Raw genomic sequence first — 121896 nt, 5'->3', positions numbered from 1 at the left:
CACCTCTGCATGATAACCAGGTGATAGCATATTGTTGCTCCCTGATTTGAGACTTTATGGATGGACAGAAAAACCTTTCTTAAGCGTTCTTCTTTTTGTTTTCTTGACCACAGACCGTGGCATCCTCAGGAGGTTTGGCAGCCAGAGACTCCTGTCCTGATAGAAGAGTATTATGGTCCAAACAACAGGATGATGAAAGGTGTCATAAGATCTCCTGATGTTCCTTCATACCAAAGAAACTGTATGGTGTGTGTGTGTGTGTGTGTGTGTGTGTGTGTGTGTGTGTGTGTGTGTGTGTGTGTGTTTGGATTCAGGAGAGTTGGAGGAGCTACTGTCACTCACCTTCTTGCGGAGAGGATCACCTGAAGTCCATCAGTCGGAGGCTGTTTTATGCTCTCAGTTCCACGAGTTTCTGAACGAGAAAAGGGAAGAACAAAAAATTGTAAGTTTCATACATTTATACTAAAACAATTTTAACTTACTCTAAACAATGTCAGTAGTGTAACAAGTTGGAAATATAGATTGATACTTTGGTGATCCCTGGAGGGAAATGGTTTTGCCACAGCAGCAGTCCTAAAATAACTGTGAAGAAAAGAAAGAAGAAAAGCAGGAGTCAAATTAAAAGTAGCAGGCTAAATTAAAAAAAAAATATATTGATATAGATATATGGAAAAAAACAAAAAAGAATAAAATGCTGATTATAAAAACAAGGTTAGGGTTACAATCAGATAACTTGGAACTGTGTCTAGAAACAGTAACACAAAACAATACGTTAACTTTAAATATGGTACAAGAAATAAACTAGGAGCCAAACATTTAAAAAGTGGACATTTATAGTCGTAACTAACTACAAAAACTGTATTAACTGGTGTGGTTGCATTGAATTAATAAAAAGCTTAATCATAGCAATACATTTTATTGTCTTTAATATTTAGTGCACTATTTTAAAACTGCACTAATTAACTGCAAGTAACTAACTAACTGCAAATCTATCTATCTGTCTGTCTGTCTGATATGCTATATTATATATATATATTTATCAGGGGCTTCTTCAAAAATTTGTGTTTCCCTCTGGTGATTATTATTAATAAAGTATTTCTGATTAAAGTAGTTAAAGCTAAAACATAAGCACACAAGCTTGCTTACATATCCACCATTATTATCCACCCCACTGTGGTTATTTGAACCTTCTAAATGCATCACTGGCTCGTCTTTTAGCTGTTTTTGTCCAGGCAGATATTGGATCTTTTACCTGTTAGGCTGAACGACAGTTAGATAAACACATGCTGAGTTTCTAAGCAGGTGATTCTGTGATGATTTAAAACCTCTGAAATTAAACTTGCCTCTATTTTATTTTTACTTTTTTAGATGGGTGTGAGACCACTTTTGCTCCTGTCAGTGGTGCTGTTTCCCTGTGGTTGTGTAGAGGCCCAGACCTCTGTTGAAACAGTGAAAACAGCTGCAGGTGAGCCACGCAAGCTGTCAGATTGAATTTCATTCATCTCCCACTCATCCACACAACACATGAAAACAATAAAAACTGCATGCTGGCATATTGTCTTACCAGCTGTACATCTTTTGTGAATGTTTTTAAACCAAAACACAAGGAGTTGTATCTGTAGAGCAAATTCAAACAGATCCCGTCTGTTTTCTCTGATCGTCAGTCCTCTGTCTTGTTGCAGTCATGTGGCAGGGAGCGCTGACCTGTGACAAGTGGGACTGCAACTGCACCTTCAGTCGTGTGCGTAGCTGCTGCTGCGCAGCCGATGACATGTACCAGCTAGAAGAAGAGAGCTTCCTGAGGATAAAGGTTCTGTGGAGCAACATGGTGACGTTGAAGAACAGAGCAAAAGGTCTAACGGGTAAACAAATGTCTCAGGAAATCAAGCACTGAATGTGGACGTGTTAGTGTGGTCATACAAAGAATGAATAAATCTTTTTTGTTTTTACTCTCAGATGGCTTCAAGGTTGCCTTCAAGGCCTCCATGAATCCAGATCTGGCTATTCCCGTTCCTGGATCTACGCTGCGTTGTTTTGGTCCTTTCAGTATTAATGTGCCCATCCCCTTCTCCAATGTGACGCTCAACACCGGCGGCGGGTACAAGCCGTCAATGGGTAGGGCAGAAGCAATGATTTATGAAAGATTTAGTTATCATGAATTGTGAGACACATCGCTTTCCCTTCACCTCTCTCTCTGTAGGTGTCTTCACAGCCTTATTTCCTGGGATTTATGTGTTTTCCTACACCGTATATTCATCTGTGGACGTGGACGGGCACCTCTACCATAAGGTAAACTCAGATTTGACCACATTTGACCCTGAACACCAGCATCTAAATGGCATTTGCATCTTAAGTATGAATTCTTTTTTTGTTATGTGTAGGTCCAACTAATGAAAAATGGGGAGAAGGGGGTCAGCGTGTGGGAGAATAACCGAGAGGACGCGGAAGACAGCGCCACTCAGGTTGGACGCGCAGGCGATAGTGACAGAAAAACAGCGTTTGCTCTTTGACAGAACCCTATGAAATGTGATACCGTGCTTCGGCGTTGGCAGGTCGTGGCGCTGGAACTGCAGCAAGGCGATCAGGTCTACCTGGAGCTGTCGTCTGGTCAAAAACTCTGCACACATCTGGACTACAACATATTCACTGGATACATTGTGTACCCTTACACTGATTAGCCGGAGATTCGGGTGGCGGAAATGAGTTTCCAGGTGGGCCGGGACTGAAAGTGGGTGGGTGGGCTCCCTGATTTAACGCAGCTTGCCAAATAAATGGAAACTGAAATGTTTACTTGTATGCAGTTCCTGTTAACAAGTGTTTAACTTAGACAATAAAACTTAAATAAACTAGAAACACAAAACATCAAACGCGAGAGCAATTCAAAACAAATCAGAGATATAACAACAACGAGCAAGAAACCTCGGAGTAAACAGCAGGACCTGACATGTTTGTATAAATACTAGCAAGGGTGATTACTGAATAGAAGGCAGGTGTGCCGATGGGCAGATTGACTACAGGTGTGAGGAGCGGAAACACAAAGACGGCTGATGGGAAAACAGGGCGATTAGGAGCTGGACCTGGAAAAATATGATGTACCACAAAATACTGACTAACAAAGACAAACATCCCTGAAAAATATTCTAAAACACAAAAAAGGAAACAAGGGGAAAACTGGAAAACTGACACCCATCCATCTATTTAGAGTTTGATCACAAAAAAATTGGGCTACATACTTCTTTTTAAAAGATAGAGTTTAAAATGAGAAGCCTTTCTGTGAGAAGGTGTGTATGTGTGCTGTAAAAAGCTTGCACGTGGTTTGTTTTCAGGGGCTCCTCCAGATCCCAAAAAAAGTTCAAAGTTTCAAAAGCGGCTTGATTGTCGCAGGCGGATTTCTCCTCGTTTGAACCTTCCACCACCCTCATCCTGGCGGCTGCATCAAAAGGACAAATCCATGGCGCAAATGCACGCCCAGTAACGTGCGAAAGAACATGCGCGGCAACATCTGGCTCTAGTCTCGCCACAGCTGATGAGGGGAAAGATCAGATGACAGTGCTGCAGCCATTAAAACCTGCACTTTACAAACAGTTCAGATGAAATGGAGTTAATTGTTTTGATGGTTCCTTTTACTAACAGAAGTGCTTAAAAGCATTGAAGCACCCCTTCAGTTTTTGACACAATTTTGGTTTTCACAGCCTGCAGCTTTAAAAGAACACACACAAATTATACATTAAAACATACAACTTGGTTGAGAATAATGTGATAGTACCTTTTATGGCGGCATGTCATACAGTGTAGATAAAATTCACAAAAATCTGCAATAGATTTCCACATAGACAGTAAAAAGGGCCTTTGAAAAAACCCACCCTGTTTGGAGCTCTATGGATCGGACAAATGTCACAGAAAACTCATCATTCAAAGTTGGACTTTACACAACCTGGCATTTTGTCTGCTTAGATAATAACAAAGTTGATGTTGGAAGAGTCTGATCTGAGCTGCTTCAAACTTGTGGCAAGCGCACAGTTAATGTCGCGCACTGGGTAAAGCAGGAGTGTCGTGCCTAAAGGCATTCGTAATGGAATAAAGAAAAAAAAAAGGGATGGAAATGTCATGAGTGGTGGTGGCAGGGCACGCACACACACACGCACACACAGATTGCAAACAGCGATAGTGCTCTGGACTTACATGGAATTGTCTGACTAAGTGACGATGACTACTACTGCAGTTCATCCCTCTCCTCATCATTCTGTCTCTGCTGCAGGACAGGTTATTCCCAACATGTTAGGTCTCTTCCCCACATCTATTTACCTTGTCTCTGTATGTGTGTGTTCATCTGTACTGTCAGCAAAATATCTCATGATGGATTTGAATGGAATTCTCAGAGAGCACTCTTTTGTACACCATTTCTACAATTATTAGATCTATAGCTGATTCGGTTTTTGGAGTCACCCCAATTCAAGATGGCCGCCACAGCTAAGTGGCCTTAGCGAACACAAAAATGACCACGACTCAGCCGGTTTTGCAGATACCGAGCTCAAAGTAAGAGTTACCCTCAACTCATACCTAAGGGCGAACTGATCGAGCAACATTTGCTTTTAAAACTTTGCCGTTAACCGCTGAAGTCAACTTTGTTAGCAAAATATCTCATGAACCAATGGGTGGATTTAAATGAAACTTTCAGAAATCAATCATTGGATGCATATTTACAACTGATTAACTTCTAGTGTAAACACAATTCAAGATGGCCACCACAGCCAACTGACCTTACAAATCACAAAAATGGCTACAACTCATCCAATCTTACAGATATTGACCTAAGATTTGGAGTTGTAGTAGCTGAAAGAAGTCCCTTTTAAATACTCAGAATGCTATGAATCGCAAAAGATTTTTGCCTAAAATGTTTGTTTTAACAAATGACATCAACCCTGTTTGTCTGTTAGCAAAATATCTCATGAACCACCGGACCAATTTTAATGGGACCCTGCAACTGATTAACCTTTAGAGTCAGTCAAACTCAAGATGGCTTCCACAGCCAGTCAGCATTAGTTTATATTAAAATGGCTATAACACAGTCAGTTTGAAAGATATTGAGCTAAAATCTGATGCGGTAGTAGCTGAGAGTCATCCTCAACACATACTCAGTGTCCTGAATTCAAGTGTTTTTGTTTTGGCTTTGAATCTGGGTGCTTTGTTTTTCTGTTTTCAGGGGTTATGTTTTGTTTTGTTTTGTTTAGTCTTAGTTCTGTTTTGATCCTTGTGTTTTTTTTTTTTTTTTTATCATTCCCATGCCTCGGATCGGCTCGCCTCGCTTTTTTGTTTCTCTTTGGATTTGTGTTATGGTTAGTTTTTTGTTTTCTTGTTCTTTTGTTTAAAAANGGGTTATGTTTTGTTTTGTTTTGTTTAGTCTTAGTTCTGTTTTGATCCTTTTGTTTTTTTTTTTTTTTTTATCATTCACTTCTCCTCTTTTCCTACCACGCCCATCTTCACCTGTTCCTAATTGTAATCACTCACCTGTGCCCACTTTCACTAATTACCCTCAGCTTTAAACCCTGGTCACTTTCTCCACTTTCTCGCTGGTTCATTGTCTCTCTTCTCTTGTTGTCTGGTTTCCTTTCCCATGCCTCGGATCGGCTCGCCTCGCTTTTTTGTTTCTCTTTGGATTTGTGTTATGGTTAGTTTTTTGTTTTCTTGTTCTTTTGTTTAAAAAAAAAATTTTTTTTGCTATTATGAGTCTGCGCATTGGGTTCGCCACTCTCTCCGCCCGTCCTGACATAATGAACCAGCCAAACCAGAACCCAGCGACTCATGGCCACCGTCGGAGAAGGAGGACACCGGCCGCGGCAGTCTTTAAGCCTTCTTCGGTTGCGGCGGCCCCCACACCACCATCGGCCGCAGCAAATCCACCATCCACTCCAGACACCAGGACTCCACCAGTTTCGTATGCACCAGGACCCGGTCCCAAGGCTCCTCTCCAGTATTGGATCCCTCATTATTCTCCGCCCACATAAAGACCTCAGAGATTTCCCCAGCCAAGCTCTTAGACATTTTTTTTTTGAAATTTTAATTCAGAAATCTCTCACTTAAAAGGACTATTTATCAATGCACCCATAAATCCACAGCCATCTTCACCCTCAGAACCCTCCGTGACTGTCATCCATGCCTGCCAAGTCCACCCAGTCACCCAAACCAGCCAAGTCCACTAGGTTGCCCAAGCCTGCCGGATCACCCAAGTCACTTTCAGCCTCTCCCCAGTCTTCGAGAGGGTCCCGGACGACACCTCTCTCTCACCTGTCCCCCAGTGGGTCCCGGAGGATGCCTCCATCTCGCCTTTCTTGGACGCTACCTGGGCCGTCCACCTGAATTTTTGCTCTGCTGTGGACGGTTCCCCGGGCCATCCGCCAAAACTCTGGCTCTTGCGAGGACGGTGCCCTAGCTGTCCTCCTGAACTTTGATTTCTTTGTTTTTGATTGTTGTGTTTTCCCAGGTCTTTTGCCCTGTCGGTTTTTAGTTTATTGGTCTGTTTTGTTTTTTCTTGCCGTCCGTCCTTTGGTTTCACCATCCACCCTCCCAAGTCAGGTATCTTTTCATTTTTGCTTTGGAGACTTCAGGAGCCGTCCCTTGGGGGAGGGGAGTCTGTCATGAATTAAAGTGTTTTTGTTTTGGCTTTGAGTCTTGGTGCTTTGTTTATATGTTTTCTTTTGTTTGGTTTGGTCTTAGTTCTGTTTTGTTTCACCTGTCATTGTTCACTTCTCCTCAGGTTATCACTTGTTTGCATGCCACGCCCATCTACACCTGTGCCAAGTTTTCCATTACTCCCCTGTGCTCACTTCCTCTGATTACCCGTCTTTAAAACCTGGTCACCTTCTTCACTTACTCTTTCTGTTATGCAGTTCTTATCTTTCTGATCTTTTTCCTTGCCACGTTTTTGCCCATGCGTTTGTTTGTTCTTGCTGCCACGTCAGCCTTTTGTTTTTATTGTTTTGTTTATTAAAGATTCAGTTTTTATTTTACGATAAGTCTGCGTATTGGGTTCTCCGCAATCTTTCCACCACGGACTGACACTCAGAGCACCTTCCACTGCACAACATTTTTGCTTAAAAATTTAGCAATAACTGTTACAGTCACCCAATCAACCCAACCCCGTCTTTCTGAGCCTTTCTGAGCCATGAGTGATGAGGTTGGAGGTATTTGGAGAATTCCCTTCTCCGACCAAACCAACGCCGCCTGGCTGCTGTCTCGCTCCTCCACATGGAAAAAACTCGACCCAAATAAGGCAGGGCGTTTGAACCTGATGTGAGGAGAGGAGCCGCAGCAGGCAGGGAGAGGGAGCTGCCGAAAGGCCACGGCCTTATAAGGATGAAGTTTCCTTTTTTTTCTCCCCCCCTTCCCCTGTCTGCTTCCTCTTTCTCCTCCTTCTGCCTCTCTGCAGTGAAGTCATCCTTCCTTTCTCCTCCTTTTTTTAAGCTGGCATTTTTCTTAGGCAGGGAGGGAGGTCCCTGTGAAAAGCATATACAAACTCTAAGCCAAGCATCCACTCTCGTCCCACACACACCACACCAGAGGCCAGCAGCGAGAGCACATATTCCTTTCCACAGTGAGTACACCGTCTCTCCTGTTGTCATTTCCAATTTTAACTGGGTCTGGGGGCAGGGGGTGAAGCAAAAGGATGATCCGGATGAAGATGACGTCACTTTCGTTGAGACAGATTTCCTAACTTTCTTACACAAAAATATTGCATTTAGTCTTTTCGTGGCTATATGATGAGAGTAGCTGAACGTCAGTGCAGGGAGGTAAGAGGTATGATGAGTTTAACGATTTCTGAAGTGGGGAAAAGGTCTGAACATGGCATCAGAAGTTCCTTTTACACAGTAAATTTACTTAAAAATTAGTGGACAAGTTCTTTTTAGTACAGCTTATCTGTTTTGTCACTTTTTTTACACATGCCCTTCTTTAGATGTTAGCCTTCTACAGTTATTTAATGGATACCATGATCATTTTCCATGCAAAGCAGAGGCGAGAAGCAGAGACGAGAGCCGCACAGTGCTGCAGATCTGTGCCTGTGGAATATCTACGAAGTTTTATTGGCACAGGCAAATGATCCCCCAGCCATACATGGGTCTGCATGTAAACCTGCACGAACCGGTGTAAGTACTTCCTGTGAAAGTACAGAAGGAAAATGGAAACAAAAACCGTATGGCTGGCACAGGCATTTAAACGCACAAGTTCCTGCTTTGGGTGGAAGCCGCTTCCCCCAGTCAAATGGCTTTCTGGAATAGTTGGACTCAAGATAAGCAGCAAATCATTAAAGACCCGCTGCTTCCAGTAAAAGCAGGCCAGCAGCCACAGATGGGGAATTGTCTGTGGGGCAGATTAGTTTCCGAACAGCAGGATAGCGCTATCGTTTCTGCCGATCTCCTGGCAGCAAATAAACAAAGCAGGGGCACGCGCTCATTGAGATGCCTTAAGAGTTATCCCATTTTGGCCCCGCAGTCGAGTCGGACGGTCCCTTCAGCCTCAGATGTAACATGTCAGATCTGACAGGCAGCACTTACACAGCTTGAGATGAATCAGAACCCAGAAGGAACCTCTGTCAGGGGAGTTGAGAACGTGCTTTCTGCCCTCGCGGAAGAGAGTCAGGGAGAAGCGTCGGTTCTCTGTTCAGCTCTGACAGAGGCAGTTCATCATCCAGCAGGGGCAGCATCCCTCAGCCAGATGTTCCAGCTGAGACCACCAGTCCGGTCCATGTTTAAATCTTAAACAAACCCCATACCGAGCGGTCAGATATTACAGGCTGTTATTTACGCCACGCAGTTTGTTCATACCAGACCCTTATTTGGTGGTTTAACTGCAGGAGCTGCGTGACTCCACGTCCTGCCAGGCCGCCGCAGGAACCACAGCCCTCACGCTGGTTTCCTGCTCTGGCAGTGGCCACGTTTACCATGGCAATGGAGAAACAGAGCAGGAAAAACACAACGACAGATAACCGATTGTGTAGGGACAGAGTTGATGAAGTCACATTTGTGGTAATAGGCTCTTTGAGACATTTCAGATCAGGCTTTTTTCTTATTTTTTCAACTTTAATGACTGTTTACCATAAATCTTTCCCTTTAGTTAGATCATGTGTCATTGTTACTTCTTTCAAAACAAAAGAATTGATGAGATCAGTTTAGAACAAACATAATGAGTATCTCTGCTGTCATTTTTAGGCACAGAAGCACTCTTAATGCTAGTCTGTTTCATTTCAGGCACAATTTTGGTTCATTTTCACAAACAGCAGCTTTGAAAAAAAACCCTGCAAACTATACATCAAAACATGCAATATGATCGAGAAAAGTGTGCCATGACTTTTGGTAGCAATGTGTCACACAACAGAAACAATTTTTGTAAAAAACTGCTGTAATCTCTTTAGGCAAAGTAGGATTTCGATATAACATCTGAGAAAATCCAGTCCTGTTTGGAACTCCATAACTCAGATGAACTTTTCCGCAGAAACATCATTCAAAGTTTGAACAGGTCGCAACAAGTTGGACTTTATCTGTCTGAACTGGCATTTTGCTTTCTTTTAGGGTTCTTACACAAACACAGTTTAAGTTTGTTTGTTTTTCCACAAAATGTTCTACTGATGATGTCACTCACTCTACTTTTTCAGCTGTCTAAACTGTCCAAAATGATTGCAAACAAACTTATTTTACTCCCACTTTTTTCAGTACACATTTAATACATCGAAACATAGGCCTTTTTGTTGTCTTTCATTGTTACAAAATGCTCAGTTTTTTGTCAAATCCCCACTAAAGTGCAGAAGGTGCATACCCAAGCTTCCATTGGCTTTAATTATACTTTGCTGAAAATGTTCTCTCCAAAACTGGAAATAATGGGTCTTTTTAACTTGTCATATTTCCTACTTAAAAGACTGTAGAAACATTTAAAAAACTCACGAGTGAGAATCACCATTGCTCACAGTTTAAAACTATTTAAGATACGACTTACAGTTTTCAGACAGCAGCTATTAGTTTGAGGCTTGCTTTTTAGTGTGTTTCAGTCTGCCTGTTTTAAAATTGCAATCAGTAACTGTATCACTTACTAGGATTAGGGCTGAATGGGAAATTGAGTTGGGGGAGGAGTTGGAGGAGAATTGCTGGAACAATGCTTTACAAAGAGTAAACAATAGTACTTTTTGTGCAAAACTTAACATAATACAATTTAAGGTTCTACATCGCAGTCATTATTCTAAAGCAAGATTGGCAAAAATTTTCCCCAACATAGATGCAGGCTGTGACAGGTGCCGTAATACACCAGCAAATCTAACCCATATGTTTTGGACATGCCCATCCCTCCATACCTATTGGGTGATGATCTTTAAAACACTGTCAGAGTTGTTAAGTGTTAATCTACAACCCAATGCTGCAATGGCTATATTTGGTGTATGTGATAGGAATTACCTCACAATTAAGAAAAGTCACACACACATCATTGCGTTCACTACGTTGCTTGCACGCAGAAGGATATTATTACATTGGAAATCCAAAGAGCCACCTAAAGTTGTTCTTTGGCTAGGTGATTTGATGCAGTTTATGCAACTAGAAAAGATTAGACATACACTAAGAGGATCTAGGGATAAATTCTTTTCTATCTGGAACCCGGTGCTGGCGTACCTAGACGAACTCAAAGTCATGCCTCCTTAATCTTATCAAGCAGGGTTCCTACTTACCTATTTTTTATTTATTTATTTTTTTTTTACTTACTATTTTATTTTATTCTTTTTCCTAACTGAGGTTGGTTATGTAAAATATTTTGTATAGTGTGTGGCTTTAATAGTAGTGCAAGGTTTAATGACTTCTCTGTTTCTTCGTTTGAGTGTCCCTGATGTTGATGGTTTGTGGGATGGGTCATGGGAAGGGGGTTGAGTGTGTGTTCGATTTATATAAATGGAAAAAAAATATATATGAGCAGTATTCCAATGATACTTCTTTCTCATGTATCTGTTATATATTAGTGCTCAATAAAAAGATTTATAAAAAAAAAATTGCAATCAGTGAATGAGAGACACAAATAATAGGTTACCATGGTGACCACAATGAGCCACTGGCAGCCACTTAAACCTTTTTGTTGTTGTTGTTTTTACACGTATTATGCAGTTCATATATCAAAATGTAGGTATTTTTCTGAGCCTAGATTACAGAGCTGATGTTGAAATTCTAGACAGTAGCTGCGTTGGCACCCCTCTGACTTTTCATGAGAAATGTTCTTGTCACAAATAGTGCTCACAGGAGCATGAGATTCAGAACATGTAGCAGCAGTGGGAGTAATAATATCTGCTGCAGGGCTAAACCCCCAAAAATAAAGTAACAGCCATGTTTCCTTTTGTAGTCACAATATGTTACTGCTCAGTTTCTTCACCAATTTTTAACTAACTCAAATAGTGCTTGTATAACTGGTACCTGAGGCTGTACCTGCAGATAAAGCTGCGGACATATATATGTTTTGTTATAAGTTATTTTAAAAGAAATAAGAAAGTAGTACATTAAGTATGTCGTAAAAAAGCAGCCAGACAGCTCAGAAGCTTGTTTAGCAGACAATCCCGACCCATTTGGTCCTGAGCTGGGTGCCAAGCATAACAACAGGTCCCTGGATGCTTAGAAATACCAGTAAAGAAAAAAGGACTGAGCTCTAATAAGCTCACTTAACCTTCAAAAATATTACGTAAACTTTGTGTGCGCAATTTTTTCTTTTCTATTTTCTTCTCTTCTTGGCCTCGAGCATGCAGGACAGAGAACATAACTTTTTTTTTTCCCCCTGCAAAGAGTTTATTACATGTTATTTGCAATTGCGGTTCACAGAGTACTTTATGAGGCTAACAACTAGAGGCCAGTGGAAAAAAAAGGCAAGTTGAGGACATACCAGACCAGCATTATTCTGTAATAATGGTTATATAACGTTGAACGTCAGTAAAAGCACTAGGAGTTATAAGGGTTTGAGTATGCCTGAGAGACGTGTAGATGAAGTAGATTATGGAAACATTTAAGTGAGTGTGCCGCCCAGTCTCTGTGTTTAGTTTTTGTGGTCCTGAAAAGCCCCACAGGGAAGGCAAAAAGTATTAAAGACAGTTGGTGGTAACACGCTGCGGGATGGAACCATTAATGTCTTTGGCAATCCTACTCTCATATGCAGACATGCTGTGTTTCTACTTAACCCCTTGTATCTCATTTAAAACAAAAGAAAAGCTGCATTAAGGTAAATATTTCTAAAGATTTCAACTGCAAAGTGTGTAAAATGGATGGAATTACAGCATTCTGCTATAGAAGCAGGTAAATTGTTTCTCTCGTATTGAAAAGGGGCAAAAAAAAAACGGAACAAGCAAACAGGAGCTCAAACAAATGGGGATTTATTTAATATAATTCACTTAATTCTCTGCTGTAGTAGTTTTGAATAGTCAGTGTTTTACCTGCAGTAAATAGCAGTCAGAGTGATCTCAGTTTGAAGAAAAAAAATAGCTTTTTATGTAGAAGTCAAGCTAACAACTACTCAAGGAAAGTCTGTTTAAGAACCAAAATCTGCATCTGAAAAGATTTAAATCTCAAAACTTTTATATTGGTTCAAGTGAATGTTTTATTGTAAACTTTTACATTGTGTCACATCTGCATCAGTTGTTTTCACTGAAGTCTGTCTGTGTTGGAACGTGGTCCTCAGTCAATTTGCAGCACGTTCTGGGTGCTTGATGGGTTGCAGAATGGACTGTGTTAAGTGTTAGCTTGCGTAACTATCCGATGCAAAAAAGATCCGGTGTAAAAGTCCAAAGCATACAACAAACAAACTATAAAATGTCTGAGTTTGAGTTGTTTTACATGATGGAAATTCACTCCTAAATGAGGCCTCTTCTGGCTAAACATTAGCTCGATGACATCTTCTCCCTGGTTCTCCAAAATTAGATCACACTGACTGCGCTCCACTGCAGGTAATATACTGACTACTCATACCCACTCCACAGAAACCCACTGAAATATAATATCACTTTAAGGCTTAAAATAAGGTACTGTAGAGTGGATCGCCGTAGTTAGCCTTTAATACTTCAACACATTGGCCGAGATACTCATCTGGGTACCTGTGCCGGGGCGTAGTCACAGTTGTAAACAAATGCTGTATTGCAGAGGTATGACACTTTAAAGCAGGCATAACAATATTTCATCATATTTGTTTAAATATTTCATCCTAAAATAAAACATTAACTTCAACTTCGTCAAGCAGATTACACATTTACCCTTACAGCTGATGCTTTAGGAGGATACAGACTAAATAATCCCTTTGTGGCGTGATGATTGTCCTCATAGGTAGGATTGTTAGACTATCCCCTATGGTCTTACTTAAAGGGATAGTCTGGTGATTTCTGAAGTGATGTTCTGTCAGATAGCTATCAAACAAGAGCAGTCACATCAAGCACGTGAAGAAAATGGAAGAACTATTGAGATTTGGGTCGTAACACGGACGCTGTTCAGTTGAAAAAACAATGACAAACTAAACAAAAGGTGTCATGCAGGAGTGTAGGGGTTTAATATTAGCTAATGTAGTGTCCTTTCACACCTGTATGACATTTTTGAAAGAGACTTGTTTTTATAAGCCTGATAAATGATATAAAATGGCCCCTGGTTTAAATAGCCGTTAGCTTAGCCTTGAGGAAACTTGTGTCTTTTTGCTCCATACGCCATGATCAGCGAGTCACCACTACTGATAACCTTTCTATTTAATATTTAATTCACTAGACTGTCCCTTTCAGACAATAAAGGTTTATCGAGCAGTAAGAATGAAAGTTTATCACAGCTCATAAACAGGAGGGTGTTCTTGCCAGGACAGCACACTTCCCCTCCTGTGTCAGGAGCAAGCTTCCTCCAGTCCACTCCTAAGTTTAACCTTAACCTTAACTCTGAACCTCCTCAGGAACAGGAAGTTGACGTGACCTGACATCAAGATGGCAACAAAGGTTGGATGGTGCTGACGGCACTTTGATATGCATTTTGCACTTGGCTGTTGGCCCAAAGGCAATACAGATGAATATGTATTTTTATTTAAAAAATTATCACTGGCAATGTGTACTGTATGTGCTAGCAGAGACTGCGTATGTTTGTGTGTTGAAAAGGAGAAAACTGCGCTGGCTGATACTGCTGTAGCGCTCCCTCTGTACACCGTTTGGCCCCCCACCCCAGACCTACTGCAGGCTCTGACGGGGCTGAACGGAGTGCATTTGGAGACATGAAGCTGCGAGTGCCACTGGTCGGGGAAAAAAAGGGGATTCAAACTGAGCGCTGGGCATTCATATACACGCTTCTGACCTGCATGCGGTCAGTGTTTGTGCTGCTCTGTTCGCACACAACATGTATACAGTGTGAAAGGAGTGGGAGCAGGTGTGCTTAAAAGTAAGTATGCCTTTAATGAGGCTGTTCACACATGTACACCACAGGGGGAGTGTGTGTACAGTATGCGGCAGGAAAAAAAAAAGAAGCTCTTTATTGCTTGCACTGTCTTGAGGCAGTCCTTTGGACGGTTTTGAATAAAACTCTTAGAAAGCAACCATTGGATGTACACCTACAACTGGTTTGATCTAATCCAAGATGGCCGTCACAGCTAAGTGACCCCAGGAAACACAAAAATGTCTGTAACTTAACTATAGCCCTAACTCTGCCCTTTCTCATGATGAGATGATTCCAGTTTAAACCGGGCATGAAAGGCAGCAGGCCATACGCATTTCTTCAAGGAATGTTGGCTTTTATTTTCTTTTGCAACAGTTTAACCTTTGGTAAGCAGGTTAATACTGTTGCAAATCCACAACAGACGGTGTCAAGATTCCCTGAAAGAACAAAAAAATGCCAGCCATCACACCTAAACTTCACATGTAGGCAGCAGCTCAGATTCATTTAACATTCTGCTTCAGATCTTCTTTTTTTCCTTTTTTCATCTATATCCCCACCTTTCTCCTCTCTCAGAGTGTCGGCATGGCTAACAAGGGTCCATCCTACGGCCTGAGCCGGCAGGTTCAGGATAAGATCGACAGCAAGTACGACCACGAGCTGGAGCAGACCCTAGTGGAGTGGATCACCCGTCAGTGTGGATCTGGTGTGGGGAGGCCGGAAGCCGGCAAACTGGGCTTCCAGGCGTGGCTGAAGGATGGATGTGTGAGTGCGCCGACCCTGTCAGAGAAAATGAGAAATTCTTTTTTTTTTTTTATCTTTATGCCCTCAGTTCTAATCCTTTGGTTTTGATCTGGTCTTGCCAGGTCCTGAGTGAACTTATTAACAGTTTGTTTGCTGGAGACAAACCCATAAAGAAGATCCAGAGCTCGTCCATGGCCTTCAAGCAGATGGAGCAGATCTCGCAGTTCCTCAACGCTGCAGAGAAGTATGGCGTCACCAAGACCGACATGTTCCAGACTGTGGACCTCTGGGAAGGTCAGAGCGCTTTCAGTGGCTGCTAACAAACAAGCATTATGACCCATCACTGCATCCAAACTGTATGTCCTGGTGCAGGTAAGGACCTGGCAGCGGTGCAAAGGACCCTCTCAGCCCTCGGCAGCTTGGCCGTCACAAAGGATGAAGGCACATACAACGGAGACCCCAACTGGTTCTTCAAGTAAGTCCAATAAACCAACTGGGCCGACAGGCTCAGTCGGAAAGAGGCAAACACTGGAGGGTTGTTTTTGTACTTGTGTGACGTTTCCAATGTCATGTTGCAGGAAAGCACAGGAGAACAAGCGGGACTTCAGCGACGAGCAGATAAAGGCGGGGAAAAACGTGATTGGCTTACAGATGGGATCCAATAAGGGAGCCAGTCAGGAGGGAATGAGCTACGGAAGACCCCGGCAGATTCTGTAAAACCCCCGAGCCACAAATATGCGAAACCTCTTTAGCCTCCAGTTTTACCCAAAGCATCCGATACATCCTTTCAGAACCTGTAAATGTCTAACCGGTTTGTTCCACTTTGGAATAAAGGGATTTCCTACAAAACTACTATCCTCCTTAGTCCAGAAGTTCCCGTACACAAGCTTGCACTGGTGAACTCACCATGCTTTGTCTTCCAGCTGCAGTAACTAAGTGCCTGAGATGCAGTGATAACAATAGTAATATCCGTACATTTGACCGTACCAAAAGGTGATTTATTCTTTCACAGTAAAAGTTAAGCAAAAAGCTCCCAATTCACCCATAACTGACCAGATTCATCTCTGATTTGTAACACATGTAGGAATTACTAATGTTATGTTCCTCTGATTTATAAAATGTTAGTTCTGGATTCTTAAATACCATTTGTTTACTTAAAATTAGCTAAATGCATTCTTTCCTAATTGAGCACTTCTGGTGTGCCAAAAATTCTTTTTTTTTTTACTGAGACAATTGAGTTAACAAAATACTTCCAACTTTGCTGCGCCTGCTGTATCAGTGCCAATAATTTTTGTACATTGCCTTATTAAATACTGAGTATAATAAATTTCTCAACTGATTTTGGATTCCTTGTTTGATTCATTGCCTCATCTGAGGCTGTCTGAGTCCAAACCGGCCCGTTCCATCGAGTTGGATGAAACAGATTTGTTAGCTGTTTGAAAGCTTTGAACCCAGGTTTCACTTTTAGTTTCGGCTGAATTTGTTTTGCTTTGTGTTTCTGCCGATTACAGTGATTTCCTAAGTTTATATAGTTGCGGTCAGAGGTTTACAAATGCTTGTCACGGGCATGAATATCACATAAACTTGGAGCTTTTAATGATTTATTTGAACCGTTCTTTTTCCAGGGTGGAATTACCATACAACGTATAACTTCAGTGATTTCTTCAAAAAAAAAAAAAAAGTACTGGGTGCACAAGTTTATTGTAGAGACCTTTTAATCCACACAGGATCAAAAATTGTACACTCCTGCTCAAATACATTCAGTAAATCTTTTAATAAGTTCTGCTACAGGTTCTAGGATGTCCTTTAACTTGACATGGCCAATGCCTAGAAACTTCTTATGAGTAAAAGTGGTCATTTCTTTTTATCAGCAGAGAAATAATTTGTTTGACAGTATTTATTGGACTGATAGAACAGTGGGAAAGTCCAGTGAAGGTCTAAGGAGAACTGAGGCTTCACACAAGTTAGGAAAGTCTTTTTGGATTCATTTCTAAACAACTTTAAATTCCATTATTGCCAGTTCAAACAACTGTACATGAATAAAGCTATTCAGATCTGTCAACAATTTGTCTTATAGAAGACCCAACCTGTAACTCTTAAATTTTCCCAAGGTGTGAGTGAGAGTGTGAATGGTTGTTTGTCTCGTTTGTCTCTATGTGTCCCTGTGATGGACTTGCGACCCGTCCAGGGTGTCCCCCGCCTTTCACACAGTGACTGCTGGAGATAGGAACCAGCTCCTCGCGACCCAGAAAGGAGAAACAGGTAAAGAAAATGGATGGATGGATGGATGGATGGATGGATGGATGGATGGATGGATGGATGGATGGATGGATGGATGGATGGATGGATGGATGGACGGAAGACCCAACCTGATCCTCAGATTAGTTAGGATATTCGGGAACAACCCAGGAACCACCAAGTCTGCTGGAACACCAGCGGCTCTGTCCTGAGTGAAGCCCGTCTCCGTGGACTGAGAGGACGAGACCAAGAAAGAAGCCCCTCGTCCAAAAACCACATCCCCAAGCCTGACTGAAATTTAAAGCTGCCAACATGAACAAGCCAAATCCCCTCTGGAGAAACAAAACTAAGACTGAACTATGTGGCCACGCTGACAAGATGTATGCCTGGAGGAGTCAAGGTGAGAACAATGAACCAGCTGTCGGGCATGGTGGTGGTAGCTTCATGCTGTGGTTCTGGTGCATTTCAGCCACCTCAAATCAACAGCTAGATGACTGGAAACTTGGACGCATTTGTGTGCTCCAACAGAACAACGATCCTAAACCCACATCAGAACCAGCCTCTGAATGAATGAAACGGCCTTCCCAACACCTTATCCTCAGCTCTACTGAAAAGTTGTGAAATATTCTTAACAGGCAGCCCTTATAACAAGAGACCAGCCAATTTAAATGAACTCTACCAGTTCTGACAAAAAGAGAGGTCAAATATCCAGCCAGAAAGATGCCGAAAGCTTGTCGATTGCTACAAAAAAGTGCTTCAGACGCAACTTGCTAAGAAACATTCAGTCAAACATTCATGTAGGTGTATGAATACTTCAGTCTCTATGCATAATCTTGACACTATGTGGTTAAAAGGAAATCCACATAAATTCAAACTGTCACTGAAGTTGAGCTGTACGTTGTATTGGGGGAAAAAAATGGTACAAATCAATGAAAAGCCCCAAATTAAAATGAGATTTTGCACCCATGAGTGGAGGTAAACTCCTGAGCACAGCTGCACATACATGCTCTAATGACTAGATGTAGGAGTTTGGGTGACTCTGCCTGGGTTTTTAAAAGGTCAACAATTTAGCATTTGCTATGATTAAGCTGTGTTTCAGGATTAGTTTGAGTTTACTTTTGCCTTTCTGTTCTGTAGACTATAAATGTTTATATTACTGTAAGTACGTTACTCTGCGGCCAAGAACACGGAGAACAGTCACTTCCATGAACCCGAATTATAATTTTTTTGTTGGCTCATCTGTCATGCATTGGGATTTTTCCTCTTAAACCAAGTTTAATACTTAGTTCCTTGTCTTGCCATTAAAAGACACAGAGGAATGTCTCTATGGATAATTACAGGCAACTCTGGCTTCAAAGAAAAAAAGAAGAAGTAAAACAAGACCGTGTTCCACCAAATTTTTATTTTTTTTATTTTTATGATAACAGTCTGTGACTTGCACAGCAAAACAGTTTCCAACTGCACTTTAAAAATGTCTTTATATATATATGAGACTATTAAAAAAATACTGCTTTTAGCCTCTTACATTCTTTAAAAACCGTTCGTACAAATTATTAAATGCAGTTGTATGGAGTACATCTGTACAGCAGGCACACATTGCTTATATATATTATACTTCCTTAAAAAACAAACAAAAGCAAAACAAATAGCAAACGTAATACTTGAAAAACCCACTTCAAGTTTTAATCAGTATATGCCTGATACCCCACAGATAAAGATTGCAGACTCACAGGTCAAATGCATCAATTATTCCTCAAAAATGTTTCAAAATAAAGGAAAAAAAAAAACCCAAACAAACCAAAAAACCCAACCGTATCCTAGTAAAACCTCACATTTTAGGGACACGTTTCAGTGGAAGTCCTAGCATGTTCCTATAGTCACACACACACACACACACACACACACAGTTTCATTCCCTTTTATAGTGCACACTTTAAAAAAAAATTCCACAGGTGTTCCTATAATAAATCCTCTTAATTTGCAAAATTACGTTTTTTTTTCTCCGTGTGCAAATCTTACAAATAGTCATGTTTGACATGTGCAGCGACCGGGAAATTAAACTCCAACCGGTCCCTCTGCAGTTCATGATACCCATTTTGAACGTAAACCCAGAAGAGCTTTTCGGCTCATGTCAGGCGAAAACATCCTCACGTCGTTTCCTTTAATGTGAGGAGCTCTGTTAAAGGCGAGGTGAAACGTAAAACCCACGCGTACATTCCTAACCCAAACACATTCAAGGCCACTGGTTTGAAGAACTGCAGAAAAAGGGGGGGGAAAAGTGTAAGAAGGACACTCTTGAATTGATCTGCGGCCCCCTGCTATGAAAGCTGATTGAGATCAGAGGCAGGAGGGGAGTGAGGAAGCCTGAGACGTCCCGTTGGAACAGAGAGTGGGAAGGTTCTGACTCATTATCTGGGTCATGTTGCCAGCCGTTCCCTTGTGATGAGCAGCACTTTGGCCTCAGTGTCCAGCACAGACTGTAATTCCTCCTCTGAGTCCTGGTCCTTGAAGGCCCTGTACTCCTGCGGCTCCTCCCCCGCTGACGCCTCCTCCACTCCTCTCCCTTGGTGCCTCCTCCCGCTTTGGTGAGTCCTCCATCTCCTCGGCAGGCACGGGAAGTCTCTGAGGTCTGTTTGAGCCAGCGTGACCTCCAGCGTGTAGTAGAGGGACCAGAAAAAAGCAAAGCATCCGAGCAAAAGCATGAACTGGAGGGAGGAGAAGGAGAAGACGAAGGTCAGGACAGAAGGAGCACTGGACTCTCAAAACTACCGATGACTTCAGGAGAAAAACGGAGATAAAAAAGTGCTTTTCTCGACTTTATCATTCCCTCCTTTCACAGCTGAGGGATTATTTCATTTCTCTAACCATCTATCATGTCATTAAGGTGAAAGGTTGAGTTGACAGAAAAAAACTTGAAAGCAGCCTGAAAAAATTAAACAGTTCCTGCTACAAGCTTAACCTTCTGCCCCACTTTTCCCACACAGATAATTGACTACAGTTTGAATCTCTTATAGGAAAAGATTAAAAATACTAAAGCCCTTTTCAGATATGCGGTAATACAGAAATGTTATTGCTTCTCGTAGCTTAATACAAAAAAAGTCCAAAATAATGCTAGAGAGAGCCAGGGTGTGCACATATTTGACACTGTTACAACAGTTTATACAGCGAGTCTTAAGCATGATGGTCCCCAAAATAATGGTCCAAAAATAAAAGTGGAAGGACTTGTGACTCCAATTATTGCTTGTTGAAGTATAGAAACTGCTTATAGGTCATTTACCAAAGAGTCTCATTGACTGATATATTATTTCTATGTATTTATGACTACTGTTTTTATCTTTTTATCACAATTAAGATTGAATATTATATTAAAAACCTATTTTTTTTACACTGATGTGATTCTTGCAGACTTTCTCAAGACTACGGACCACAATATTGGAAAAAAATGCTTTAAAGTGTCCAAGTCTTGGCACAAAATGCTTTAACATGGACCAATTCATATTTGTGGTCCTTTTCTACATGTTTGAGCTTACTGAAGAGTCTGACCTGATGATCAACTTGAGGCAAACTGTCTTTTAAATCATCTGAGGACAGGATGACTTGACTGAAACATTTGTAAACTACTACACAATAAAACTAAAAAAAAAACAAAAACAACAAAAAAAAAAAAGTGGTTTTTTTTTGTTCGTTTCAAAAAAGCCACCTGGCTTGTGGAAACCTGTCAGAAAAGAGCTTAAGAGCCAGAAAGGCTGATAACACAGTCAACATTTAGAGGGTCTGTGTTGCGTTTACCTTGAGGGTGTTAGAAGTAAAGGGGCTGATCAGCTCTGGAGGGATGTCCAACCCTGGAGGACAGGGCACCGAGAAACTGCTGTCCAAATATTTCCCACTCATGGCCTCCTCCATCAGCCTGCAAAAATCAGTCAATTAATTATTGTGTGAATGTTGATTCAGCAATGACAAAATTGTTTTACTGTTTTTTTTTTAGTTTTTGGTATCCAACTACTGTTGCATATTTTGTGCTACTGTATTTTCCGCACTATAAAGCACTATAAGGCGCATCGTCATGCACCAATTTTTGTAACTTTGTGCGGCCCGCGCGCGTTCAAAAAGGACGATTTTGCTGCTCTAGCGGAGCTGGTTCGCCTGTATCAGCATTCATATGATCCCTCTATGAGAGATCACAAAGATAATCAAACGGTTCAAAACTCATGGAAGAATACTGCACCGACGTAAGCGTCAAGTATAAACGCCTCCGGAGCCCTGCGCGACTATAACTGAGCCTTAATGCTGCAAGTGGTGCGGCTTGTAGTTTACCAAAGTCATACTAAAACATTATGACTTCTTACATATATAAGGTGCTCTGGATTATAAGGTGGACTGTTGTTTTTTGAGAAAATTGAAGGCTTTTAAGTGCGTCTTATAGTCCGGAAAATACGGTAATTTAACCATTCATATATAAAAAGCTTTAGCTCACTTAGGAGATGGTGCCGTGGCTTTTGGCTTGTGTAACTTTTAATAATATTTAAACTTATACTGACATCTCTTCAAATCCTTCAGTAACATTGTTTTCTGCTAATACTACTAATGCCAATTCTGTTACTGATAGTAATATTACTGTTAAAGCTAATTCTACTACTGCTAACTGTACTAATACTAAGACCACTATAGCTTATGGTTCTCTTAATGCTAATTCTATTATTGTTAAGGGTAATTTTTGCTAAGTGCTAACACTCTGCTTAATTTAGCTCACCTTTTGCTACTTTTAGCATTAGCTTTTACCATTTGTTACTTTTAGCTTGTGTTCTACTACTTTCAGCTTTTGAGTTAGTATTTTGTTATTTTTATCTTTTGGCTATGGTTTCACTACTTTGAGCTTCTAGCTAGGGTTTTGATACTTTTAGCTCTTAGCTGACATTTAGCTATTTTAAAAAGGTAACATTTTGCTACATTTAGCTTTCATCTCAGATTCAGCTTCTTCAGCAAAATCGTTCAGAACTCAGCATTCACTCTGCCTTTTCCCAGGAGATGTCATTTCTCTAGCTGCCATCACAAATCCTTCAGACGCCATGTTTTCCAACGCGACAGCACTGACCTCTGCCTGTCCTTCACTTGGCTGTAAGTCATCGAAGAGCCGTACAGCGTGAGCTTCCACTGTTTCAGCACTCCCACCGCAGCACACTGCTCCGACGCTTCGTCTTCTGCAGAAACACAGGTGAGTCAGAGAGGGCAGAGGCGGCTGAACTCATAAACCTCAAACACTCTGCAGAGACCAGAGAAGTGTGTGTTTGCGTTTCCAGCTCATTGCCGTCACTTCCCAGCTCCTGCTGTGTGTGTGTATCAGTGTCTTACTGTGGTCCGATATCTTCAGGGTGTATTGGCCCTCAGCCCTCTCTCCCCAGCAGCGCACGGTGGAGAACGTCCAGTCCTGATAACCTGAAGGATCTCTGTGTGCGCAAAAAAACCACAGATTTTTTATGCATTATTACTTTTCTTTCATTTTTTTTTTAACAAATAAAGCCAAGCTTGAAGTTTTACTCAAGTCGAAGACATCCTCACAGTGTGCACGTACCTGTCGATGGCCCGACGAGACCCGATGACAGATGTCATCCCGCTGGGGCACTCCAGCACAAACTCCACGTTGCCTCGACACGGGTGAGTTATGGTGACGGTGACGGCGACGTGCTCCAGCGTCTCCATCCCAGACTGCTTCAGGTCAGCAGCAGAGACTGAAGGAGAAAAAAAAAACAAAAAAACAATCAGGTCAATATTTGTGTGAACAGAATCCAGCGTGTTTCGGATAACTATGGTCTGACTGAAGCCCACAGAGCTGCTCCCTGATGTAATAATTCTTTAATATAACAATAAAAACATATTTGCTTTTATGCTTTTTTATGTGTTTTTGGACTTTTTAATAATTTATTTAAAGCCCAAACAGGCACTTGATCTGCAAACCAGCCATTATTTAATATGTACTATTATTTTATTACTGTTTTTTATTTATTTAATCAAAGTAGAAACAAACTGTCTTGATTTCTTGCCATCTTCTCACCAAAGTCCAGCCTCTCAATGTGTCTGCTTACAAACTTATTTTTAGTTATTATTTATCAAGCGTTTTGCTGTTTGTTACCTGCTCTGTTTTCATCACATACTTTTATGTGTTTATTTTTTATATTGCTTCTCTTTCATTTTTAATCACTTTTGTTTTCAATTTCTGGTTTTGCGTACAGAATATCACTGGTTTTATCCCGTCTCAGGTTATTTTATCTATTTTATCGGTGGCACAGTGGCATAGTGGTTAGAGCTGTTGCCTCCCAGCAAGAAGGTTGCAGGATCACTTCCCGGCCTGGGGCCTTTCTGGGTGGAGTTTGCATGTTCTCCCTGTGCACATGTGGGTTTACTCCGGGTACTCTGGTTTCCTCCCACAGACCAAAAACATGCATGTTAGGTTAATTGATGACTCTAAAATTGTCCCTAGGTGTGAATGGTTGTTTGTCTCGTTTGTCTATATGTGGCCCTGCGATGGACTTGCGACCTGTCCAAGGTGTCCCCCGCCTCTCGCACAGTGACTGCTGGGGATAGGCACCAGCTCCCCGCGACCCGGAATGGAGAAGCGGTTAAAGAAAATGGATGGATGGATGGATGAAGGTTATTTTATCCATTTGCTTTGTTGAGCACTTTCAGTCCCCTTTGCATTTGAGAAGTTCCTACATAAATGAAGTTGAGCTGAGTGATTTCTGACTGCTAATGAGCCGCGATGCTTCCTGACCATGTAGGGATGCACACACACCCTCAGAGTGAGGGGAGATGCAGAGACACTGAAGAAGAGACGAGAGTGTAAACGGAGGTGTGGAAGGAAGAAGAGACAAAGCAAAAGAGAGAAAAAAGGGGAGATCACAGATCGCAATGAGAGTTTGAGGGGAATTAGAGAGAGAGAGTGGAGGAAAATACAAAGCAGGATGAACAGATGTGTAGAGAGCATTAAATGAACAAAAAGGCTTAAAGAAATACAAATACTGGTAGAGTTACATTTTTAAGCACTTGATTCTCTCTTATTAAGCTATGTTTGGACTTTCATTAAACCTTTGACTGAATGGGAATATAATTTCTTATGACATGATTTTCAATATATTCATGTTTTAATAGCCATTAACACTGAATCTGTAATGAATTCCAAGCTGATGCTGTCGCAGTGGGACGTGGGAGTGTCAAGACTTTCACCGGTTTGTCCAAGTTGAAAGTTTTTGATAATCACTTAAATGGACGTGGGGACGGTACTGTATGTGCATACGAACAAGTGTGAATAAAAAAAAAATAAAACAAGTTAAATAAACAGAGGACCAGAGGTCTTATTGTCCAGGGTAGGAACCGGAGACGGAACCGGAGACCTGTTTCTTGATGAGTGAAAAGAAGAGCATGCATCAGCAGTCAAGAAAGCTATAAACGTCACATTTTGATTAAAAATAAAAACCTTTCTGAATGCGATTCCTCTTTGATACAGAGAGATGTTCTTCTTGTATCTCTTCATCCTTTTAGATCTGGAGCTCACTGTGACGAAACATTTCTCTCTGTCACTTTTGTGCCTGCTGTGTTTGAGACTCAAAGTCATATTTGTGTTGCGAGGACAACTAGCAGATAGCGGGTGTAAATCAAGGGTAAAACGTTGGAGACGGCGCACATTTTTAGTGAATCAGAATCCACATTTCTTCCTGTCAGAGGTGAATGGCTAATAGAGAGGAAAGTGCCAAACTCACATAGGCTGGAGACAACTACATATAGGTATAAAAACATGGTTGTTACATAGTTTTATGGTGCAACACATAAGGCCTGTTAAAGATAAGGTTCTGTTTTTTCCTTCTTGTAGAGGTATATTTTATCCTCTCTGATCCTTTGTTAATCCACATGGAGGTCACTTTTTTCTTTTCGTGCACTTCAGTTTAATTGGAGCTGCAGCTCTGTGTACGCAGACGCACATCCGACACACTCATCCACGACATCATCCAGTAGGAGATGGTATTCACGTGGGAAGCAGCGAAGCAGCCAAAACAAACAGAAACTGCAACAAACACTCGGCAGCGTCACAGGAGGATCTGAGCAGGGATTTGACCAAGACAGATTGAAGGAGAACATGAGGACTAAAGCTGCGTTTCCCTGAAAATAAATCCAGACATTCTTTAGGAGTCTGCTCTGTAACTGCCAGCAGCTTTGCTTTGTCCTTGAAAAAAAAAAAACCCAAAACATGCTCGTCTGTGGTTGTACAACTAACTGCAATGAGGCCATTAAAGAAGGAAGATAAAGTTCAATGGAGGACATGAAGAGAGATTAAGAAAAAGGAAATGTTTCTGCTAGAATTAGGTTATTTCTACTGGCATTTGTTTGGGGAAAAAAGTGAGGCATAGATTACACAGATATGGTACTGAATTTGAGATATTAACAGAGTTGAGAAGTGAGAAGAAACACAAACTGCTGAGGAGAGTTGTAAAAAGCTGAGGCAGACCGAGGAGGAAAAAAAAAAAAAAAATCACATTAGAGAAACTCCCAAACAAGTGAACATTACCTAATAAGGACAGGCAGAGGGAGACGCAGGCATGCAGGGAGGAGGGGGGGGGACGACGACTCAGTTATGTTGTGCAATGTGTAAACAGGACAAGCAAGTGTCCTTCAGAGAGCTGAGAAATAAACAGAAAGCCGTACCGTTCCAGCTGAGGACCAGCTCCTTGGGATAAGTCAAGATGGCCGCTCCCTCCTTTGTCACTGAGCTCTGATAGGAGACGAGGAACGGCACGGACTCCCACACCTGAGACGCCCGATGCAGGAAGACACATCACAAAGTTTTAATACGTCCTGAAGTTTAGGGCTAAACTTTATCGGCCGGTGGCTTCCTGAGAGAGACGCCTGCATCTCCGTGTACCTTGGCTGCGTTGACGAGTCTCCACGCGTTGAGCAGGCCGAAGCCATGCTGGTGGCTGTGATGAAAACCCGCTCCGTTCACTCGCCAGTCAGCGCTGTTATCACACTGTTAAAGACAACACAGACATTGCAAACAAGGTGAACTTTTATATTCTGCTCAGGCAAGTTTAATTGACAAACAAAGGAGGTAAAAGTCCAGCAGCCTTGTATGGTAGAGGTGAAGGGACTCTTTGAAGAAAGTATTGGAGAAGGAAGAGTTCATTATTATTGTAGTTGAGGGTTACAGATGTGCTTATACTGCAACAACTTGAGGTATTTTCATGAACCAGTTCAAGTTGCTGTTTTTATTACTCCCCAAGCAGCAGAGAAAGTCAGAACTTCCTTTCGGTCCTTCACAATTAAACATACACTGACTGTCAAAACATCTGAAGCTTAAATACTTCAGATCAGGGGTGTCCAAAGTGTGGCACGTGGGCCATATGCAGCACTTGGAGTCATTTTGTGCAGCCGTTTAATTTCAAAACTGAAAAATTAAAAATAAAATCTTTATTCTCATTTGTTTTTCGGAGCAACGCCAACAGTCCATTGCAGTTTTGTCAGTATGATATGCATGAGAAAAAAAACTAATTTGCTTTGTAAATGCGGAAAAGTTCTGGTAGAAAAACATTGTTAGCACTGAACAGAAGCTTCTAGTCTCATCATTATCATTCATTCACTGGGTGCCATTTAATCTTTTTATTTTTATGTAATTTCTTTACCATCTTCTTTACTGAACTTTTTGAATAAATGCAAAACTTTCTGGAAAGCAAGCTGCTGCCATCTGCCCACACAGCGGGAAGATTCTTTACAAACAGAGAGCACTGTAATCGGTCCTAATTTACCTGTTTAGTCTGTAAAAATACCAACAGCACCAGGGCATAATTCAGATTCTTTTCATTTGCCCCGAAAAGGAATAGAGATCCCAAAACAGCAGCATTTTTAATGTGCTGATTGATCGATCCAGAAGAACCCATTCCAGTGGATTTTTTGGATGCATGTCATTTGTTTTTCACATGTACAGCCATTTCGTGTCTTTAGTTTTTTTCATACTGAAAAGTAGGTAAAAAATTGAAAACGTAAACTGAACGGACAACCAAAATAAGTATACAGATTTGAGGTAATAGTGTGGAAAAGTTAGCTTGACAAAATTAAATAAATAAATAATCCCAAGGAGCTACAAGCCCATCAAATTCAAAAAACATAATTAAACATTAGGAAACCTGGTTTCTCATTGAATGTATTTTTCCTAATGATGTGATTTACAGCACAACAGCTTTCATAAAACAGCTTCCAGTAGGTGTGTAAACAAGCGTCTGATCGGGCTTACCTTGGTGGCGGTGAAGGCGATGATGTGCTGAACGTCCCTCCAGCTCAGACAGGGCCGGACCTGCAGCATCAGGGCCACCATTCCCGCGGCGAGGGGGGCCGCAGCGGAGGTGCCGGTGTGGCCCTCGGTGCAGCCCGTCCCCTTCTGCAAGGACCAGTCCGACGTCACCTGCAGAGCCGCAGACGTGGGTTATGAGGTTTGATACAGCTCAGAGAAATGACAAAATACGAACAGTGCTGAACGTGCTGAAAACTCTGAGAAGAGTTCAAATGTAAGGTTGTGTGTAAGTACACATTATATAAACACAGGAACACACACACAACCCTCCGGGAGAATAGAAACAATCCTAATTGTTAACATGAAGGTTTAATGAAAGAATCAGCGCCGGCATCGTGGCACCATCTGGACAGTTTAACACACTGTCTGTATGATGTAGAGTTTAGAGTCTCGCTCTGATAGAGTGCAGTTTATGGTCAGTGGGAGTGGGAGACGTGGGGTTGGGGCCCTTGGGACGTTGAGAACAAACACAAAAAAAGGGAACGTGAAAGCAGCTGCAGCTAGAAAAAATACAAGGTGTGGATACTGTAAAATAAGGCTGAAACGACTGACGGGTTGTCTGTGGTGAATCACGGACAACCTGTCCCATCTCATTCATGACACCCTACAAAGACAGCGAAGCTCCTTTTCCAACAGACTCACTCAGCTCCACTGCCACAGCGAACGATAAAGGAAATCATTGCTGCCGTTTGTCATTTCACTTTATAAACAGATCATCTCTGTCTAAAATATGAGCACCAGTGAACTTATACCTGCACACAACTATTGCAAATATGTTACTATATACACTACACTCATCACTGCACAGACAAAATGTGTAAATTATGTTTTTTTTAAAATGCTTTTTATTCTGAACTTTTTTATTCTAAACCAATTTCCCTCAGGGGATCAATAAAGCATCTTTCATTTTTTCTATTTCTCTCTTTCTAAAGAAGTATGAGCAAATCAATAACAAGCACTGAAATTACTTTTAGTAGATTTGTCTCCGATCATTAAGTGTTCAGATCTAGCAGACAGTCAAGTCAGTCAAACTTGTCATGTGTCTTATGATCACCTAAAAACAAGTGAACTTTTTTCAACCTACTGCCAAAAACTGCCCAGATTTTGACACCTCAAATCAAACAACTTCTGCACCTCAATTTTGTGTTTACACTCTATAAAGAGCTATATTCAACAAGTCCAGCTTTATTTACCTACAGCAGTCATTTAAGTTTTACACATCATGCATATACCAGTTTCTAAACTAACCTCAGACTGCTTCTAGATGGTAAACTGACGACTAAATTTCTGCTTTTCCTGTAACTTCAACATGTCCACTTTTCAAGAATAACACACAGGCAGTGTGCGAGGAGCGCTCAAATCTGGGAGTGGACTGGATCTGTGGTTAGGTTCTGGCTAATATCAACTCCCCACAAGTGATGATGTCCCCGCAGCGAGCCGAGTTACTATGGTGACAGCCGTAAACACTGGCAAACAGAGGTCAACTGCTTCAGAAGTCGTCGCTCCCGTTGTCCTCGGGCCTCGTCTTCAGAATAAATTTGTTTCTGGCTCTCCTGATGTGAAGCCTCTTTCACAGAGATATAGTTTTAGAGCTACTCAGATTACCTTAAGTGACATAAAATATATAATTTTACACAAGGTCCAGCAGTTCAAGCATTCTAAAACACAAACAAGTTTTAACTCCTTTTTTGTTACATCTATTAATTATATGTTATGCACTGCTGTGTCAATTCATAAAGGAGTGCCTGCTTCATTAATGTGTCCTTTCTTTCCAGAGCCGATTGGATGGCAAATCTTTAAGAACTTGTTGCTGAAAAGTGCTAAATGAATAAATTTGACTTAAAAGGAACCAGCGCCGTCTGCTGGTGAGAAAGGCTGGGGGCTGCTGGCTCGTTGGCTCCCCGCTGCTCTCCGTTACCACAGATGCCTGCCTTGCACCACGTCATTTTTATTCACTCTTATTTATATTAATTACTAGTTAGATCTGAGAGTTACTGGCAGTCGTATTTTCTTCGGTTCTGGTTCTAAATTTAGCTTGGGAATCGTACATTTCAACTGCATGGCTGGTTTGAGGCTTACTCCCTCTCCCTCTCAACTCCCTTTGGCTTTTGTTTGTGTTATTTCCAATAAACTTTGTTTGAAACATTGCAATCGTCTGGACTCTATATGTTATGTAGCACTAGAGCCATTCTTTGACACAGACCATAACAGTGTCATGTCTAATTTGTATTTTGTGCTTATGCACACAGCATGCCTGACTGTGGTTATTATATCTAGGAGTAGGCCTGGTTTCTCCCAATGGCTTTCTTGTCAACTCACAATCATCAGATTCATTAGCAGTCTATAATTACAGAACGCTGTGGTTATGTTCAGTGTGTAACCTCAGTGCAAATGTTTAGTCCTTGAATGCTAGAATTTACAGTTTTGATGGTTAAAAAATAACTCCACTGTGATTGGACTGCTTGGTGACATTTATGACAATTCATGCATCTGCTACGCTAGTCGTCGATGAAACCTACAATGCTCCTCAGCTTGGCCCCCCCGCTGCTGAAAGTGACAGCCAGCATGGACGCACACTCCTCCGCGTAGAAGGGCATCCGGCCTTTCTCATCGACTGCTCCTGCAAGCACACACACACATTTCAAACACAGTGACTGTTTCTGCGGACATGCCCTCACTCAGAAACCTAATAAGGTGCACAGACAGATAACCCAACAGCTGAGACTCTGTGTCTCACCGATTGTGATGGTGTAGATGGAGTTGGCGTAGCCGTCATAATTGCAGTTGTCATTGTATTGACCTCCGTTCCCACTGGCGACCACAAAAATGCTGCCGAAGCCTCGTCTGCCTGCAATCACCCCGTGCTGCAGTGCTGCCTGTGGAGAAAGAGAGAGAGAGAGAAAAAAGCAGACAAAATTAAAAATAGATTCATCCATCCAGCATTCTATCATCTGCTGCTTGTTCCGGAGTCGGGTCCCGGAGGCAGCAGATTGAGCTGAAAAACAGACTGAATATAAAAAAAAAATAAATAAATACAGCCAGATTAAGAGCCAGAGGACAAACTGCTGAAGTGAAACCACAGCACACTGCTCCTTCAGTTGTGTTAACAAGAGTTATAAATTGCTCTCTACTGCCCTCTGCAGGACAAAAAGAGTGCAGTGAACAAAGTGTCACACCTTGCCAAGGGGATGAGGTCCGTCTACAGTGTGTCCGTCATCATCTGGACCCCAACTATAAGATCAGAATCCCAGAAACACTTGAGCATCTTAATATTTAAACATAATGCACAGGAAATGTGGGCAAACTTGCTTTTAGTGATATATTGTCATAAGTGTCTGATTTCTGATTAAATGCTAAACAAATCAGGTGGAGACTGTTTTGTTACCTGCAGCTGTAGATATCATTGACTTGATAGTGTTTGTTGAAGGCTATGGCCTCTAAGCTGTCTGTCAGGGGGCCATCCAGGACTCGGATACCTGAGCAGAAAGCAAAATACATTTTCACCAAGAAGTAGCTTCAAGCTTGGACACTGGTCTTCAAATAAAATTCTGGGAGGTCCATATGAAGAAAACTTTTTCAAGCACAGCTCCAAATAGTTTTATATATACACTGCATACACAGACAAACACAAAATCATTTATAATTATAATATAAAATAAACTAATCATATATAAATTTATATAAAAAAATTAGAATAAGCTTAGAATGTAAATAAACAGATTCATGTTTTCTACCTTTTAGTAAAATAAAATGAGCATCTAAAATAAAAAAAAGATGTTTTAAATCAGGCATGTCAAAATGTGATGTTCACTTTCAGAAAAACAACAAAATGTTCACAAAATATCTTAAAGCCTTTGTCAAAGGTCAAAGGCTCTTTAACACTCCTGGGGTTGTTAAGGATTTTTATGTTTATTATCCAGGTGACCATCATTAAAAAAAAAATCTGTTCATATTATCGAGGTTTGTTGGTGGACAATCAGTGAGTTGAGCTCTCACACTTGGTTCGTTCACATATTTTCTGTGCTCTCAGTTCAGATTTTACTGAGTCTGATTGCTCAAATAACTTGTATTTAATTTTGTAGAAATGTTTTAAGATGTTTTAACTTTCCACAGGAAGAATAAACATGTAGGAGTCCATCCAGTCTGGAAAAAAGCTCCATTTTCCCTCCCAATTTTTGTCTTTATTGACAACTATGCTGCGGGGTGTTTTTTTTTAAAAGTCAGCCTTGTATCTCCTAGTAGGTTGGCTTCTCTCTGCAGAGGGAGAGAAACCTCCAGCCCTGAGGAGGTACAGGGCAGCAGGCTGGAAAAGCCTTGTCGCTTACATTATCACCGTGAATGCTGGTAAACATGTGTAAGTAAGAATATGTAATAGAAAAACAGTAGTTTCTTGACTCTAAAACCTTTTTTTTTTTGACACAATGCCCCGTGTATTCTTGTTGGCTGCACTTTACCTGCCACCTTGCTGCCATAGGCCACGCCCACAGCACAGAAGCTGTTGTTGGGAACGGCTGCAATCTCTCCAGCACACCGAGTCCCGTGGTGGTTGTCGCTGTGGACGTCCGGATGAGGCATTGGGTCTGGGTCATTGGAGTTAAGATCGTAGCTGCCCTCTGGACTCTAAAATGGACATAAAGTTAGTCGCGTGAGTGGGTGGCTCACAGCTTCCTAACTTTCTTTTGAACCGGGACAAAACCAGTTCAACCAGAAATGTGTTGGTGCACAGCTCTGCTCGTGAGAGTGTACTTGAAGTAGTTTTTAAATAGTACAGCAGCATTAAACTTTAACTACAGCACACAAAACCAGTCAAAGATTTGAGTGTCTCAGACAACCAGAAGATTTCTCTTTTATATTTCTGAACTACGCAGTTTAAAATTTTTAACTAATCATAGGGTTGTTGTGAGAGTTTTGTCTTACATAATTGAGCTGAATGTCAAGGTGGGTGTGTTCCACGCCGTCATCTACAACCACCACTGTGACTCCCTGGCCGGTGATGTTGCGTTCCCACACTCCTGTCACATTGATATCCATGCCTCTGTTGACTTGATTGTGCTGTGAAAACAGGAACAGAGGGTTGGTTAACAAAATGGGAGGGTGAGGGAAAGTTAAAAAGAATAAGAGTAACATTAAACCATGGACTAAAAAGGTGGAGAGCACGTTAAAGTAAAGCTCGAGGGATGTATTAAAGGATGGATCCAGGTCGGTTTCTGTGCAGTGGATCAGAGGTTTGTGTTAAGTACCTACAAAGCACTTCACATCAAAGCACCCTTTATTTTCTGCTGTACGGACAGATGCTGTAACCAGAGCACATGTTTAGCTTTAGGCTTGGAGTAATTGTCAATACAAAATGAAACAACCCATTCTAATTTTGTAGAACAAGATTAAAACCAGAAACAGTCACAGCTTAGAAAAACAAAAGTCTTTGGCAGCTGTGGCATTATTGTAACATGCAAAATAAATTAATTGTTCTTTGTAGATTAAATACGTATAATATTTTTTATTTCCCTGAACATTTTTTGTTTTATTTTGCTGGAGCACACAGTATGGTAAAGAACACCTAAACAGGCATTAAAGATTAAATGTATTTTATCAAATATAAACAAACAAGCTAGACAAATGATATCATCTTCTTTGCTCATCTGTAGTTAAGTCGTGGAGAAAAACCAAGACAACACTCCAGCTCCTCCTGGGGCATCGCAAGGCATTACCAGGCCACAGAGGATGTAAATAGTAACTCAAGCAAGTTGTGGGTCTGCTCGGGGAGGTCTTCTCCCGGCGAGAAGTGCCCAGGAGGAATCCTGATCAGATGCTCGAATCACTTCAGCTGAGGTGAGATCTGCTCAGATGACAGAGCGTTTCAATTTATGTCCTAAGGCTGAGCTTAGTTACCTTCACCCAGGAAGTTAGTTTCAGCCATTTGTATCTGAGACTTGTTTGTTCAGCCAAGATCCATATCTTATGAGCACTGGAATGTAGATGGACTAGTAAACCAAAAGCTTCATATTTCAGTTCAGCTTATTAAAAATGATAGACCAGAGTGAGGCCCTCATTACTGCAGACGAACTGGAGGCACTTTCACAAAACACTTTGAGCCGAGACTTAGACGCCTTCTGGCCACCTTGGTGTGATTTCTGAGTAGACCGAGGCGGCGAGGGAGGTCAAAACCAACCCACCCCTGATGTGCTTTTGTGCTGCGAAGCAAGGTAGTAACGGAGCCAAAACAGTGCACATGTGAAACGTTAACCCAGCTTTGCGGCTCAATGATGTGATGTAGTGATGACATATGGTCTGTGCAAACACCCAGCCGTGGGATTAAAAAGGGATCAAATTTATTACAGAGGAGAAGACTGATGATGACACACAGCAACTTTGCATTTAGTTTAAAAAGAATAAAAGTTCACCACAAAGATAACTGCTAAATTCAGTTAATTTGTCATATTTGCAAAATCTTATCAGGGAAACATTTGTTACACATTTAATGTGTAGTGCTCCTAATGTGCGAGTTCTGCTTAATGTCTCTTTTGGGTCTTTATTTCTGAAAGCTGTGAAACCTCAAACTGGTTCTTGGACGTTTGAAGCAGCTCTAATCTGGCACAAACACCATCCCAGAACTTGAACTCACCAAGTGCCACTGTTTAGGGTAGTTGGGGTCGTTGAATCTCAGTGATCTCTTTGAGCGGCTGAGCACCCTCTCCTTGGAGTACCACAGGACATGAGGATGGGTTGCTAGAATATCCCCTGGTTGGACACTTCTTCTCCAGATGCCTCTCAAAGACTCAGCTCCAGGCCTCACAGAGCACAGCAGGTAGTGGCCTTCCAGCTCTCCAATCTGGCCCTGGTTCTGCAGCCCAGCCTGCTGCGCTACCTGAAATCGAGAAGATAATCATGACTGAACAATAAACTAGGACAAAGCTAACCTGAATGAGTCATTCTATAGAGACCAGTCAGTGCTTTAGATCACATTCATACACCGATGGGGCACACATCAGTGTAAGAAAGCGATATACGTCGAACTCTTTCTAAATCTTTACATCCAAGTATTATTCAATAAAATATTTTAGTATGGTTATGATTACACTTGACTTATGAAGCAAATTGATGAAGTACTTTACCCTGTCAGCTATCACGTCCAGGTGCACAGAGTCCTCTCCCACATCTTCCCTGTCGTGCCGAGGACCATCATGGATCCGGACCGCCCAGGACTGACCCGGCCCACAGGAGGGCAACGGCCAAGGTGAGGAGTGAGACGAGGGCGCGAAGGGAAGAGAGGGCTTGACAGGGGGCAGAAACATGAGCAGCAAGAGAGCTAGGGAGGACAGAACTATGAGGAGGAGGAACGTGGGAAATAATGGCGCCGCCATGGCAAGGAAGGGTCACACACCAGGCCGACCAGACGAGGCCTCTTCATCTGAGCAGCAACCTGGTCATCAGCCAAGGACACACGGAGAGACAAGAGGAAGACAATCTGAGAACGAGCGGCGGGTTGTTTAACATCCACGTGATGCATTCAGAGGCAGCGTCTCAAATTCACAGCCTCACACTAAGAGCGAGGTGGATGAAACCCGTCAGACTGACACCTAAGACTTAACATCAGAGTTACTGCACTTAGTGGGATACTGTCAAAAGGCTTTCACACTTTCACTTATGCTATTAAAAGTTATATGAAAAATAAAAAGAGTTCAAAACTTACAGTAGCCGTACAGAAACTTACAGGAATATATAAACAATGCATAACAATTAGGTAACAGTATCTACAAGAAACGAGCTTAAATGTGTTCAAATCAATGTTTTAAAAACCCACAAAAGAACACTACTAATGTAGGGAGGCAAATATCTGTCATTGAACTTTGTTTGCTTTTATAAATGACTATTATCACTGATCAACAACAACAACAAAAAGTCTTCTGGAAGTTAAACTCCCACAGCAACCGTGTCTAACCCGAGCCAGCAGCTTCTGTCCTCTGACCACATTATTAAAGGTTATAAACTTGTTTTAATGTACATACATAATGCCATGTTATCAATACCTCCCATAAAAATACATAACTTATTTAAAATAGCTAAACAGTGGTTTCAATTCCCTGTCTTCACAGACGGGAGCGCTGACTTTGTCGTCCTCTCACGTGACGTTAGCTGTCAGTTTTGTTATTGTTTAGTTTCTATTTAGCATGTAAGCTAGCCTAATTGGACGACGAATTGTCAATTAATTAACCGAGTCTCTAAAATGGCTTACGCTTTCTACATCTACGTTAACGACGGAAACCAAATAAATAAATAAAAATAAAAAAAAGACTACCGCCTGAAGTCGGGTTCGAGTTTCGCCCTCAGCGCTGCTGTTGTTAGCTTTCTGAAAGCTAAGTGTCATGACGGGAACCATTGAGGTGATTCGTTTAGATAAAACAAGGTCGAACAAATACCGCAGAGATTAAAATTTATAAATTAAAACAACAGAAATTCGCCTTACGTTTCCACTGAAATGCGGTCTCCTCACGGTAGGTAATAATTAAATAATTAGAGTAACGTCTCCGGAGCTTTTCTCTTCATTTCCGTAAAACACGAGCTCTCATGGAGACGTCTTACGTCATACGCAAACGCCAACCGCGAAAGCTGATTGGCTGGGAGCCTCAGGCTCTTACAACACAGGTAAGGTGTGCACTGTTATGTAGGACGTGCCTGTTTGAGTTGATTTTTTTTTCTTTTCCGGCACCATTTCAGCAATACAATTGATTACAAAACTGATTAAAGTTGTATTTTTATATATTGTAAGAGCTCTCACTCAATTGTGCCTAAAACTTGGAGCAAGTAAACACACAATAAAAAAAGCTGCCAAATAAAAATGTAGTTTGTACATACAATTCAAATTAATGTGTTAAAAATACAACATAAACAACAACCAAAAAAAAAGAAAAAATACTGTTGAAATAGTAGTTAATGTTTATGACCAGATTTGATGAAATCACCTAAACTTAGATGTGATAAAGTCAACTTTTCAGATGATACATACAGTACATACTATCACAAAACAGCGTTTAAACTATGTCAATCTAGGAATTTGACTACTTACTGTGACTTGTTTGAGTTTAAACTGTGTTTTTCCACATTTGGCTGAAAAAAAGCAAACAATCTAGGACAATTTACTGTTACAATAGGTACTTTATTGGTTCGACGATGCTGTCAGCACCTGACAGATAAATATCCAGTTCTGTTTTAATCTATTTACAGCTTCAGAGACAGCACAGACTCTCCTTTATATTCATACAGACTGTTCTTTAGTGGATAACATACTTTTGGGCTGGTTTCCTGTTCAGGGACACACGTGTCCCGGGTAACAGCATGATAGGCTGTTTGTTTGTGTGACAGAAGCCCTATTACGTTTGTTTGACGTGTTACATGTGCAAATGATCAGACGGGTGCAGCAAGCACTGTGTCCTGTGTCTGTGCAAATAAAACAGCTTGGAATGAACATTTATGTACAGTAGATATCAGGATGAGAGGGGAAAAAAGTGACATCCGAAGCCATTTCACAACCCAGCAAAACCGATTTTGTACTTTAAACAACTTACAATTTATAACTTCTTTTTCTTTATGGGATTCCTCAGTGGCATGTGCAACAAAGTGTGATGGTTTTGTTCTATCATTGTCTTATTTTATCAGTAAAAACTTTTTGTATACGCTTCAGGTGCAACATACAGGCGCAGTTTGGTTCGTTCACTCAAAAGCCACAAACATAGAGTTACAAATGCACACGTACAACATAACCACATGGTCTTATGTTCAAATCAGACCAGAGCAAAACACTTTCAGAGCATGTCTTCATTTTGATGTGTTTTTTTTTTACTTTCTCCCCTATTCCAAATCAACCTGTAGCAAGCTCGCTACAGGTTGCAACAATCTTTCCAAACCTGATCTATCTGTGTGTTTTGTTTTTTTTACACTATTTATAGAAAGAAAACAAAAACATTTAGCTTGTTCTGCATTTTTCCTCCCCATTAGTTCCCCTAGCCATGCTGATCTGCATAGGTTCAGTAGCTTAAACAGGATGCTGATAGCAGCACCTTTTTTCGTTGTCCCGGCAAGTTCATAATGGCTCTAGTTTCCTTGCAAACAACTTGACGGCAGCAAGGCGATTTTTATACTTCCCTAACATACTCCTGAAAAGTCTTTTCGAAGCTCTCGGTGAGCGGCGATGATCTTTTTGTAACGTCTCCTAAAAGCGAAAGCCGACTCTGTCCTGTCGTTCGAGCGTACGCGTCGACAGCCTGCGCCGGTCCGCCATCATTTCAGGAGCGATATGTCATCGGCGAAGTCCCCGTGTGGGTGGAGGCAGCGGGCGAAGCGCCACTGGCACACCATGAGGCACAGGGGCAGCATGAAGAGCGCGCAGATCCCCGCCATGATGTAGGCGATGGTCATCAGGGTGGACTCGTCTGTCTGAGGGATGTTGTAGCCGCAGTCTTCCAGGTCGATGCCGTGGAACGGCCCCTCGACTGAGGCTGTGCGGAACTCGTCGTGCACTGTGAACAGGAGAGTAGGAACAACAAAAACAAAACAGAAATGCTGAACAAGATAACATTCAAATTTTTCTTTGAATTTCTGTACTTCCATTCCTTCTTGTTTGTTCGGTTTTTTGCATCATAAACCTGTTATTTCACCATTGTTTTCCTGTTTTTCATTTTTCCTCTGTGACTTTTGGCTTTTATAACTTTGATAAATTTCAAAATAATTAACCTTATTTCCAATTGTTTTAAGATCTTTGCTTCAACACACTTCATATATATTTTATTTTGCAGACAGCCTTTTGCTATTTTTAGACACCCTTTAGCTTTTAGTTACCATTTTACTACTTTGATTTTTATAGCAAAGGTTTTGCTCCTTTTAGCGTTTAGCTAATATTCTGCTAATTGTAACTTTTAGCCAGTGTTCTGCTTCTTTTAGCTTTAACAACTCGGTTTCAGCTTCTTCAGCAAATTTTAGCAAAGTTATTCACGACTCAGCGTTCACACTGCATTCTTGCTTAAACTGCACTTTCTCCGGTTATTTCTGCTTTTCTCCCGTCGCCCCTCTATCCGGTCTGTCCTCACCGTGGCAGGTGCTGACAGCGAAGCCGATGCGTTTCTTCTCTCGGTCAAACACGACGTAGAAGCCCTCCATGATGACAGCGCCCATCACCGTCCCCGTGCTGGACTGAGACACAGCGAACTTATAGCAGTCCTCCTGCGCGGAGGCCACGTCCTCGACTGGCCGCAGGTATTGCTGCACAGAAGAAAGCAAAAAAAACCCATAAATGATAGGACAGACAGATGTCAAAGTGAAGCTTTAAACAGGAAGGCCTAAAATAACATAATTTGTAAGCATAAATATAGTCCTGGGTTGTAGCAGTTAGTTTGATCCAGGTCAATATGAGATCCTCATTGTATAATAAATAAAAAAAGGACAACAGTTTTACAATATTGCTGTCATAATTTATTATTTTTTTTAAATAATCTAACTAATTTTATATAAAAACACAAACAGTACTACTTCCTTTACAACTACAGCTAAAGTAAAATTGATGCCATGCTATAATATTGATTCTGATAGTTTATTGTTGATGCACAGACGCATGTAGAGAAGGTGAGAGAACACAGGTGACTGTCGGCTTGTGTTTTACACACACTAACACACAGTCGTGCTCTTTTTACGACCCGCAGTGTCAGCTAAAACACCAAAGAGCCAGCAGGCTGTAGGTTATGTACGGTACAAACAGTGAGGTAATGACATAACTGTCCACTAGAGGGCACTCAGTGGTTATAATTAGGAATGTCCAACATTAACTATGAGCATCAGCTGGTATGTCGCTGGGATATTGCAGCTCTCAGAATGTGATGTGTTTTGCGATATGTGTTTAACTGCACAACACAGCACTTGTGCACAGAGGCAGCTGTGGATCAGTGGTTCGAGCAGTCCGTCCTCCAACAAGACAGCCGGCAGTTTGATTCCCGGCACTATGCAGTCACATGTCGAAACGCTGAAGCCCCCGCTGCCTCTGATGTTCTCCATCTGTGTGCGAATGTGATCTAAAGCACTGATTAAACTCTGCAGAATGATTTATTCAGATTAGCTTTGTGGAGATGTAGCAGAGTGCTGTGTGGACGGACAAATGAGGGCACAGATTGTGTTGTAAAGTGCTTTGAGTAGCCTGGTTGGCTTGAAAGGGGCTATATGAGTGCGGTCCATATGCCAAGTGTGTTTTCTATTCAATGTGATTTATCTACTATGAAATTAGAACAGAGGAAAAAAAAACTTTTCAATGTTACATTATACTGGCAAGCACCTGTCACCCCTGAGTATAATGATTAAGGTTCATGTTTGTCACTTTAATAAATTAATGTTTAATGTGTTTAACACCTTTAGAAAACACTTTCTATAATAATTTTTTATTTTAAATGTGGAAGATTGCCTTTTCCCCTCTATGACATGCTTTCATGGAGATCTTTATTTTTATAATTATTGATTTTTTATGAACAGACTTTCCGTTTGAAAGCACAGAAAATAAATAACTTTTTTCTGGTCTGTTATCATGGCTGTAGGTCCTCCGCAGAACAGAGAATCTTTACAGCAGATCTTATGTAAACATCCCTTTTTCAACAAATTTTAAGCAGATGATCCAAGTTCATATCAAATATTTCTTTGACATAAAGCTAGCTAAGGTAAAACTGGGTGTCTGAATAATTTATACAGATTCTTACATTTATGGACCCTTATTTCTAACACAAAGCGGTTTCTTGCAGACCTGAGGAAGGGCTTTATGTGGCACCTTTTACACCCAGACTGTTGTTACCTGTGGCAGGATGGAGATTCTGAAGGACTGGTTGCGGTTCTCACTCATCAGGTAGAGGGAGATGACAGGAAAGATGTGCCACGGCGTGGTGCCGGCCTGCCAACACACCAGCTGCTCCCCCAGCCAGAACCCAGAAGGAAACTGCTCCGTCTGAAAAGCGGGGTGACACGGACTTTCATTCGTTCGTTTGTCTCATTTCTGCTTCTTAAATATCCGTGGCAGATGCAAGGACTACAAATACTTCAGTGAAGATGGTTAACAATGTCACTTCGTCCAAGCTTTGTTTTTTTTAATGGACTTTTGAGCACATTTGATTACGTTATGACAATAGAGAGCTAAACCATCACCAAACACTCTTAGAGTGTCCTTACTCATAAAGATGGTTTGTTTTTCTGTCCCTGCTTCTAAAACGGTTATTTTCTGCTAAAAATTAGTGAAAAAAATCTAAATAACTAGGATGACATTTGTTTTTTTTACCTGTTGCACCACACCCGTACCAAAGCTTGACCCTAAAACCGGGGTACGTACTGAGCCGTGACTTATGCGTACCGTTACTCGGGGTATCTGCCGTTTATGATGGGCTTACCGAGGAGGCAGCTTCAATAGCCTTGACAGCAGCCTGGAAGACCTTTCTAGGCAGCCGAAGGTTGGTGGTGCCACTGTCCACGATGCTCTTATCATAATTATACTGCAGAAAACAAGTTAAACAGACCAACGTTGAAAATCTGTTCAATCGCTTTTTTTAACTGACTAAGAAATCAAAATATCTGTTCTGTTCTGAATCTCCTTTCACCTCTTTACAGTCCATGTGGAGGTCCTGTCCGTTCACCTCGATCCGTACGATAATGACCTCATAGTACCACTCCCTGCGGATGGGAGTGTACCAAAGCTCCCCCACATAGAGGGATGAGTCCACTCCACCGATAATCTAAGGGCACGGGGGGGGGAAAACAATAAAATCCAAAGCTCGCAGAGCATTTTTGACGAGATTTTGTGTTTTCTGTACGTGTGAGTCACCATGCTGCCGCCGACTGTGGAGCTGCCCAGGGAGTAGTTCTGGGTGAAGCCGGCGCCACACAGCTGGAGAGAGAAGAGGTTGGGGACCGACGTCTGGCGGACCAAAGAGTCAAAGAAAGGCTCCAGTGTCTCATCGGGCTGGAGGACAGGAAGACAAATGCTACAGGGCTGGCAACTCGAACAATGAACATCAGGATTTTCTCAGTTTAAACATGACTAAACTGTTTTATCAGTCTTTGTACCTTCAGTGACGACAAACAATCCTAAACTGGGTTCAGCAAAACAGGCCCAAACCATGATACTGCCACCACTGTGTTTCACAGATGCCAAAACATTGTTATGTTGGAATACAGTGTTTTCTCTCCTCAAAGTTCTTCTTCTTATCTGCTCACTTCTGGTGACATTTAGGCAGCTGCAGGTGAGAGGTGGTTTTCTTCCTGCAGCTCCGCCCCTCACACTGAATACAGGCTAGTTATATTTAGCAGTGCCGGATGACAACAACACGTTGAGCTACATTTTGAACACTCAAACGACTCCGCAATTTGTTTCCAGACAGAACTAGGGCAGTGCTGGCGTGGCTGATTTAATGGGACCCAAACTTACAGAAGTGTTAATAAACTTTTTGGTCCTGCAGCTGTTGCCACTTTTATACGAACTGGGCGGCTGGACTCGAACTCCTTGTTGGGGCTGAGGAGCACGTTCCCCGTTTCCGAGTTGGAAATATGATTTGGGACGCCTTCCAGCCAAACTCCAGCGTTTCCCCTGGCATTATCCAAGGGGCTGTGCCACCCCATTAAGGTCATGGCAGGCAATAAATTAAATGTCTGTTCGTGGTGACCAATTCACTGCGGCCAGGGGAGACGTCAAAACCTCCCCACCGCCGTATACAAACGTTAAATCAGCCGGAGCATCAACATTAGCACACAGAGACGTCCCCATCTTGCAGCCTCAATAAATGGGCCAGATGTTTGGGACTTTTCATACCAAGAGGCTCTAAAAGTATCTTTTGAGAAGCCCTGAGGAACGCACAGCAGTGAGGAAAGCTGCACACTTTGTAAATAAAGCATCCAAATTATAAACCCATTTACTTATGTATTTAAATGTATTATTTCTGTTATTAAAAACAAAACATAAGCTCGAATTCTTTGTCTTGTTGATTCCCAATTCTCCACCTGGTTTGCCAAAGATGCAAAGTAATGCCAATTAAATAAAATGAAAAATGTAATGAAAAGTATACATATTGACCTCCTTTAAAGTGACTGTCCTAATTCAACTCAAAGAAAAGATTATTGAAAAGTACAATTAGGAGAATGGAGTCATTTTTAATTTAATTTGCACTAATTTGTAGAAATCTGATTTCACTTTGTCACTGAAGAGGTTTTTTTATTGTCCATGACTGATTTATGATAGCAATAAAACAGTAAAACATCCAAGGGGGTGAATACTTTTTATAGGCGCTGTACGTGAGCATTTTTGAACATGAGATTATTTGAAAACGTTTCCAGATAAACTCTTGTTACCCGAGCTATATCAGCGTAGGCAAGTCCCAGGATTCCCTCCCAGTTGGATCCATTGATGAAGAAGCGGTCGGACTGGGTGATGGCGGCGACGTTGGCGCGCAGCGTTGCGTTCGGGCCGTGCGGCACGGAGACCAGGTCTGTGCCCAGCTCTCCCTCCCAGCGACCCTGAGTGTAGGGAACGTACACACTCCTGCCCAGGTCACGGTACGACGTCGAGCTGCGAACCAACACAGATTTGTTTTCTTTGGGCATCGTCATCTGGATATAGCGCTTTGCCGGCTGGGGCTGTAGATTCGACGCGCCTCTCGTTACTCACAGTAATCGATGGTAGTATCTGCGCAGGAATGGATGGGCAGCCGCCCCGACGGCGAAGTTGCTACTTCCTGTATCCACCAGGATGTTTAACTATTCAGTGTACAAAAAACAAAGACGATAAATCAGATTTGCTTGTTTTGTGCTGTGCAGAAATGAATACGACTGTAAAACCCCTGGTTTAGAACTGATAATACTGTAGCTCTGAAAAGATACTAAATTTTCTTTTCAAACTTTGCATTTTAGTAAAAAAAAAAGAAGAAAAAAAAAAGCTCTGTCAGGGGAAGAAGAAGATAGATGTGAACCATCCAGAAACTCTGCTGTCTTCTCTGGACCACAGATTATTTCAAATGGACTGAGGCAGAGTGGGAAACTGATCTGAGGTCAGATGAATCAAAATTTAAAATTTGGTTTTGGAAACAATTGATGCCACGTCCTCCGTTGTAAAAAGGAGAGGAATCATCAGCCTGTTAGCAGCACCTACTTCCTGTCTCTGATGGTACAGAGGTGCATTAGCACACATCTGGAAAGGCTCCATCAATGCAGAAAAGTAGATAAAGGTTTTAGAACAATATATGCTCCCATTCAGGGAAGGCCTTTCATATTTCAGCAAGACAATATTAACCATGTGCTGAACTGACCTGCCTGCAGCTCAGACCTCTTATCAAAAGAAAACATTTGATGCATCACGAAACAGAAAAATCTATCAAAGACCCAGGACTGTTGAACAGCTAGAATCCTCCATCAGACAAAGAATGGGACAACATTCCCTCCAAAACCTCCAGCAGCTGCTCTCCTCAGCTCCTGGATGTTTACAGACTGATGTTCAAAGAAGAGGAGATGCTTCACAGAGGGGAAATTGATCCTGTCTCGTCTTTTATTTAGACGTGTTGCTGCCATAAAAATTAAAACTGCCTTATGTTTTCCTAAAAATGACACAATTTCCTAATTTAAACATTTGATATTTTTAATATGACCCATTGAGAATAAAATATGGGTTTATGAGATTTGCATATCATTGCATTCTGTTTTATTTACATCTTACCCAACGTCGTAAATGTGTCAGAACTGGGGTCGTATTTGATTCTGATCCAACCGCTCAGTTTGCTCCTCTCAGGTATTCCTGATATCCCTTTCTCCGATGTGGTGCCCTGCAATATTTCCCCCTGACCTAAACGTCCTTTGCTGTCCCCTCTCTCCGTCTCCACTCTCACCCTCCCTTGCTCTCAGATGGCCCATCCTACACCCGCTCTCTCCCATCCCCTCCTCTTTCGCCTGCACCTCTGCGCGGGTATCAGATTTTGCTCAATCGGTCAAAACAAGTCAGTGAATGTGTGAATGGAGCGCACCGACTCGTGAAAGCAGAAATATACCGTTTCTGCAGTTCATTCATCGGTTCACCCTTTATACGCGAGAATTTAATACGTGTAGTGAGTCGCATCGCACCATTCATCTTTTTTTTTTCCTTCTTCTTTGCAGTTTGTGAGAGATAGACTCGAAGAAAGACTAAAGGCATTAGTGGAGGAGGAGAGGCGCGGTGGCGTAGAATCGCCCGGGCAGACAGCCACAGAGCCAAAGCAAGCTGTTCAATAATGGATTGGCTCTTAAAATATCCTGAGGAGTGTTACCGTCTCAGGGGCCAAACCTGGCAGCCCAGAATAAATCCTGACTCCCCGTCTCCCTCGTTTCGAACACACACATAAAGTAGATCCACGTAATCCACACACACAGCCCGCATAATGTTTTCGACAAAACGCCACGGCTATCAGTCATAACGCCGCCTGCTCTGTCTTCCTGTCTGGGACAGAAATCTGCTGACTGCCCAGAACGGAGCAGCTTCTCTCCCTCACACACACACACACAGTCATCAGGCTGTGCGCTCAGTAATGCATACAAGCATTAAAAGGCCGCATCCTGACAAACGGAGACCTTTCCCTGCACTGTCTTTCTCTCTCTCTGCCTTCCTGTCCTCTCTGCATGAGAGCCTGTCTGCTCCGGCCATTATATCACACACACACACACACCATCACCGCAGCACACTGCTACAAATCTCACTGTAACGGCTTAAGGTCACTTCCACAATGCTGCGTTCGGCAAACAGATCTTAGTCCAAAATTCGGGCGTGAAAGCCTTGTTTTGTTTTTTTTTGATTTTCAAAACTACCTTAAAAGGTTTCCGTTTCAGTCCGCAAAGCATCTGGGTTAACAGTGACACGTATCTAATAAACTTAGATTCCCCCCCCCTTCCATCTGGCAGGATTAGGGCTCTTCCTGGACGCTGCGGTGAATGCGGCATTGATCGGTGAGTGCGTGGCACCGTCTGCTCCATAACGTCACAACAAACACAAACAGAACCGACGAGTAATCAACCAAATGGGCGCACGTTTTTCTCATATTGACGATTATGATTATGTCCTTAAATTAAACGTTTGTAAGCAAAATTTGGAACCAACTACAACGAGTGTTTGTTCACCTACGAAAAAAAAAAGGTCAACAATGGCGACGTTCATGGATTGAAAAATCTGACATATTGGTGTATTTGTAAGTGTTTGTGCTTAGATTTGTTGAGCACAGTATGCAGATTAAAGGTCCTTCGTTTGTATCCGCATTTCAGAATTGCTTATCAGTACATCTGGAAATCTGCTGCAGTAAACTCTTTCAGACTGCAGCGTTTGATATAATCCAGGATATCCCTTATCGTGTTTGATTTCTTAGTTTCCTACGAGTAGCCGACATGCTGGAGAGGAGCTCTGAACCTGCAGGAAACATCTCCTCGGAGCTTCAGCGCCACTCAGAGTTGGTGGTGACAGAGCATTTTAAAGCCTTTTGTCTCCCTGACCGTCCCTCCGCAGTCAGATCTTTTGTTGCCGCCCGACGCCGGAGGCAAAGGCGGAGCGGCAAAAACGCTTTTGCCCCTGTTTGCCTGTGCAGTTAGCAAAATATCTCATGAAACATTGAACAGGATTTTAATAAAAATTTTCATAAAGTAGCAACTGGGCTGACATCTACTGTAAAACTGATTATCTTTTGGAGTCAATCTGATTCAAGATAACCGCCACAACAAACAGAAAAATGACTATAACTCGGTCAGTTTTGCAGATTTTGAGCTAAAATTTAGCCTGGTAGTAGCTGAGACCGACCCCCAACTTATACCGTGATGGCCAACTGATCGTACGAGATCTCCGTTTAAAACTTTGCCGTGAACTAATAGAATCAACTCGGTCTGTCTGTTAGCAAAACGTCTCATGAATTACTGAAGGGATTTCAGTGAAGCTTTCAGAAAGTAATCAATGGACGTACCTCTATAACTGAGTAACATCTGAAGTCAACCCAATTCAAGATGGCCGCCACAGCTAATCAACCTTAGCTGACACACAAGCGGCTATATCACAGTGAGTGTTGCTGATGTCAGGTTAAAATCTGGTGCGGTAGTAGCTGTCGGTGCTCCAGGTGCTAACTGTGAGGATCTGGGGGTTATTGTTATTTCTCATGTTTCAGTTTGGGTTTATTGTTTCTTGTATTTTCTCATTTAGTTGTCTTTGTACTCCGGTCATCATTCACTTCTCCTCAGTCAGTCACCTGTTTTCCTGCCACGCCCCTCTCCACCTGCTCCTCGTTAGTAATCACTCACCTGTGCCCACTTCACCTAATTACCCTCTGTCTTTAAAACCGGGTCATCTCCTCCACTTACTCGCCGGTTCGTTTGTCGTTCTTCCACCTTGCTGTCTGGTTCCGCTCACGGTTTCTTTCTTTGTGTTTAGTTCCGTTTGTTCTGCCTCGTCAGCCTTTTGTTTTCCTTTCTTTTATTCATAATAAATTAGTTTTCCTTGAAAGCTCTCGTCACGCGTCTGCGCACTGGGTTCGCCGCAATCACCGCTCCGCCTGACGCTGACAGATCATCTGAGATAACCCTCCACCCTTTAACACCTTCTCCATTCTCACTCTGTCCTCACCCGTCTCGTTTTTCTCACCGACCCGCCACTTCCATTCAGTCATTTGTTTCGTTCTCACATCCCCCTTCCCCATCTTCCTTCGACTCGCTGTGCCCTCCTTTCGCTCGCTCCCACCCTCTGTATGCCAGCCAGCGCACCGCAACTGGCAGTCCTCACCGGGCAGAATTAATGGTTCCATTATCTGTCAGCTGCTTTCACACACACACACACCGCCTATCTGTCGCTGCAGGGTCAACTACGGAACTGGACAATCACGCCGCATGTTGAAGGAGTTTTAGTATATAAAAAAAACTAAAAAAGACACAATTGTTACCTTTAACGCTGATGCTTACAGATTTTTTTTTATTATTATTAATGCTACATAGCTGAAATGTGGACATTAATATGAAAACCATGTTAGTTTGGTGCAAACTTTAGATTTTGTGATTATTATGACGTGGAAAGAATAAAGTCGATTACTACAGTTGACATTCACAGCATGATTTTTAGAGGCTACAATAAATTCAACTGGATGCGCCTTTTATGCAGGAGTTTTAGACTAAGATCTTCTTATGTTGAGAAATGGATATGTAGTTGTTTGGGTCAAAATTCTAAAATTACAACTGCAAGATGTTACGCTCAAGGTATGTGCTATAAATGACCCTCAGCTACTACCACATCAAATTTTATCTCACTGTCTTCAATTTTGACTGAATTATAGCAATTATTGTGTTTTTTGGATTTAGCTAGCTGTGGCAGCCATGTTTAATGGGGTCGACTCCAAATGTTAATCAGTTCTAGAGGTACACCCATTGATCACTTCCTGCAAGGTTCAATAAAGTCAGTCTGGCGGTTCGTGAGATATTTTGCTAACATACAAATAGGGTTGACTCTAACAGTTATTGCGTAAGTTTTAAATATAGTTCTTGCACAATGAGCTGCACTTGGAGTATGTGTTGCGTATGAACCTAAGCTACTACCCCGCCAAATCTTAGCTCAATATCTGTAAATTTGACTGAACTATAGCTACTTTTTGTGTTTTCTAAGATCAGTTGACCGTGGTGGTCATGCTGGATCAAGTTGTCTTCAAAGGTTAATCGCTTGTAGACGTACATCTAGCGATCGTTTCCAAAAAGTTTCATTCAAACCCATCCAGAGGTTCAAGGGTTATTTTGCTAACAAGCAGGGAGAGCTGACTCCAAATAGTTTAAAGCACGACTTAAAAGACAAATATTTCCCTATCTGTTAGCTCTCAGAGTATGTGTTGGGGATCAGTCTCAGCTACTACCACACCAAATTTTAACCCGATTTCTGTAAATCTGACTGGGTTATGGCCATTTTATGTGTTTGTTATTGTTTTTGTCTGTGGCAGCCATCTAGAATCTGTTTGACTCCGATAGTTAATGAGTTGTAAACATACACCCAGTTGTTACTTCCTGCAAGTTTCATTAAAAGCCGTCCAGTGGTTCGTGAGATATTTTGCTAACAGACAAAGACACTTGCCTTCACGGTAATGAAGTAAGTTAAGTCAAACTTATTAGACAATATTGCCAATCTCAGTGCTGGTTTGTGGTACAAAAACAACAATTAAATGAAGAACAGGTGTGTTTTTTTCTTTCCTTTTAGATGAATAAAACTCCTCACCCTCTGTGGAGGAGAACCCACGGCCATCTCCACGTAGTACCCCTGGCCGGACTTCCCCCGCAGGTTGTCGATCATGTCCACGAAGCTGACGCCGCCCTCCGCCGCTCCTCTCCGCCTGCGGGTCCGGCTCGCGCCGGCGGCGGCGGCAGGTGGCGGCGGGGACTGCTGCTTGTCGCGAGCGCTTTGTTGCCGCAGTGGCACGCGGATGGCTCGAGACAGGCCCGAGGAGTCAGGTGCGGCGGGCTGCGCGCCGCTGAGCAGACACACCGCCGTCCATACCAATATCCCCGCCAGGCAGCGCGGCTGTAACACCGACGCCCTCATGCCGAAACTCGGGTAATTCGGTTAACTCGACTGTTTGGTTGCTGGGTTTTAGGCGCTCCCCTCGCGGCGACATCCAGCCTGAAGCGACATGGCAGAAGAACCAGGCGGCGAGGATGCTAAAATGACGGCTAAAGCCATGATGGCAGCTGACCCACGACACGAACAGGGATGAGGGTCACTTTGATTTCTCCTTTCCTGTTGGTGTTAAAGACGCCGCGGCCAGGGGGGACAATTTAAGAGTATTAAAACGAACCTATAAAATAGCATACAGCAGAGCTAAAATCATCCCTATTAAGCCCTTGTCAGTGTCCATCACAGGCTCTTCTGTGCATCAACAAACCGCAGGCCGGGGTCACTTTCTCCGGGCTTCTTCGATTCAAACGACCGAGCCCCCGTCGGAGGGCAGGCTAACCGGCAGGCTACCGTAATCCGCATCCTTCCGATTTCCCGACCAGTTCATTCTGCTCTCCGCCTTCCAGTCTTTCACCTCCTCCTCCTCCTCCTCCTCCATCTACTCCGCCGCATCCTTCAGATCCGCGAGGGCGCGAGCATCAGTAGCGTCAAGCTAAGTTACGAACCCGCCCTATTTCCGGGGAGACGTTTCAAAATAAGACAGCAAACCTAAAAACTGATGAACGGATCATCTCAAACCAGCGAATTAGTTTTCTCTAATGGCTTATTTAGTACACATTTCCCGTCTTTTTCAAAAAATATCTAGTAATATACAACATAAAATCTATTCAGCTAACTTTAAAGATTCGTTTAAATGAATTTATCTTAAGTTTTGTTATGTTATTACAATCGGTTTTGCATAAACAAGCGAGAAATTTGAAATGCACACCACCACTGACCGTCAATAAAAAGTGAATATTTTTGTAGACTTTTAGTTTGTAGAGAACATCCTTGGCATGTTCGAGCTCTCAGCACTTCCGGAAATAACCTTGAGAAACACTGGATTCTGGGAATTGAAGTTCTGACTTCACAGACCATTGTGATTCTCACGTAAAAAACGTGCAAAGCTAGGTAAAAAAAATACAGTGCCCTTTTTTTTTTACAACTATTGATATGAATAAAATTAGAGGCTGACACGTTTGGTAGATTTTTATAGATTTTAATTCAGTAATAATAATTATAATAATAATACACCAATGTTATAGCTATATATTAGCCAACAATTTGACTTTACCACTTTTCCTAATAGTTATTATACTTGGACATTTTTTGGACATATTTATGTAATTTAACTGCAGTTTTTGTTATATTTTTACCTTTGTGACTTGTTTTTAAGGAACATTGAGGTGTTATGAGTAGTGAATGCCACTACTCATGTGTTACATTTACCATTTTGTCATCACCATTATGGTTTGTATAGACTGTTGCATAATTTATTGTATCACTAAAACCTGATTCTGTGATGGAGACCACAAACATAATCACATTGTAAAGCTGCACAACATCCAAAGAGAAAACAAGCAGTGCATCTGAAGCTATTTAAAATGCTGTGACTTTTTTTCCCCCTCTGCTTGCTCTGTGGCAGGTCGACTCTTTAATGAGATGATCCGGCACAGTCCCAGTAAGAGGGGAAATGGAGGAAGGAGGCTGGTGTTATCAAACTGCTCTCATCTTTCCTCTCCACGGCGAGTCCTGCAGAGTCTTTCCCGTGGTGAAACAGCTCACACTCCTCCTCCAGCACAGGAACTGAACTTTTCTGTCCTGTGGATGCAGAGAAAAGTGTGGAGAATGCCTGATCTTGTTAGGCAACATTTAGGGCAACAACGTTCTCATCCTCTGTGTGTTAAACAACAATTTTGAGCCCACTGCTGACTGAAATGCTCAGATTTAGAGCATTAAATCACAACACAGAGTAAAAGTACAGATGGACAAACCAGAAGCAAACTTTCAAATTCCGTTTTTCACATAAAAATGTGTCTATATTGCAAAGTACTCACTGAGAGATGTCTTTGAGCTGCAGCTTCCCTGCTCCTTGGGTTTGGTGGAGAGACCCTCAGCTCTGCCCTCTGGTGGACAGCACACTACAAGGGGGCTTGTGTTACCCTCCCTACACGCACAAATGCAAGCACAAGCAGGCTGTTTGTGGCGACAGAAGTCTACATGCCTGCCCGCTCACAATGTAACTGAGTGTATTTTTCTCATCATCGACAACACAATCACATCTCTGACCTGGCCAGCACTGAGCCAAGTATAAACCCCCTTTTTTTGCATGCAAAGATCAAAGATTAGCTATCGTCAGAACTGCTGCGTTATTGCCATTTACAAGCTGATAACTAAAAAAAACAAAAAAACATTCTGATCATGTCGTGATTCTTTTTCCAGTTCCAGAAGAAATTACAGCCCTTGAAGGAATGCATATCCCCCATCGCCTTTTTATGCCATAATTTTATACTAAAATCATCTTATAAGACGAGACAGCTGTTTCGATCAAACCTTGTAAATAACTTTATGCAAGATTTTCTCAGACTATGTGTTGGATATGACTTTCAGCTACTACCACACCAAATTTTAGCTCAGTATCTGTGAAAGTGATGTTCTAGTCAATATTAGGTTTTCTAAGGCAGCTTAGCTGTGGGGGCCATCTTGAATCAGGCTCCAAAAGGTAATCAGTTGTAGACGTACATCCAATGGTTATTGTCTGAGAGTTTCATTAGAATCTGTCCAGTGGTTGATGAGATATTTTAGTATTGGTGAACACACATACACAGACACAGGCAAAACATTGTCACCCTTTCACCTTTGGCAGCGACTGATAAAAAGTATAACTGTGTTCTTGAACGGCTGACACTGACCATCCCTGCGGGTCTGTAGTCCTGAAGCCTTTAGCAAATGGGTTGCTTGCAATTTTCAGCTGAGTGATCTGAAAGAAAGGCAAGAAAGATGTGACAGATTTAAGATAAATGTTGCTTTTTAATCCTGTTCTTGTTACTTCACACACAGTGAAGGAGTACCAAACCAGATTACTGATGAGACTAAATGTTATTTTTAGTTTGAAGCCCGCTAAGGTTCTGTTTCCTTACCCGAGGTTCAGGTTCCTACCCTGTGGTTCTGTCTCCTACCCTAAGGGTCTGTTTCCTACCCCAAGGTTCTGTCTCCTACCCAATGGTTCTGTTTCCTTACCCAAGGTTCACTTTCCTACCTAGTGGTTCTGTTTCCTACCCTGAGGTTCTGTTTTCTACCCTGAGGTTCTGTTTCCTACCCCGTGGTTCTGTTTCCTACACCAAGGTTCTGTCTCCTACCCCATGGTTCTGTTTCCTTACCCAAGGTTCACTTTCCTACCTAGTGGTTCTGTTTCCTACCCTGAGGTTCTGTTTCCTACCCCGTGGTTCTGTTTCCTACCCTGTGGTTCTGATAGGCGGTGACAGCCATGAACCGTGTCTCGGGGAAGGAGAAGGAGCAGAAGTTCTTGTAGGCATTCAGATGGCTGTTAGGCGCTGGGTCTACATACACCACATGGAAGCGCGGCTGATAGCGATGCATAGAGTTCAGGATCATCTGTAAAAAAACAGAAGGGAAGAGCGGAAACACAGCAAGCCAACAAATCATGTGTTACAAAAAAAGATGGAATCAAAGCTCTAGCAGTCCTCAAAGGAATGCATATCACCCCAGAGTTTCAAACTAAGGCACTTTATATAGCTAATGTTGCTTTCTTTAATTCATAAGAATGACAGAAGTTTTCTTACATGTCCGTTGTCATCCAGCAGATTGTTGGTGAGCTTGAGAGTGTCAAACGACACAGTCTGCTTCATCCACTGGGCACCAGGAGCTGGTGAGTCTGGGTGGAAATGCATCCTGCTGGGGGCTGCCACATCTGCCCGCCCTGCCACCAACCAGGAGGAGCTGTGGAACGCATATCTGAAGTGCACGTTTGAAAGAAAGAAAGAAAAAAAAAACCCAGATTAGGCTTGCAGAAGGTCGACGAGCCCAGATCTGCTTTACTTTGTAGGTTGGCAATCAGAATCTGTGTCTTCCACATCACGCCTGACCTGTATCGTTTGTCGTCCACAGGGATAAAGTCCATAAGCAGAACGTATTCGGCAGCAGGATCCATCCCAGAGATTCTCACCTGAAATGTCGGAAACATCCTTCTGCAGTTTGTGAATATGGAAAAAAAAAGAACAGAATATAGTGGGAAACACAAAAGAAAGAGCACAAAGAGATATTTCAGGAGTTTGAGCAGGTCTGAGGCTTTTCGTCACCTCCCGGATTTCGTAACGATCATCTCTGTGCCCAGCTGGTCAAACTGCTGCCAAAGTGCCTGCATCTCCAGCTGAACTCTGACCCCGCTGACTTGAGGGGCCTTGATGCTCAACAATGACCCCCCATCGGTGCAGCATTGTAATAATTCACAGCTCTGAGACAGCTCAAGACCTGGGAGGAGGAGAGAATGTCATTTTTACATTATACATGTTTTCTTAATCATAAATGCATGATTACACAATCTACAGTCCTCAGATGGTTGTGAATATAAAACACTTACCATTCATGCTTTGATATCTACAAGACTGATGAATGAATGAAGTTGTTTTTTCTTCCAATATTTCTGCTCACTCCTTTTGGTTCTTCCACTTCAGACCATAAACAGGAGCTGCTGTCAACACATTAAGACCAACCAAAACCAAACCCAGATGTCAGCTTCGTACGTGGAACTGAGGGTCAGTATCTATTTTTCTCATTCCAGTGGACGATGTACATCTGAATCATCAGAGTGGCTCTTTGTGGCTGAGAACCAGGCTGGTTTTATACGCCATGATATCCTCACAGGGGACCTCCAGTTCTGCCTCATCCATTACAATACTCATAGTGCCATTGACACGCACTAATCAGGGCTATACACACTGTCGCATGCATGCGGCTCCAAGAAGGCAGTAATGTGTGTGCACAATGGTTTTGGAGGATCACTGCTTTATTGCTCATTGTGTTTTGTAGCCTGAAGCTTTGAGCAGATTCACATTTTGCACAATAATAACACCCTGACCAGTTTGGTGTTACAGGGTGTGAACAGATAAAGACAGCAGCAAACCGATTTATTATTCATAAGAGCAGATTTTCAACACCATACTAATTGGAGAGTCGCTTACTCATTAAGTCTGAACGTGGTCTAAAGCTCTAGTTCCGTTCAAAGGCAAGATTCGGGTATCTTTTTCATTCACACTGTGCCAGAGTTGAAAGGAGAAAAGTTGTCCTTCATTCCAATTTTTTTGTTGTTGTTGTTGAAACTTAGCACAAAAATTAATAAAAACTATTAAAATAGAATTTTCTACAAAAATGCAGAAAAAAAGTAAGTAAGTGAAAGTCAAAAGTCACAAAAGCCCAATTAAAAGTAGCAAAACGCTGCCTAAAAGCTAAAAAGGCTAAATGCTAGCTAAAAGCCAAATGCATCAAAAGGTTAGCTAAAAGTAGCAGAATGGTAGCTTAAAAGCTAAAAGTAGCATAAGAAGACAAAACAGAACAAGTATGCAGAAACAGATTTCAAAGAAAACAATCTTTTTAAAGGAGTTAACGGGAAAATATTTGCAAATAAAATTAAATATTTTGAAAAGCAGAAAAGTCACAACCCCAACCAAACGTCTGAGCTGAACATTTTGATATACGAATGACTAAAATAGCACAAAGTATGCAGAAGTAGTTAGAATGTAAAACAGCTATAGAAAAAAAAACACAGGAAAACCGTAGTGAATGCTGAGTCCACGTTCACACAAAGAGTATATGTGATAATGATAATTCAAAGTTTTCTGTTTGTAGCTTTGAGAGGCTTTTGGGTTTTAATAGTGTGTGTGTGTGTGTGTGTGTGTGTGTGTGTGTGTGTGTGTTTAGCCCCATGTGGTTCTGTGATGGGACGGTGTTGAAGGGTTCCAGCCTGAGGGATCTAAATTGGAAAAGACTTTTCCCTAATGTAACACAAGAAGACTCTAGTTTGTCAATAGGCCAGTTCACTAACTGATCAGCTCATTAATCATAGCTTTCATGACCACAGACAGGAAACGCTCACATGCAACTGAATGCCAGTCTCAAGTAAAACTGATTGTTTTAATTAATAAGGTTCTTTTTTGATGCACATTTTTGATTAACAATGACCTCTAAAAATCCCTTTGCCTGTCTGGTGTTACTTTTAAGATGTAGTTCTGAGCTCTTGAAGTGGGGTTCTGTGGAAATGTTATGAATAGCTAGCATGTTACCTATTGTAGCTCTTTTTAGAGGTGCTTCAAAACAGTATCTTGCTGGGCAGTGACTGTTGAAAACTGCCTGCCAACTCAAAATTGCAAAAACAAAACAAAACAAGCAAATTTTCGGTTGCAGCCTCACTGAATTCTGAGAGTTTTGCAATCAAACAACTAATGAGCTGTATGGTCATGTTTTGAGTGGTCCTGTATTTTCAAAATAAAGGTCTACTTTCCTGTGCAGACATTGTAAATTTGTATTCTGTGCATGCACATTATTTTGTTATGTTTGATCACATCAAACTAAAAGAATGGCTTGGGATCCCCCAGGAGAGCTGGAGATTGTTGCTGGGGACAGGAATGTCTACCTAGCGATACTGTTCACCAACTGAATAGTTGCCAACTGTTGCAGCCCAGCGAGATACTGGTTTTATTCATAGAGCAACTGGAGCAACCACATTCCCATTATTAAAAGTTGGGTTGTAAATTTCTGGTTTTGCCAACCCCCCCTCCTGGAAATCAGACAAACGTACATAATTTTTATCAATTCATATTTTCCAAACTAAATATTTAATACTGAAAATAAATCCTAAATTCTTTACACACTTTCATGCAACTCTGAGTAGGTTCAACCCAACCCAGTTTGTACTCCACTGTGGTCAGTGTTGGACATAAACGTGTTAACGTCAGTGACTAACTGAAAAAAAATATGTACCATTAACCCGTGTGAGCCAAATGAACCAGTTTGCCCCACTGACTCCAGTCAAATGATAAAATCGCTGAAAGGACTGAAATGAAATACAGCCAGCTGAGCTAGTTATGTCAGCTCTTCTCCCTCCTGTTAGCTCGCTAGGTCAAACACCTCTCGACAATCAACAATAAAGATGATTCGTAAACAAACGGAAAAGTTTTATAGACAATATATATATATATATATATATATATATATATATATATGTGTGTGTGTGTGTGTGTGTGTGTGTGTCACATCTGCCTTTAACTGACATTGACAAAATTATAAATGTTTATCTGATGAAGCAATCAAACTCAAGGCCTCTTAACTTTCTAGCGCTGCTAGCGCCTTACCAAGCTAAGCAGCTGCATAACATTGCAGGTGCTATTACAATATGAAACTATATAGTTTGTGTGCCGTGTACTCGCAATCTGCGGTTAGATCTGCGTTGCTTTCCCATTTGATAATATAGTCAGTCGCCCATGACTCTTTTTACCAGCTCTTTGACCAGACTGACAACCTAACAGCTTCAGGGCCAAGACCAAAGCAGATTACTGCCGTCTTAACAGCGTAGTAGTGCTACAGCTAGCTGTTGCTGTCGCTTGCGAACAACCACAAGAATCTATGAAAATAACCACAAAATGCGAAACTGACAGGAATGTAAAAATTTCTAAATTACCATTTGCACAACTATGGAATTTTTGAGATTGGAGATGTTTTAAGATGGCAGTAATCCAGTTTGGTTCTGGTCCAGACTAACCCTTATTCTGGTCAAATTTAACCAAACTAAGGCCATCCAATAAGCTTTATCTTCCATACATTTTTGTTTCCAGACTACATTATGCATTTTAAACATTAGAAAATACTGACATCATTCTTTCTCTCTCTCTCTCTCTCTCTCTCTCTCTATATATATATATATATATATATATATATATATTATCTAATTATCATTTAGATATAAAGACAAAAGGATTCCAGAGAGCACGGGCGTATAAACAGTCAGATGTTTATTGAGCTGTTTTTCATCAAAGCACAGTATCATAATTGCACAGAGATTCAACCATTTCTGGTAATTCACATACAAGTCATACACAAAATGTTAGCGGTGTGCATGTGAAGATTAAAGCACGTGTGCTGCTGGGTATGTATGTGCCTCTGTGTGCGTGCCTGCATGCGCTTGAGTGTGTGAGCATAAAGTAAGTCGTTTGCTTCGAAAAGAGAAAAGTCCTGCCATCTTGTTCATAAGTTAAGCACTAGCTTCATTTGTGAGGTGGTTTGTTTGAGAGGGAAGAAAAAAAAATGGAGGGAAAGTTGGAATGGATCTAGGACAGACAAGGAAGGTGAGGTTAGTCAAAAAGAGCAGAGAAGATTTAGTTTGAGCTGTTTTTGTTGAAGGTCTCAGTGATGAGCCCAACAATGGCTGTGAACTTTGTCTTGATTTCCTCAGCAAGAGGCTGTATCTTCCCCCTCAGCTGCTCAAGCTCCTCAGCATTGATGTTCTGTGCATTGTCGTAGGACTTCTTCAGATATTCCTTGTATTCTTCGACGAAAGGGGCGGCCATCTCCTTCAGGCTCTCCAGGCGCTGAGTGAGCTTGGTGCGCACTGCCTCAACAATGGGAACCAGGGCCTCCTTGGTCTCCTCCACGTTGGTTGCTATCTTCTGACGCAGCTCTGCCATAATGGGCTCCATCTTGGTTTTCAGAGCTTCCATCTCTTCGTTGTGCTTGGCTTGGTACTCTTTGAGGACGGGCTCCATGTGGGTGCGGTACTCCTCCAGGTGTTTGTTAACAACCTCCCTCAGCTTGGCACGCATGGGCTCAAGCTCAGTTTTCAAAGCCTCGATGTCGCTCACGATGGAGGCACGGACCTCGGCAGTGGCATCAGAGATGGAACTCACAACGCTGTCGGTCATGGGGGACACTTGGCTCTGCAGTTGCTTGAGCTGAGTGTGCATATCATTTAGACGCTGAGCCACAGTGCCCCTGGGAAAGAGCACAGGTGGAAGGGCATGCAAGTTTAGCTTAATAACCCATCACAACCCAACAAAATGTTTCAATGACTCAGTTGCATGAATTTAAGAAAATAGGACAAAGTTTCATGAATGAGATAGGCTTACTTCATGCTCTCATACTCAGTGCCATCGAGCTGGTCCAGAGCTTTGATGGCACTCTCCCTTGCCTGAGTCAGGTAGACATCAACAGCAGACCGTATCTGATCCAGCTGGGATGGGGCATCAGCCTGAAGGGAAGCGGCCTGAGAGCCTGGGGTGAGGGAGAAAAACAAGAACTGTTTAACAGTGCAAAAAGTTTGTAAATGACATGTAAAAGAGTGGCTTTTTTTTTAACTCACCGACAGCCAGGAGAAGGGCAAGAGCGAGAGCCACAAATTTCATGGTGGTGGTCTAGAGGAAAAAGACATTCTTTGGTTTAGGAAGTTTCAGTAAAACAGCTAGAAATACATATGAAAATGACCAAAACGGAAAAATAGGAACACGTTATTTAGGTTTTCAATCCTAATCCTAAGAAGATTTAAAAGACTTAAACGTAAGAATGTTTTACAACATACTTATCCCTGAATTGGCCTAAATGACCTGGCACTTAACATATGGCTGTCTCCTGAAAGACCCTACAATCTGAGTAGATTAGTACAGCAGATTAGGAAAATAGGATCTGAACTGTTTCATAATCTTGTTTCAGGAACAGATTTAGCGAGTCTGCTGTACGAGCTGGGAGGCTACCTCAGCCCAGAGACATTCAAGACAATAGAGATATCACATCTTAAATTTAGGTTTAAGGTCTACTCAAGCTAAACAACTTTTCCTTGAAGTTACGTTTTATCAAAGAAGTTTGTAAATTTACAAAACGGAAAAAAAAAGACACTACAACTTGTCTTTTTTATGCATCCGTTCACAACTTCAGATCTTACGGAAATTCAGCCCGGCAGATTAAAACATTTCTTTAAACAGTTGTCCAACACCTATTTTTCCAACGTTCCCGACCTAAAAGCCCGAGTTCCAGTTTCTGCTTCAGAGGTGTCTTACCTGGTGGAGTTGGTGACGAGACTGAGCAACTTCGTCAAGAGCAGACTTTTTATAGCTCCCGGCTGAGGGATGAGTCTGCGTGGGGAGGGGTGGTGGTGGTGGGGGCGAGAAGTGCAGCACTATGTGTCTCCGTGGAGGTGGACCTCACCCCCGAGTCGTCTCTCTCTCGGCAGAGGGGGTGGACTGGGTTGAGGTTCAACGGTCACCTGCTGCGAAGAGATCAGTCATCGCACACAGCAACACACGCCAACAGACCTGACCACGAATGCACAATTGCATACATTGTTAGGGTCAGTCAGAAATGTGCTTTAAACTGGACTGAAACCATTCATTCAGTCCTCCAACTGGATGTTTATTAGGAGAGATTTCCCTTTTAAATTCCAGATAGAGGAAATTTATTTTGTAGTCAAGTTGTTGGGGGGAAAAAACACTATATGGTGACTGTGGTGTGGAGTAAAAGTCAAAATGGTTTGGGAAATTCAAAGGAAAGTGTAAACATTCTGAACTAAACAAAGATGAAATCTAATGAGCAGCAGAGATCCTAGAAACCTGGCAAGTTTCTAGGAAGGGAAGGACTGTCTTGAGGAAGAGAAAATGGAGAATGTGACTTGCAAATAAAAAGTACTAAATACTCTTTCCACATTATCTCTGTTAAGGTAACTTGAAAAATGTAGCTTTACCGGAAAGCCCCCGCTGAAATCTTTCTTTTTAATCCTTTCAAAATGCTGCCAAGAAAAACAAGCAAGTGTAAACAGAACAGGTGGGCTTGATGCAATCAACTCTCTGAAATGCAATAACATTCAATCAGAAGAACCTGATTTCTGGACGCTGAGCACAACAACGAGGCATGATGGGATTTTGCATTACCACACAAAGTAATGCAGAAATCTAGAAAGTATGAAAACAAAATTATCTCCCTTTGGGATAATGAAATTAGTCACCAGCGCGCGCGTGTGTGTGTGTGTGTGTGTGTGGGGGGGTGATTTATAGGTCAAAGAGTTGTGTGTTCTGAACTGTTGTTTGTTGTCCGTATCACCAGTGGACTTTGTTACCTTGGCTTCATGTGATCTGAAGAATCAGATGGATTACCTTATATAATATTAAGCCTCCGTGCTCACAAAATCTTCTGTTAAACAAGTACTAGCTACATTAACAAGACCAGCTACGCAGACTCCTCAACTTTTCTGTTGAGGTTTGGAAAGTGTAAGATTTTCTTTTTGTAAATAGCTGTGGTGTAAGCGCCGGTGTGTCTGCGGGATTCAGTCAAACAAGCATCTGCATGTCCTTTAGTGTCCCCCCTCTACAGTTCGGACTGCTGGGCGAAAGCTGCACTGTGACAGCAGGGTTACCAAGTACAAGATTAATCATTGTAACCTTTCTTGCACAATGCCTGGCCCGAATGATCAATGCATGTGCGTCTGAAGAGTGTTACTCTCAAGCCCTTATCCTGCCAGTTTGTTCGATTGCAACATGTATCGAGCGCCCCTTATGCAATAACGGGGCACATTAGGGTTTTGGTTAGAGGAGAAAAAGACTAAAAAAAATACATCCCCATTAAAAACAACAGCTGTAACAAAAGTCTCCTGCAAGGGGAGGAATGATCTCCCACAGCTCCAAACACACAGTCCAACGCAATGAAAATACAAAAGGAAAAAAGTGAACAGGAATGGAGCTAACTAAGCTAACACCAATATGTGGATCCTGTATGTAAAATGGGTGACAAGTTAATTCATTGTGCTGCCTTAAGCTGGTTCAAATTAAGCTTTTAATAACTGGTTCAACCAAAGCTTCTCTATTAAACTTTTTGAATTGGAACGTGTGCTTATTGTCCACAAATCAACATACAGTCTCAAATTAGAAACACACCACAATGGAAAGAAAATTTCTAAAGAAAGTTTGAAGGGTGTAAATGCAGCTACTGCCTAAAATTTCAACATGCATCAAATTTAAAAGCCCAGTAGGAATTTGAGGGTTTCTTTTGTAGCAGTCGAAGCTGAAAAAAAGTCTACACTTTGATGAAGAAACTCAAAACGAAGCGTAAAGAGAACCAAGATAAAAGAAAATGTTAAATCTGCTGCCAGTGGCTCATTGGGGTTACCATGGTAACCACACACCAGTGTTTTTCACTCCCTGACAACACTTTATGAAACAGGCAAGTGTAAGTCGTACCGAAAAAAATCCTAAGCTGTCAAGTGCCAGAAACGTCTGGTCGTTATGCTTCTCAGTGTTTTATGTAGGAAATATGACAAGGCAGAAACAGCCTTTACTTCCAGTTTTGAAGAAAAAAAGTCTAAGTTTTGTGTTCAATTTGCACTCTGAGGGGATTCTAGACAAAGCTGTAAGTCCTAAAGCAGTGAGAGACACATTGGGTAAAAGAAGACAAACATGCCTATGTTTTGTATGTATAAATTGTGTAAGAAGAGTAAAAGTTTGTGGAAATGTAGTTTGTTTGCAAAACTTGGGAATATTTAGACAGCTCCAAAGTTGGCTGAGAGAAGTGGGTCATCACACCGGCGCCACCGAGCCCTCTGACCACCACCATTGGACAAAGCAGGTAAAGTGTCTTGCCCAAGGACACAATGGCTGAGACTGATGGAGCTGGGGTTCAAACCATCAACCCTCCGGTTAACCCTCCAAAACGAACCCTTACCTCCTGAGCCACTGCCGCCTGCTTTAGTCATGTAAAGCCCAACTTTTCATGGCGACAAATGATGTTTTTACTGTGTAGTATGTCTGAGCTATAGAGCGCCAAAAAAGGCTGGGTTTTCTCATGAGTTTCACCAAAAAGTCGTTGTTGTCTATCGTCATTTATTTATTTATTTTCCAGTTTTTACTAATTTCATGTATGCCTTACAATGTACTGCTACTAAAAGTCATGTTCTGGATTTTTTTTTTCAATGTATTTTTTGTATTTTTTTTAAACCGTGAAAGGAGTTAACAATCAAAACTCCTGATGGGAATGAACAATGATAGGAAGAAGCCAACAGAATAATGAAGCACCCTTACTTATTCTTTTGCTCAGTTAAAACCAGATTGCAGCTGTATTTTGGGTTCATTTCTTTGGCTGCTGCAATTTCTCTCACATATAAAACTGCGGGTTAGCGCATGATTTCCATCTGCATTTGTTATTCCTTATTTGTCACTGCAGCGTGTCACCTAGCTTATCCCGTGATTACATTACTGAGTCGATGTTTTGCATAGGTGGAGTCAAAGCTGATCCGATGACTAGAATGAGTCAACCACTCCTGCCACGTTCACAGCACAGTTATCAGCCGCAGTCAGATGTCTGACACCGATAAGCAAAAAATATTGCAGACGAGCTGAAATATGTGACTACAGCTCACTTAGGAATGTCTTCATGGAAACAGTTCATGGATTTTTTTAGTAAATCAAAAAAGGAAACCAAGAAAGCTGTCCTCATTTAAGCAAAACTTTAGTTTTATTCTGGTCTCTTAAATATAACAGATAGCTGTTTTTGAGTTTAACAATAGGCTATGAGGACTAAATGTCCTTGGATCCTGAAGCAGTTTAAAGATACCCTTCATTACTTATATATATATTATTAAGACTAGTCATTGGTGGCAGGTGTTCAGTTCATGCAGCAGTCAGAATAAAAGGCAGAGCAGATTACAGCACATTTTTACCCTAACCCACAAGATAAAACTGTTCTGCATACAGTATCAGCCCCTCAAAGCTGCTGACAAGGAGCAAAACAGACTTTGTCAGAGAAAAGACTCTTATCTGGGACAGTATAACCTTTGAGACTGCTTGCACGGCAGTGCATTGATTCAGCATCCACATCGATCCGTCTCTATAGATTACTGCTGTCAAAACTGTTATCAATAGGACCTCAGAACCTCCTCGCTGGCAGGGCAGTCGCTGAGGTTGCAGGTCAACAACCCTTAATTTCTTAGAGGAGAAGGAGAAGTGTTTAGAACAAGAACAGTTGTTGAGAAATTTGTAATAATTCAGATTCCATCAAGTAAAGAAATGACAAAGTTTCAAATTGGAGCAAATGGGCAGTGAGATTATCAGATTACATATTATTATCAAACAACACAAATGTAAAGTGTTATCTGGGCTTCTTTTAAACAGGGTAGCAACCAAATAAGCATAATTTGAAAATTTTGATCTTGTTGCCCTATGACTTTATTGATGTTAGTTTAAGAAACCTTAACTACAGTGGTTTGCAAAGGTTTTTACCCCTTTGGCATTCTCTCTCTTTTGATGCCATATAACCTAGAATTTAAATGGATTTTCAATTGGATTTTAGAGAATAAATTCACAGAAAATACTACAGAATAATGAAGTTAAACAGGAGGAAAAAAAAGTGAATTAGTTATAAAAATGTAAAACTGAAAAGTGATGTGTGCATATGTATTTGTCCCCTTTTGCTTCAAGGCCCCACTTATCCAAAAGCTATAAAATTAGCTTAAGATGATCCACCTGTGGGCAATCTAAGTGTCAAATGGTCTCAGTATATATACACCTGTTCTGATAGCCTCCAAGATCAACACCAGTGCAACACCTTTAAGTAGTAATAACTACCCTCAAGCAAGTGACATGCTCCACACAGGTCAGAGACAAAGTATTTCAGAAGTACAGATCAGAGTTGGATTATAAAATAAATCCCAAACCCTAAATATCCCACCAAGCACAACTGAACCTATTATTAGGAAATGAAAAAATTATGTCACCACATTAATCAGCGATGCAACCAAGAGGCCAAGGATGACCTTGATGGAGCTGGGCAGCTCTTCTGCAGAGCTAGCAGTATCTGTCCCTAGGACTTCTAAAAGCTTAACAGAGCTGGACTTCATGGAAAAGTGGCCAGGAAAAATTTAACAAAATAAGTCCAAATACTCCCCAAACGTTTGGAAGAAGGTGCTGTGGTCAGATGAAACTAAAATTGACCATCAAGGACAATGCCAATAAACCTAACACCTTTCATCATGCTGAGAACGCCATCCCTACATTGAAGAACCGTGGTGCCGACATCATGCTGTGGGGATGGGTTTTATCAGCAGAGACTGGGAAACGGATCAGAGCTGAAGAAAAGACAGGTGGCAAAAACCTGCTTGAGACTTCCAGCAATTTGAGACCGGTTCACCTTCCAGCAAGATGGTGACCCTAAACACACTTTTGAAACAGCGCACAAGTGCTTTAAGGAGAAAGTGTTAAATGTTCTGGATTAAACCAGTCAAAGCCCAGACCTCAATCTGACCAGAATCCCTGGTTTGATTCAAAGATGTACACAAGCAGCACCCATCCAACTTTAGGGAGCTGGAGCAGTTCTGCCATTAAAAGTGGACAAATATTCTAGTAGATGTCCCAGGCTCATTAAACTGCACCTAAAGAGACATACTGCTGTATCTGATACAAAAGGCGGCACTAAAAAGTTTTAATTTTGTCAATAGTTATAGTTATGCATGATCAGTTTTTTTTTATTGCCATTAGTGTTGTTCAATAATCAAGAATCACATTCAGGGAAAGGAGAAAGACAATTACCTAGAGCTGATAAATATTTAATCACTAAATACACCATTTGACCATGTGCTAGCTGAGGTTCAAAGGTCACACCATTGTTCCAGCTGCCTCCATGATGGAGCACTGCTCTCAGACCAGCAGGGGAGGTTATCTCAGCTGTCAAGCAACAGTTTGCCGCTCATGCTCGGTTTTTTTCTCCAGCGCACACACACACACACAATTTTAAATTGCTATGCCCAAGTTTATTCAACTGTAGGATGTTATTTAGCAATTTCACATCTGCTAAGATCACTTCTGCTTTAATACACATGTTTGGAGCAGATTCCTGCTAGCAGAGCATCCCTGTAGGGTTGCATCGCCCCGAGGGCCGTACAGCTTGACAGCAAAGAAACTCAGCCCTGAACTCAGATAACCCAGCGCAGGCACAATCAGGACAGTACGGGAGAGTTATTTAATCATAAAATGTTTCTCACACGCTCGTACAAAAATGGTAAAATGTAAGTACATGTTCTTTCACTTATAAGGGGTTTTCTGAATCAGAATGTGGAAAAATAAAAGAGTTAAGCCACAAGACTTATGGAGTAATGTTCTTTGGACAGATCAGAGCAGAGCGAAGATGTTTTATCATAATGCGTAGCGCCACATTTACCAAAACCAAACCCGACATACTCCTCATACTAACTGTTAAGCACAGTGTTGAAGGGGTGATGATATGGGTTCATTTTAAAGCCACAGGATCTGGGCACCTTGCAGTCATTGAGTAAATCCTGAATTCTTCTGTATATTAAAGTATTGTTTGGTCATACTGAGACCTTTTGTTTGACAACTCAAGTCTTACCAAAATGAAGTCATACAAGACAATAATCGTAAGAACAACAGCAAATCTACAACATGAAATGCTCGAAAAGAAAATAACCAAGGTTTTTCAAACATTTAGAGTTCATCCTGATTAAAATGCTGTGGTGAAACTTTAAAGAGATAATGAATAAACTGAAACACTGCTGTAAAGAAGAGTGGGCCAGAAGAGTGGGCCAGAGTGGGTGTTAATGTAATTGCGTGTTTGTGTGCGCGTTTGCGTGTGTGTTTGTCTTTCTGTTAAAGGAAATAGCTTGTTAACCACTGAACAGGCTTGAATGAAGATCAAAAAGTTATCATTGATTAACGTTTGGAAAGAAACTTATTCAAGATGGTCGCCATAGCTAATCAACCCTAGCAAACACAAAAATAGCTATAACTCAGTCAGTTTTACAGATAATGAGTTGACATTTTGAGTGGTAGGAGCTGAGAGTCATTCCCATCCATCCATCCATCCATCCATCCATCCATCCATCCATCCATCCATCCATCCATCCATCCATCCATCCATCCATCCATCCATCCATCCATCCATTTACTGCCACTTGCAGAGTTGCAGAAATACAGGTCAAGGAATCAAAGCCAGATATTCCTCTCCCCAGCAACACACTCCATCTCCTCTTGGGGGATCTCAAGGCGTTCGCAGGTCAGGGAGGAACGAACCCAGGAGGCATCCTAATCAGATGCTCAAACCCCTGCTTTTGATGCAAAGGAGTAGCGGCTCTAATCCGAGCTCCAGCATCCTTTGCCACTGTAATGGACTCGCATTCCCCAAAGTACGCAGTCTTTCTTTTTCTGAGTTGTTGAATAGTTTGCTAGAACCTCCTTGATGCAAACTGAAAGTCCTTCTACATGTCGTCTCAGAATTCCTCTCAGGCTTGAGTTTTTGCTTCCGCAGCCACAACAACTGCAGTCCTACTGGCCACCCTGTACTTGTCAGCATGCTTCAGGAGTCCTCCTGTATAACCAAGCCATGAAAGCCTCCTTCTTCAACTTGATGGCCTCCATGACTGCTGGTGTCCACCAATGAGTCCTATGGTTGCTGCTGCGACAGACACCAATGACCTCCTGGCCACAGCTTCTAGAAGCCGCATTGACAATGTACACCCTGAACATAGTTTGTTGAATTCCATGCCCTCAACTTAAAAAAAAAACTCTCTTGGAGGTTGAGTTGAAGATCTCATGGGCAGGGGCCTCCGCTGAGGACTGATGATACTATTACAAAATCAACCATTGACCTTTGGCCCAAGGTGGCCTGGTACCAAGTACATTTATGGACCACCCTATGTTCGAATACGGTGTTTGCTAGCCCATGCCTAGCACAGAAGTCCATTAACAAAAAAAAAACAAAAAAAAAACCACTCAGGTTCAGATCAGGGAGGCCGTTCTTCCCAATCACTCCCCTCCAGAAGACTCCATTATTGTCTGCATAGGCTTTGAAATCTCCCCAGGAGAACTACAGAATTCACAGATGGCACACTTTCCAGGACTCCAAGAAGACTAGATAATCTAAACTCCTGTTTGGTACATAAGCACAAACATCAGACAGAAACTTTCCTCTTACGGCTTGAAGCCACAAAGAAGCAACTCTCTTTTTCACCCGGAAGAATTCCAACACCAAGGTGCTCAGTTGGGGAGTTGTGAGTATCCTCACACCCACCCCCCCGGGTTGATAGGTTGATTCTGCAGAGGAGAGTCATCCCCAACATATAATATATTCCCTTGAAACTGTTCCCAAAGATCCTAAAGGAATGATTTAAAGAAATCACAAGAAAACTGTCCTTTTATGCTATAAATGTGTTTTGTTTGTATGTTTATATAAATTGCTGCACTTCTTTCCCAGTCACACGTTTTCATTTTTGTGCAAATGAGAGGGACATTTACCCACACGGTTTGTTTGAGAATAACTTTTCCTACCATTAAATGTTCAAAAAGTATTCAATGGACCACACTGTGCAATGTCGCATTAGAGTTGTGTATTTTGCAATGTGGTGCGTAGGTTTTGGTCATCTAAGTTTCAAGGCCTGTTTGTAATTCTAACACATTGCTCAAGATGCGAAGGCCATTCACCCTGATACTTAACAAACCACCCACATCTCAAATAAAACACACAGGAAGAAGAAAAAATGGGAAACTAGAGAACTTTTTTTACACAGATATTAGTATTTAATGGCGTATTCTTGTATCTGACACAAAAACAGCGATGATATGAAAAATTGTGTTATTCAACTGGAACGTGTATTGAAATGAAATACTTCATTAAGCCAGACAAACAGTAATGCATTTATTTGTTCAGCACAAGATCCATTATCTGTGAGGAAGGGGTTCAGAGTCTAATTGTTCATTGAACTAGTCGTGATGCATTAGTTGCCTCATATGCCCTCTTGTGGTTAAATTCTGGACTGACTTTACACATTTACACTGCATATTTAAAGCAGCAGTCCTAGAATACTCAGGGCTCAATAAGTATCCTGTTGGAAATAAATAAAAATAATAGTGATAGAGAGATAAGGACCTTGATGCACTCTTCCTTTTTATTTAGGGCATGAGACAACTGACAGTCTGATATCACATCCCGGCTCAGGAACAAATGTGTCATACAGCAACCCAGTGTTAAAGCAGCCTCCAGATGATAATGACAGACTTAAAGAGGGAATGTGCCAATTGAAACAGTACAGGGATTCTAGCATTTAACATCTTCTAAAATAACATGGACTATGGATTTCACCATTTCCAAATGTAATATGAAATAAAATTACAGCTACTAGTCTCCCTAAACATGCAGTCATGGGAAAATGAAAGCTCACCCTCGTTCACTTGTGAAGTTTAATGTAAGAGGACATACAGTATTTATAATGATCTTATTTTTACAGGTTCTAAAATTATTTAAATCTAACATCAAGTGCACAAAGACACACAGCAGATTCCAATATGTCAATATGTATTATTAAATGAAAATGAAGCCAAAATGGAAAGGTTGTGGGTGGAAAAATAAGTCCATCCCACGAGTCAATAGCTTGTAGAAGCCCCTTTAGCAGCAATAACTTGAAACTGTCATTTTCCATCTGACCTCATCAGTTTTTCACATGGTTGTGGAGGAATTTTGGCCCACTCTTCTCAACAATATTGTTTCAGTTCGTTGAGGTTTGCAGGCATTTGTTTCTGCACAGCTCTCCTAAAGTTCCAGCACAGCGTTGTACTCAGGTTCAGATCTGGACTTTGTCTGGGCCATTACAACACCTTGATTCTTTTATTTTTCAGCTGTTCTGTTGTAGATTAGCTGCTGTGTTTGGGGTCATTGTTCTGTTGCATCATGACCCAGTTTGGTCCAAGCTTCAGCTTAAAGACAGATGGCTTCACATTTGACCCCAGAATCCTTTGGTCTACAGAGGAGTTCATGGTCAACTCAGTGAGTGAAAGGAGCCCAAACCATCAGCCCTCCACTACCATGCTGACAGTTGCTATGAGGTGTTTCTGCTGATATGTTGTAATTGGTTTTCTTCAAACATGCTGCTGTACATTATGGGTAAACATCTTTTACATTGGTCTCATCTGTCCAAAGGACATTGTTCTTGTGGTTAATTTAAACACAACATTACAAACCTAAGTCATGCCGCCATGTTCTTTTTAGAGAAAAAATGCCTTTTTTTAAATCTGCAACTCTTCCAAACAATCCACATCTGTTCAGTCTTTTCCTAATTGTCTTGCCATGAACTTTAACTTTTAACCTGCTAACAAAGGCCTGTGGAACCTAAGGGGGCGCTCTTGAGTTTTTGCAATTTCTCTGAGCATTGCACGGCCTTACCTCAGGGGTAAATTTGCTAGCATGTCCGCTTCTGGCCAGATTGACTGCTGTCTTAAATATTTTCCATTTGTGAACAATATTTTTTTCGGAGCAATGATGAACTCTAAATAGTTTGTAAAATACCTTTAACCTTTCCCAGATTGATGGGCAACAATGATTGCTTCTCTAAGATTATTGCTAATATCTGTCCTTCTTGGCATTGTGTTAACACATTTGTCAGCTTAAAAACCAGCAAATTGCTAAAAACTCGAGCTTTAACAGAGGCGGCCATACTTGCTGTAGCTCAGTTAATCAGGTTCATTTAATAGCAGTTCCTGGCTGCTATTTTTCCCTTTTAAATGCATTGGAAGCAGCAAGAGAGCATTTAGTTTTTCCACACAGCTTTTCCAGTTTGACTTTGTTTTTATTTAATAAATGATGACATGGTGGAATCTGTTGTGAGTTTTTGTCTATTTAAGGTTAGATTTAAATCATTTTAGAACCTGGTAAAGACCACATCGGTTTTATTTTACCCTGATATGTAAAACACTGAAACTGAATGAGAGTGGGCCGTCTTTTTCTTAATGACTGTAACTATGGAAATGGCTCTCCATATGTAACAACATTAACTAGGCTACAAACGGGCACAGTAAAAAACAAGTATAGTGAATATCTTCAGTGATTATGTTAGATTCATTACCAAAATGTTCCCTTTCAGCAATTGGAGCTTTAAAGGACAGTAAAAAATTACAAGTACCTAAACTTTCTTGAGGGAAGACAGCATATGTAACAAAACTATGATTAAAATTACGCATTTGCGTATTCTGTTATTGAGTGAGGTACATTTTTGCTATTCTTTCAATCAAACAAACTCAGTGGTTAGATGCTTTCAAGTCTCTACGAAATCAAACAATTCTGTAGTCTAAATGCGCTTGATATCTTAGTGAAGCAGGAACGTTCGAGCACACTTGAAAGCCTCATGTGAGCAGTTAGAGCCACGCCTCCAGCGTCAGCAGGAAACGAGCGAAGCGTCCTTAGAGATGATGGTTGTGGTTATAACTATCGCATCTTCTTTTCATTTTGGGTACAATATGTATTTTTTTTTAAGAACTGAAAGCTAAAAGCTGAAGGACCTAATGAGAAACCGTTTAAAGAAGGTAAACTGCGTGTCTCGAGTCAGTTTTTTTCCCTTTAATTAGTAAGCTTGCTGAGCTAATGTTAAGCTAACGTCGAAGAAGATTAGCTCATTCGTCTCGCTCTCATTTCACCTATTAATACCTCAAAAAAACTTTTCCAGCTTGACATGTTTTAATTAGCGGCACTCTCGTTGTCTGGCTGAGAGTGTCGTTTTTCACAAGCTCGGTTATTTCCAGCAGAAAGCAGCCTCCTCTCTTTGTTCAACTAATAATAGTTAGCTCATAATCTTATTAGCTGAGCGGTAAGAAGACAAGATAGCAACTTTTCTCAAAAACGGTGCGTTTTATCCAGTCCTCAGACGTGTCCGACCAGCATCCCGTTTAGTTTAGTTCATTTGAATCCATGTTTTTTGTTGTTGAGCCATAAATCTGTCTGTGTTTGTTTCCTCCCACTTGTCCCTGCAGTGACCATGACAGCAGCTGCTCTCATAGGAGACCAGCTGATCCTCGAGGAGGACTACGATGAGAACTACACACCCTCCGAACAAGGTAACACCCAGGAGTCATTACCCCCGGCCAGGAAAGTCACTTTCATCTGTATCATGATGTTTGGCTCTGTATTTGCCTCATACATTAGGCACGGTAAACGTGAAAGGCACAACTTTTTCTCACTCTGGTTTTAAAACGAAAAAGCAATCCGTGCAATAAAATCAAACCGTGATATGTATGTAAAGGAAGGAATCCAAACCACCTGGTGCCTTTCATGCCAGAGTTTTAATCCGAGATCATTGTATGTTGAGAAATATTGTAGCCGCTTTGATCAAGCCTTAAAAAATAACGTTATGTGCAGTCTATTGTGATACTGCTAGGTTTCACGCTCAGAGCATGTGTTGTGAATGACTCTCAGCTACTACTGCATCAAATTTGATCTCAGTATTTGTAAAGTTGACCGAGTTAGAGCCCTTTTTTTAGTCTAATCTCAGGTGGCTGTGGCGGCCACCTAGCATCAGGTTGACCCCAAAGGTTAATCAGTTGTAGATGTGCGTCCAGTGGTTACGTTAAAATGTGTTCAGTGGTTCTTGAGATGCTTTGGTAACAGACAGACACGGGCAAAAACATTATCGCCCAACTATTGGCCACTGACGACGAGCAATAATGTTTAAAATAAAGAAGACAATAGATTAGGTGTACCTAAACAACATTACTTGTAGGAAAAAACAAGCATTGAAACGTGAATTTGAACAACCCGCAGCATCCACATTAATTTAAGAGCCACATGTTTGTGAGTCAGACAGCCTGAGGGGGAAAAAGTGTCTCTGAAGCGTGAGGTCCAGACACTAATACATCAGAAGCACTTGCCTGAAGGGAGCTGGGAGAAAACATGATGCGTGTGTCCCTCATATTATATAAGTCTTTTCTTCTGCAGCGGGTGGAGAAGATGTAGCTGTGGTACAGGGGAAATAAAGAGGCAGTTTTTACAGCGTTCATCTGTAATTTACAGTCATATGCTACGATGTTTTTACACCAAACCACTACGAATCCAGTTAGGATGCTTACTGTTGTCATGAGGGATTTTTTTTAAAGAAGTCGCCCCTTTTATTACATAATTATTGTGCAGAGGTTACGAGAGGAAGTCAAAAATGATGGTGCTAAAATGACTTAAAGCTATTTACAATTACAAAAGATTATTTACTTAGAAAAACAGGTGACTGAGGAGATATTCTGACATCATTATGATCGTTATATTGCACAGCAAATTTATGGGATAGGTGAAAAATATTTTGTGAGCATTTTGTTGAAAAGCTGTGGTGCTATTTAGCGGAGTTTACAGCAATGAGTGTTGGATCTGGGGAGCCTCATTTTGCTCGCAGTAGTTTGCCACACCAGTTCATTCAGAGAGTGTCCCGTCCTTTCATTCAGCTCTTCTCACGTTTTCGTCTGTGCAGAGATCCAGGAGTATGCGAGGGAGATTGGCATCGATCCTGACAATGAGCCTGAGCTCATGTGGTTGGCCAGAGAGGGCATCGTTGCCCCTATGCCCTCCGAGTGGAAACCTTGGTAAGTAAGCTGGAGAGCAGAAAGACCTTGGTACCAAAGACAGAAGCGGCTTTTTCTGTGTAACAGTACAGTTGTGTAGCAGTCTAGGTTTTAGTTGTTTTTGTCTTTAATCAGGAAATGCTCTTAGCATCTGAACAGCTGCCTTTGGCAACATCTGTGGAGATGTGAGCTGTTGGCAAATTTAACCCACTTCCTTGGATTTATAGACAGATAAAAGCCTTCTTTAAAATATGCCATAAACTGCAGTTTTCTTGCCCTGATTGCATCATTGTCAAAGCAAAATGATCCATTTTGATTTGAGTAAATTTTAGATTTAATACCAGTAGGAGTACCACAAATTGTAAATGTTTTTTTTTTTTTTTAATTGCACAAATAACGAGGCGCAATCCTTTCTGTCTCTGCTAACGTTTGGGCTTTTGTAAGTTGCTGAAGTGAACCCCCCCCCCCCTAACTTGTTTCCCCTGTTCCCCGTCCTCCCTCAAAGCCAGGACGTGACAGGGGACATCTACTATTTTAACTTCTCCACGGGCCAGTCCACCTGGGACCACCCCTGTGACGAGCACTACCGCCGCATGGTGAGCCAGGAGCGGGAGCGCTCGCAGCTCACAGCTGCCGCGGGGGGCGGAGGGGCGAAGAAGGACAAGAAGAAGAAGAAAGAAAAGAAGGAAAAAATGGAAAAGAAGAAGAAGGAGGTGCTGAAGGCTCCAGCAGTAAGTGGTTATTACATAGTTTGTTTGTTTTTTTACATCCATCCATCCATCCATCCATCCATCTATCCATTTTCTTTACCCGCTTCTCCATTTCGAGTCGCGGCGAGCTGGTGCTTATCCCCAGCAGTCACTGTGCGAGAGGCGGGGGATACCCTGGACAGGTCGCAAGTCCATCACAGGGCCACATAGAGACTAACGGGACAAACAACCATTCACACTCTTACTCACACCTAGGGACAATTTTAGAGTCATCAGTTAACCTAACATGCATGTTTTTAGTCTGTGGGAGGAAACCGGAGTACCTGGAGTAAACCCACGTGTGCACAGGGAGAACATGCAAACTCCTGTTTTTTACATTAAACAATCAATTCAGTGCAGTTTGGTTCATTCACTACCTTTAGAAACAGAAGCTGCTGAGGATGTTGACCCCCCTGAAAATCCCACTCTGATATGAATAATCAGCTCTATTTTATATATTTTTTTATTTTTTGCATCTGCTCTGTGTTTTAGAAGTAGGATCCGTCAGTTTTGGTTGTGATCCTTACCTGACAAAACGTCATGTCAGTAAACATATTTTGGAAAGGTATTTCTTAAAAACAGAGGGAGCACTGTTTCGATCTTTCCTCTCTGACTATGCCTCTGTTCCTGTAGACACTGACCACATCTTTGGGGCCACTTGCCGGCTTGGGTCCACTGAGAGGTCTGGACGCTCCAGGGCAAACCCCTCTCTCTGGACCTGTTCCATCTCTCAGAGGGTCCCTTGGCAGCTCTGGGGGTCTGGAGCCCCTCAAAACATTGCTCTCAGTAAGAACCTGTTCTGTTGATTACTGCCATGTGTGAATCTAATGTGACTTTCTGTCTAAGCTCCGTGTCTTTTTTTTTTTTTTGCCAATATTACATTTTTTTTTTCCAGGCTCCTCGAAGCAGCGGGACAGCAAGTGTTTTAGGCACCAGGCAGGACGAAAGGGTGTCACTTGCTTTGCCTGGTTTAGACGGTGATGATGTCGAAGACGACAAAACCTTAGACAATGAGGTTAGCTCAGCTTTGCGTTGCTTTCAGAAACACACTTTATGTTTTTATAGAAACCCAACATTGTCTGATTTCAGCCAAGTCTTCGTGGATCAGACAGACTCCTGAAGAACCTTCACCTAGACCTGGATGCTCTTGGAGGAGGTCTTCGATATGAGGTAGACAAGTTTGACTTGCTTTTTACAGCGGTAATATGAAGCTGCTCCTTTGCTGGGCATTTTTTTCTGTCTTTCTCTATCTGTAATGTTTGCTGCCGCTGTGTGCCGTTTTATTAATATTTTTATCTTACTTTGATAAGGATTAATAAGGCTTTTGTTGTTGTTGTTTAGGACAGTGAGGCCAGTGAAGCAGCTCCAGCTGAGGAGAGGACGGAGCCGGAGTTGCAGGATTTGGCCCTTTCTGGAGACCACAGCCCCGAACCACCATCCCAGCAGGTACAGACACACAGAACCGCATATCGGGCTCTTCACTTCGTCTACCAATTCGTCATTTCAATGTTTCAATGTTTGTGCTGTTTTGTAGAGTCTAACTGATTAGCTTAAATGTTTCTATGTATTTCTTCAGTATTGTTATTTGCTCCCAGCAATATTTGTTTAGGCTTATTGGGTGAGTTGATGGTCATTTTCTTTTGCTACAACTGCACTCTAATGTAGATACAACTACACTGCCACATTTATATCTGTAGGTTGTATTATTATTTTTCCCTTGTGAAGAGTATGATATGTTTTTTAAGTGTTTTTACTGTGTTTCCGTGTATTTTTGAGTTGAGAGTTGGTCCTGCTGATGTGTTTATCATTGCTACAGTGGCCTTTTGTCACCGTCCCGTGCTCTTGCGGTTTCTAATCCATTTGTCGTCCCTTCTCTTGTGTCTCTTTGACCTGTAACCCTCTCACCTTCGCACCGGGACCCTCGTGTGTTGACACAGCTGCTGTGCTGCTGGGACCTGTCCTATGGGCACGGCTTTTACTGTGCCTTCCTCTTTGTCCTGCTGTCTTCCTACTGTCACTGTTACTGTTTTGCTGTCTGAACGCAAATAACCCCGACTTGTGTCGTCAACTGTCAAAACAACAAACCCTGACACTTGCCGTCACGTGTTTAATAGTTTACCTGAAGTTAGAATAGCGCAGGTCCCTCTTTTACCTCGTCACAACTGAGCAGTTTTGTCCTGAAACAATAGAAGTCTCTGCAGACCTAAATAACTTAGTATAAATGTGTTTTAATTCAGTGCTGAAACAATGTATTTACATTTCTCAATGCACTCAGACCTGTGAGAAATATCTGGAACTAGACAGATGTTCTGTTTATTTGTGCGTACATAGTAAAAAATAAATGTCCTTTTTTTATTTGTAAGGTTTATAATTCTGGACATCATAAAAATCCTGCAGTGATCCTAACCAGGTATTAAAAGTAGTTCAACACAACTTCAAATGAAAAGCGACATTTTAAATGTCATACTGTATATCACTACTTGTTTAGCAAAAATAAATGCAGGAGCAGTTTGCATAATGCAAAATACCCCTTTAATTAAAGCAGAGTTTTGTCACTTTGCTGCTCTGAATCCTTTAGGTCTGTTTTAACACAATGCCAAGGCAGAAAGGCAACAGCAGTGACCTCGGATAAGCAAACAATTTTCAAACAGTTTGAAGTCCACCATGACGATCCACACATGGAAAACGTTCAAGTTAGTTGCTAATCTTCCTGGTAGTGGACATGGTGACAACAAAAATTCAAACACTGCTGAACAAGCATGTCTTGTTTGGAAGGACTGTCAGGTGAAAAACTATCTTCTGTCTAAAATAACAGTCATTGATTGAATCGATCATAACTTGTAAGTCAAATATAAGGCCGTCTGTCTGACAGCTGAAGCTTTGCTGACACTGGGTCATAAAAAAGCGACAGTGATCCCAAACACAGCAGCAAATCGACAGCAGAGTAAACGAAGAAGAAAAGAGTTAAGTCCTAAAGTCCAGACTGCAATCTGACTGAAATGCTGCGGTGGGACTTCGGGAGAGCTGTTCATCCATGACTCGCCATGAATCTCAATACATTCAAAGAAAAATGTAAAGAACAGTCAGCCAAATTTGACTCAAAACAATTTTAGGCACTGATAAAACTGTATAATATACTGCTGGTCCTCAAACTTCTATTGGAGGGAGGAACATGTGCAGGTCCTCCACAAAACTAAAACAAAACGAGTCAAATTCAACAATAATTAGAACATATTTGTATCTAAATGATTTTTAAAAAAACCCTCAAAATTCATAGAATTGTTTTATTTCTCCTGTAAATAAAGTGAATATTGAGCTAATTAAAAAAAATCTTATTTTAGTGACTTTAGATATAAATGATGGTGTACATTTTACAGTGACTGTATACGTTTTTATTTGTTTTCTTTACGTCTGTTCTTTTTTTTTTGTTGTTAAAAGCACGATGTGTTCGTCTTGCATGCAGTTGCTCCAAGCACATCGCACCTCGATTATCCTTCAGCGGGGATGGTCACAGTCTTTTTTTGTCTGCCTGGTCTCCTTTAACCCCCCCACCCCCCTTCATCCCTTCTGTCCCTTGTGTCTCTGCACGCCCTCCTTTGTGCCTCTGTTCGGGGGACGGATCTCCTTCCTCTCCTTATCCTCCTCGAAGGACTCTTTGAGGGGACGCCACATCCAGCACTCTCTCACGACGGGCCAGAGAAACCAAGTCAGTGAGGAGGGGCCCGGCGCTCCCATGTGTGAATCTGAACACGTAGCTGAGCGGTCAGAAGAGGAGGAGGAGGAGGAGGTGGAGGAGGTTGGAGAGACAGAAGATATACAAAAAGAGAAGAGCAGTGGTGAAAATAGAAAGAACGGTGAGGTGGCAGGAAAAGAAGAGGAAGGAAACGAGATGGAAGATGGAAGGGAAGGAGATGATCAACTTCAGGAGGAGGAGGAGGAAATGGAGGAAGGTCAGAGTGGAAGTAAAGAGACAGAAGCTGATGAAGTGCAGGAGGGATGCTGTGTTGACAAAGATGAAGTGTTAGAAAGCATAAAACGCAGCGGAAGACAGGAGAGTAGTGAGCAAGAGGATAATCAGAGCAGTGAAGAGGTGGACAAATTTGCTGAGAGCCGGAATGAGGAAGTCAGGGATGGAGAGGCGGTAAAAAGTTTAGAAGAATCAGAAACTAAGGATGAAGTTGTGGAAAAGAGCTCCGACAGCGATAAGGATGGTAGAAGTAAGGAGGAGGACAAACTTGGTGAAAACAGAGATGCGACTGAGAGGAGTGTTTCTGATGAAGAGCTGAGTGAGGGCGAGAAAGAGGAGGGACGGAAAGGGCAGGACGAGGACGAGGAGGGGGAGGAGAGTGACGAGGCGGTGCAGGAGCGCTCCGTGAGCCACAGGAAACTGACACAGAGTCATGAGGAGGTGCTGGAAAGATGTGTGAAAGGTGGAGGAGAGGAAGCGCTGACGGAGGGAGTGGAGGTAGAAGATGAAGCAGGGGTTGAAATCCCCCCGGGAGCATCAGAGAGTGACGAGGACATCCTTGAGGTTTTTAACTCGGGGTCGACTCGAGTCCAACCAGCCAACCTAGGACAGACGTTTCTTTACCGAAACAAAGAGAGTCTCGCCGATGAGATGGCGAATGAGATAAACTCCTCCCTTCCTGCAGAGGTAGGGTTTGGTGTTGCCTCTGTCTGCCCCCCTCCCTACCCCACCATTCAGTCTGGTCTTTTAAAGCAGGTGCATGTAGCTGCCAGAGTCCAACTCCAGTGCCTTAGGGGCTGTGGCTTTCTGCCCGGATGCCTTCACTTATGTCGTCGATTAAATTAGTCAATCAGTTTGAGCCCTTGAGGACTGGATTGGAAAGTTTTGATCCCTCACCCCCCTATCACACTTGAACCTGAGCTGTTCAAGCAGATCCAGGGCTCTCATCTCCCTCCCATCCCCTCCAGAGTCTGCGTGCTTCACGTACAGAACACTTTTTTCGTGTGATTTTTACAATACACCTGCCTGCAGCCTGGCCCTAGTTCTGTTTGCATGCAGCCTCTGCCTTAACCCAGGCTTAAATTTGTTCCTGCTGATAGCTTGCTTTCGTTTTCAGTTATTGCTCGCAGTTTGATTGTGTATATTTGTGCATGCAGGTTCCAGAGCTCCTGCATGATTACTGAATAAGTTTGTGCTTGTGTTTTTTTTGTTTTTGTTTTTTTTTGTCGCAGGAGTTTAATGCCAGTAAGAACATCGCAGAGCCTTCTTCCTCCATAGATATCAAGGTAATCCGGTTATCTTCACAGTGCATAGAGCAGCCGCTCAATGTCAGACGCCTCAGATTGGTTCTGATTTTGTGTCTTGAAGCTGTCACAGAAGGTTCTGGACGTCAACGATCTGTCTGGTACGATCAGTCCGCTGGAGAAAGATGACAGAGACGAAACGCAGGAAGTTGTGGAGGAAAATGAGGAAAGAGGGAGGACAAAAACCGAAACCACGAAGAGGTAATTTTTATATTCATGCTGGAAAACGGCTGCTGCGCTCAGACAAGCAGCGCAGGGTTTTTAAAAATGTTTTATTAACAAAGACAAATTTCAGACTTTTTTTGTCTAATTTGGCACTTGCATCATATTTGAGAATATCAGCTGTATTTACACTAATCTGCCATAGTGTATGACCACCCATCTTATATTATGTTCATCATCTAACTTAAAATAATTCTGACATGCTTAGATATGATTTTCATGAAACCTCTGAAGATCTGCTGAGGTATCTGGCATAAAGCCATCAGTAGCAGCTTCTTTAAGTCCTGTAAGCTGTAAAATGAGCCTTGTTTGTCCAACACACCTCACAGATGCTAAATCAGTCGCTAAATCTGGAGAATTTGGAGGCGTATTGTGCATTCCTGAAACGATTCTTGAACCATTATGTTTTCTCCAGCAGGACATCGCCCAATGCACCATTTTCCCCCTTATTCTGGTTTTGCACCTACCATCTGTTATAAACATGACACAGCAGGCCACTTTCTTCTCGTTACTCTGTTGTCCAGTTCTGGTGTTGCTGTGCTCTTCAAAAGCTTTTTTTTTTGTGGAAAGTTCTCAGCATGAACACTTTGACAAGTCTGTAGGTATAAAACTGATGCAGTTTGTGTCCTGACAGCTTTCTGTGTGATCCAGCAGTATTCTTTGGACCGTTTTAACCTGACCACTGCAGAATTGACCAGTTACAATTGTGGAGAAGGTTTGAGCTTACTGTATAGCTCTAATACTTTGGTCTTTGTCAAAGTTGTTCAAATCTTTATGATGGTCCATTTTTTTAGGCCACTTTCATTGTCATTGACCTTTTTTCTTTTCACTTGCTTGTGGTCATAATGTTATGGCTGATAGGTGTATTTTCACAGTTGTAAGCTGGCAGTTGTGAAAAATTTTTTACTCCTTCCCCGCCCCAGCAGAAATGATGTTTTTATGACATGTAAACCCAACTTGTCCACTAATAGAATGAGGTTAAAAACTTGCGTGCTGTATCAATTGTTTAAGCATTTTTTAATATCTTGAAGCTACTGGAACACCTTCCTCTTTTATTTCTCTTCAGTCAGACCCTGCCTAAAGACAAAGATAACCCTCCATCCCACAAAGTGGACCGACTCATCCTCCACCAGTCCAGCCCGTCGCCTTCACCCTCCAACTCCTCCAGCTCAGAACGAGGTGGCTCCCATCATCAGAAAGCACCGAGCCTGGGCATGTCTGTGGGCGTCCAGAGGCCTGAAACCTCCAGGGGCCGGCCCGTTCGCACTCTGGACGGCCAAATCGAAGACGCCAAACCTACCTTTAAAAAACAAGCGAGCACTCTGGAAGAAGAGCCAAGCGGGAGAGTCAAGAAGGAGAGGGAGAGAGAGGAAGAGGACAGGAAGAGGGCAGACAGGGAGGAAAGGAGTATGAGACGAAGGGAGGAGGAAGAGGAGGAGGAGGAGGAGGAGGAGAGGGAGCGCTTGTTGAAGGACAAGGAGAAAAAAATGCGTCTCCTCCAGGAGCTGCTGAAAAGAGAAGAGGAAGAAGAGGAAAGGAAACTGAAAGAGGAGAGTGAAGAAAGGCTGAGGTGGACATTTGTCTGTAATCATTTAAGAACATTTAACTCCAATACTTCCACATAACGCTGTGTTTTCTTAGTTGTGGTCTGTGTGTGTCCTCAGGGCGCTGCGGCAGCATCTGCTGTCGAAGAGGAGGGAGGAGGAGGCGAGGCTGAACGAGGAGTCTGATGAAAGACTGGAGGAACTAAGAGAGTCTGTGAGAAAGGAGAGGGAGAAGCAGCAACAAAAACTCAGGTCAGATTTACACACAGGAAACGCTCACTTTGAATCTGAGTACGGTATTTTTGCAAACTCTTAAGTGACCTCACTGTTCTATTAATTTTGCTTCTAAGGAGTCAGACTTTCTTATAACTTATGTGGTCTTCAGCAGTTGTTTCTAAGGTGTTTTGAGTCCTTTCATTTGTAACACATTTTAAAAACTAACTTTCAGTTGATCATCTCATGTAGAGTCATGAGAAAAGGAAAGTCCACCCGCTTCCAGTTATAGGTCTTAACCTAAAAGGATACAATAAAAGAGTTAAAAGACAAGAAAAACACACAACAGACTCCATCATGTCATTATTTATCTAACAGAAACTGCCAATATAGTAAAGATGCGTTATGATTCAAAACTTGTCTGTCTCTTATGTTGTTGTCGAGGAAAGTGCTTTGGATATTTTATCATAGATGAAGTAATTAAAACAAATTTGAATTGGCCTGACTACAACAACAAAGTCTCCAAGGATAGAAAAGTAAAAGTACTGGACTAAAAATGAGTGGAAAGAAACATCTAATGTCCCCCTAAAAAAAGGTATGTAAAATTGTTGCTCAAAACTGCATTAAATTACAAAAAAGTAATGGTTCTTTTTTATTCTGACTAGTTAGTGGATGAGCCACTAGACTCAACTCCACTATTCTAGGGTTAGGGTTCTGCGTGGTCGGCCATTTTAAGGTGAATAGTAATCAACAACTCTTGAAGCACACAAACATACTCAAAGGTCTGGCTCTGATTTATCCGTCACTTCCAGGCCTCTCATGAATCACGCTCCGAATCCACCCAGCTCGATACAAACGTTGAAGTAATGTGACGTCGGACCTGTTGGTTAATACATCAGCAGCACCATAAACCCTACATTTCCCTGCAGTCTTATTCCTTTGATTTAAATTTTCAAGAATTAACTCTAAGAACTGTTGCTTACATGAGGAATCTTACTGTAGTCTTTGTTTTTATACGCTAATGTTGTGGCGCCGTCCATCCATCTGTCCCTCTGTGGACAGTTTCTTGTCCGAGCTCTAAATTGATAACCCTTTAACACTGAAATGTCAAACTTCCCAGCTGGAGATCTCACGGGTCAAGGATGATCCCTATTGATTTCAAGGTCATGGGGTCAAATGACAAGTTCACAGATGACATCTTTGGGAAAATCTTGTCTGTGCTCCAACTCTAGACACATGTATCTAAGACTGCTGTTTGAGGGAATTCATGCAGTTTTCTGCCCAGGCAGTGTGTACCACTGGTGGTACTCTTGTTGTAATGATGGAAACACTCGTTATAAATTCCTTTTTGTTATTCAGTGACAGTGACTAAAGAGAATTTGGCATTTCCAGCTTCTCACTTCGTAAAAGAAAAGCGAAAACCCAACAAGAAGTCCAAATATTGAACAGTAGACAAAGTACTGGATGAGCAGTATTAGCTGTCAGCAGGAAAGCAAAAGGCATCAAAGACACATTTTGATCGATCGATCTTTTGACTTTTTGATTACCTTTAGCACAGTTTCATCACCTGAACCCTCTCTATTAATGTTGCCGTCTGTTTTTTTATGCTCAGGGAGGAGAGCGACGTGATGGTAGAGGAATTACGGACGACCCTGGAGGAAGAACGCGCAGCAGCACGCGGCACGCTGGAGGCTCAGAGGAAGCAGGACATGGAGCGACTGAAGGCCGAATCGGAGGAAGAGCTGCAAGCTGAGAAGAGGAGACTCCAGAGAGAGCAGGAGGAGAAACTGAACTCTCTGAAACAGGAGGTGACTGACCATGACACACACACACACAAATAAAAAAACTACCTCCAGTATTTCAAATGTTTATTCATCTGGCATGAGCTCAAAATTTTTTTGATTTGTTTGTTTCCAAAAATTTGTCTGTGTAAAGGCCGTCAGCACAGAGAGGAGGAGGGAGCTGTTGATGAGTCCACGACCTGAGCAGCAGCTGGCAGAGTACCACAGAGAGGTTCGGGAACACAAACACACTGAGTACACACACACACGTGAACAATATTTCACCATTATGTGTTTTTTTTGTTGTTGTTGTAAACATGAGCTGATGCTTGAAGTTTAAAGTTCAAGTCAGATTCCTTTTTCTTTTTTTTTCGCAAATTGAACCATTTTACGTTCGCCCAGCTGACCGACGTGCTCCAGGAAGTGAGAGACGAAGTGCAGCGTGATCACGAGCGCAAGCTGGAGCAGCTGAGGGACGACCACAGGAGGGAGATGAACAGCATCCGAGAGAAATATCTGGATGAGGTCTGACGGGGTTTAATGTGTAGCTTATGGAGAACTTTGTTCCGGCTAACATGCAAGGCTCGGAACAACAACAACTAGAACGTTTCTGATGATGCAGCTGCTGTCCGAACCTCCAACATACATCAGCTTTCTTCCCAAAATCCCAAAAGTAATTTAGGCCTGCCTTTTGTAATAATCAGCTGACTTGATGTTAGTGTTTTGATTGTATAACAAATGTACAATTTTTGGTAAGAACAGTATGTTCGCAAAACAATTTTAGCAAGTTTAAACAACTCAAAAGTTGAAACATTCTCTGGTCAAATCACCCCCAAAAACGTAAAACTTGTTAAAATACGAAAATGCCAGTTCAGTCACTCAAATTCCGACTTTTTATGACCCTTTTAAACTTTGAATCATGCTTCTTCTGTAAAGTGTGGCTGAGCTGTAAGAGCTCCAACTAGGGCTGAGTTTCCCCTCTGGTTTTGCAAAAATCCAGTTGCGGAAAGTTGTTCTCTTTGTTTTTTTTGGCAAATTTTATCTTCGCTGCAGATAAAATAATGGCGGAAACAGAAATATAACAGCCAAATGTTAACAGTGATTCGTCAGGCCTGTAACATTTGCACTCGTAAATGCATCAATTTATTTATTAGTACAAATCAAGAAAGTATTCAGAATTTAAAAAAATCATCAGATTATTTGACTAACTGAATAAATCAGAGTTTTGATAGTAGTATGTGCTGTAAACTTATACTTGCTCATTTTTATCCTCGGGCAGCTCACTAGGGATCCTAAATGTGTCCGTTTCAGGAGACCGCTCTGAGGGAGCGCTTGCTGCACTCTCTGCAGGACGACAGAGAGCAGCTCCAGGCGTCCCACACTGTCCAGTTGGAGAAACTCCGCCTGCAGCTCCACGCACAAATACAAAAGGCTCAGCTGGAGCACTCGCGCAAGGTGAGATGGGACACTCTCGGGTCTGCTGCAAACTACATGAAGCATCTACATATCTGGCTACCACATTGGGTCTTGTATGGATTCTTTTTTTTTGATGTGGTTTGAATGTTCAAACGTCTTCTTCACGCAGGAGTCAGAACTGCGGGATCTGGCAGATCGCCTGGAGCTGAGAGAGAAAGAACTGAAGAGCCAGGAGGCCATGCTCCAAACCAAGGTTCATCTCGTTTACTTTACGTAGGATTAACACAGAGCAGAACCTCATGGGCTGATCGTGTGTTTCCTGTTAGGCAGGAGATTTGAAGAAGAGGAGGAGGAAGCTCGGGGAAGAAGAGGAAGACTTGGACAGACAGATAGAGGTCATAAACTGATTATATTTACCCACTCTACTCTGTCATCGTCAGAAGCACATAAATGTTCTCATTATTAAATTAATTTCAAAGGATTTAGGATTTTTGTTGTGGCTCGATATTGTTTCCTGTGTGATGCCTCTGACCTTTGGAGTTCCTCAGGGGTGTATATTTAGTCCTGTTTTATTTCCTGTATTTAATTTATATCTTGTTTAGGGCACCTAGCACAGAATGCCAGGTTTGTGTTTTGTCATCGTTACGCTGATGATGCACAGATTTACCTGTTTGTAAAAAAAAAGGGAGACCTCTCACCTGTATTTGCTCCACACAGTTGCTTGTTTAAAATTAGGAACTGGTGTTTCTTTCTAGGCCAGGTTTCAAAATGGGTTACATAAATAAAAGACATACTTCCCTCCATGTGTTCAGGCTTTGCCTCGGCTGGTCAAGGAGAGAGACCAGCTGAAGGAGGAGCTGCACAGAATGAGGGAGGAGGTGGCACAAGCCCGAGAACTCGCCCACAGAGCCAGAGAGGAGAGGAACGAGGCCAAGGAGGCAGTGGAGAGGCTGATGGAGGAGAGGGACAAAACCAGGGAGGAGAGCAGGAGAGCCAGGGAGGACAAGAAGCAACTGGAGAGCAAGGTGGCGCTGCTGCAGGAGAGATGCGACCATCTCAGCAGCAGAGTCAGGTACAATGCTCCTATCCAGGATGTGCCCCACTGGAGCAAGAAAATCCATCAGATCTCTTGTCTTTTGCTTGTCTTTCCTAATAATATCCTGAAAATGTGAAGAGATGGTTTTAAGTTTGAAAGACATAGAAAATTTGCAAACGTTACAGGTCTAGACTTGCAGAAGGATACACAATATTTTTTGCATTTTAAAGACTTCCCCTGTCCTGTTTTGTCAGCGAGCTGGATGAAAGTGGACGAGGAGGCACTTCCATCAAACCGGAGCAGGGCAGAAGGAAGGCAGAGAAGGCAACAAGGCCCTCTGGTGACTGGAGAGACTCGTCACTACATGCAGAGGACCTGGATGAGCCACCCCTTTCGCCCAGACCTGACAGCCACAGCAGCATGGACGAGTAAGAAGAAACGGAGAACAAAATATGCTCGACTGCTCATTGCCTGCCCCGATCAAAGTACAGTAATCCCGAGCTTTTGTCGTCAGCTTTCGGCAGTACGTCTCCTCACACGGCGACTCCATCCAGAAGACCAAACTCTTCCTGGAGAGGGAGAGCAGCCGCCTGATGGAGAGGCAGGCAGCTCTGCAGGCAGCACAGACGAGCAGCTCTCAGGACCCCAGTCTGGCAGGACTGACTGAGGAGATGATGAGAACCCTCCAGCAGGTGCAGGAAGGACCTGAAGAAGTTTCACTGGGTTGTTGATTGGTTCAGTTTTCCTTTAATTAAGAGAAGCGCTGAACGCTGATTGCGCTCTCTGATTCCTTCAGGAGTCCAGAGACGTGGCCGAGCTGCAGCGGACGGTTCAGAGAGGAAACTCCCTGCTGAGGAAGAAGGAGGAGCAGCTGCAGCAGCTGGAGAGCTCCATGGCTGAAGAGGTCAGGAGGAAACAGTTTTGCTCATACCAGACTAATCGAACAAATGTCTCCATTTTCATATTTCTAGTTGACACTGATGTGTTGGATTTAGGCTGAATGATGATAAACGAACAACAAAAAAATAAATACAGGCATAAAACAAAAAGGTTAAACTGTTAATAGCAGATTTCTTTCTTTTTAATGAGTAAAATAGCTAAATGTTCATGATCCTGATAGCTCCTACTGCACCATTAAGTTTTAAAATGATTGTGTTTTGTGAAGGGTTACAGCAGAAACCCAGAAATCTGTTAAAACAACATCAAATCTTACTTTTGAGTCAAGCTCTGTACATTTGGAACGTCCTCATTTCAGTTTTACGTGTACGCTCCTTATTAGAAAGTCAGCAGCAGCCTCAGTTGTTGCTTTCCTCTCTCAGCCCGCGTTCGATGATTCGTCCCGTCTGGCTGGAGAAAGAAAGGTGACCTTCGATGTGACTGAGTCAGACCTCAGCAGCACCGTGGAGCCGCCGCACGGTACAGGTGATGGGAAGCTTTCAGGAAGAGCTCATTCGATGCACTTCTGCTACTCTTTAACTTTTAGAGTCAGCCCCATTCGAGATGACTGCCGCAGCTGATCCACCTTATCAGACAGTAAAACGTCTCTAACTCTGTTTTAAGGGTACTGAGCTGAAGTGTGATGTGGTAGGAGCTGTAGTTGTGTTTTTTCACGTCGTCTCTGTTGTCCCTGTTCCGTCAGGAGGTCACCCCTCCGTCCCGGCCAAAGTCCAGGAGTTAGCGGAGTCACTGCAGCTGATCTCAGGCCAGCTCAACACCGTCCTGGGCGCCCTGGGTTCACTGGCCCAGGGGGAGAGCAGCACACCCTACGCCCCTTACTCCAGCCTAGCTCCCACCTCTGTGCCGGTTCATCCTCTGGGTCAAAGCCGGGCCCCCGGCTCCTTAGCGCCTCCTCTGGCTGTGAGGCTCTCCGAGCCTCTCTGGAGCTGGGTGCCTCAGAGCAGCTCGGCAGCCTCTCCTCTCTTCAGCACCCCCATCAGCAGCAGCCTGAGAGCCTCCGAGGACCTCATTAACAGCAGATGGAGCCAGATATTTCCTGGTATGTCAGTATTTATTGGTACAGCACACGTATCTGTGTGGGTTCAGTCTGAGTGGTTCTTGTGTTTTTCAGGAGCAGCTGTTGATCCTGTCACTTCCAGGACCCCCTCAGCTTTCCCATCATACACTCCTGTCAGGTAGGACAACCGGCAGGAAGTGTCCGATCACGCCAGGATAGTAAATAACCTCCAAAAACCTAAAACGTTTCAACTGTACTCCTTACAGTGTGTGTTTCTGTGTGTCACATGCAGCCTGAGGGCGACGCAGAAATCTGCGGAGGTGGACGGCCAGAGGCTGCAGGGGCTGATTGACGGCAACAAGAGGTGGCTGGACTTACGCAAGAAAGACACCAGCATGTATCCTTCTGACACGATTTCAGTCACACACACACCAACGCGAGGCTGCAGAATCTCAGTACACTGCTAGAGATAGCAGATTGTTTGATGGATGAGCAGGCACTGAGAAAAATCTAATTATCAAATACCTTCCATTTATGTTGTCGTCCATTAGAACTGATTTAAAATCTCTTTTTGTGGAGATTAATTTAAACGGAAAATGGTATTTTACTCATATGAAAGCACACAAAACAGGAAAAAAATGATTTTCTTTCTACAGAGTTTGATTAAAGTCACAGCGGGAGTACAACACTTCATGTGACATTAATAAGACTGTTTGACAGAAAAGTAACTTAAACCCACTCTCTGGACTGAAATGTTCTTACCTTTGCTTCTCGTTTAGTGCAGAAAGTTTTATAAATAACATATAACCAGAATTGGGTCAGAACTTTTGTGTCTCAGTAAAAAGGCGGCGCCTGCCACGCAGACCCAGAGTCAGAAATCCTGTCCTGGCTTACAGAGCTGATGGACGACGACTCAGTGTTGGGGTTAGTTAAGTCAGATCTCTTACAGAAAGTAAGTTGAACTTATTTTTGTATTATAGGGCAGAATTAAGAAACAATCTGGTGCGTGAAGATTGATTGACAGAATTTGAAATCAACGACAGAAAGAGAAGGTGCTGTAACTTGGTTCAGCTTCTGCCAATTGATTATGCATTTCTGCTGTTATCCTGTACAAAATCTGTCACTTTCAGTCTGCAGCAGCTTTGTGGTAATATCAGTAACCTACGACCCGATCGTGTTGCCACCATCTCCACAGAGCCTGTGGTCGTCTTTAACTCCGCCCTCCAGACCTCTGTTCACCCGCTACCAAGCTCCCTCCTCCAAGAGCAGCCTGGTCCAGCTGGGTTTGGACGATAACAACCAGATCAGAGTCTATCATTTCTGAGGACACAACCTAGATTCTTTAATGACTGACTGTGATGTTTACAAAGACCTTCAGGGACACTCGGGCCTCCTCTGCTGGGACTGAAATCCTACAGTTTTGTCAGATGGAGGCTCTATTTGCTAAAAACGTTGAGTACAATCACACAAGTTCCGTAACCCAGCAGCTTACGTCCGTCCTTTTGCCACATATCTTTCTGACACGTTTGTGAAACCTTTTTTTAAAATGTCCTGTCCATTTTAGCAAAAAGCAAAAAGAATCAACGATTTTGTAAAGAAGATGAAGCTATTTTAGTCCTTTTCTCCTTCGCTCCCTCGATGTTTACACAGCAGTGAGCATTCTGCTGACTTAAACATGACTCGCATTTGTGTAAACAATATTGTATTTTTTTAACTATATATTTAAATAAACTTTTATATATTTATTCATGTGCTTCTTGTTCATGCACGTCTCAGCTGTTAATTCTGAAAACAGGAGGGGAGGGAAAAAAAGCCACGAATCTGAAAAGAGAACTTTAATCAGTAACCGCTCATTGAAATGTTTAACAATAAAATACTCCTTCATACAGAACAGTGCAAAAACAGACGGTCGCAGTCACGCACGAGAAGTAAATACAATCGCGGACACTTCCTGACGAGGACGGCGAGCTTGAAGGATCCAAGCGCAGTTTGAGACTGCTGATTAGAACTCGTTCACACGGTTTAGTTTGTAAACACACTCAGCTCTGCACTCATACGATCATTTCAAAACGCGCTGATATCTCCGGCGTCGACTACGATGCAGACAATACAAAATAAGCTCATCTGGACAGGGTCAGTGAGTACATTAAGATCTTCAGCAGCAGCAGCACGTAAACGTGGATTACGACAGTAACATCGAAGATGGCAGCGAGAGGACAACACTTTCAGCATCGCTCGGCGTGGAGCCAGCCCTTCGTTGGCACGTCAGTGTCTGTACAGGCGACTGGCTCGGTAGAGGCTGGTTGGGCGCCTGAAGAAACAGGCTACTGGCTGTGCTTGGTGAAAACAAGGAGAAAATGCCAACGGAGAGAAAACGGTGATAAGGCAAAGAGGACGAGCCGAGCTCCTCGCAGAAGACCTGGCGAAGCTAGAAGACGTAGATCTTGTCTCTCTGGACGGTGTCGAGGTCGTCGTCCATGGTCAGAAGGACCTAAGAGGAAACGGAAGAACTACGGTCAAACCTCGAAGTCTGAACTCAACAGAACATTTTTTTTTTTCCACACGTGTGGACCTTGTGGTTTCCTTGCTTTTTCTACACCTGCCTCAAAAAAAAAAAAGGCTGCCGGTCTCTCGCAAGAGGGTGAAAGATTTCATCGCCGTTGGAGTGAAAAAGGAAGTTACTGAAAAGCACGACCTCAGTGTACAAGTGATCGGCCTCGCCAGGATGTTTGGCCGATCACCTGCGACTACCTGCACCGTTCTGAAGAAAACTGAGAAAATAAAGAGCAAATGGGAGAGGGAGTGTGAAGTGTGCCCAATGTGGGAATAAGCACACATCACCACCCAAATAAAAGTCGTCTCAGGCAGCAGAAACCTGCACAGTGATTGTGTTTTTTATGACAGGCAGAAGCAGTGACGTGAGCGCTGCCAGTAAACCCACAGGAAACCTAACAGAGACAGAGAGAGCAGCTCTCCTGGTTTCTCAGACGTCATAATTAAAGAGGAGTCTTCTTTTTTCACTGCATAAGGTGCTACTCCACCTGGAGCAGCCATTCTGTGTCTGTCTGTGTCTCTTTCCTGTCCTCTCAAACCTCAGCTGGTCAAAGCAGACGGCCGCTCGTCCTGAGCCTGGTTCTGGTTCTTGTTCTGGGACGAAGTGAAGATTCAACACAATCTGCTGGCTTCCTTACATAGATAACCTTTACTAATTGTCTCTTTATGTGAATGTTTCTGTACAGAGCCCTTGTTGTGACTTGAATTGATGTTATTATTTGTGGTTTCACCAATATTTCACCACACAATGCTTCTAGCAATGATATTAAGTAGAAGTAACACCTCTATTGTGCTGAAAATGACTGTTTTAGTGAGTTCGGTGCTCATTTTTTTGTGTTTGGATGGAGGTTGGAATGAACTAATTAAGTTTCTTTTACTTTTAGAGAGTTAAATTTGTTCCAACACACATTTCCAACCTATCAATTTAGTTTGGTTTTAGACGTCTGACTATGTAACGTTTCCAGCAACAGTTTATAATAATGCAGCCCTGTCAACAACCACAGACTACCAGCAAAATATAACCTACCAGGAAGGATCCAAACATGGCGATGGAGGACAGGAAGTGCCAAATGTCGTGGTCGTCGAAGAATGACAACAGGATGCAGTCTCTGTTGTGCTCACGAGACTCTGCTGGAGTTTTCTGTGGCACAACAAGAAAGAAACATTCAACATATTTATGACAAATAAACCAAGGAAGAGATCATTTCTCACACCCCAGGATTTGATTGTGTGTGTGTGTGTGTGCTGCTGACCTGCCAGGTGCTGAGACCCTGGAAGAAGAAGTACAGTGCAAATCCCCAAACCACCGCCGTGAAGAGAATACACACCAGCGGCAGACACTTGATTCTCTCGCCGCTCCGAAGCTGAAACACGCAAAGACAAGATAAAACAAAACTTTCAACTCCATTCCGCTGACGAACGACGCCAAACTCTATAAAAACACACACCTTCATGATGATGTAGAAGGCGAAGTAGAGCAGCAGGTTGCAGATGGCGATGGCCAGCAGGTAGGAGGCAAAGTCATTGGGCCTCTGTATGAGGCCATAGGCAGCTCTGCAGAGACGGAGCACAGCTGATTAAACACGCTTCACCCGGCGCTAAGGTCGAGGAACAACCTGCGTGTTTACTTACAGAGACCAGTTGACTATGTTTCCCATCACGAGCAGAACCATACGGTCCTAACAGACAGAAATCAGGAGGAAATGGTTGAAACAGAAGAGCGCACGTAGTCTGAACTCGGCATATAATTAGGAGACTTCATAAAGAATAAATCCGTTTTTTACTCACGATGTACATGGGTCCGCTGCACTGTCGGATGCAGTCGGTGTAGATAACGTACACAATCCTGCGCAGGACGCCGGTGTCTAAAGCAGGGAGAAACACAAACCCGTAAGAGATGAGAACACGAGACCGACTGAAGAGATCAAACCCGTAAAACTGCACGCGATCCGTGCAAAAACCAGCAGTGATTTGAACGGCTGCTGGCCGAAGCGCGATTCGTTTGCGGCTGTGACCTCACCCAGCCTCCATCGGCCCATGTAGTACAGCTGTGTGCTGAGGAGGAGCGTGGCCAGGATGTGGATCACCGAAAAAACGATCCAGAAAGCCATGTTGCCCTTCCCGAACACCTGAAAAGCAGACAGAACCCAAACAATTAAAAAAAGAAGACGGGAAAAATAAATATGACCTTAAGTGAGGAGAGAGTGTGTGTGTGTGTGTGTGTGTGTGTTCGTGCGCACCACTCCAAGCACAGAGAAGAAGATGACGGCAGCCAGGCAGGCGTAGGCGGTGTAAGCGCTGGCGTTGATGTCCGGGTGTCTCTTCTGATACAGCTTCAACATGCAGAGCCCGGCGATCATGTACATGAAGGAGGTGTCTGCGGAGGACAACATGGGACACGTCTCACTTTCTGTGAGCAAACTCACACCCGACTCTCATCCAGCCACACAGATTCGTTTTATCGCCCACCGCCGAAGGGGAAGCGGCGATGGCGTGTACCCACTTCAGTGCTTCTGTCTGTTTGTCTGGCTGTTAGCAAAATATCATATTGGATGAACATCTACAACTGATTTATTTCAGTTTAGGATGACCACCACAGCGAAGTGACCCGAAGAAGCTAAAATGGCTCTGCCTCAATCAAGTTCTCAGATATTCAGCTAAAACCTGATGTGGTAGTAGCTGAGAGTTACCCTCAACACATACGCTGAGCACTAAAACATTTCACAAGATCTCTCAGTCACACACGAGACTGAGCATAATGCAAATTTACAAGGTTTGACCAAAATTCATTTCTCATCATAAGATGATTTTAGTCTAAAACTTTAGCGGGTGATATGCGTTTCTTCAAGGAATTTATTTTATTTTTTAGATGTAAAGTTTAAGATATGAGTTTACTGTGATGAACAGATAAATCAGAGTACTAATACTGATATAGTTTCCACAATTACATATAAATAATGATCAAATATACTGTATTTTCCGCACTATAGAGCGCACTGGATTATAACGTGCACTGTCAATGAATGGTCCATTTTCGAATTTTCGTCATATAAAAAGCGCATCATCGTGCACCTCCCAATTTTTGTAACTTTGTGTGGCCCGCGCGCGTTGCGCTCCATTCAGAATGGATGATTTTGCTGCTCTAGCGGAGCTGGTTGGCCTGTATCAGCATTTATATGATCCCTCTGTGAGAGATCACAAAGATAATCAAATGGCTCAAAACTCACAGAAGGATACTGCACCGATGTAAGCGTCAGGTATAAACGCCTCCACCGCTTGCTCAGGTCCGTGCACGGAGCCCTGAGCGACAATAACTGAGCCTTAATGCTGCAAGCGGTGCAGCTTTGTAGTTTACCTAAAACATTACGACTTCCTACATATAAAAGGCGCTCCAGATTATAAGGCGCGCTGTCGTTTTTTGAGAAAATTGAAGGCTTTTAAGTGCGTCTTATAGTCCGGAAAATAAGGTAACCAAAAAAATGCAATTTCTTGATCCAAATCATCCTAAAACTTTCCAGCTCTTCCTCCTCTGGAAGAGTTGACCAATTGAGAACCTTGACCAGAGGCAAGCGGGTAAAAAAAAACAAAAAACATCCCACTGTCCTGTTTGGAGCAAATGGTTTAAATGTTGAAATGACAGAAAGACTTAAGAATTTTTTGTCACGATGATGCGATCAGATGAGCAGGTCAGATATGTCTGATTACAGCAGTGGTTGGATTGTTTTACCTTTTTGAGGATTATGGCAGAACGAATCGTGCCGGACGTGTTTGTGTCCACACCGCCTCTCCCTCCTCAGTCACCACCCACACTATATTTTTTTAAGCTCCTTTCTAACAGGCGTGTAGCTCAAGGTGCTTAACAAGAAAACCTGACAGCGACAGTCGAATTAAGCGCAGTGCACATACGGATTTAAACCTACAGGATGTCATGACATCCTTTAGAGTTGGCCTCCATCTTATTCACTCTTCACAGGTCAACCTAACATTCAGATCTTCACCAACATGTTTGCTTCTTGCTCCTAGACTGAATCAGACAGCTTTGTCCTGCCGGAGCTGTGGAGTGGAAGCTGCCAAAACAAAGAGAGCACGCGTCAAGGCTCACCAAACTGGAAGTTCGTGTAGTTGGGACAGACGTGGTAGCAGGCACTGAGCAGACCCTCCATCATCAGAGCGGTGCCCATGGCGTAATACAGCCCAAAGTGCTTCGGGATGCCACACTCCTGTAGGAGAAAAAAAGAGGAATTCAATTTGAATGAAAGCAGGACGCAGTTCGCAGGAACATAGAGCATTCCACAACAACAGAGGAAAACTTTTATTAGTGAACATGAGGTCCTTGTGTTGGTGGACACGTGTCTCACCAGTGCATTCACGTCGTTGCGAACCAGCGCTCGCTTGTGGACGATGTCTCTCTTGAGGACAATGAGGAGGAAGAGAAATCCCAGCATCACGTAGCCGAGGTTACTGAGGATGTTGTTGAACGCACTGTGCGGGGAAAACAAGGAAATATTCAGTAGGGCATGCTATATATATATATATACCCTAAATATTAAAAGGAAATATAAAATGTTCTGCTGTGTTTGTACCTCCCGTCCACACAAAAACAGAATTTTTGGTGACTAAAAGGGGCTATTTTCACAGAATGGTACATCTGTTGGTAAATGGCATGCACTTATATAGCGCTTTATCTAGTCCAAGGACCCCAAAGCACTTTACACTACAATCATTCACCCATTCATCCACACATTCACACACTGATGGTGGTAAGCTACATTGTAGCCACAGCTGCCCTGGGGCGGGCTGACAGAAGTGAGGCTGCCATCACACCGGCGCCACCGAGCCCTCTGACCACCACCAGCAGGCAAGGTGGGTGAAGTGTCTCGCCCAAGGACACAACGGCTGAGACAGTCGGAGCGGGGGGTTCGAACCAGCAACCCTCCGATTACAGGACAAACCCCTACCTCCTGAGCCACTGCCGCCCCAGAGGCCGCCCCCTGTTCAGTACAGGTGTGTTTAGGACAGGTACGGCAGTCAGAGGTGATCGCTGCGCCCATCTAGATGTGGGCGCACGTTTTACTTAACTGCATTTTGCTAACAACCCGGACAGAAAAGCAGAAGAGGGAGATAGTATTTAAAGCGCTCCACACGAAGCAAACCGAGGACGTCGGGCTCAGAAAAAACAAAAAACACAACGAGGAGAAGCTTGAAGGCCTGCCTGTCTGATTCAAATCAGCTGTGAGAAAAAGCCCTGCGGTCCCAGAGTGATCCCAGACGGCAGCAGCACAGGGAGACGGGAGGCGCACGTGTGGCAAGCAGTTTCGTCACATAGCCAGGCCTTTGAAAAGTTTATGGCAAGCCGTTTGTATATTTATTCCATTACTCTGACGTCGAGTCCCACTGAGAAGTTACTGTAGGCGTTTCACATTCAATTTATTTTAGGGTTTTTTTTTTTTACACTGGGACACGTTTTTTAGTTCTCTGTTGTTGTTTATTGCATCAAGTCTGTCAAAATAACTGCAGCAAACATTCCTGGATTTTTGTTTTACCATTATTTTTTGTAATATTTTTTTTAAAAGATAACTTTTAGTAGTTTATCGTATGGCTTCCTTACAGTTCAGACTGGATGAAGGAGACGGTAAAATAGGACTTTTTATTTTATAGTCAAGTTACCTGCTGACAAATCCTACCTAGATAATTAAAACCTCTTTTCGGTGGATCTGCGTGGACTTCACACACAGAGCTTCTCAGATTCTATAACAGAGGCTTATTTTACGAACGCTCACCTCTACTTTGTGCGCTTGAAACCAAAACTACAACAAAGCTGCTTTTTCTGGATTTGTCTCGTTTTAACCTGATACTGTCACTATTAAACTGTGTGTTGCAATGATTATTAACAAAGAAAACTGTAAACTGCGGATGTTCTCGCCACCTAGTGGTGCAGCGCAAGTATTACAGCATTTTTGTAAAAAAAATTAAAATGTGTGAATGGAGAAAATGCATTATTTCCTTTTTAAAATAAAAAACAAACAAACGTGGAGCAGAGTAGACGGGGCTTGAAACACACCTCAGAGCTCCCAGGGGGTGGGCACACAGGAAGTTGTAGTAGCAGATGTCCTGATTCCCGGTAACGTTGACCACCTGAAAAACAGATTTTTCACATTACTCCTGAACGTGCTGGAAGCTCTCTGGACTCATTTAAAACTCAAACTATTTTAATGTGACCGCATAATGTCCCGTCACGGACAGTTTATCATCATCTTACCGTCTGATAGGTGATGACCAGCTGGATGACCGGCAGCGCGTAAAACACAGCGATGGTAGCAATGTTCCTGAAGGGACAACACATAATCGTTCAACTGTAACCAAGAAGTCATAACAAGCATTTTGGACATCATGAGATTCAAATGGTGAGAATATGTCTTTAAATATAAAATGATCAGCTATTAGAGGATCTAATCCATCTGTCCTAAATGATCTTCTCACACGGAATTGCATTAAAATGCATCATTTATTAAGTTGAGTCTTCACACGTATCTTCAGTGATCAGCTGCAATCAAATGTTCACTTCCTGATTAAATATGCAAAATCATGCTGAATGAACCACAACAGCAACACTCAATCATATTTTTAGAATATAACAATACACTTTCACTGCCTAGAAAGCAACAGAAAAGTCCAGAAAGTTCATATTTCTAGGCCTAAAATATCTCTATGGTTTGTTTTAAGTAGACTGCAGATATATATTTTGTCAGCAGGTGGCAGAGTTGTATCATTTAGTGATGATTGAAACCAGAAATTGTAAAAACATGAGATTCAGTGAGACCAGAATCAGATGTAGCATCCCATAACATGCCTGGCTAACCACGGCGAGATAAAGTAAGACCCTGAGGCTGCCCACACGGTGACACCAGGAGTGAAGCTCCTGCGTCTTTCTACCACTGTAAGATTAGTGCTGCCCTCCCAATCCCACTGTATGCACACATGATGGTCATCTATCATCAAGTAATGCAAGAACCGAGATTCATCTCCGAGCACGAAATGACTCCACTCATCATCAGCCCATGCCCCACAGTCGTTCCTGCTCTGCTGTTAACGGCAGCCCCTACGTGGGACGGACAGTGAATCCACAGTCCGACTGACTGATTGATGACACATGGTGTGGAATGACGCAGGCTGCTGTGAGGACTCCCCAACACCTGTGTCTGGTTTGCAGGCACAGATGGCGTGGAGTTCTGCAGTTTTACGCAATACGACGATTCTGCCTTGGTGTGGGCTGTCTTGGGCAACGGAACCTTCATAACATACCCACTGATTCCCACGTTGGATCACTGAGACATCTGTACGCCCCACATGCTGGGAAACTGTGCGCTACTATCACCTGGCCTCACGCAAACCCACGTGAGCCCTATCAGACGCCGTCAAGCGCTGGTAAGGCTGTCTAATACATCCTCAAGGTGTCCTCTGAATCTGGTGACCTTCACTTACTGCTTTGCCTGTTTGACACCCCAGCAACTGCCTGATAACACGACCACCCCTACTCATGATGCCCTTTGGCGTTCATTTTAGATGTACCAGAGTCCTGCAAACTGAATCTTTTACCTGCCTGGTATTAAATCTGTAAATTTCTCTTTAATTGGACCATCCCTTTGTAATCAGACCTGTCTGCTGCGTGTTAATACTGGGTATAAGCAGCTGCTAACATCTACAGCAAGGATGGGCAACCCTGGTCCTCGAGGGCCACTATCCTGCATGTTTTCCTTGTTTCCCTGCTCCGACACACCTGATTCAGTGGTTAAATTATCTCTTCATGTTTAGCAGAAGCCCGTTAATCACCCACTGATTCAAATCAGGTGTGTTGGAGCAGAGAAACAAGTAAAACATGCAGGATGGTGGCTCTCAAGGACCAGGGTTGCCTACCCCTGATCTACAGGAATCTTCATGCTGCTGCAGCTAGTTTAGCTCTTTTGAGTTGCTGCTCTCAGCCTGTGCTCTCACCAGAAGTAGATTTGGTATTTCTTGCTGAGAATCCTCTTATCTTTGCGCGCCAGGTCAGACACACACAGGTATTTCTGCATGAAAGAAGAAACAAAAAAAAACAGCACATCACCAGTCATTTAGGGGAGACTGGAAACATCAGAACTAAGTTAGCGCGCAAACGTTGCATCAAATTATTCACTTGTCCACAATTCACAGGTTTGACTACAAAGGCGACGTGTGATTTCCCAACAGTGACTAACAGGACGTGAGTAACAGGAGAGGGGCGTACCTTGGTGCGAACAATGTTTTTGTCGGAGTCGATGTCGTCTAACGTGTCATACTCGTCCTCCTCCACAGAGCTCAGAGACTCCTGCCTGCTTCGTGCAACACTGTCCAAAGATCGCTCTGATGGGGGGGAAGGGAAGAAGGGCTTTTTCAGCATTGTGAGCAATTCAACGAACAGAGAGCATTTCAAAAAGCTTCCCCACTTTCAGAACTGATTTGCATTATTCAACAATCTTAAGGAAAAAAAAAAGCATCTACATGATTCTTTGATTTCTGTACATTCGGTATCATCTGGCTTTCAATTTCGGATGATATCACTGGAGGAATTGGGCGTCTCTTTTCTAGTTTTCATTGAGGTGTGATTGAAACTGTGCTGATTGGTTTTGGAGCAAATCTGGGGAATGATTATAGAAAGCGTGCAGCAGAGTGTCACCGATACGGATGGCTACGTGGTGAAGGTGATTTAGGATTGGGCGACGTTTGAAAGGCTCCTGTCCTAATGAGGGAAAAAAAAAAAAAAAAGACAAACAAGACAGCAGTGAGGGACCAGAGGGGCTCGCTGACAAACCATCTGCAAGCCGCGCCGTGCCGTGGGGAGACGCTGCAGAGCCCCTGTGGCTCGTTTGAGTTTTGAACATTTCTGCATTTTGTCACACGACAACCTTCAAAGGATTTCACTGGGATTTAATGGGACAGGTGGGCACAGAGCAGCATTTTAATGTGAAGTAAAAGTAAAATAATTTGTAGCTTTCAGCATTTCTTGACATCTAAAAACCTGAAAAGTGTGGTGTGGATTTATATTCAGCCTCCCTGAGTAGAACCACATTCTGCTGCAGGTCGTTCAGGGTTTGTCTCGACCAGCTTTACAGAAATCTTTGCCCATTCTTCTCTGCAGTATAGCTGCAGCTCAGTCAGACTGGACGGAGAGCCTCTGTGAGCAGCAGGCTTTAAGTCCTGCCACAGATTCTCAGCTGGATTCAGGTCTGGACTTGGACCGGACCATTCTAACACATGAATATCCTTCAATCTGGCCCATTCCATTGTAGATGTGGCTGGATGTTTCAGGTTGTTGACCTCTACAGTCTCGAGGCTTACAGCCTACAACAGATTTTCTTCCTGTTTTTAGCTCCGTCCATTTTCTCATCAATCCTGACTAGCTTCCCTATCCCTGCTGAAGAAAAGCATCCCCATACCATGATGCTGCCACCACCATGTTTCACAGTGGGGATGGTGAAAATTTTAAAAGCCATGCATCATTTTCCTTCCACTTCACAATTATACACTACTTTGTGTTGGCCTGTCACATAAAATCCCAGTAGAATGCAGAAATCCTGAAGGGGTGTGAATACTTTTTCGAGGCACCGTAGGTGTGTGAAGCTTCATACCCATGTATCCGTAGTTGTTGTCAGTGGATGTGGCGCTGTCAGTGATGGCCTCCGAGCTCAGCGTGCTGCCGTTGTCAGCTGGAAGGAAGCAAATTTAGCATTTAAATTCCATTTCCATTCAAATGAAAACATTACCTGAAGAAAAAAAATGTAAAAAAACATGTTGTAAACTCACCAAAGGAGCCGTACTCATAGGGCGAGGCCGGGGTCTTGCCTGTGGAGAAAAAGTACGCTCGCATTTACAGAGCCCGAAAGAGCGCATGTCCGCGAGTCTCGCACATTCAAGCAGGCACGGCTGCAGGCGACACTTGCTCGTGTCCACAAAGCCACAGCACATGAAACGTTAGTCAGAAACACACCGAGACGGGGAAGGCGTAAACACATGCAGAGATCCTGTCAGTACTGATGCCTGGAGGTTATTTTTGTCCCTCTTTCAGGCTGTCCAATAGTTTAAAAAACAAAAACACAGTTTCTTCACATGTGTAAGGCCTGGCTGAGAAAAGGTTAGGGGCTTGTTTTTCTGCTGTTGCTGCACTGAGCTGAGCAGAAATACACAAACGCCACTTTGAGCTGCTGTGATGTTTACTGTCACCCATAATGTGGCTTAAAGTCGGCTTTAGCCGCTAGCTGCACCTGTGAAGCACCCAAACGAGTCTCTGTCTTGTACCCCGATTTGTTCAAAGCCGTAAAAAACTGCAGTGCTGGAAACGGAGTTGCGTGTTCGTGTTGGAGCGCCATCCACAAAGCACGGCGTCCAACAGAGCGCCGCTTGTCTCCTTCCCTACAGAGACGCGGTTCTTTTAGGGAGCTTGAACTCCGGCGAGGTTTAAGTATGCGAGCGGAGCGCCTGAAAACAAGCCGAACAGTGTGGGGGGGGAGGACGGGGGGAGTGCACAAGAGGAGGAAACTGAGTCGCTGTACCGTCGCTGTTCTTCCCGAGGAGCGAGGCTGAGCCGCACATTCAGCATGAGGGAGAGAGAGGGTCAGAGATACACAATCAGTGAACACACACACCTCAGGCAGAGGCTACGTTGTTACAGTCGGATTAAACTAAACGTTTATCCCTGTATAAACATGTGCACGCTTCAATCTACGAGTTAGCAGCTGGGTTACCCGTCTCAGCAGGTGACATGTCAGGGGGAATCTGAAACGTCTCCCTCCTCTTCATTCTGTAAAGACAGAGGAAAATGATTGAAAATGATTTTTTCACATGTTATCTGTCTCGACGCCGAGAGCTTTATCATCCGCCGTCAAAACATGAGAAGGCAGGCAGCAATGTGTCTGTCTGTTAGCAAAATATCTCATGAACCGCCGGACGGATTTTAATGAAACTCTCAGAGAGTGATCGCTGGATGAACGCCTACAACTGACTAACTTTTGGAGTCAATCCAATTCAAGATGGCTGCCACAGCTAATCAACATTAGCATACACAATAATGGCTATAATTCTGTCAGTTTTACAAATACTGGACTAAAAATTGGTGCAGTGGTAGCTGAGAGTGGTTTATAACACATACTCCGAGAGCTAACAATTTTTGTGATAATACATGATTGCACATAACATTTTCTTTTTGTTTTCAAGATTTGAACATTTAACATAGGATGATCTTAGTCTAAAACTCTGGCATGAAAGGCAGTGGGTGATATGCATTCCTTCGAGGAATGGTAGGCCTTCAGTCTTTTATGTTTTTGCTTAAATTTTTCATATATTTTGAGGCTTTTTAAGTAAACCTAATGAACGTCTGTCCGTCTGGCAACATGGACATCTGGGTAAGCCCGAGTGAAAGTACATCAGAGCTCAAAATAAAATAAAAAAACGGAATAACTAAAACTTGCAGTTTCAGAGAAATATCTGCTGCGACTGTACCAATGATCTATTAAAGAAAGGACATTTATGTGTTGGAAAAGAAAACACAGAATCGGTTAAAAAGAAAAAAAAGCCTTCAGTAGATCTGCATCCTCTGGACATCGACAGCTCCTCTCACTGCTCTGGTTTGTCCTCTTCCACTGCTTCCTGTTTCTCCTGCCGTTTGGCTGCTGCAGGGGATTTCTTTTTCTTTTTTTTTTTTAAACAGAAACCTACAGATGCATTTCTGTTAACAAGAAGCTGAAGTTAAAAGTCCCGGCACCTCCGACACCATCAACAACATCATTCCAGCCTCAAGTCTTCTGCATTGCTTCTGAGGTCTTAGGCCCAAGATGAATTGGGTTAATTAAATCTGTTTCAGAGTAAAATGCCACTCCTCATAGTGTCGTGGCTGCAGGGGGGCCAGGTTTTTATTTTAATTAGCTTCTTATTCCTCATTTATCCTGAAGCACCAATCACCCGGGGCAGCTTGGGGTGCTTGCTGTGTTTCCTCAGCTCAGCCTCCTTCTCTCTGAACGTTGTTTTTACAAACACTATGACCTGTGGCTGCGGTACGACGTGAAATTAACACGTTATAAATTATGATGGAGATTAAACGTGAGAAAACTAAGACAAAGGACAGAAGTAACCTCCTGAAAATAGAAAGGGTTACGGAATGGCGAAGGACCATAAGAAAAAAAAAACAAAAAACACTTCAGCTGTCAAAATGTAGCTTTTGTCATGAGATCTTCAACAAGTTCTCCGTTTGTTGACGACTAAATAGGGAAATTATAGGTTTAACTGACAACAGAGGTGAACCAGTGAGGTAATGAATATTTTCCAACACTACAATTTCTGCTAACTTCATTAGATCGTGGAAATGAACTAAGTAGTTAGTTGAAAATGTTACCTTTTGTTTTCTATGCAGGCCACCAGCAGGGTCAGCAGGTAGAACGAGAGGAAGATGCCCAGACAGAACAGCATCCCCATCACGTACTTCTCAGCTGGAGGGGCAAAAAAAATAATAGATACCTCAACTTAAAACCAACTCTTACCCAGATACTACAGTTTTTCTCTCAGTCCTCAAACAAGTCTCTACAGCAGCAAAGTAAAAATTCTCATTGAGGCTACAAATAATTTTGAAACACAGCAACCATCAGCACACAACTCCACCTCTCAGGCTTCACGCTCACAGAACGCTGTCGTGCTTTAATTATTGAGGAAAAAATGAAAAAGACTAAAATGTAACAAACTGTAAGAACCCTCAGACTGTTTGGAAATGGTCCATTATACATGTGGGGGTGGGGGGGTGCAGACGATGCGTCGCTCCTGATGGAGCAGAATAATGCAGATTTATCAGAGGACAGGCGCTGCTCTGCTGGTGTTCATCAACACAAACTGCTTTACCTCCATCGACAGATGCTGCTTTGGATTAGTCGGCCAGCCGCCCTCGGCTTAAGCTCAGACTGTGACGTCTCCATGAGAAAACTCAATGCCAATAAATTCATACCAAGTAACCTGCTGTAGAAAAAATAACCCTGCATTTCACTGTGCTAATGCAAGCCAAGTAAATGTACTTTAGATCAAAAACATATGTAGCTTATATTACTACAGTAAAAACATTTTATCAGTAACAAGTGTGTAGAGGTAATGGTACACATATTCATACAGAAAATTTTCAGTACAGGCCTTTCAGTTCAGTATCCTTGTGTACCGAACAAATACAGCGTTTATTTAGAAGTACAAGTACACAAGGCTTCAGACAAGAAGGTGGCGGTAAATGCAACAATAAGTTGGTTTGCCGACCGCCAACAGACGCAAGGAGAACGTTTGAGTGTAGAACCCAAGTTCACTGTGTTTGCCTTTCTGAACGTTGAAGAGGTACGAGAGAAGATGAGAACATGTGAGTCAGAGTCAACATCTCTTGTTTGTTTTTCAGCCAACTACAGCGAGGATGGAGGCAGAAAACGACCGAACGGTTAAAGCAGTGGTAGGATGTGCATCTATGCTGAACTTACTCTTCTGTAATGGCATCACTTAAATGTAAATATTACTGGTACGGGGGGAGGGGAAGACCAAATGTAAACCTAGCTGCTCATTGCATTCATGCAGCCAGTTTTAATCACATTCTGAAAGAGATAAAGCCCCACAAAGTACCTTTTTTCAGAGTCTGAGGAAGACACAGTGTTGAAACATCAGTCTGTTTGCACAATTAAAGCTGAAATATTGATCATTGAGCTCCAGACAGGTTTTTTTAAATTTATAAGTCTAGTTGTCCTTCAGCTGTGAGGAACCTGAGCCAGATATTCACTGACGGGCTGATGTGCGCAGTACCCTGAGCCTCGCTAAAAAGCATCCTCTCTACGCCATTTTAGTGTTTTTTTTTTTAAGAAAACACGACCTACAGTTGTCCATAGTTTATCCAAAGCTTCTGTTATCGCTCTTATGACTGACGGATGGACAGCCAGGGGCCCGCGTGGGTTAACTGACTGCTAATGTGCGCTATAATGACACCCGAATGGAAAATTAAAGAACAACAAACATACAAACACGCATCTGGCAGAGCAACTCCAGAGCACGGCGTCTGCTACAGAGTCAGAGCAGCTGATCCGAATACAACAACAGTGCTGGTCAGGTGAAATGTTCTAAAATTGCATTTTACAAATGAAGTTTGCTCCTGGGGTAATGAAAACGTACTGAAGTGTGACTTTAAAACCGAGGAGCGAAGCAAACCATGATTTTTGTGTACCGTTAAGTCTGTGAACACCTAACAATATAGGTGCAACAATTTACATCATATATATGAGTAACAAGATGCAAATAAACAGTATTTATACTCAACTATTCTGAATACATTTATGTAAGTGGCCAACCACTATCAAGCAGCACCTGCAGGTGAAATTGAATACGTATTGGTTGAATACAACCATCCTTGTAGCAAACAGCAGCAGAAAACTGCCTCTGATAATCAACCAGCAGCGGTGCGCCACCGACCACTTCTCAGTCTTCGCGCCGACGCCTGAACTTAAACATTTTATAATCCGAACACGCAACTCACAGTCGATGGCGGGAGAGACCACCACATCCAGGACCTTGGTGCGGTTGCCGGCGTCAATCAGCTCGTCGGGTTGCAGCGGGTAAAATCGCAGCGGGCCGCCGCACGCCTCGTCCTCCGTTTTCACCACTACCACCACGTAGAAACTGTTGCTGGGGAAGTCCTTCCTCTGGGGGCACAGGAAGAAGCACGGGACGGCACGACACGTTTGTGCGGTGATGGCATCTACATTTAAATGCGTGCTGTGCCTCGTCACAGGGCTTTGCATCGTGTTGTGTTGCCAGTACAAATACCTGCACAGTGATGGCACCTTTTTTTGTCATCGTCTGATACATCCCGATAAAGGCCACGTTGTTGTCAAGGTCATAGACGGGGCACTGTAAAGAAAAGACGCATGTGGTACATTCAGAAATTCGCTTTGAAAAAGGATAAAAAATTTAAAACAAAGTGTCCAGCAGTAGTCCATGTCATGGAGTGTTGCTTCATATCAGCAGAGGTAAGGAAATATAAACACAACCCAACACAGCCTGAAGTGTACCTGAATGTCCTGGACAGACATAACAGAGCAGGGGAAGCTCATGTCCGAGTTGACCTTGACGATGACAGTATCCACCCCGTCTGGGAAGACGTACTTAAAGAACTGACGGGAAAAACACAAAGTCAACAAAGGAAAACAGGAAGGCTCGATGAGAACAGAGCTGGACTACAACTACAGCACTCTGCGGCTGGTCAACCTCTGACTGTAGGTTGAACATTAAAAGCAGAAGAATTTAAGCTACATTTATGACTTGCATCCAAAACTTCTAAGATCCTCCCTGTTGTGGCATTTCAGGCATATCACATGGAGAAGATGGCCGCCTGCGTGTGCCAGAACAGGTTTGCTCTACAAAAAGGATACCTCAAAATGAAATCCTCATTGCATGATTTACTTTATTGAACAAAGACTGAATCTAGCATCAGAGTAGGCAGGCCACATTGTTGGAATAGCAACCTGTTTGTATGACTTTCAATTATCAGGACTGTTTGTGAATCGGTGTGTGAGGGTGTGTGTGTGGGTGGGGGTGGGTGTGGGTGAGAAATCCTCCCTTTCTTTTAAAGAAACTCTGTTAGTTCCAGTTTGAAAAAGGCAACAACAGAACCCGAACAAGAAACAACAACAAGTAGCATTGGGTGGCTGATATAGTGCAATTATTTTTGCTCAATATCTATCTTTCATTTAACGAAATATATAATAATGATAATAACTACTTAACTTAAACTAAACTAAATAAACACATACTTAACAAAACTTAACATACTTAAGGAAAACTAAATTGTGGGCTGCAGTGATCAGGTTGTAGCAGCTGCTGCTGGCAACTTAAAAAAATAAATAAAATAAAAATCAGCAATCGGCCAAGCCTGTACACACATAATCAATTATCAAGGAAAGTGACGATGCAGCAGCAGCTGCTACAACCAGCTGCTACAACCAGCTCACTGTAGCCCACAATTTAGTGGGTTTTTTATTAATGAAGTCTTTTTTTCATTAAAGTGCAGAGGTTTTTCTAAGTACTGTTAAATCTGCTTTAAATAAAGCAGTTATTGTTATATTTTGTAAAATGAAATATATATATATAGGCCAAAACAACAACCAAAAATATATAAATATATATCTTGGTGTTGTAAATTGGCCATCAGCCTCTTTCATTTCTAAACATCGATATTAGTCATAGAAAGACTCATAATGGTCAACCTCCAGTGCTAAGTTCCCATTGCTGTGGCTTCCTCTGACAACTAATAACCCTCCCATCTTATCTCTAAAACAATCCCACATTTGCTTCACTGAGAACTCGGAGGTTTCCTCATCTCTGTGACTGCCTCACACTGAACTTTGTGGTTTGACTCGACATCTTTTGCAAAACTCTGTTTCTCTGTGAAACCGTGTGGAATGTGGAAGTAGCCGGTGTTGTTTTCACTGACAGCACCTAACGTAAGATATCAGGGCGGAATCAATCACAGACCTGTTTCTGTTATCTGTCATCAGCAGCTCGTCCGCGACACACGCAAAAAAAAAAACCCCAGCAGAGCCAAATCAGAGCAGAGGCGCATCTGAAACGTCTTATCAAGAGCCCCTGGTTTAAAAAACATGAAAAATTAAATGCTGCCCACAGGCTTTAATACCAGAGCGTTAAACTAAAACCATCTGTTGCTGAGAAGGGATGGATTTTTAGCCATTTAGCCAAACTTTATTAATAATTTTACATGCGACGTTCTAAGATGTGATGTCGTTAGGAGTGTGCGTTGAGGATGACTCTCAGCTACCGCCGCACCAAATTTAGCCCAGTATCTGTAAAACTGGCTGAGCTCTGACCATTTTTGTCTCGGCTATGGTTGCTTGGTTGCAGCGACCATCTTGAATGGGGTCAAGATGAACATCCAGTGATTACTTTCTGAAGGTTTCATTGGGATCTGTTTTTTTGTTTATGAGATATTTTTGCTCATGGTGACAAACAAAAACACATCTTTTGCCTTTGGCGTTGCAAAGCGAGCGATAAAGAAAGTTTTATCTAAACTCTGATAAACTGTAAAAATAGGAAAATCCCTGCAGTCAGACTTTTCTGTTCACCATTTGTACTTTCCTCCTGGTCTTTGTCCTGCGTACCTTCCACACGCGTTGTCTGCTGTGTATATTTGTGTGACAACGCGTGACATGACTCTAAAGACCGGCTGGTTTACCTGAGGCTGGGAGGGCGACGCCGTAAAGGTGAATTTCTTGTCAGTCCTGTAATCAGGTGAAAGATAACCTGTCAGCCACGGCAGTAAACCGGCTACCATATAAAAAACCACTCAGGGGCATCGAGCTGAGATTAAAGGCAGCTCCTGAAAGCGTGTTTGTGTTATCAGAGCACTCACTGCAGGGTGAAGCTCTCCACGCGGCTGACCCGGAGCAGGAAGTTTGTACCCTGGCCCGACAGGGTGGACACGTCGACAAAAAAGTACTGGGTCTCCGAGGCGGCCCGCGTCGGAGGTTGGCACAAGGTTCGAGCCACATGCTTGTACGGGTACTTCCTCTGGTAGCTGAAAAGTGAGAGGAAACAATAAAACAGCTGCCGAAAAACTGCAGGGAAGAATGAGAGCCCTTAAGCTCCCATTCAGTCTATTCGAGCTTTGTGGTTTAGGGACTCCAAGTTACTTTTTAAAGTAAATCATGTTCACTTATCTTTTTCGTTTTCCTCTAAATTGCAAAATAGAAAGAGAAATCAAAACATAAAACATAAACTCTTACATAAGAGGGACTTTTTTATTGGATCACCACAACAGGAATATGTTCTCATGTACTGTAAGTTTAGAATTAGATTACAAAGACATCATCATCAGTCCTCCACAAGCGAACTCAGTTACAAAGCAGCTCCAGCTAAAGTAAATCTGCACACTGCTGGAAACAGACACCATGTTTTTTTTTGTTTTGTTTTTTTACTGTGGGGATTCTGTCCCAGTTCATTTACAGGAACAGCGGTTCCTGAAGTCTGCGTTTGTGGAACTCCGAGGAGGAAGTGAAAGTCCAAGTTGCATTTGTGAGCAGCTGACCACAAGGCTACAAGGGGAGGGCGACAGCAAGGCGATTCTGCCATTACGCAACATCACAGCACAGGAGACAACGGTCACCACACACGCTGCAGGTCACAAAATAACAATAATCCTGCTCCACTTCAAACTCGCTACAAACTCCACCTGATTCTGTTAATTAACAAAGCTGTGTGTCCTTTAACCACCAGTACACAATACAAAGCACTTTTTTTTTTTTACAAATGACATCAAAGTGCTGACTCAGCTGCAAGCTTGGGTCCAACAACTGCATTTGTGATTTTCCTACCAGACAGGACCATACCCTGAACATAAAATTATATTATAAAATCTGTTTTTTTGGCCAGTGGGTTGGGATGATAGGAATCTGCATTGATCACAAATAGGAAAAAGTACCCAGAATTCCATTTTGCCATCTTGTTGTTTACTTCCTATTTAAGTGACAGCCGGGGCACAGTTTTGAACCCTGGCTGCAACAAAAGCTGCTTGATTTCCCTGAAGGGGTGAAAAGACTTATTTCAACAACCCGACAGACTGGTAGTTTATGTTTTTTTACCCTTCTCATCATCAGCGCACACTTTTTTGCCCCCTCCAGAAGTAGCAGCAGTAACAACCGAATAGAAATAGAGATTTATTATTAGTTATTTAATAAAATGAACTATTATTCTTATCACTAAGAAACCTGAAAATTCATCAAAGAACATTTCCTGAAACCTTCATGGAAATATGTAGAAATCATGGCAGCGTTTGTGATGGGTAACAGCTTTTCAAGTCCAAATTTCGAATTTTAAAACTTTCCTATTTCCGAACCCAGACACATGATCTTGGTATCATTTGAAAGTTCTTTCAATTGAAGTTGTTTGTTTTAACAAAAACCTGTTTTGAGAGTTTTGTTAGCATGCCTAATAACAACCAACCCCACCTCACCTTGGCTCCGAACCAAAGCCACAAAATTTATGACAGGCACAGGCGGCACACACGGCTCCCTCACATGACCTGAAGTCATATTTGTTTAAAGCGAATAAAAGTGTTTGTCAGAACCGGATCAGATAGTTTCATACCCTCAGGACCTATGAGGTGATAAGTATAACAGAATTACCAAGGGTCTGGTATAAAAACTCAGTTAGGAACAGAAACAGGTGCACCGAGTGCTGTGTCGTTTTGTTTTACACTTGTTAAATGCTGCTTTCCTTGTTTCAGTACGATGGAAAAGCTTCATGACATACAGCTAGACCTGCTGTGTTGCTTTCGTGTTTTATTTCTCAACTCAGACTGGGAAGCTGAGAAGGTGTCATGATGCCAGAAATAAACAAACAAACAAACAAACAACACCTGACCCTCTAACATGTAGGTCCAGCCTCCACACAGCGTACTGAACAGAGAGGTTTTACTCACAGGCCTCTCAGGATGAGAGGGACTTGAAAAGACATGACAGCCTGCTTCTGCCGGATCACAAACAGGATGGGACTCTCAAATTTTTTCTGCAACACGTCCACGGACACGCGGACTCCCTCCGTCTGCGGGTCAGAGCAAAGAGTCAAGGATGCGGACCAGTCAAACCCAAATGTTCCGCTCCTTCCAGACTCACCTTATTCCTGGATATGGTGTGGTTGAAAGCATAGATGGTCTGGTTCTCGCTGGTGACCGTGTCATTGTAGGTCACGTCAAACTCCGCATCCTTCTGGACAACGTTCGTGTCCCCCACGACGGTCCCGGCGCCGCAAACGAGCCGGGTCGCACACAACACCCACAGCAAGGCTGCCGATCCTGGTCGGACCCAGCGACGTGCGGGTCCACAGCTGTGTTTGTGTCGAGACTTCCAGCTGTTCCCCAGCACCATTTTGTCTGACCACGTCTCGACAACCGAAACCTACTGTTACTCCAGCCTGTCTGGCAGTGTCGACATTAAACTCCACCCCATCGAGCAACAGTTAAACAGAAAACGAGCTGTCTGGCTGACCGGGGCCGCTTCCACCCTCAGTGAGCAACAACAACAACAGTCACATCGACCCCGAGCTGACTGAAGCACCAAACAGGCACTGAAATCTTGACCCTCCCTGCTGGTTCTTCGTCAGCTCGTGTCACATTCGTAACCACGTTAAAGCTAGCAGCTACGAAGCCAAGAACACGAGTTTCAAGACGACGGCGACACAAAACAATGACAGTCGGACACTCTTTCTGAGACGCTAAAGTCTGCCAAGCTGCTGACTAGCTGAGCTAACGTTAGCATTGTCGGGTTTAAGCCTCTCGGACGGAGTCAAAGCAAAAAGCCGGACATTGTGTTTTTCTAACTCCGCCCGGCGTTATTGCTTGTCCACCTCTACGCTAAAACGCAACTGCCAGGACAGAAGAAAAATTCTCGTCCGAAAAAAGCTGTTTACAGTAAAGAAAAAAAAAATCTGTGCCATTAGCGCCCCCCTTCCACGCTCAGACAGTAAACAAAAAGGACGTGCGGCGTCATGACGTCACCGCGGTACGTAAAGGACAGTGGAAGCAATCAATTTTAGTCAGCCGGGCGATGACCCGGGTAGAAGTGACGAAGAGGCGGGAGGAGAGGCTCTCCCTCTAAAACATAGAACATTTGGAGGTGTCACCTTAAGTTAAAGATGATCGATGATCTGAAGTCAGGTTTAGCCGCTGGATCTGAGTGGGACATTCGGCTAATAGTCCGCTTGAAATGTAGTGTAAACTCCGTCTACCCGGTTATCCGTTTTGTCAGCCGGGCTACAAATGATGTGCACCCAAATTGACTGAAAACAGAGCGGACGTCAGGCAATAAATAAACAAACCCATAATTTATACCAAAAACTTGATACGACAAACACATTCCAAAGCAGTATTCTCATGATTGATTTCAGACTTTGAATGCTACTATTGTTGAATAATAATGTTGCACTGTTTCATAACACTTATGTTACAGCAGGTATCAAGATCTCTAGGAAAACTTTTTATGGATTACTTTTAAACTAAAGCATGTAAAAGGTTTACACAGCCTCACAACAAAAATATATAAGTGAAATCTCTGTTTTTTCTTACTCTATCAATACAAATGTCATAAATAATTATTATACTTAAGAGACATATAACACAGTTATCTTTGTAACTAGATATTGGGGTACGAGCTCGATGTACAGAGTCAGTCTGCTGGAAAAAAAATCAACTTTAGGTCCAAGATTCCTCTGTTTTTATGCTTTGTCTATTATTCACAAAACATTTTGTGTTTTTTTAGTGAACAGAAGACATAGCTGAAAAAAACAAAGCAGGCAAGCAAACAAACAAACAAACAAAAAATCTAAACCAGTCATTTAATACCACCCTTTCTGTGAGGAAACTTTCATTTTTAAGCACTGGTCTACCGAAAAACATAAATCATTTTCTTTAAATAACAATAGCAGGTGGTGCCATTTCACAGTGCATGATTTGCCATATTTAAACGCATGTAAACTGAGTAATTATCAGCAAAAAGGTAAGCTGTTCGTCTCTGGGGTTTGGAAGTGAACTTCCTGCTTGGTGCTGAAGTTGTCTGCAGTAACTCCTCTCTACCACCAGGTGTCTACAATCAGGTGAGAGTTGTGGAAAGGAACTGGTTAAAACTGCATCAAAAAATCAATGTTTCTGATCAGTGTTTATATCTTTACTTTAAAATGTATTGTATTAAATTAAAATTATTATTAATAGGTATATTAAAAACTTAGTTTTTTATTAATTAATAAGTATGTGCTTGAACAGAGCACCATTTTTGTATATATTTTCTTTAAAAAGACTTAATTTCACATTTAACATTATTATTATTTGTATTATTATTATTATTGTTATTTATTGTTATCTATCTATCTATCTATCTATCTATCTATCTATCTATCTATCTATCTATCTATCTATCTATCTATCTATCTATCTATCTATCTATCTATCTATCTATCTATCTATCTATCTATCTATCTATCTATCTATCTATCTATCTATCTATCTATCTATCTATCTATCCTCTTTCTGAAAACCCATTTGGCAACAAATTCACTGAGAAATCTTCCCAAGACTCTTTGCCCCTCCTCAGAATGTCAAGGCCATTTTTCTTCTTCTTTTTTTCTTTTTTGCACACTAGTCACGTTTGTCTATGTAACAACGCTTCTTAAGATAGGACACCAGTGTTTGTGGGGTTTTCAGTTATATTGAACAAAAACGTTTTGCTTGACTCATGTCTGTGTAGAAACCGAGTAATGTCCATGATTTAGCCTAGGCTATTTTGTGGCATTGCCTAACTGCTAAACTGCGGACATAATTCTGTTTAAATGTTTATTATATTCTTTATTTAGTGCTGTAAGAGTGACATTGTGTGATTTCCTTCGCTTTTAGGGCTTCACAGTTCCGTTGTTCTGTTCACACGGTGGACGCTTCTAAAACCTCATGAAACCCGTAGGATCACACATAGCGCAGCACTTTTGTAAGGAATCACTGAATCATGGGAACCACAGTGATAATGCGCACTTCTCTGTCTCCAAGGCAACCACAATACGTTTCTGTGGATGAAGTCATTTGTTACGCTGATCGTTGCCATGGCTACAACCTAGAGAGGGCGCTGCGGAGGAGCGCCTCACGTAGAATGACGCAGAGCGGGGGCGTGCCCGCGATGCGCGCTGCGCAGGGCTGATTGTTGTTCCCACAGAGAGGCGAGAAGATGGCGGCCGTGTCTAGCGGAGGTGCTGCTGGGTCCGCTGCGGCCGCGATTACGCACTCTGCCCGACCGACCCACGCAGGTATGGGCTCCCAGAACCGAGCCCAGCCGACCTCCGGGATCAGCCACGCTAGTCGCAGCTGCACGGCCAGCGGGTGCATCACCAATCCTGGCCACACTTCGGCCACCAGGCCCCCTCCAGCCCGAGTGGGCCACTACGAAATCGAGCGGACCATCGGCAAGGGAAATTTCGCGGTTGTTAAACTAGCCACGCACGTCATTACTAAAGCAAAGGTAAGGCGACTCGTGTCTCGACGTTAGAGGCGAACAATTAGAAGTTGTCACGGGTTCGTTTTGGGCTTTTTTGAACATGTACTCGGGATGACGCCGGGGCCTCCATCATGCTCCGGAGACCCAACGGCCGGTCGGCTTCGGCGGCACCGCTGCTCGGTCTGAGGGTCCGCTCGACCCGAGACATCACCTTCAGCTGCCGGAGACATGGATACGCCGCGAGATCATGTCTCTCCCTCCGTACGGACTTTCGCAGAGAGCTGGAAAGGCCCGAGGTTGTTAAGAGAGGCAGAGGACAGAGAGAAGGGTATCGACGAAGATTGGAGGAAAAAAAAAAAAAGAAGAGGAGAGACGGAACAATCTTTAGCTCGCGAGCTAATTAGCTACGTGAAAAAGACTCGGATGTTGATGAGAGCGATGACAAGAGGCGCGAGGCGGATAAGTTTGGAACACGTTATTCGTGAACGGCGAGTTGACGATAACTTTAAAAGTTGATGCTCTGACCTCGATAACCATCTTTTATTTATAAAAAAAAACTACCTTCATCCAACTATAGCGGAGCCGAAGAGTTTTATTTCAGCCATCTTTTTTCAAAGAATCCCCTCAGACGTATCGGCTACTTTTGCTTTGCTCTTCCACTTTTCTTTTCTTTGTTTTTTTTTTTTTTACTTTCGTCTTTTATTATTGAAAACGTAATCGGTTTGTCAGAGTTGCGCTTGAGCTCTGGTTTCGTGGGGGGTTTCGCAGTTAGATGGCACTCTCGGGTCTCCTCCACGACGGCAGGACAGCACTCTTGACATGATGGCGAAATTAGCGGTTTCCAAAGTGCCACCACACGTTTTCACTGTGCGTACACGCTCTTTGCATAGAGTGGGCTCCAGTTGTAAACAAATGGTGGCAGTGTAAAGCCGAATCCACTCCTCAGGAGTCTTCCTTTAGAGTCTCTTGCCTACACATCAGCTCTGTGCTTTTATTTTTTAAAACGGGGGCTTGTTTTTGCTTGTGGCGAACAGAATGTGTTGGTCTGAATGGATGATTGGGGTTTCACAAGAGGGAAAGAAGATCCTCATGTTCTCCAGGCTTCATTTGCTCACAGGCAGTGTTTCTTGGAGATTTGCTGTATGTTATAGTGGGGGAAATATAGCAGGTTTATGAGTACAGGACTCTTTTGGTCCTTGGATGTCCAAGTTGGACACACTGGGCCAGCTGGGTTAGCTGAAGCTCTCAGGAGGCGTCTACAATACTTTTATTTTTAACCCAATGTGGATCATTTAATTTAAAGGTACTTATCGCAGAGTATGAAATCAAACATAACCAAAGGTTATCTTGAACCGTATCAGGTGGCGCAGTTTGAAAGAGTTTGCTTGAGTAGTTTTCCAGATATATCGATGTGCAATTCTGAATTGCAGGTACGCGCTCGACGTAAACAAAGCACTTGTCCGAATCTGACAGAAACCAAGTCAAGTGATTGACTTACATTAGACTGGCCGTAGTCTGTATCGGTAAACAAATATGGTGAAATCGGACGAGCTTAGAGTCGAGGGGAGGACGTTTAGGTTAAACCCAAGAAAAAAAGAGGGAGAACGAGCGAGTCAGCCGTCGAGCGTGAACACTGGGGATCGAGACGGAGCTCTGTGTTCAAACACACGTGGCTTCTGCGAAACTACTTATAGTCTGTTAAGTTTACAGCTTTACCAAAACCTGTCTTTTTTTAAAATCTACACTACTTTACCCAGCTAATCTGAGCGTAAATGGCGTACCGTTGCATAAAAAGTTGCCGGGCCTCTCCATCCCAGACGGCTCTTTTTCTGGACGTTTTTTTTTTCCAGACACTTAGGCCGATTCCGTTGGTAAACGAACGCACATAGTAGTTGGGAGCTGTTTTCATTTAAAGACACATTATCCATCGACAGGCGAAAAGAAAAGAAAAAAACGTGTATTTTTGTTTCTTTATTTATGATTTTATTTCGTACCTGTCTTTACGACATTGCAAATGGGTACCTTTAATCTAGATGGCCTAAATAAAGGTGTGTCAGCGCTGCTACCTCTATCTATGCCCTTGTTGACATATGTGCAGACGAGCAGACATGGGTCATTTTGGATGTTTTCCTCGACGTAGCCGGGAGCCTTCTGCTCAGTTTCACAAGGCCAAAGTAAACATGGATCAGTGAGCTGTGAAGTGGCTTTAAAAACTGGAGGAAAAAAAAAAAAGATGTTACTTTAGGGACTCGCCGCTCATGAATATCAGAAGAATACGAGTGTGCTTTTACATGCCTGTGGATATCATGAATATGGATGTGATGATCAGTCATGAGATGAGATGGAGCCTTATTTTATGGGGCCTGGGTTTTAGAAACGCTGACTGGACAGAAATAGCCGAGCAGCTCGCTCTGCTGCCGGATGGAGGTGGATCGTACCCTGCGGTGCAGGCGCGCGGAAGACGACCTGGGATTTGTGCCTGATGGCCGCGAAGCTGACAGTGGCGTGGTCCTTTTCCTGAGCCTCATTATCGCCTGTGTCTGGGAGGTTGTAGCTTTTAGCAAAATATCTCATGATCCAGCGGATGGATTCTAATGAAACTCTCAGGAAAAGGATCACTGGATGCACGTCTACAAGTGATTAACATTCGGAGTCATCCCCATTCAAGATGGCCAGCACAGCTAAGCAGCCTTTGCAGACACAAAAATGGCTACAATTCAGCCAGTTTTACAGGTTTTAAGCTAAAAATTGGTGTGGTAGTAGCCGTGAGTCATCACCAGCACATACTCTGAGCACTAATTGATCTGGTTTTAAAACGTCGTCATTACCTATTACATTCAATGTTGTCTGTTGGCAAAATAGTTCTTGAACTGGACGAATTCTAATGAAACTTTCAGAAAGTTATCGCTGGGTGTGCAGCTACAATGGATTGGACTCGATCCCATTCAAGATGGCCGCCACAGCTGACACAACACAACATCTTCTGTGTCAGATAAGTGCCACGAAGCACCTGGAGGATAAGTCAAAGATAAGTTATTGAAGTGAAGTCAAGACAAGAGTTTTGATTCTGTCCCAGTAGATAAAGCAGGGCGGCACACAGCTGCTGTTTGACTGAAAGGGAAATTTTACCGTTCAGGTGATTCATAAACATTATTGCTAGCCATGACTTTTACCCGAGGTTGCATGTCTTTTTAATAGCTCTAAGACACCATAAGTTATTCATGCTGTTCAAGTTATTACCAACATCGTAAAAGATTGTAATCATTATTTTAGTTCCAGCTATAACAAGAAATTTATTTGATTGTCAATTGTTTTTACTGCTTTTATGAAGCTAATATTCACCCCAGTTTGTGTAGGATGGGATCTGCAGTGAAAACGCATACAGATGAACATGATCTCAGTCCTCATACCTGATGAAGATTAGAATGAAGATTAGACGAAACAGATTTGAAATCACAAGCCTAGCATTCCTTGATGAAATGCACATCGCTTGCCAACTTTCACGCGAGTGATTTTTAGACAGCTGTGAAAGACGGAGTTAAAGCTATTTTGGTAGCGCACAATCTGATGAAATATTGCGATAACTCATGTGATCTGTTAGTTCCTGAAGTACGTGTTGTGAATGACTCTCAGCTAACACCACACCAAGTTTTAGTTCAATATCTGTAAAATTAACTAAGGTATAGTCATTTTTGTGTTGATAAAGGTGAATAAGTTGTGGCGCCCATCTTGAATCGGATTGACTCAAAAAGTTAATCAGTTGTAGATGTACATCCGATAGTTACATCTTGAGATTTTTGTTTAAATCCATCCAATGGTTCATGAGATATTTTGCTAACAGACAAATGGGGACGACTCGAACATTTAATGCCAGTGTTTTATCATAGATGTCGCACTTGAGATATGTGTTGTGGAGAATGCTCAGCTACTACCACATCAAATTTTAGCTCAATATCTGTAAAATTGGCCGAGGTATAAGCCATTTTTGTGTTTTCTAAAAATGTTCACTCTGTGATTACTTTCTCCAAAGTTGCATTATTGTCCGTTCAGTGATTCACAAGATATTTTGCTAACAGTACAGACAAACAAACACACAGACGCGGGCAAAAGCATTATTGCTCCACCTTCACAGGAGTGTGATAATAAAAACTTTTTAATAGGTTCGATGATGTGCGAGAGCTGTTTTTTTTTTTATTGTTTTGTTTCGTCTCTCTTCACAAAGTAACAGAACCGTCGGCCGTGCCGTTAAAACACACCAGGTCGCAATCGTGTCATAAATGCTCTGTTACACATTGGACAAATGAATCCTGGGCTTGTCTGTGGGTCCAGTGCTTAATTTTTCACAAGTTGCCATTAAAAACAGATGGTCGTGTAGACCTACTATTTGAAATGATTAATTTTGTTACTGGCTTCTATAAATGATGCATTCAGTGACAAATACAGAATCAGAATTCTCATTTTCCAGTGAGGAAGAAAATGAAAAGGTGAAAGAAATCTGATTTTGTGTTTGGGGTATAAAACATGAGAAAACACACTGAATAAGCTCATTTTATGTTTTGAAGTTAAGGAAATGTGTTAATTCCGATCATTTTCTTTTAAAAGCATTAATCCGGAATAGAAAGAAGTTTGGACGTCCTGCTTCCGAGGCAAAGTGAACGTAGCCTGATTTGAAAGTAAAGATGAGAGGAGATAAAGATGAGGATTTTTTCCCCCTTGTTTATGTGATCTGAAGAGACTTGGTACTTTTCCATAGCAGTTCTTATTCTCCAAATGAGATATTTTCAAACCTTGGCTCCCATAAAAACGTGCAGGTTTTTTTTTTCTGACTTTGAGAGACACTTAAGTATATGCTATGAAGCACAATAAAGGTGCCGTTTTCCTCGTAAAAAAATTCCCTTTTATTTGGAAAGTTATTGAACAACAAGAGCTTGTTAACAAGTTTCAGCCTTTGCCCATCCTTTTTAACAGCTACGGCTGGGCTTTTTTATGCACAGTTGATTACTCTAAAATCAACGAAACCTTTAATCCCGGGTCATTCCAACTTTGACATTTGTAGAACCAGTATCTTGTTAACTAGTCTTGTCACATGCCTGTTCTCGGTGGGTCTCTGGGTAAAGGGTCAGAGCTCTGGTGGAAGTGAGAAAGGCGATCGATGATGCAGCTTAAGTGTGGGAGATTTCTCCTTCAACAAATCCTTATTTTTATCTCTGTGATGAGCGCTGAGCAATAACGAGTGCGTGCGTGAGTGTGTAATTTTTTTTTTTTTTTTTTTTTGCTCCCATGAGTTGCGGTCAGTTGTGGTTTTTGAGGTCCAAGCTACACGTCAGTCACATTTGTGGTTGGAAATAAAATTTAAAAAAATCCCGGCCACGGCTCATTTCATCCAGGGTTTCTTGAATTCAGCGTGTTGCCAAGGCTCCTAGTTGGAGAAAGGTCTCTTCATTGATGGCTTTGCGGTTGCCACGGTTACAGTCGTGATGGCGGTAGCGCCAGACCCCAACCAACACTTTTGAATGGAAGTTACTTTCTATTGGCTGAGCTCATCTTCTGTTTTTTTTTTTTTTCTTTTCCCCTGTCAGCTGTTTTCCTACCTCGCTGTCTAAACGGCCACTCGGTGTCATGCTTGGTTTAGCCGATTCCGTTCCCGAGCCGCTCTCTTGGTGGGGAAGTAGACCTTTCCCCTCGTTGTTCTGTCTTCCTGCATTTTTCCTTTTTTCCTCCCAAGCGTTTCGGGTTAGAAGCAGAAGGGAGAGGAGCGACAGGATGGTGAGCTTTAGGCAACAGGCCTCATGTACTGAGTAATAATTTCACTCCCTCCCTCACACACAGAGCTCTCCAACAGCACATGGCCAAATATGATTTCATTTGTGTGAGTAATATGACAAATGGTTTCTGTTTGACATGTCTTCCTGGCCTGTAGTCGTCTTCAGTAGTTCCAATCTACAGCCTTCTGGTTTATGTGAGGGAAAACACATCTGTGTGTGTGTCTTAGCTCATGAAATAGTGTAAGTGCTGTTAAAACAATTGTCCTGCAGTCTTCGTATACTATACAGCCTCTCAGTATTGCATGGCATTGTACATAACCACGTTTTCAAGGATCGACCAAATCAGTGACTACTCCTTAATTTCTCAACATAAGGTGATCTTAGTGTAAAACTCTGTCATTAAAAGGTGGTGGGCAATACTATACTAAGAATACTAGGCCTTTATTGGAGATGCTTATTTTTGTTTTTGGTCACGGCTAAAGTTCGAAACTGAACTTGTGTTTGGCACATCAACAAATTGCCGTCTCGTGAATCAGTTGCTCAGTGAAGATAACAGCACAGCAAATGAAAAATAAAAATCCTTCATATGGAAAACCTATCGAGAAATACCTGATCTCAGGTATTTATCTACCGCAGAAGGGGGTATGTTTTCCCTCCCCTGTGGTATATGATTGGATAAAGGCCTAAACTTTCAAAATGGGATTGTATGTCTATTACTATAACAGGCTTAGAGTTAATATAAAACTAACTCTAATGTTGTCTTTTTTTGAGCACATAATACATTCTCCTGTGTCCTGAAAGAACTGATTTTATCCATGTGAGTGTCTTTAGTAGCCCCCGTTGTTTACTCTTGTTACTTTTTAAGGCTTCTCTCTAGCTGCTGCTGTCCTGTAGGACGCTCACTTGTCTGACTCAACTCCCTGATTCTGATCTTGTGAGATTTCAGCTCCTTTAAAGGGTAGCCCCACTCATACAAATTAAGCATATAATAGCACTCCACAGTCAGCAGGAGAAGAAGTATGGATGTTTAGGGTGTTGTTGATCGTAAAAGTATTTTAAAGAGATCTGATTCAGTCAACTTTGAAGTGATAGTATGTTAACTAGTTATCTGTAGTTGGTACCTTATCAGCTGTGAAATCAGTCATAGAGTATGGCGAAAGAGGCAGAAGTCTTTGTCCAGTTTAAGCTAGCCAAAAGAGGGCCTGACTTTTATCGTTTTTCATTCTTATTAAACAACTCTTTCTTAAAAATGACCTGCCGATGTGTAAAAGCAGGCTCTTTCATAAAACAGTTCCACGAAATTACCTCACAGACCAGTCCGTCTTTAAGCTGCCTTTGGCTGTTCGAAAATCACAGACGATCACAGACGTTAGCTTTCAGAAATGAAGCTGCAGTGTGGAACCAAAAGGGGCGTGGAGCAGAGCTCGGCCGCTTTTAGGTGATGCACTACGCATTAAATGTGCGACGGACATCTTTGTCATACCATTCTCAAAACCTTTTTTTGTGTTCAGCACAAAGAGCAAGAAGTTCACAAAGTCCTTTGTCGCCCTAATTTGCCATTGTTAAGAATATGCCACAACTTTTAAACAGGTTCTGTGAAATGACGCCATGCTTGTTGTTTTGGCTTTGAAATCCCGGGGCTGGGTGGTCGCAGAGAGCGTAAGTCATCACAATTTTTAAATTAAATGCAAACTGTGTCATCCCTGATCTTCCCTCAGTAATAAACCTGTTTGTTGTTGTTTTATCCTGGGACCGGGCGTTCGCACAGACCAGTTGTCATCACTTCATCACATTATCGAGCTGCAAAGCCGGCTTACCTTTTCACACTGTCGACTGTTTTGTCTGTGTTACTAACTCGCCTCACAGCACAAAGACACATCAGGGATAGGTTGGCTTCGAACCCCCCCATTGACTCGGTCCGATCAGAAATCACACCGAAGCGACCAGAAGGCGTCTGAAACTGTTGTCATACTCCATGAGACGTCTCGAAGTCAGCTCTCATTCACGTGACGAAAATTGCGTCGTTTTTTTGTCATAGCGGCTCTGTCCGCTGCTTCGCGACACAAGGCCTTGCCCAAACGTTTTCTCACAGGAGTTCGTGCCAAGTACCGTGTGATTGGTCGGAAGTTGTTTTGGGCATGGTTATGCCGAAAAGCCGCTGAGCTTTAATGGAGTCATTTTTGCTTCTTCTGCTCCGCTGAGAAGCAGCTGTTAGAAAATACAGCTGTCTTTACAGCTGTTCCAGCAAAACCTAGAAACCTATGAACTTAAAAAGATAGTCAGCTGAAGTAGAACTTGTAGAAGGGAATATCGCAATTACTGAGCACGGAGGAGACCGCTCAGAGACGCAGGCGGCTCTTCGTGGCTGTGGTGGCCGGGAGGAAGTGTGCCTCGGCCGAGCGGCGTTCGTTTCCTTCATTCACTCATTATTGTGCGCCGTCAAATTTGCAAATGCCAAACGGCGTGTAGCGTCTCAGTCTGTTTAATAAACACGTCCGCTCGCTGTAAGGGAAGCGCATTTCTGTACAAGGACAGGAGGCTTGAGGAGCAGGTGGTAAGAAACCCGTGGTAACGCTGCAGGAGGAGGGAGGAGCATCACGGGAGCCCTGAGCCGAAAAGGTGTGCGCGGAAACGAACATCTCGCAACCACGTGACCGCAAACTGACTTCTGGACGTCCTGTGGAGTATGCCAGAGCCTTAAGTGTCTTGTGAAAGAGCCTTCTGCCTGACATGGTTTGTCTAGATTGTTGCTCTTTTCATACATCTTTTCGAACATCATCTATTTATTTATTTAGCCAAAATCTAACATTTCATCCAAGTGGAGAACTGATATGGCGGCTCACCTTGGCCAGAAATCGATATTGTCTCGTGCGATCAGGTTTCACAGTGTGCTATGTACCTGTGTGATTTAGTTTTTCTGCTTCTGGCTGTTACAATTTTACATCAAATTCTCTGACATATTTTGGTTGCCTGGAAATTAATTTCCAGCTGTCGTGTAAGCTCACGTGCGACAAGCTGTCATGGGTCGCAAAGGGGTGGAAAATTTCTGGTAAATTCCAGAAACTTCCCATGAGAAGTTAACTTTCTATGGGAATTATGGGAAATTGGGTGTACTTTAAACAAATTGCATTATATTCAAACAAAAATATAAACCTTTTATTTTGCTATAGGCAGAAAATGTCATAAGCCAAATGTATCTGTAGACATTGAAAACAGGCCTGCCATGTTGGAGAAAATGTCCCTCTGTCTTTAATTTGGTTCAGTTTCTGTCCGGTGTGTGTGCTTCAATCTACTGACTGATCATTTATCTTGCTCTACGCCATTTCTGCATTCGATAAGATCAGATAAAGCCTAGCCTGTCTGAAACCTACTTGAAGCTGCCGACTCCGTTTCAGGAGGCGGTGTTAGGTCGATATGAGTTCCCCCCGTCTTGATGTGGTCCCCCCACCAGCTCTGCACCGCGCGAGCAGCAAACGGTACAGTGACACCGCCGTTTTTGAAACGAAAACAACGCTCCACTTTGCACCATCCTCCTTCAGCGTTTTGATTGTTTTCAGTGAAATGCGCACGCGCTTTTAAAAGTCTGCTTTGATTAATTTATTTACCTCCTTCTACTGTTCTGTCCTCGCGTTTTTCTTTGTTAGAAGACCGTGTGGACTCTTGGCAAATAATAGAGACTGTACTTCCCCTAGATGTTCTGGTTGTGCTTTACGTGGCTCATTATGACAAGAGCCGTCTAATAATAGCTCCGTATTTAAAATTTTAAGAAAATTAAATTCCCTTCAGTGTTTTTGTAATGTTTCCAACTACGAAAAA

At 42.5% G+C, this 121896-nt stretch overlaps 9 protein-coding genes across 15 annotated transcripts in view; 4 read left to right on the top strand and 5 right to left on the bottom strand.

Moving 5' to 3' along the window:
* The first annotated feature begins 289 nt into the window (after nucleotides 1–289).
* Nucleotides 290–4107, top strand: cbln18 (cerebellin 18). The gene is made up of 7 exons (XM_025009209.2): nucleotides 290–442; nucleotides 1369–1465; nucleotides 1683–1862; nucleotides 1957–2115; nucleotides 2201–2289; nucleotides 2382–2462; nucleotides 2553–4107. Exons 2-7 carry the CDS (start codon nucleotides 1369–1371, stop codon nucleotides 2676–2678), a joined length of 732 nt encoding a protein of 243 aa, XP_024864977.1. The 5' UTR covers nucleotides 290–442; the 3' UTR covers nucleotides 2679–4107.
* A 3336-nt stretch (nucleotides 4108–7443) lies between these two features.
* Nucleotides 7444–16477, top strand: tagln (transgelin). 2 transcript variants are annotated; one of them, XM_017430657.3, is made up of 6 exons: nucleotides 7475–7591; nucleotides 13927–13969; nucleotides 14970–15158; nucleotides 15260–15431; nucleotides 15510–15612; nucleotides 15716–16477. In XM_017430657.3, exons 2-6 carry the CDS (start codon nucleotides 13958–13960, stop codon nucleotides 15852–15854), a joined length of 615 nt encoding a protein of 204 aa, XP_017286146.1. In that variant the 5' UTR covers nucleotides 7475–7591; nucleotides 13927–13957; the 3' UTR covers nucleotides 15855–16477. The 2 variants fall into 2 exon arrangements, with proteins under 2 accessions (XP_017286148.1, XP_017286146.1); XM_017430659.3 differs by lacking the exon at nucleotides 13927–13969 and having other exon boundaries at nucleotides 7444–7591.
* Nucleotides 16478–18757: 2280 nt separating this feature from the next.
* pcsk7 (proprotein convertase subtilisin/kexin type 7) lies at nucleotides 18758–36321 on the bottom strand. Its single transcript, XM_017430607.3, has 17 exons — nucleotides 36170–36321; nucleotides 34818–35125; nucleotides 34328–34570; nucleotides 32623–32757; nucleotides 32160–32325; nucleotides 31091–31181; nucleotides 30882–30936; nucleotides 30443–30581; nucleotides 30225–30325; nucleotides 27649–27816; nucleotides 26284–26388; nucleotides 26067–26169; nucleotides 22945–23101; nucleotides 22725–22819; nucleotides 22468–22573; nucleotides 21165–21282; nucleotides 18758–20080 (listed from the first exon to the last, which is right to left on the bottom strand). Exons 2-17 carry the CDS (start codon nucleotides 35064–35066, stop codon nucleotides 19793–19795), a joined length of 2319 nt encoding a protein of 772 aa, XP_017286096.1. The 5' UTR covers nucleotides 35067–35125; nucleotides 36170–36321; the 3' UTR covers nucleotides 18758–19792.
* Nucleotides 36322–36838: 517 nt separating this feature from the next.
* bace1 (beta-secretase 1) lies at nucleotides 36839–49814 on the bottom strand. Its single transcript, XM_017430661.3, has 9 exons — nucleotides 48950–49814; nucleotides 43379–43467; nucleotides 43063–43279; nucleotides 41543–41680; nucleotides 41319–41453; nucleotides 41112–41213; nucleotides 40526–40675; nucleotides 38787–38958; nucleotides 36839–38219 (listed from the first exon to the last, which is right to left on the bottom strand). The coding sequence occupies exons 1-9, from the start codon at nucleotides 49271–49273 to the stop codon at nucleotides 37981–37983; spliced, it is 1566 nt and encodes a 521-aa protein (XP_017286150.1). The 5' UTR covers nucleotides 49274–49814; the 3' UTR covers nucleotides 36839–37980.
* Nucleotides 49815–50819: 1005 nt separating this feature from the next.
* On the bottom strand, nucleotides 50820–53772 carry LOC108244423 (T-box transcription factor TBX1). The gene is made up of 8 exons (XM_017430616.3): nucleotides 53766–53772; nucleotides 53485–53656; nucleotides 53272–53373; nucleotides 52969–53140; nucleotides 52625–52780; nucleotides 52078–52145; nucleotides 51223–51332; nucleotides 50820–50986 (listed from the first exon to the last, which is right to left on the bottom strand). The coding sequence occupies exons 1-8, from the start codon at nucleotides 53770–53772 to the stop codon at nucleotides 50820–50822; spliced, it is 954 nt and encodes a 317-aa protein (XP_017286105.1).
* A 3396-nt stretch (nucleotides 53773–57168) lies between these two features.
* On the bottom strand, nucleotides 57169–58650 carry apoa1b (apolipoprotein A-Ib). The gene is made up of 3 exons (XM_017430660.3): nucleotides 58533–58650; nucleotides 58300–58444; nucleotides 57169–58165 (listed from the first exon to the last, which is right to left on the bottom strand). The coding sequence occupies exons 1-3, from the start codon at nucleotides 58573–58575 to the stop codon at nucleotides 57553–57555; spliced, it is 801 nt and encodes a 266-aa protein (XP_017286149.1). The 5' UTR covers nucleotides 58576–58650; the 3' UTR covers nucleotides 57169–57552.
* Nucleotides 58651–70351: 11701 nt separating this feature from the next.
* LOC108244436 (centrosomal protein of 164 kDa) lies at nucleotides 70352–88453 on the top strand. Of its 3 annotated transcripts, XM_037979454.1 has the most exons (28): nucleotides 70352–70506; nucleotides 70951–71034; nucleotides 72432–72543; nucleotides 73028–73253; nucleotides 73905–74057; nucleotides 74167–74286; nucleotides 74361–74441; nucleotides 74613–74717; nucleotides 76921–77925; nucleotides 78471–78524; nucleotides 78607–78743; nucleotides 79831–80334; nucleotides 80429–80560; nucleotides 82134–82329; nucleotides 82457–82534; nucleotides 82705–82827; nucleotides 83614–83757; nucleotides 83888–83971; nucleotides 84045–84113; nucleotides 84531–84790; nucleotides 85009–85182; nucleotides 85269–85446; nucleotides 85551–85658; nucleotides 86074–86176; nucleotides 86394–86750; nucleotides 86823–86886; nucleotides 87001–87105; nucleotides 87936–88453. In XM_037979454.1, the coding sequence occupies exons 2-28, from the start codon at nucleotides 70956–70958 to the stop codon at nucleotides 88030–88032; spliced, it is 4848 nt and encodes a 1615-aa protein (XP_037835382.1). In that variant the 5' UTR covers nucleotides 70352–70506; nucleotides 70951–70955; the 3' UTR covers nucleotides 88033–88453. The 3 variants fall into 3 exon arrangements, with proteins under 3 accessions (XP_037835382.1, XP_017286133.1, XP_037835383.1); XM_017430644.3 differs by lacking the exon at nucleotides 76921–77925; XM_037979455.1 differs by lacking the exons at nucleotides 86074–86176; nucleotides 86823–86886; nucleotides 87001–87105; nucleotides 87936–88453 and having other exon boundaries at nucleotides 86394–86567.
* A 75-nt stretch (nucleotides 88454–88528) lies between these two features.
* Nucleotides 88529–109807, bottom strand: sidt2 (SID1 transmembrane family, member 2). 2 transcript variants are annotated; one of them, XM_017430633.3, is made up of 26 exons: nucleotides 108959–109807; nucleotides 108766–108887; nucleotides 106699–106863; nucleotides 106522–106567; nucleotides 104345–104446; nucleotides 104100–104183; nucleotides 103810–103975; nucleotides 101662–101755; nucleotides 100019–100074; nucleotides 99827–99853; nucleotides 99081–99119; nucleotides 98906–98983; nucleotides 97525–97640; nucleotides 97254–97327; nucleotides 95521–95587; nucleotides 95323–95396; nucleotides 93620–93743; nucleotides 93364–93481; nucleotides 91502–91638; nucleotides 91282–91390; nucleotides 91050–91126; nucleotides 90894–90940; nucleotides 90710–90815; nucleotides 90515–90625; nucleotides 90289–90402; nucleotides 88529–89199 (listed from the first exon to the last, which is right to left on the bottom strand). In XM_017430633.3, the coding sequence occupies exons 1-26, from the start codon at nucleotides 109208–109210 to the stop codon at nucleotides 89137–89139; spliced, it is 2568 nt and encodes an 855-aa protein (XP_017286122.1). In that variant the 5' UTR covers nucleotides 109211–109807; the 3' UTR covers nucleotides 88529–89136. The 2 variants fall into 2 exon arrangements, with proteins under 2 accessions (XP_017286122.1, XP_037835389.1); XM_037979461.1 differs by lacking the exon at nucleotides 99827–99853.
* A 2215-nt stretch (nucleotides 109808–112022) lies between these two features.
* Nucleotides 112023–121896, top strand: part of sik3 (SIK family kinase 3) — a 52472-nt gene continuing 42598 nt past the window's right edge. For all 3 annotated transcript variants that reach the window (XM_017430641.2, XM_017430643.2, XM_017430640.3), the window contains exon 1: nucleotides 112023–112339. In XM_017430641.2, coding sequence (XP_017286130.1) covers nucleotides 112049–112339 — 291 coding nt within the window. In that variant the 5' untranslated portion in view covers nucleotides 112023–112048. The remainder of the gene's footprint in view (nucleotides 112340–121896) is intronic.

Source organism: Kryptolebias marmoratus, linkage group LG2 (genome assembly GCF_001649575.2).
Source record: "Kryptolebias marmoratus isolate JLee-2015 linkage group LG2, ASM164957v2, whole genome shotgun sequence".
NCBI lineage: Eukaryota > Metazoa > Chordata > Actinopteri > Cyprinodontiformes > Rivulidae > Kryptolebias > Kryptolebias marmoratus.
Note: the sequence above shows the minus strand (reverse complement) of the source record. Positions and strands in the feature narration are given on the sequence as shown.

Bases quoted from the DNA above. Each gene is read 5' to 3' on its own strand.
- tagln (XM_017430657.3), top strand. The intron at 15,432-15,509 runs GTCAGAGCGCTT...GTCCTGGTGCAG, and splicing joins GACTGTGGACCTCTGGGAAG to GTAAGGACCTGGCAGCGGTG. The intron at 15,613-15,715 runs GTAAGTCCAATA...GTCATGTTGCAG, and splicing joins GACCCCAACTGGTTCTTCAA to GAAAGCACAGGAGAACAAGC.
- LOC108244436 (XM_037979454.1), top strand. From the start codon at position 70,956: ATGACAGCAGCTGCTCTCATAGGAGACCAGCTGATCCTCGAGGAGGAC. The intron at 72,544-73,027 runs GTAAGTAAGCTG...CCTCCCTCAAAG, and splicing joins CCCTCCGAGTGGAAACCTTG to CCAGGACGTGACAGGGGACA. The intron at 80,561-82,133 runs GTCAGATTTACA...TTTTATGCTCAG, and splicing joins AAGCAGCAACAAAAACTCAG to GGAGGAGAGCGACGTGATGG.
- pcsk7 (XM_017430607.3), bottom strand. From the start codon at position 35,066: ATGGCGGCGCCATTATTTCCCACGTTCCTCCTCCTCATAGTTCTGTCC. The intron at 34,571-34,817 runs GTAAAGTACTTC...TCTCGATTTCAG, and splicing joins TGGACGTGATAGCTGACAGG to GTAGCGCAGCAGGCTGGGCT. The intron at 30,326-30,442 runs GTGAGACACAGA...GTGTGCTTGCAG, and splicing joins CATCTACACCATCACAATCG to GAGCAGTCGATGAGAAAGGC.
- LOC108244423 (XM_017430616.3), bottom strand. The intron at 52,781-52,968 runs GTAAGAAAACTT...GTTTTTTTACAG, and splicing joins TGCTGGATGACAACGGACAT to ATGATCCTGAACTCTATGCA. The intron at 51,333-52,077 runs GTCAGTGTCAGC...TTGTGCGTGTAG, and splicing joins ACTACAGACCCGCAGGGATG to GGAGGGTAACACAAGCCCCC.
- cbln18 (XM_025009209.2), top strand. From the start codon at position 1,369: ATGGGTGTGAGACCACTTTTGCTCCTGTCAGTGGTGCTGTTTCCCTGT. The intron at 1,466-1,682 runs GTGAGCCACGCA...GTCTTGTTGCAG, and splicing joins AACAGTGAAAACAGCTGCAG to TCATGTGGCAGGGAGCGCTG. The intron at 2,290-2,381 runs GTAAACTCAGAT...TGTTATGTGTAG, and splicing joins ACGGGCACCTCTACCATAAG to GTCCAACTAATGAAAAATGG.
- apoa1b (XM_017430660.3), bottom strand. From the start codon at position 58,575: ATGAAATTTGTGGCTCTCGCTCTTGCCCTTCTCCTGGCTGTCG. The intron at 58,445-58,532 runs GTGAGTTAAAAA...CCCTCACCCCAG, and splicing joins TGCCCTTCTCCTGGCTGTCG to GCTCTCAGGCCGCTTCCCTT. The intron at 58,166-58,299 runs GTAAGCCTATCT...GCTCTTTCCCAG, and splicing joins ACTGAGTATGAGAGCATGAA to GGGCACTGTGGCTCAGCGTC.
- bace1 (XM_017430661.3), bottom strand. From the start codon at position 49,273: ATGAGGGCGTCGGTGTTACAGCCGCGCTGCCTGGCGGGGATATTGGTA. The intron at 41,681-43,062 runs GTAACAAGAGTT...CCTGTCCTCCAG, and splicing joins CCTACGCTGATATAGCTCGG to CCCGATGAGACACTGGAGCC. The intron at 41,214-41,318 runs GTGAAAGGAGAT...TGTTTTCTGCAG, and splicing joins TCCACATGGACTGTAAAGAG to TATAATTATGATAAGAGCAT.
- sidt2 (XM_017430633.3), bottom strand. From the start codon at position 109,210: ATGGTGCTGGGGAACAGCTGGAAGTCTCGACACAAACACAGCTGTGGA. The intron at 106,568-106,698 runs GTGAGTGCTCTG...ACCTGATTACAG, and splicing joins GTGGAGAGCTTCACCCTGCA to GACTGACAAGAAATTCACCT. The intron at 99,854-100,018 runs GTAACCCAGCTG...TGTGCGGCTCAG, and splicing joins CATGTCACCTGCTGAGACGG to CCTCGCTCCTCGGGAAGAAC.